This window comes from Pituophis catenifer, unplaced genomic scaffold (assembly GCF_029215685.1).
Source record: "Pituophis catenifer annectens isolate HBS135680 unplaced genomic scaffold, rPitCat1.0.hap2 SCAF_4, whole genome shotgun sequence".
Classification (NCBI taxonomy): domain Eukaryota; kingdom Metazoa; phylum Chordata; class Lepidosauria; order Squamata; family Colubridae; genus Pituophis; species Pituophis catenifer.
Window position 1 is genome coordinate 95,794,659 of NW_027256884.1, and position 126,931 is coordinate 95,921,589.

General features: G+C 37.5%; 2 protein-coding genes and 1 long non-coding RNA gene across 7 annotated transcripts; 2 read left to right on the forward strand and 1 right to left on the reverse strand.

Moving 5' to 3' along the window:
* Nucleotides 1–56,991: 56,991 nt before the first annotated feature.
* LOC139316905 (SH2 domain-containing protein 1B-like) lies at nt 56,992–62,672 on the forward strand. Its single transcript, XM_070943761.1, has 4 exons — nt 56,992–57,125; nt 58,047–58,110; nt 58,484–58,658; nt 62,635–62,672. Exons 1-4 carry the CDS (start codon nt 56,992–56,994, stop codon nt 62,670–62,672), a joined length of 411 nt encoding a protein of 136 aa, XP_070799862.1.
* Nucleotides 62,673–68,874: 6,202 nt separating this feature from the next.
* Nucleotides 68,875–99,037, forward strand: CIP2A (cellular inhibitor of PP2A). The gene is made up of 21 exons (XM_070943762.1): nt 68,875–68,976; nt 71,408–71,555; nt 73,142–73,254; nt 76,474–76,568; nt 77,835–77,931; nt 78,888–79,010; nt 79,859–80,004; nt 82,047–82,122; nt 84,561–84,785; nt 85,919–86,078; nt 87,326–87,467; nt 89,940–90,039; nt 90,294–90,412; nt 90,574–90,769; nt 91,245–91,319; nt 91,398–91,508; nt 91,824–92,020; nt 94,758–94,871; nt 95,416–95,498; nt 97,641–97,780; nt 98,811–99,037. The coding sequence occupies exons 1-21, from the start codon at nt 68,875–68,877 to the stop codon at nt 98,979–98,981; spliced, it is 2,733 nt and encodes a 910-aa protein (XP_070799863.1). The 3' UTR covers nt 98,982–99,037.
* Nucleotides 85,878–105,445, reverse strand: LOC139316908 (uncharacterized). 5 transcript variants are annotated; one of them, XR_011600397.1, is made up of 5 exons: nt 105,171–105,445; nt 101,833–101,965; nt 100,385–100,522; nt 95,408–95,431; nt 85,878–86,023 (listed from the first exon to the last, which is right to left on the reverse strand). It is a non-coding gene; the product is annotated as an uncharacterized lncRNA (long non-coding RNA). The 5 variants fall into 5 exon arrangements; XR_011600395.1 differs by having other exon boundaries at nt 85,878–86,026; XR_011600399.1 differs by lacking the exon at nt 85,878–86,023 and adding an exon at nt 91,288–91,503.
* Between the last annotated feature and the right edge of the window lie 21,486 nt (nt 105,446–126,931).

Here is a 126,931-nt window from a genome sequence, read left to right on the forward strand (position 1 = left end):
TCACAACAGAAAGCCCATGCAAACTCTTCCAACTGTGTCTAACCACCCACTTCAAATTTGACTGAGAGATCTATGAACAACAGAAAGGATCACCCATGGGATCTCCTATATCTGGCCTGGTTTCAGAAGTTATGCAAAAGATCGAAGAGACTGTACTCCCACAAACAAACCCCAAGCTATGGGTACATTACATTGATGACACCTTTATGATAGTCAAGCACAACCAGGTCGATCAAACCTACCAAATGATCAACAACATCTTTGCGGATATCCGATTTACAATAGAAACCGAGAATGACAACAAACTGCCATTTCTGGACATCCTTGTAACACCAATGGCCAATTCCTAACATTGGTGTACAGGAAGGCAATGCACACAGATCAAATCCTCAACTTCCACAGCAACCACCCAAAATGCCATAAACAAAGCTGTATCAGAACACTGTTTGGGAGAGCCAAATCCCATTGCAACCCCATGGAAGCCAGATCAGCAGATGAAAAGCACTTATACAAATAGAGAGAAACGGATACCCACGAAACTTCATCCAGAGATGTCTACACACACACAACACAAACAAATCAAGCAACCCAACAACTACCACAAAAGCAACAATGACCAGATGTATCACGATCCCCTATGTGCAAAATGTTTCAGAAATGATGGCAAGATTGCTGAGCCAACACAGTAGCCCACAAACCAACCTCAATCCTCAGATGGACCCTGTCAAAACTGAAAGGGCAGACAGAAACAAACCAATGATCAGGTGTCATATATCGGATCAATGCAGCAACTGCGAAAACTATGTCGGCCCAACAGGAAGAAAACTATCAACCAGACTGCATGAACACTTCCTGGCCATCTAGAGACATGACCCTCCATTCCTCATGTCCGTCCATGAAGACTCAAAGGAACACATATTCAATCTAACTGGGACCACAATTGTAACCCAGGCAAAGTCAAGGAGAGAAAGGCAATTCTTGGAAGCCTGGTTTTCTACCAATAAATCAATAAACAGACACATTGACATCGATCCAATCTACCAACTACTCAGAATGAAAGAACAACATCAACCATGATTCTGAAGGCAGCAATTAAAGAGCAATGAATAGCCGCGCTGCAAACAGTTATAACTTGACAGATTACAAGAAATCGGACTACATCACACGCAGCCAATCAAATCAACCTGAAGCCAGACCATGACATCATCATAAGATATCTGAACAACAACACCAGCACTGATTTACATCACACAGACGGTACTTAAAACCAAGGACTATGACTCAGCAACTACAGCCAATCACACAACCTGAAATCAGACCAGGACTCAGAAAGGTATTTAAAGGCCAGTGTTCCCCCAGACAAGCACAATCCAAATCACACTGAAGATGTCTCCTCGAATGGGGATGAAACGTTTGCAACCAGATCACCAAGCTTGGAGCTCAAACCAACAACCTATCTAATCAGTCTGTGAATATTATTATTGATTCCAGCAAATTAAGTTCCAATTTTAAACAATGTAAAAATAATTTTAGTGGGAGCCTGAAGTGTTCCAAAAATGTATCAGCCACATATATTAAATTGGGATCTAGAATACATTGGATAAAGGTCTTTCCATGTAAGCACACCGTTTCAAAAAAGGAAGACTTTTGCCATACCTTGAATAATATTCATTATAATCTTCACAAATTTTGCCTGGAAAACATTTTGAAGAAATCAGCAAAATTTAATAAACAAGTGTTTGGTATTTCAATATAACTTATTTTTTAAGATGTGATACCTCTTTATTTCTTTATAAAGATACTGCAAAGATAAGATGGAATGCTCTCTGCATTTTCCTTTCCTACCATACACTTCTAACTGCTATGTCCTCTTGGTTTTGCTCCCTGCCTGATATAATTCTGGGTGTCCTCTTGGACGCACGGCTGTCTTTTGAAGAACATATGATGGCCGTGGCCAGGGGAGCTTTTTATCAGGTTCGCCTGATTCGCCAGTTGCAGCCCTTTCTGGATTATGACGGTTTGCACACAGTCACTCACGCCCTTGTCACCTCCCGACTGGACTACTGTAATGCTCTCTACATGGGGCTCCCCTTGAAAAGCACCCGGAGGCTCCAACTGGTCCAGAATGCGGCTGCGCGGATGGTTATGGGCGCAACTCGTTGTGCCCATGTGACACCCCTCCTGCGCGAGCTGCACTGGCTCCCAGTGGTCTTCCGGGTGCGATTCAAGGTGTTGGTTATCACCTTTAAAGCGCTCCATGGCATTGGACCTGGGTACCTTCGAGATCGTCTTCTGCCACCAGCAGCCTCCCACCGGCCAGTCCACTCCCACAGAGAGGGTCTCCTCAGGGTGCCATCGGCCAAATTATGTCATCTGGCGACACCCAGGGGGAGGGCCTTCTCTGTGGGAGCGCCTGCCCTTTGGAATGAACTGCCCCCAGAAATGCATAAGATGTCCGATCTCTGTGTATTTCACTGTGCCCTCAAAACCTTGTTGTTCCGCCAGGCCGGGCTATCAATGTAAAGATTTTAATTGGTTTTAAATGTGGGATTTTAGATTTGGGGGTTTTATAATTGAGCCAATTATTTAATAATTTTAATTATTTTTAAATTTTGTCTGTCTTTGTGCTTTTAATCAGGCTGTACACTGCCCTGAGTCCTTCGGGAGAAGGGTGGTATAGAAATAAAATAAAATAAAATAAAATAAAATAAAATAAAATAAAATAAAATAAAATAAAATAAAATAAAATAAAATAAATAAATAAATAAAAAAAAAATCAGTTCTATCTATATCTTCTAAAGCCTATTCTCTTACTGGTCTTCCTTCTGCCAGAACTTCCCCATGCTCTTTGTTCCCATATCCACTTTTTCTTCCTCTTTCTTCTTTGCTAAACCTACAAAGCAGTCTACATGCAATCAATAGCAAAAAAACAGTTATAGCCAGTATTTATTCTGCATTTATTGTATATTCTATACTGCATATAGACTGCTTTATAAATTTGGGTAGAGTAGTGTTCCAGGTTCAAAATGTTTCTGTATACTCATATAGCCTAGAGTGCTTTTCAAGAAATAAAAGTACTAGCCATACTATATGCAGATTGTATTTTTCCCCCTTTTTCAGCAAGTCTTTGAGAAATGTACGAATGTGGCAAGAATGCTGATTGTATGTGTTGATTTAGGACATAGAAATAAAAAAAAATAGACTTGAATCATGCAACCTTCACTGCAGATATGGAGTTGAAGGTTAGCTGCTAATGTTGGTAAGAGTATGCATGTGTGTAAAAATAAATGGAATGCTATTGAGCAAAGGGAAGACAGGATAAGTCATATCTCCTTTAGAATTTAATGTATCTATAGAAAAATATATAAGACTGCTTGCAGACATGTATTGCTGGGAATGGGGATATAAGCGAAGTTCTGATGCAAAAGAAAATGTGTTTGCTGAGAATCTATACTGATAATGGCGAACCTATGGCACACAGCGCCCTCTCTGTGGGCACGTGAGCTGTCACCCCAGTTCAGCACTGCAGCGCATGTGCGTATATCTCCCGCCAGCCATCTGGTTGTCAGGTCTCTGCTGCACATGTGGGGGGGCAAGGGGGGTCGTGCATGTATGCATGGGGTGGGGCACATGCGGTGGGGTCATGCACATGCATGGGGGGGTGGGGCGCATCAGGTCTGTTGCACATGCACGGGGGTGTGGGCATGCGGGGGTCATGTGTGCATGCGCAGGGGGGTGGGGCATGTGCGGGGCGCATGCACATGCACAGGGAGGCGGGGCGCATTGTATTTTGGACATCTTGGGCACTCCATCTGGAAAAGGTTAGCCATCACTGATCTATCCTATCTACAACAAAAGTTAGATGGTTTGATGTAACAAATAATAGGGATCTCAGCATTTGTACACCAAAGACTAAGGTAATTATGTTTTATAATGGAATAAATGATTGAAAGTGAATGGCAAAAATTAAAAGTAATTAGAATGATATGGGTATACCAAGGTAGAAGTTTTACAAAAAATGATAGATGCATGGAGAAATTTTAATAAATAGAAATGCTAGTAGAAAGAGAGTAGGTAAGGTGAGCTGATCTGAGGCACATTTACTTGTTGAAAAAAGTAACAATGTCTGTGTATAAGAGTCTGTTTGTACTCAATTTATTTTTGTCAAAATGGATGTTTGGCAGTGGTGGATTTCTACCGGTTCACCCCGGTTAGGGTGAACCGGTAGTGGCGGCGGCAGGAGGCTCACCCGCCCAGACGTCATTACGGATGCTCTGTGCAGAAGGTTCTGAGCATGCGCAGAAGCATCGTGTGCGAGCGAAGCAAGCGCGTGCTCCCGATTCCGAACCGGCAGCGAAGGTAAGTGGAACCCACTACTGGTGTTTGGTATGTCATGAAAAACACAAAAGTTTAATGCCAGAGAATGGTATACCTAAAAGGATTGTCGGGTAAAAAAAGAAGCAATGGGGGCAAAAATGAATGGGTGCCGGATTAACTGAATAGGTCAAGAGGAAGGAAAAGACTAAGGAAGATGGGGCTGGATGGAGTTCATGCAATTCAGAGAGGGAGGGAGGGAAGGAGAGAAAGAACTATTAAAGTGCAAAATGCCAATGTATGACACATTATATACCAAGCAGGACATAAGAACGGTGAGCAAAGATAGAAATGCCATGGGAAAATGTAGTGAATAGTACTGAGCAGGGGTGGGTTCTAATTTTTTTAACTACCGGTTCTGTGGGCGTGGCTTATTTTGTGGGCGTGGCCTGGTGGTCATGTGACAATTCTTTAAGATTTAGCAGAGGTACTGGTCTACCAGGCTTTTAACTGCTTGCAGAGCTGTACTGGTCTACTCATTTGTTTTTGCCATTTGTTTTTGCAGGCACTGGTCTACCCATTTATTTTTGCAGGCATCGGTCTACTCATTTGTTTCTGCAGGCACTAGTCTACCAGCACACTGCCTTTTAACACTGATCAGCTGTAGGGCGGCCTGCTGAAGCCCCGCGGCAAGAGTTTAAACAGTTTTTTTCCTTCTAGCCATCAGCTGGGACTCAGGAGGCAGCAATAGATTGGGGGTTGGGCCAAATAAAAGGTAAGAATAATGCGGGGGAGGGCGGGGGGGGCAGGGGGCAGAACCGGTTCGGTGACATCATATCGTCACCGCTACCGGCTCGGCGGAACCAGGAGGAACCCACCACTGGTACTGAGTTAGAATTCATTGACCTTTTTTCTTATGTCCTGCCTTTCACGTCTTTGCTTATTGATTTGTTATTCTCATTCTGTGCTTTCTATAACAGGCTGTAACAAAAAAACCAAATAGAGTTAAATATATGTATGTCTGTATGTAGTATTGTAACTTTGCTCTGAAGTATTCCAAAAATTTTCTGAACTTTTGCTGGATCCTTTTTTTTAAAAAATAGCTCTAGGTTGGAGACATTAAAATCTGGGCTATTTCTGTTTTCTGGCTGAGAGTGATGGTGCTGGCAGTGGCTATAGAATTTCATTTTTGGCTCATATGGTACCTGAAGGCATTTGGCTTTTCTATGACAACTAAAGGCATCTGCACATAGTAATAGGAATTCAGCAGTTTATATAATTACTAGAAACAGCTGTAAAGAAGCTTCAACAGCCATCATGCTATAATAGTCATTTACTAAGGGAGGTTTAAATTTGACAAATGCCTACAGTTTCTTCTAACTACATCTGGCACAGTGAACAGATGTGTGATGCTTCTTGTTAAACCACAACTTAAAGTATCTCATAAGTATAAATATATCTGAGATTATTTTTAATGTGGCCTTAGTAAAAATTAGCACTACCTTTACTGAGATCAGATAAAGGATTACTCTTTTTATTCCATTGCAGATGAAACGGAAATCTCACTTCCTGCTATTTCTGTAATTTACAACTTACATTATTCTAGTCAAAAGTGTTGTATTTTTTTGCGGTTGAGTTTGATTTGCCTCCAAATCAAACTCGGCTTATTTTCATTAGTTCACTGCTGCCATTTTACTCATATGAAAGCATTAATTAAAGCTTAGTTTAATTTAAAATTTATACGTCAATAATTATTAATATCAAATATATATTTCGAGACACTATCTTACTACCATCAATTATGTTATCACATTTATTTACACTAGATCAGAATATTGGTACAGTACTGTTTAGACTAATGTTAATATGAAGAAGCTTCAGTGCTACAGATATTATCAGACTCTAACTAACATCAGCAACAATCTGCAGAGCTATTGATCAAAATCCATTTTACTATATAGGTAGTTTATTTCTATCCCAGAAATAACTCTTGAGTATTTAAGTAAACCTGTTGTGTATTCTCTACTATTCATCTATCAACTCTCTTTGCTTAGTTGTATATCAGAATTGCAGCTAAATTATTCAATTTTATTTACCATACTTTTCGGAGTATAAGACACACTTCCCCCCCCTAAAAGAGGGTGAAAATTTGGGTGCGTCTTATACACCAAATGTAGCCCCGCCCACCACTGGCCCCCACCCTTCAGCCATTTTCAGCCTCCGTGCATCACATTTTTGGCCTCCACACGCTGTTTTAGACTTGTTCCAGGCTGCGGGGATAGCCACAGACCATCGCCGTCTCCGTGCCTCGTGTTTTTGGCCTCTGTGCCTCGCATTTTTGGCCTCTGAATGCTCTATTTTAGACCAGTTCCAGGCCGCAGGGATCGCCACAGCACATCACTTCCGATCACCACCTCCATGCATTGCATTTTCAGCCTACATGCGTCACATTTTCGGCCTCCGCATGCCCCGTTTTTGGCCCCCACGCATTGTATTTTTGGGCGGATTCCGGGTGGTGGGGATTGGCGGCAGTGGCAATCCCCGCTACTTGTAACCGTCTGAAAATGTGATGCAGAGAGGCCAAAAACGGGACATGTAGAGGCAAAAAATGCAATGCGGAGGCAGAAAACGTGATGCATGGAGGTGGAGATCGGAGGCAATGTGCTGTGGTGACCCCCACAGACTGGAACAGGTCTAAAACAGAGCATGCGGAGGCCAAAAAACTCGAGGCACAGAGGCTAAAAACACGAGGCACGGAGGCGGCGATGGTCTGTGGCAATCCCTGCAGCCTGGAACAGCTGATTGGGGGTATTCGGGGAGGCTGATCCACCTGCCAATCAGCTGCTCATGCTGAATCAGGTTGTGATAATGTGCAGAAGCTGACCAGGCTGTTTTTTGCAAGGATGCTAGCCAGATGAATACTGATGGGTGCTGGTAGGCAGAGGCAGAAATTTTTTTTTGTTTTCCTCCCCAAAAACTAATGTGCGCCTTATACTCCAAAATATATGGTAATTTTAATTGAAATTGTATCTGTTTTCCTTTGATCTACAAAAAAGCTGAGTTTTTTTAATTTATATAGTTCCTATGACTATGATTCATCATATCATAAGAAAAAACATTATTAACAGTCATACTCCTCTCTTCTACATCTGTTCCTTCAGTTTGCCTTACCTTTTTCTTTCTTGTTTTTTAAGAAGTATAAAACATTTTTTAGTAAAGAAATTATCATAATAACAGTTACAAAAGAAAGAGGTATCCAGCAAATGGTACACTGATTAGCTTCCATTCCTGTAAAAAGATAACAAATGTAAACAAAAATAAGAATTTTGGTTCATTTAAATTTTTCAATTCAGCATTCATCTGACATGCTGGAATATTCATGTATGAATTTTACAAACACAAACAAACACTACTTTTTTTTTTGAAAGGATCTTTGGATATGGGTAAATACATTATATGAGATATTTTCAAATTCTGAATAACTAATTGTATCTGTGTGTTCCCATTTGAAATGTATAATTTTATTTGCTCATATATTGAAAAAATGTATATCCATTTTTCTAATATTAAGGCATAACCAGTTAACAATTACTATAGAATTGTTAAAGAAAGGAGAAAATGTAAATTCTACTTCAGGAATGTTTTAAAAAATGACTGCATAGGAACGTAGGAAATTGCAAACCTGTATTCTCAATTTTTGTGCTAATTCTGCAAACTTTATGAAGAATGTGTCAGAAAGGTTGTGATTCTTTTTTCCAGAAATTTTGAAACCATTGCAAGAATAACAAAACACGTAAGATATTCTCCATACTTTGTAAAGTCGGGATGTGCTTTATTTGCTGACAAATTTACATCTTTTAAAAATAGATAGTTTATGTACTGAATATCAGTGAAAACATCTTAATGAAACTATCCAAAAATGTCAAATAATGACAACTTTTGTTTTCTCGAAAAATCTGATCAGAAATCAAACAGAGCAGGTAACATTTGCAAACATATGAGAAATATAGGAAAACATAAAAGAATATAGAGCAGGTCAACATTTAAAAAAAACAGGGAGTTTAATGAAATGTATTCTAGGATTTGTACCACCTACCTGGGCTGCCACAGTGCTGTAAATTCAAACTTCAACAGCTATGCTGATTAACTTCTAGCCAGAGAAAACTGTGCAAAGACACCTTTGCAACAATTATTTTGGAGCTATGGGCAAACAGTGTCCTAAAAGATTAAGGTTCCCCTCACACATATGTGCTAGTTGTTCCCGACTCTAGGGGGCGGTGCTCATCTCCGTTTCAAAGCCGAAGAGCCAGCGCTGTCCAAAGACGTCTCCATGGTCACGTGGCCAGCATGACTAAATGCCAAAGGCGCACGGAATGCTGTTACCTTTCTGTCAAAGGTGGGCTCTATTTTTCTACTTGCATTTTTTATGTACTTTCAAACTGTTAGGTTGGCAGAAGCTGGGATAAGTAATGGGAGCTCACCCCATTACGCGGCACTAGGGATTCGAACCACTGAACTGCTGACCTTTTGATTGACAAGCTCAGCATCTTAGCCACTGAGCAACCGCGTCGCTGTAAACAGTGTCCTGCAGGTAGGGATTTCTGCCTTGTCCTGCCTCCTCTCTCTCCTGAAGCCAAAGTGTCTTAGTAACTCAACCACCATCATTTGCCACACAATCACCAGTCTTTTTCTTTACCGCAAAAACTAATGCAATGAGGAAAGTACATACTGTGGTCAGGGGTATCTGTAATGATGGTCACTGGATTTCAAAGTGGCAAGCATAGCAGGGAGATCAAAGTTCCACCCCTTTTTAATATGTGGAACAGCATTGCAAGCTTGCAAAAGGGAACAAGGCTTCAATCACTTAGTTGTGCCTACCATTATGCATATCCCTGATTGATTGGAGTACTTTTTTTCCATTCCAGCATCTTTTGCATTCAATGTTATCCTATCCCAAGCAAATGTACTAAACGTACATTTTGTGACATTGCTATCACAGTTATGATAATAATGCAATGAAGGCCATGATTTTCCCAACAGCTGACAGTCACTTTTAACTGCTTTGGCTATGCTACTACTTTTCAGTTGCTGCCAACTTCTCTCCAATGCCACTTTAGGTGGGCAGCAGGAAAGGTCAAGAATCCAGTATTTGCCTGTGTAATGCCTGCCTCGCACATCGCAAAGCACGGACCAGACATTCCACTGACTGCTTATCTACATATGTGAAAAAGTAAAAACCTTTTACCTTTGCCAACAGGCATATTGGCAGTGATTCAAGCAAGAAAGGACTCTGGGATAGTGGCACAGGCTGTCTATCAGATGTTTTAAAAGAAGCTGAGGCAGGTGAGCAAGAGAGAACAAGAAAGATAAGCGAGCGAATAAAACTCTTAAATGAGCAAATGTAAGTAGGAAAGCTGAGCAAATAAGACAGAGAGAGATGAGAAGCAATCAAGAGGCAAAGAGAAGAAAGCAAACAACAGAATGAGAAATCTTATAAGCGAAAAGCCTCCAAGAAGCAAGAAACACCAAATGAGAGAGACAGCATGAAAAATAACAAGCATAAGATTATTGTAATAAGAGAGGCAAAGATTAGCAGGACTTTAGTGAGGACTCTTTAGTGCGGGCTGTAGTGTCTGATCCGCAGGATGAGTGTGGGCTTCCAGCAGAGTGGGAAAACTGTAACCCCACAAATCAGGTTCTGACAGATAACCAAACCAATAGGTTGCCAAATGTCAAAGCCCCCTTCTTGTCTCAGCCCTATCCCATAGCATGGAGAGTGAGTAGTAGATGTTTTGTCCCATTTGCAGGATATTCACCAATGATTTGGACGCTTGCTGCCTCATCATCAGATCAGGTTAACACTTCAATGACAAGACAACGCAAACTATACCAGCTTTTGAGTTGCTATATTTCTCGAATTGGAACAATGTTAAAGAATGCAGTACAGGATCAGATACACCCCTATCCCAAAGGTGTTTTTTCAAGAGGCAACTGGACTTTTTTTTGGTTTTTCCTTGAAGACATTTCACTTCTCAACCAAGAAGCTTCTTCAATTTTGAAGGATTTTAGCCTAGAACATCTTCGCCGTCATTATATCTAATAACAAAATGTTTGGGCCGTAGAATTCAATGGAAAGACTATTTTTAACTAACAGAGTTCAATTATTCTTAGTTGTCAGAGGATTTTCCAGTGATTGCACATAAACTCTGGATCCCTCAGCCTGAATAGACTAGGTCGAGACTCTATTAATAGGCTCATTTATCTTATTTTCTTAAATAAATGTATTTAAAGCTTCATTGAAATTGTTGCGTTTGCCTGATCTTGATTTAATTATGCTTGCTTTGTTGTATTTCATTTATTACAACTGTTCTTCTATTTGATGAATTTTAATTATTTGAAAGTAAACCTTAGTGGTACACCAGCACTAGTTTGTAATATAAATAAGTTATCATAGAAATAAAATATGATAACCAGTGGCTTGGATCCACCTTGCCTTTGCTTATGCAAAAGACCTGCTTTTTTACTCTCTATTCTGTCTCTTTCTCTCTCACACACAAATATATACAAATTACAACATTAAGATCTTATGATTCCCACAAACAATATTACAGAATGAGCGCAAGAATTTACAGCAAGAAATATTGTTTTACGAGCATTATTCCATTGAATAATGCTGGTTAAATTTGCAGTTAGTCAGCAGTGCACACCTTTTTTCAGGTGGAGGTATGGCTTTAGCTCTTGGATAATATGTCAGCAACACTAGACTTTAAAAAGTAGGTAGGCCATGATAAATAACTAAGATATATGAGAATTAAATTTGATTTATATAATTAAAATAAAATTAATGCCATTTGTATGATTATTCCCTATGTATTTAATTATTTCCCTTCTATTGCATTGACATTATGATTGAGAGGCAAACTTTTAGAGGGGCTCTGGAATTACATTGCTTGGAGCTTTGATATGTGTAGCTATGGTTTAGATAATATTTAGATATCTCTGGCAGAAATCAATAGAACTGATCAAAATGAAATGTAATTATCTTTGTAGGAAAAATACTAAAACAGAATCACTCTATGATAGCACTCATGTCTATCATTTTGTTTTTAAGTGTAGCTATTCTATTTTTATAGAATATAGAACACATAATACTATCAAAATTTTTGGTAACAACTATCTCATCATCTTCAAATTCTGCCCAGAATATAATCATAATAATTAACACCAATTAGTAAATCTCCACGGATGTTATCGCTGTACAAAAACTTTATTAAGACTACAGTATGAATATACATGCATTCATGTTTTCCTTTATATCAACTCTGATTCAATTTAATCAGACTTCTCCAACTGTTACTTTTTGGATGTGCTGAGGTTAACAAATATTGTAAAATTGCTGAAATATTCTTTTTAATTGCATGTATATAATTGTCCTTTTCTTACTGTCATTGGGATATATAATCTTAGAGCAATAATGACACACCTTTTGGGAAAAAAATATGCAAGAGCACAATCTTTCCTATCAGTAATTGATTTTATTGCTTACTTCTTGTAGTAATGTTCTTAACTTACAACCCTGTTTTTGCAATGCTGTATGGACCTTTTTTAAAGCAACTACCTCAGTCAGACTTAATCATACACTCACTTGTCATTATATGTGAAACTATTTTGTCAAAAAGTATCCAGATTACAACATAATTCTATATGGGTAATTACGTTGCATAACTACTTTTGTATTGAGAAATTATAAAAATGAAGTACTGGCTAAAGGGAGATCAACAACTAGGATTAAAATCTCTATATCATACAAGTGGCCATCACACTGAACTGACAAATATGTAGAAGCTTAACAGAAGGAAGTACTTCTTGGCATATTAAGGAAATACTGGATACATTTTTACTACTTTTACTGTCTATATCACTTTACAAAGCAAATCATAGGGATTATATACATGCAATTAAAAAGAATATTTCAGCAATTTTACAATATTTGTAAATAATATTGTATGTTTTTTGTAAAAAACAAAAAAAAAATTTGTAGGGAAAATCTCAAAGGAACTAAAATAATTCAAATTATGACATTCAAATGAGCACTAGTACTAACTAAATGGAGTAAAAATTCTGCATGCTTTAAACAGTTGATGTATGAAAACAACTAGAATAATGATTGCTGCCTTATATCCACTTATCTGGGAATAAATTTAATTGAATTCATTAAGACTTCAGTCGAGGTAGACTTTACAGCTTAAGGTAAATATATTTATGAGAAGAATCATATTGGGGATTCATATCTCCAGGAGTATCAACTGTTTTAATTAAGGGATCACCTATGGTCCATTGTTTTCTCATTCCATACAATATCACTCAAAGGCAATGCAATTTATATTTCAGAATTATCATTCTGCCTTTGTCTTGGAACAAGCGAACATTCTTCTGTATATATTTATGACATAAATAAAGTTCTGGAGCCCCCATCCCCTTGGTAAAGGCTAATCCATTATATGATTGAACAACCCTGAACCAGCATAAACACAGATATGCCTTGTTAGAATAAGTTTTAAAGGATTATCTAAAAGAGAATTAATCAAAACTTAGGTGGGTTTTTAGTTTTCAAAACACATGCCTCAGAAGCAAAAGATACAGGAAACAACTATATTTTGTATAAAGTAATAATTACTGAGCACTAACATTAGTTCTTCCCAACAAATATTTAATAATAATGTTTCTTTCCACTTATCTAAAGATAAATTAAGATTTACAAAGATTATTAAAATGAATAGACATTGAGTTCTTTTGGCAGCCTGCCTTTGGATTTATAAACTTTTTGAATATTTTTTTTTAAAAGATATTTGAATTTGATGGTATAAAGGAAAGATACTTACCTTTCAGTTTCCTGCTGGTTATAGAAACAAACGGAAACAAAAATAGGTCTCAGTCAGAGACTTAAGAACTGACTTTTGTTTGTTCAACACTGAGTTAATCTGGGCATTTAAAATTCAAGTTTAAATCCTACAAACAGGAAATGTGGTAGGCCATTCTATAACAGCCATGAATAAAAGCTCAATTGTTTTTCTTCATTGAATTAAATTCTTTTATTTAATTTCGTGTTGCAAGTATGAAAGTAAATATCTTTATTCTGAAGATTATTTTTTTTTTCATTGAAACTCCAAATATATATAACATATTGCATGTTGACATACAAACAGAACTTACTAAATCTGGAATCTGTAGAGTTTTAAAATTTAGTTTTAATCATTAAAATACATTCTGTACTAACAAACCTTTCTTTGGGCAGAAATACTGCAAGACAAGTGCTCAGAGGTTTGAAGATTTACCCTGATTTCAATTTTCCCCAAGAGGCTGACCTCCAGAGTTGTTAGACTTTAGCTCCCATAATCCCAAGTGAGAAAAAAAAAACTGCAATTGTTTACTGCGCTAATAAATCATACAAAGAAAATATTGGATAGATAATTGTATAGATTGTGTGACATTTTGGAGTCAAGTCAGTAGACTGTAGATATATAAAGTATAAATACTTCTTTCACTTTTTCAGCTGGAAAACAACAAAACAACACAAAGGAAAAAAAATCAAGATTTGCTTTCTTCACAGTTATGCTCAATTTCCTATGTGGTTTCTTTTACATTATCTCTAACTCAGATATAACTCAGGTAGGTAGGTAGGTAAGTAGGTAGGTAGGTAGGTAGGTAGGTAGGTAGGTAGGTAGGTAGACCAATCTATCTGCTATAGGTGAACAGACAAAAATGCCATAAGCAAATTTGTAGCGTTTCAAATTTGCCAGAACTTTCCATCAGGAATGAAGGCAGAAAGCAAGGATAATGAAGAAATAGAAAAGTTTTTTTTTTAAGTCACTTAGCTGCACATTCAAGGTCTGTTCTAGATAACAGTATTAATCTACTGGAACACATTACTACTAATTACAAAGAATGTAATTGGCTATTAGATTAATAAGTTGTTTTAATAATGACAATAGTAGAAACAATGGAATATATAACAAAGAGAACATTTATTTTTGTTTCCCCAAAAATAAGACCTACTCTGAAAATAAACCCTAGCCTGATTTTAGCTGCTCCTAATATAGGCCCTATCCCAAAAATAAGCCCTGATTAAGGTAGTCATCAGTGGGGGGGGGGACATAACCAGCACCAGAGGTGGCAAGAGTGCCGGGGTCAATGGTGTCCAGTAGCAGCAGCCTGTACAGCACAGATGAATTGGATGGCTGGTTGCAGGGCCCTGAGGTAAGCCGGTGTGGGCGCATGGTGTGGCTCCACTCTCCCCTGCCTTCTGGTGATGGCACAAGTGCACTTCGTGGCCTCCTGCCCCACTGTGGCCACGAGCAAGCAGAAGTGGGAATCCCATGCATGGGGGGGAGGAAGACATTCTCCAAAAATAAGCCCTAGTGCTTATTTTGGCTCTCCAAAAAATATAAGACTGAGTTTTATTTTTAGTTTATTTAGTTAGTTTAATTTAGTTCATTTGATTTGTATACCGCCCTACTCCTGAAGGACTCAGGGCGGTGAACAGCCACAAGATAAAAACATATAAATACAAAATTTAAAATCAGAATAAAACCAAATTAAACAATTTGGCCGAAGACAGATTTAAAAACACCCCAATAAATTAAAAACAAATTAAAATTTGTGTTTTAAAAGGGAAAAATTAGGCCAGGCCAGCCTGATGGAATAAAAAGGTTTTAAGAGCGCGGCGGAAGGTGCGTAGATCCGGAATTCTCCGTATCTCCGGGGGCAGCTCATTACAGATAGTAGGTACCCCACAGAGAAGGCTCTTCCCTGGGGGCCGCCAGTCGACATTGTTTGGCCAACGGCACCCGGATGAGCCCCTCTCTATGAGAGCGTATTGGCCGGTGGGAGGCTACTGGTGGCAGCAGGCGGTCCCATAGATAACCAGGTCCTAAGCCATGGAGCGCTCTAAAGGTGGTAACCAAGACCTTGAAGCTCACACGGAAGGCCACTGGGAGCCAGTGCAGCTCACGCAGGAGAGGTGTTACATGGGAATGCCATGTCGCTCCCATAACCACCCGCGCGGCTGCACTCTGCGCCAGTTGGAGCCTCTGGGTGCTCTTCAAGGGGAGCCCCATGAAGAGAGCATCGCAATAGTCCAGGCGGGAAGTGACGAGGGCATGAGTGACCGTGCTTAACGAGTCCCAATCCAGAAAGGGACGCAACTGGCGAATCAGGCGAACCTGATGAAAAATCCTTCCAGTCACGGCCATCAAATGCTCTTCTAAAGACAGCTGTGAATCCAGGAGGACGCCCAAGTTGCAAGCCCTCTCCATGGGGGCGAGCGATTCTCCCCCAATAGTCAGTGATGGCACCAACTGACTATATCGGGACGTCGGAAACCACAGCCACTCGATTTTGGATGGGTTGAGCCTGAGCCTGTTTCTCCCCATCCAGATCCGCACAGCCTCCAGGCACTGGGACATCACTTCAAGGGCATCGTTGGGGTGGTCCGGGGTGGAGATGTACAGCTGAGTATCGTCAGCGTACTGATGGTACTTCACCCCGAAACCACGGATGATATTGCCCAGCGGCTTTACATAAATGTTGAACAGAAGGGGCGAGAGGACCGACCCTTGTGGCACCCCACATATGAGGCGCCTCGGGGTCAACCTCTGCCCCCCTGCCAACATAGACTGCAACTGGTCGGAGAGAAAGGAGGAGAACCACTGCAATACAGTGCCCCCCACCCCTAAATCTTTCAACCGGTGCAGCATGATACCATGGTCGATGGTATCAAAAGCCGCTAAGAGATCTAATAGGACTAGTACAGAGGAGCAATCTCTGTCCCGAGCCCTCCAGAGACCATCAACCCACGCGACCAATGCCGTTTCCGTGCTGTACCCAGGCTTGAAGCCCGACTGGAACGGATCCAGATACACCGTTCCATCCAGCTGCTGGGGGAGCTGTCACGCAACCACACTCTCAACAACCTTCACCACAAAGCAAAGGTTGGAGACCGGACGATAATTAGACAACACTGCCAGGTCCAGGGAAGGCTTCTTGAGGAGAGGCCTCACCACCACCTCTTTCAAGGGAAACATGGCTACTATGTATAAGAAATTGTATAAAACAAAAATGTTTAAACATTATCACCAACCCTCAAAATTGTTAGCACCTGCAACAGTCAAGTGCAGTGCTGGAAAACATATGATGGTAGCCTTCATGAACATCTGACCACAATTATTCTTGCACGATTTTGGGAGGCTATGGAGATTGTGCAAAAAAGGAGTAGCTTGCAGACCATCCAGAAGTCAGGTGAGAGGACTATACTCTCACGTGGCCTCCGGACCTTCAAAAAATAAGTTTGATTTACCTGTATTTCATTTTTATAATTACTTGGTGTTTCTTTATATAACACATGATTGGACTGTATTTTTTAAAAAAGAAATAGATAAATAAGTAAAGAATTGTTTCATTTTTGTTCAGGAGGGAGATGGCGATATGGAGGAATTTCAATCATAGTTATTTTCAAGACTGCTTACAAAGGCAAGTCAGATGAAAATTTTGGCCTCATTTGTTAGAATTTCACTAAATATACCCTACTCTAGTTAGCAGTTCATAGCCAATGATGGATTGAGTGCAAGAATATTCCCTCATAGTATCTTCTAGTTCACTCACAGATATGTTGGTTCTCTCTAGTTGGCACAAGGACCATTAGAATTATGGTAGCCTTGTCCTATTTCCTCTTGACTTTCTTATTCCAATAATCTGGTTAAGATAGCTAATAAAATTCCACATCTTGGTCATTCCTAGTCAAAATAATCTTTTTCCACCGCATTCTTTTTTTTCTTGTCCCATGCAATGATTTTCATGGATATGTTTCGGTAAGCCAGTCCTGACATTCTGTAGAACCACGAGTAGCATCATTTTTGCTTTAACCTGTACAGGATTTCCTCTTTTTAAGTAGACAAAATACCCCAGAATTCTCTACCCATGAATTTTCATTGTCAGTTACTGCCCTGGGCTTACTTCCATTTTTGTTACAAAGGAGATCCTTTTCAGTCCTGCCTCGCTACTTTTTCTTTTCTTGGTTGGGTTCCCAGACTAATTAGATCTGGGAAGATAAAATTCCATAGAATACTTTGTAATGTTTTGCTTATGCTTATGTAGAGACATCTGCTACTTTTGTTTTTCCTGCTGTGGCTACAGATGAGACTTTCATGAACCAATTGTCTACAATAATTGCTTCATAGGCATCCTTTTCACAACACCAAGTGTGAATTCTTGCTTCCATCCTGAGAGCAGTTTTCTAATTTGGCCAAAGAGAGAAGTGATAGCCTCTAACCCTTATCTGTATGTATTGATGGCTAGATGTGGTGTGTAGATGTGGTGTGACTAGAAGTCTCCCACTGCAAGAGTCCAAGATCCGTCCTGGCTATTGACTCCTATCTGTACCATGTCCACTTTCTAAGAAATGAGTCAAAAGTGATTTATTTTGCAAAGCACAGTTAAATTAAGTGTTGCTAAACACAATATTTGAATCAGATCTTAATGAATGTGTGACTCAATAAAAGTTTAACTGAGACTGTGCAACTCACAGCTGTAATGCTTGGGCTTTACAAAATGTCAATTCCATCAGCTCATTGCACTGACTTATGAGGATTTTACCCAGAATTTATTGATTCTCAATGGACAGATGTATACAACATGCTAATCCTGAACCTAGAAAACTACAGCTTTTTTTGATTACTCATGTGAATATAATCAATCAGAAGTATATTTCTTTTTATTATCATTTTTATATATTTTCTCCCAAAGGATTCTGGAATAATATACCAACATAATATACTTTTGAATAAAATTCTACCATAAAACAAGACCAAAAAAACCCGTAAATGAAAGGGTAATCAAAAAAATTGAGAACTATCTGGCACATGTATTTTCTTTAGCTTAGAGGTATATCAGCTCGAGGGGATTTGCGTCAAAGAGATTTATCATATCAAGCCTGGGTGTGGTCAGACTCAACTGGCAGATCTACCTAACAGAAAAGAACTTCTGAGCATGTATAGCATATGCCCAGAAACTGCTATTGTGGATACAAATCAAGTGGCATGGCTAGACCAGCTTCCAATCAAAACTTGAGCTTCCTGGATCCCCTTTGAAAGAGCAGTCAAATCTTTCATGAAAACAAATTCACTTTTGAAGATATGCATAGCTTAATACACATGCAATTTACATTCATTTTGCCAGACTGTTCAGTTTTAAATGAGTGACTTCTGTATCTTTAAACTACAGAGATATTTGCAGTTTTAATAGTATTCAAATTCAGGTTGCATTTTGCACAGGAAGATGTGATATCCTGATCATGCTCTATCTGATGCTATACTTTGTATGATTCTACTTCAGGAAGCATGACAGCAAGGCTGATTGATTTCAATTAGGGGCTTTGTCTCAAAGGAAGTAGTTGCTGGTGCAAGCATAGACACCACATTCTTCAAATGAAGGGAAACATCATGGCTACGCTGTTACTGTGGTAATGCTGTGCTTCACCATTTTGCATTAAGGAAGTGCTTCATTTGAAGCTTCATCAAAATAAAATGCCCCCTTAAAATACTGGAAATGTAATTTTTCAGCCCCTTACAACCAGCTGGCCAGTTTGTGGCACTATGCAGGGGTGGATTCTACTTACTTTTACTATCGGTTCGCAATGGGGCCATGCGTGCACGCTTGCTTTGCCCTCTTGCACACTTCTGCGCATGCACAGAAGCTTCCTGATGACGTTGGGGTCGGTGGGTGGAGCCTCCTGTTGGTTTTACTACTGGTTCTATAGAACCGGTCCGAACCGGGAGCAACCCACCACTGGCACTATGGTATTTGATAGAGAGGTTTTTTTTTCCCTGCTCCCATTTCCTTGTCTTTCACTTTTTGTTTATGAGCTTGGTATTTCAGGGTTTTCTGCCATTGTTCACAGGTACTGTGTATATGCATACATGATGTTCTTTTCTGTCTAACTGAATGTAGTTAGATAACCTGTAGACTCTACTTATTCCTTCCATATGTTTCCTTAAATAAATCATCTTTATATTCAAGTTATAACATTACTCACTAATCCTGGCTTAAGTTAGATCCCCATTCTCAGGAACATTCATACATATGCACAAATGGTTCACTTCTAACAAGACTGGAAGCCTCTTCAAATAGTCACAGTCTTGCCACCTCACACCTTGACTACTGCGAGACCTCTACATGAGACTGCACTTGAAGACCACCCAAAAGATTCAATTAGTCCAGTGGCATGTGCAATGACGGGCATGCTTTGGTATGACTATGCGATGTCCCTGCTCCATGAACTGTACTGGCTGCCAGTTTGCTTCTAAGAGCAATTCAAGATGCTGGTTGTGCCATAAAAAGCACTGCATAGCATAGGACCTGGTGTCTTGAAAGACCACTTTTCTCTCATTATATTACTGAGACTGGTTTGATCCAACAGGTTTGGTGCATTCCAGGTTCCTTTGATAAACTAATGCCATTTATCAGAGTCCTAGAAGCATGTCTTCTCTGTTTCAATGCCTGTCCTCAGGAATGAAGTTATCCCTGAGATCCAGGTAGGCCCCACCTGATGACATACAGAAGGTCTTGACTCCAGATTTGATTCTACTTTCAGATGTAAAGCTAGAGTGGTTGGAGCACCTTATGTGTATATCATTTTTGCCTCATTAATCCATTTTGCCAACTAGTTATTGCTTTTGTTCTATACTTTTGTATATTTGTTGTTTGTTTTTATTTTATAAGTCACCCTGAGGCAGTTGGAGTCAGATGGTATACAGATTGAATAAAATTAGCAAATAATTACTAAGCAAATAAAGTAAAGTGCTATACACCCCGATATGGAGAATGTTTAAAAACACAACTATTAGACCAAAACATAGCTGTCATCGTTTATATGATCAGAGTCAGAGATGGTCTTCCTCAGATACTCATTTACCAAAATAACTTGGGCAACAAAAGAAAACTTTAATGTACTTGTGTGATGTATCAAACAAACAATATTAATGACTAAGCCAGCAAAGAAAAATTATAGACTTATTCCACAAAAGTAATATTTAAATACATGAAGAAACAACAACAATTAGAGTATTTCCTATGCAATAGCATCCACGTTTCTCACAAATAAATTCCGCTAAGTTTTTCTAACTGGTACATGATATAGCTGCATTTAAATTTAAAGGTAAATGCAATATCAGTCAATCAACTAAGTAACTGTAAAGGATGGGAAACCATTAAAAGAATATCAAAATTCATGTGAGCCTGAAATTTGTTAGAATCAAGCAAAATATTATAAAGTTAATATATTTTATGACCTTTTGGTTAGTTCTAATAATAGTATTTCAGATTTTGATTATGTAAAGCTGTCATGTGGTATCTACTCCCTGTAGTAAGAGCCAGTGAACTCAATACAATTTACTTGTCAATTGACATTTGTATGACTGTACTGGAAGTACAGTAATTAATACAGTTTTCACAGAATAAAATGTTATCTTTAATAAACAGAATATTTTTATTGCCCCTAGGTTTTTAGATAATTGTAGTTGATAAAAACTGATGTTTTAAAAGACAGATGCCTTGTAAAAAGATGGTATCTTGCAAGATAATGCCAAATAAAATATACATATGAGAATGCCAAGAACATGTGGTTCTTCATATTGTATCTGAAAAATATATACTTTCATTCTTACCAATATGAACATTGAATCAATTATTAGATTAAGTTTACCCCCAAAACTAACCCACAATCTTGGTTTAAACAGCATATAACTGTTAAATACTGTAAGTCTGAAAAAAATTACTACTACAGTATCATCTACAGCTAAAAACATTTGTTCTTATAAACAGCACTGCAGACTTCCGTTGGAGAAACCACTCAATTTTTTCCAGGACTTTGAAGAATGCTTTCAGAATCAAAGTGCCTAGATAATTTTGTACACACACATTTTCCATTGACATGTGACATGTGACATACTGTATGCAGGTAAAACTAGACTTATAACCATCTGTTTAACAACTGTCTGAAGTGACAACAGCACTGAAAAAAATAGATTTATGATGGGTTCTCACACTTATGACCATGAGATCAAAATTTGGTTGCTTGCCAACCAGCATATATTTATGAAAGTTTCAGCATTCCAAGGTCATGTGATCACCATCTGCAACCTTCTCAGCCAGCATCCAACAAGCAAAGTCAATGGGGGAAGCTGGATTTACTTAATTCACTTAACAACTGCAGTGATTCACTTAGCAACCATAGCAAAAGAGATCATAAAATTAGACATGACTCACTTCCACCTTGCTTAGCGGTGAAAATTCAGGTGTCAATGGTGGTCATAAATCAGGGATGACCTGTAACGGACACAATACTTTTACATTCTGAACCACCTTCTACATTCCTGATTCTTTTAAAGTGATAGAAGAGAAACATTTGCCATGATAGTGCTTCTAGGAAATGCAATCCCATATTTAGAGAATAAAAAATGGTTTTCCCAATAATTGTCACTCTGACAGTCTCTTTCATGTTGTAAATATTTGAAAAGGACCCATATGATTAAAGGGCAACAGGATTGTACTAATGACATCACTCTGCACCCTTTTTTTTTATGGAAGTCATATAGTGGAGATCTTGAGGAGCAAAAGACAGAAGTGTTCATGAAGCTAAGATAAAATACAGCTTGTTTGATTGTTTGTAGTTTCAAGAGTTGGATGTTTGATGGCAGGTTGGGTAATCTTTTGGCAGCTGGGGGCTACACAGTGATTTTGTGGGCTAGACATATAATATTTGGGTTGCAAAAATTAAAATTACCACTAGCAGACAATAGAAAGAAAAACCATTAGAAGGGGGAGGGGACCCTACTTGTATAGAAGATCCAAGGAAATCCCCAATACTATAGTCTGAATTGGAAAAAGAAAAGGCCCCAGAAGATAATAATGGCAAACCACTTTTTTGTTATCGACAAGATAACAATGTGGGCATGTCCATGAAGTTATCTGGAGTTGGTTTTAATAAATAACCTTCTTTTCCACAGGCATTTGTTTCATGGTTTGGAAGTTATGTAGGATAATATCTTGAAAGGGCAACTGGAGTAGATAACAGCAAAATCACTGTGAAGCTGAAATCTAAGCAAGGGTTTTCTGAATGTACTGTATGGTGGCATGTTAAATACAATTAACAATGTTTGAAAATACAACCATGATATAGGCAGCAGAAAATTGGTATTGTTGAAATTTGGCTAAATTGGGAAAACTATAATGTTAAATATTAATAAAACTCACAAGCTTCTATCAGTTTTCCAAAAATTTCCAAGTTTCTTTTTGTGCTGACAATATAAGTTTCCTGGAAATGATTCCAATATTAAGAAATTCTCGAAATAACAGTGGAAACTTTTCTCTTTTGCAACTTTGAAAAAAAATATTTCCCCTTTTAGGAATGATTATTTAATTATCATATAGATATTAGAGACCTTCAGTTTAATGTCAGATGTCAAATGTCAGTTTAATTTGACATCTGGTGACTTTTACTTACTTTAATAGACACTTAGGAGTTTAAAAACAATTTATAATTGGCAAAAAGCTTACACACACACACACACACACACACACACACACACACACACACACACACACACGGAATTTGGAACATTTGTACCTTTGCTGTGAGATCTGAAATACAAGTATGAGAGTTATGGGAAGAAGAGTTTTGTTCGTCCAGTAATTTTAAAAGAGGATGAAGAGTTATTTTGTTAGCTTGTGCTCAATATTGTTAGCTTGTGCTCAATTGCCTTTGTTTCTTTTTCCTTTTATTTTCTGTCTTTTCTGTTTCTTTATTTCTCTTGCACTTTTTACACTTCTTATTTTTAATTTTTTCAGTTTAATTTGTTTTTGTTTTTACTATGTCTTTTAAAAAGTCAATAAAATATTTTAAAAATGAAACATTTATTTCAATTATATTTTTCATATTCTTATCTAGATATTATGCTAATAAGCTTTCAATTATTGGGTAAATTTATATTACATGATTTTTTTTAAAAAAATCAGATAGTATTATATGGCAATAAATAAGACCGAATGTGTGCTTTGGAAAATAAGGCCCAAAGTTCTCTAATATTAAATGTACTGTAGGATTACAGGTTTCTCAAAATAAGAAACTGACCGATGGTAGGCAGGTAAAAAGGGGAATTTAAACTTTCCTGCCTTTGGATCTGAAGAAATTTTTTTCTGTGATACTATAATTTATACTGGGAATTTATTGGCGCCAATGGAAGTAAAATTTCTTTCCTGTGCAAAGACCACCTTCAGAGATTGGCTATTCTTCAAGTTAATGGCAAACAGGAAAGAATTATGTTCTGCTTTTTCACCTATATCATTCTAGATTTTTTTTTCAGTCTGTCCCATCTGCTATTATACTTTGTATAGCTACATTAGCCCTTAGAATGTATTCAGAGGGAAAGATTTGAAAATGCCAACTTCTTCTGATTTTCCTATATCCTCCCATTGTCAGGACTCCGTGCTGAGAGGAACTCTGAAAAAGGAAAGGCAGTGAAAGTGTTACATTCTGCCAACAACTACTTGGAGACATATTGTTATGGGTCTGAGAATTGTAGGCCTCCAGAAATTTCTCATCTTGACTCCCAGCACTCTTGTTGTCAATGCTGAGTCTGTTCAACAATATCCAAAGAGCCTTAGTTTTCCCATTCATGTTCATTGTCAAAGCAGTGACTTACCGTATTTTTCAGAGTATAAGACGCTCCAGAGTATAAGACACACCTTATTTGGGGTGTCTTATTTGGGGGGAGGGAATAAGAAAAAAAAATCCTGCCTCTGCCTACCAGCATCCATCAGCATTCATCTGGCTAGCATCCTTGCAGCAAACAGCAAACAGCCTGGTCAGCTTCAGCACATTAGCCTGATTCAGCATGAGCAGTTGATTGGCTGGTGGATCGCCTCCAGTATACTGCCAATCAGCTGTTCCCAGAGGTGAACTTTAGCAACAGGTCTGTTGGTTGCGAGCATGCACACCAGTGGTGGGTTTCAAAAATTTTTACTACCGGTTCTGTGGGCATGGCTTCATGGGCATGGCATAGCGTAGTGGGCATGGCTTGGTGGGCGTGGCAGAGGAAGGATACTGTAAAATCTCCATTCCCACCCCACTCTAGGGGAAGGTTACTGCAAAATCCCCATTTCCTCCCGATCAGCTGGGACTCGGGAGGCCAAGAATAGATGGGGGCGGGGCCAGCCAGAAGTGGTATTTATTGGTTCTCTGAATTACTCAAAATTTCCGCTCCTGGTTCTCCAGAACTGGTCAGAACCTATTGGGGCAGATACGCAGCTTCAAAAATGCAGCTGATCGTCGCTGGGCGCTCCAGTGAGTACAGCAGGGGAAGTGCGGAACCGGTCCGGCAAGACAGCAGCTGTTCTGGATTACCATTTTGGCCTCTGTGCCTTGCTTTTTCACCCTCTGAAAGCTCCATTTGAGAGGCTGCCTTTGCAAAGAGAAGCTCCTTTGCAAATGGATCTTTTGGAGCTTTGGGAGGCTGCTTGAGAGGCTAACTGTTTGGGATTTCGGCATTTGCAGCCTCCAAAAGCTCAGTTTGCAAAGGAGCTTCTCAAACAGACCTTTTGGAAGGATGCTGAAGGGTGGGGGCTGGTGGGTGGATGGGGTTACATTCAGTGTATAAAACGCACCCAAATTTTCACCCTCTTTTAGGGTGGAAAAATGTGTCTTATACTCTGAAAAATATGGTACTTTAGAACTCTAATCTGCTAGGCTTAAAAATAACTATATTGTAGACAAAAAGAAAAAAAACATTTAAAGAGAAGAATTGGTGTTATCAGGCTAAAACAAACAAACAAACCCACATTTGAATGAGAAGACTCTTCCCATGTTCCCTATTGTACAATCGGATTCCCTGACTCATGCTTATTTTGCATGGTAAATTATAGGTAAAAGTTCAGGGTCTCTAAGACAGCAAGTACATAAATAAAGTAGAACCTGAGGTTTGATTTACTGAATCAAACAAGAATAACTTTAAATGTAGATTACTGAGAAGAAGTATACATAGGCCAAGGCAACCAAACAAGAAATGACAACATTTGGTACAGGAATGTAAATAAAAAACAAAACTCAAATTCTTTCCACTGCTGGAGCCTTTTTCTAACTAGATGTAGCAGTAAGTTTTCCTCAGATTACTCTGGCTACTACACAGCAGTTTCTTGGACAGGCTACACTGAAGTTCTTTCTTAGTTTCTAAAGATTATATAGTGCTATCTTGCAATTATTCATCCATATTAATTATTGTTTACACTAAAGGTTTATGTGAGACACACCCAATATACACAAGCAATCCTCATTTAATACCCATAATTGGGACAGGCTACTCCATTGCTAAGAAATACACAACTGCACCAGACATGTGTCACTTCTGTTATGGTCTTTAAGTGAATCACCCATTTTTGTTAAGCAAAGCATCACAGGATAGTGACTTACAATTTCATTTATGACTTCTCCACTGACTCTGTTCGTTGGGAATTAACTGTTAAGTGTGAAAATGGCAATCGTGTGACCACCAGATAGTTACAAAACACCCAAATGCAGTAATATAGCAACAGGGATGCTATTACAATTGTAAGTGTGATGACTGGTCATTACTTGTTCAGTGTTGACATAACTTTGAATAGTCACTAAACAGTGTAAACTAGAACTACCTGTACATGAAAGCTTACCCTACCACAAACGGCTGACCTTAGAACTGGCAAAACATTTTTAAAAGAAAAAGATATCAAGTCAAGTCAAACTGCATCAGATGACAAAACAGCTGAATGAAAAACAGTGGGTGGTGGGCAAGGCTTTGGGAAAAGTAGTTTGGGTCCAATAGCCTTTCACTATGCTGCTCTCCACAACTTGCAACACACACATGCAGAGTATAAAAAAATAAATGCATTTAACCATCAGCTACATCTGAAGTGATACATGTTTGGCCCTTATTCTATCTAATCAAGTATCTATTGTTGTATCAGTCAAAGAAACATGTAATGACTACATAGATATTCAGCAGAGCTCACTCTATTCACACATCAGTCCCTGTATTTACTTTACTTACTTTACTTTATTTGATTTATATACCACCCTACTCCCGAAGGACTCAGGAACAGCCAAACAGTAAAAATACATAGATACAAAATTTAAAAACAAAGTAAAATCGAATTAAACAATTTGGCCCAGACAGATTAAAACACCCCAATCATTTAAAAACAGATTAAAATTTCATAATTAAAAAGAGGGAAAAGATTAGGCCAGGCCTGCCTGGTGGAATAAAAAGGTCTTAAGAGCGCAGCGGAAGGTGTGCAGATCCGGGATCCTCTGTATCTCCGGGGGGAGCTCATTCCAGATAGTAGGTGCCCCCCACAGAGAAGACTCTCCCCCTAGGGGCCGCTAATCAGCATTGTTTGACCGATGGCACCCGGAGGAGCCCCTCTCTATGAGAGCGTACCGGCCGGTGGGAGGCTATTGGTGGTAGTAGGCGGTCCTGTAGATAACCAGGCCTAAGCCATGGAGCGCTCTAAAGGTGGTAACCAAAACCTTGAAGCGCACCCCGAAGACCACCGGGAGCCAGTGCAGCTCACGCAGGAGAGGTGTTACATGGGAACGCCATGTCGCTGCCATTACCACCCGCGCGGCCGCACTCTGCGCCAGTTGGAGCCTCTGGGTGCTCCTCAAGGGGAGCCCCATGTAGAGAGCGTTACAATAGTCCAGGCGGGAGGTGTCGAAGGCATGAGTGACCGTGCGTAGGGAGTCCCAATCCAGAAAGGGACGCAACTGGCAAATCAGGCGAACCTGATGAAAAATCCTTCCAGTCACGGCCGTCAAATGCTCTTCTAAAGACAGCTGTGAATCCAGGAGGATGCCCAAGTTGCAAACCCTCTCCGTGGGGGCCAATGATTCACCCCCAATAGTCAGTGATGGCACCAACTGACTATATCGGGATGTCGGAAACCACAGCCACTCGGTCTTGGATGGGTTGAGCCTGAGCCTATTCCTCCCCATCCAGATCTGCACAGCCTCCAGGCACCGGGACATCACTTCAAGGGCATCGTTGGGGTGGTCCACGGTGGAGATGTACAGTTGGGTGTCATCAGCGTACTGGTGGTACTTCACCCCGAAACCACGGATGATCTCGCCCGGCGGCTTCACACAAATGTTGAACAGGAGGGGTGAGAGGACCGACCCTTGTGGCACCCCACATATGAGGGGCCTCGGGGTTGACCTCTGGCCCACTGTCAACACAGACTGCGACCGGTCAGAGAGAAAGGAGGAGAACCACCGCAACACAGTGCCTCCCGCCCCTAACTCTTCCAACCGGTGCAGCATGATACCATAGTCGATGGTATCAAAAGCCGCTGAGAGATCTAACAGGACCAGGACAGAGGAGCACCCCCTGTCCCGAGCCCTCCAGAGATCATCTACCAACGCGACTAATGCCGTTTCCATGCTGTACCCGGGCCTGAAGCCCGACTGGAATAGATCCAGATATGTCGTTTCATCCAGGTGCTGGGGGAACTGTTGCACAACCACAGTCTCAACAACTTTCGCCACAAAGCAAAGGTTGGAGACCGGATGATAATTAACCAACATTGCCGGGTCCAGGGAAGGCTTCTTGAGGAGAGGCCTCACCACCGCCTCTTTCAAGGCAGCGGGAAAGTCACCCTCACCCAACAAAGCATTTATAATCCCCTGGAACCAGCCTTGTGTCACCTCCTGGGAAGCCAGCACTAACCAGGAGGGACATGGGTCCAATAAACAAGTGGTCGCGTTCAGTCTGTCCAGAATCCTGTCCACGTCCTCAGGGGTCACAGGATCAAACTCATCCCAGATAACATTCTCAAGACATGTCCCAGTCCCTCCCCCTGAGACTACCCAGTCGGAGACCAAATCTTCCCGAATCTGAGTGATTTTGTCATACAGATACTGAACAAAATCCTCGGCTCTACCCTCCAAGGGGTCCTCCCTCGCTTCCTGGTGGAGCAGGGAGCGGGTCACCCTAAACAGGGCGGCCGGGCGATTATCTGATGACGTAATAAGAGCAGCAAAATAACTACATTTTGCTGCTTTTATCGCCACTAGGTAATTCCTAATATGAGATCTTACCAGTGTCCAGTCTGATTCAGAAAGACTGGCCCTCCAACTATTCTCTAGGCGTTTTTTTCCGGCGCTTCAACTCCCTCAGCTCCTCAGTGAACCAAGGAGCCAAATGAGATCAGCGCCGGGTCAGAGGCCGCAAAGGCACGACCTGATCCAGAGCTCCAGCAGCCGCCCTATCCCAGGCGGCCACTAGGTCTCCAGTCGAGGCGTGTGCCAGAGCCTCAGGAAATGGCCCAAGCTCCATCTGGAACCTGTCAGGTTCCATCAGGCGCCTGGGGTGGAACCATCTTACCAGCTCCGCCTCCCTGGTGAGGTGCAGCGGTTCGAAGGTCGAGACGAAGGAGAGAGTGATCTGACCATGACAAGGGCTCGGTAACTATATTCCCTATCTCAAGGTCACTCAACCACTGTCCAGAGACAAAAACCAGATCCAGCATGTTTCCCCCCGTGTATTTAATAGTTGCCTCACAACAAAATATTCAACAATTTTTTTTTTAATTTAAGAAGACAGAAGAAAAAATATTCACTAATTTTTCTGCTCTGTATTAAACATGGTGAAAATGTGTGGAGGATTAGGTGAAATAATTAGAGGGAGAAATGCAAGTGGTATGAATAAAAGTTGGCATTTTCATTGACACTTTTCTTTTGCTAATGACAGCAAAACACAAGCTGGTGACCTATTTTCCTAACCTTAATTGTCTGACTTGATACTAAGCCAATTTAAGCCTTTATTATTCTTAATTGACATGATTTTAAGGTAACATCTCCAAATCACATATATTGTACTCTTAACTTAGCCCCTCAGTTTTATAAACTGTCTCTGAGTTTCTTGCCAGCAAGTATGACTGTCATCTATAATTAATTTGTTCTTATGCTCCACTTAATTAAAAAGTCTTAAAAACATGGGCATTCATGGTAGTAGTCATATTTGTGATTGCTTGTCCCTGTCTATGGAATGCATTGTGAAGTTGGGTACATAATATTCTGAAAAAAGCAACCCTTTGATGTTCTTGCTTTGTACATTTATTGAAAGCCATGGGAACATCTGAAGAGCAAAATCTCCTCAGTTCCTATTCATGGACTTGCTCCTGACAACATCCTAGGACAATCTTGTCCAACCTGGGCCACACTGAAAAGAAAAGGAAATATACAGGGTGTCGATGGATAAAATTTGTCCTAATGATATAGGTTTACAATATTTATATCATATGAAACCATGACAATATACCAATAGAGCCAACTACTGATATTCTCATAAGCTAAATATGGAATGGTTTGATTTTGTTCTCTAAATATTAGCTACGAAAAACAATTCACAAATTACACCTGAATATGAATGAAGAAAGCAAAATGTAAATTCAATATAGAAAGGGAAAGACAGAATTAATTTTGACTGAAAAGGAATGATGTTCCAAACCCTGCCTTAAAGTATGCCTCTAATATACTCTTAATCTTTCTGTGTGGGTGGTATTTTCCATCATTTTCAATCCTTGAGGAATCCTTTGCATTAAGTAGTAAAAATCCTATGACACATTCTCCTTTTTGAAATTGGTATTCTTCTCCAGAAAGTGTCCTCCTCTGCTTCAGATGTCTTTCATTTGCCCCCCCCCGGGAGGGGGGGCGGGGGGGAGAAGGGGGGGAGAAGTTGAAGACTGACATTTGAGCAGTGTAAAACCATCTAATCCATTTTAGGTTAACTGAATACTAATGCTTTCTTCTGTAGGAATAAATAAAAACATTGAGTCTGGATTTTGTGCTAGAATATTGGTTTATTTTTAAACTAATTACTGCTATTTTTCTGTATATATTAAAGAACTGGATGTTTAAACGTTAGTATCCATCCTTTTAGGTTATGTACATAAAGTTATGGTATTTCTGTAGAATCATACTGTAAACTGGAAGAGGTGGCTAATTTTTTAAGAGAGCTTTAAAAAAACAATTTAGAGACTTGAGCAGCAGGCTGAAACAAATAAGACGGTATTTAATAGGGAAAATGGAAAAATGAAACTGGATAGGAAAATGAAAGGTACAAGTATAGGAAGGAAGGAAGGAAGGAAGGAAGGAAGGAAGGAAGGAAGGAAGGAAGGAAGGAAGGAAGGAAGGAAGGACTAGAGTGTAAAGTTCAAGAGAATATAATGGAATAAAGGAATAATATTGAAGAACTGAATAACCAAGTCAAGATTCACTAAAAGGCACATGAATCCAAGGTAGAAATGAAATCTGAAAAGGGATCTCAGACAGGACTTTCCCTAATTCTCTTGAAGATAAGGGAAACGAATGGGGAAGCAAATTCAGACTTGCAGGATTCTCTTTTGATAACATTATAACACAAGTAGAATTAGCATTCATAGTCTGATCTATCTTGGAGGGCTAACAGAGGGCTTCTGGAAGAGGAGGTTCTAGACCTCCTACTTTTTATCCTTTGGACTCTGAGATTCCCCTTCAGTCTTAAAAAGGATAATTAATGCAGGACTTGGATTCATCTTAATGTGGCAGTTTTGTGGTGTACCAACTTCCTAAAATATTCATATGATCCTGGCCCCAAGTGTCTTTTTTAGGTCCCAGGGCTCATTCAGAAATTTAAGAGCATGAGTACTGAAAATCAGTCTATGGTTTGCTATCATGTTGAGACAGGAAACACAAGTACACAACTATGTTATAGGTTCCAAAATACAATTACCACAAAAAAGAAAAAGAAAAGAAAGAAAAAGATTATGCCCACTACATCCTTTGCCTTCCCAAATTAAATGCAGCTTCCCACTCTTCCCACTCTTCAAAAGTCTTCCCACTCTTGGCTTAAATGCTGAAAAAGTCTATCCACAGCAACATTTTTCTCTTGAGGCATTCATTTGCCGAATTTTCTCTCCACATACAGGTTTAAAAATTTATATAATCAGTATCAACAGTTTCAAAAAAAAGTTGGAAAGAGAAAAAGATAAACTCTTTCTTCAGCTGTTTCGTGGGTAAACTGACTTGCTGACATCAATTAGTTCAGGGGGATTTTTTTGTTTTGTTTTTCCTTGAATTAAAATTTCCTGACTCATTCAGGAAATTGAGCTGCATGAAGTTTCATGTGAAGAACCATTGCTCAAATTTAATTAGGTAGGATTATGAATTGATAATAGTCTTCATTAACATAATAGTATTTCATGAAAGTAAGTGTGGGTTCATGTATTTAAATTATTTCTCCTTAACCTATGCCATTATGTTTATAAAATACAACAATGGGAGCCCCTTTCAGTTCAATAAAATATTTCTGATTTACATATTTACTCTGAGTCATGCTGCAATTTGTATACAACATTTTATCATTGCCCTCTGTTCAGATTGTGACACAATTATAAAAGGGAACAGTTGTCTGAAATAGAAACACAATAAAAACTTCAGCACTTCTTAAAACTTCTGATGAGGCTAATATTCTTTGTAATAATACTTTGAACAGAACATGGGACTCCATTCATCAAATACATCCTCCATCAGGTGGAGCTCTAAACAATAATGAAGTTTCATGTGCTTCCATCTCACTGGAGATTTAGAACCTGACATTTGCAGAAATTGATTTATGTGACTGAAAGGAGACATGGCGTAAGATCAGGAAAACATCAACACCAGACTGATTTTATTTTTTAAAAAAACCCAGCTAAGCATATGGCTACAGAAGTTAATGTGTTTTATCTGAATAATGACTGAATAGTGTGGGAGAGAATAATAGTATTTCCCACCTAATATACATGTGAACCTAATGAAATTAACCACTGTGATGCAGTGGTTAAGGGATTCAACTAGGATTGGTGTTCAAGTCCATTCTGAGCCATAGAAGCTCACACAGTGATTTTGACCTTGCCAGTTTAAAGTCTCTCTGGCCTTCAGTCATGCATATGAAAGGCTAAAATAAGTTGATTTGTCCTCCACTATATTGTGTGAACATAGCCAAAATATGACTGTATAGTTGTACATTTGTCAATAGTATTATGTCAACATATTTTTGAACTTTGTGCTGTGTCAAACTCTTGGATAATTGTCTCAAGCTAAAAGTAATTAATTGTTTCGGATCAAATCACAGAATCTTGTTTAGCAAGATTTATTAAAGTAAAAAAGATTGGGTTATGGGTTGCAAGAATTTCACCAAATAAACTATCTAAAATGTAGAATTACTTTAACTCCTAATACTTAAATATTTCAAATGACTTTACTGTGAACTTGTGTAAAGACAGTTTTTACATTGACCATTGATGAGCATGGAGGTATCTGTTTGCAAAACTGTCTCCTGAATCTGTCTCCTGGGTAACCAATCCCTATATCTGTCTTGAAGGGAGTAATGATTCCTTGGAATCAATATGGTGGACGACAACTTATTCCTTAAAAGTGTACAAGAAAAAACAAGAGGCTCAGCTAACTTGACTGTACAGTAAACAAGATGAAACATACTGTAATTAATGAAGTAGGAACATAAAGGGACAATGATTGTATAATCCTAGAGTTCTCAAGTTCAAGAAACCTGAGTTTAGTCAGATATTGTGGAATCTCATCTGTAATCAGATACTGTGAAAAACAATTTCAATCAATCCTACACCAGTAAACTGTCAGAAAAATCAGAAGAGTATACTATACTATACACTATACACAATCTTCAGTCTTTGGATAGGTGACCAAGGAAGAATATAGACAGGTAGCCTGAGATTTTAGCATCTGGAATTTGGCACTGTTAAATCTCAGAATGATTTAACATTAGTGAAGGATTCTAAGAAACTAATATTTATATATGCTCAAAATTTAATTTAATCAGAATAGAGTTAGAAGGATCCCCAACCTGTGGATTGTGCCCAGTGGTGAGATTCAATTATTGTAACAATCGGTTCGCCCAGGATTAGGTTGGCCATCGTGGGAGGCATGGTCCCTGTCCATTCTCCAGCTCCGCCGCACATGAGGGATGAGCCTCCCGCAACTAGTTGTTAAATTACTCCCCCCCCCTATCAAAGTGGATCCTGGCCGCTGCGCTGCAATGGAGAAATGGGAAATGGAGCAGCTGGCATGAGGGAAGGAGGAGGAGCAGAGAGAAGAAAGAGGGAAAGTGGCCTCCTTCCCTCACACTGGCCGCTCCATTGCCCATTTCTCCATTGCAGCACTACACTGAGGAGCTTGCTCCATCCACCACCACCCAGATGCCCTCACTTCCCCCAAGAAAGTTGGTCAAAGAAAGAGGATTCCATCATGTGCTGAATGCCCTAATTAAACCATGGCTTCCTAAAATGCCATCTCTGTCACTGGATAAAGCGAGGTGGGCGACTTAAGGCAGTGAGCACCTCCAGCTTCAACAAAATGAAAGAAGAAATGCAAGAGCAACACCCGATTGCATCTCTTTTCCGCCCCCGAACAGTGCACTTTTCCTAAAGGCCTCTGGTTTGATGTGCCTGCCCACTCTGCCTCTTTCTGCAGTGCCCGTCCCATGCCCGCGTTCAGGTCATTGGTAGCTTTCCTCAGTGGCATCTTAAACCTGTGGAAGATGGCAGGCGGTTCCCAGCCTGCATGGTGGACTGTGGCACCGGGTGAGCCCAGAGACACACAGAGAGAGGAATGAATGGTTGACTGGGTGAGTGGCTGACAGTTGGCTTCCAACGCCGGAGAGGGTGGGGAAGGGAAGCGGTCAGGCTGCCGCTGCCTTTCATTGGGGCGCATGGAGTGAGATGGGGCTCCTCTTGCTGTCTCTTCTCCACCCCTCATCAGGCATGGCAGGGCTTCCTGCCCCTCACTTCAGCTGGTTTGCTGAACTCCAGAAAAAATTAACCACCGGTTCTACCGAACCAGTGTGAACCAGCTGAATCCCACCACTGGCTGTGCCCCACTAGTGGACTGTGAGGGGATTGCAACTAGGCCATGGAAATGGCCAGCAAACACACACACATGCATCCTCATTTGCATGAGCAGCGGGTGAGTGCATGTGCCATTTTCCATTTCCGTGAGCAGCATACATGCATACATGCTGCTCACACAAATGTGCATGTGTGCACTTGCTGGCCACTCAAGCGGAACCATCCCCCTGTCCCCCTGCCTGGTCTGCAAAACTAGAAACATTGAGGAACTCTGTTCTAGTCCAACCTCCTGCTCCAGCAGGACACCCTATAACATTTCAGATAGGTGGCTGTGCAGTTTTTTCTTAAAAACCTCCAGTGATGAAACACCTATAACTTCTGAAGGCAAGCTGTTCCACTGGTTAATTGTCTTCACTGCTAGGAAGCTGCTCCTTAATTCCAGGTTGCTTCTCACCTTGATTAGTTTCCACTCATTGTTTCTTGTCTTGCCTTCTGGTGCTTTGGAAAATAAGTTGACACTCTCTTCTTTGTAACAGTCCCTCAAATACCGGAATACTGCTATCATCTTAGTTGCTCTTCTTTGCACTTTTTCCAAAGTCTCAACATCTTTTTTTATAATATGGTGAGCAAAACTAGATGCAATATTCGAGATATGGACTTACTAAGGATTTATAAAATGGTACTAATATTTCATGTAATTTTGATTCTATGCCTCTGTTTATACAACCAAGCTTGTATATTAGCGGTTTTGGCTAATACAGCATTGCTGGCTCATGTTTATGTGTTCGCCCAGCAGGACTCAAAGGTCCCTCTCATAGTTACTATTTTTGAGCCAAGTTTCATCTAATCTGTACTTGTACTTTTGGTTGTTCCTGCCTAGGTGTAAAACCTTGCTTTTCTCCACATTAAATTTCATATTGTTGGATAGGGCCCATTGTTCAAGTCTGTCAAGATCCTTTTGGATCCTGTGCTTGTCTTCTGGGATATTGGCTATTCCTGCCAGCTTAGTGTCATTTGCAGATTTGATGAGTTCCCTTTCTATTCCCTCATCTAAATCATTTATGAAAATATTGAAGAGTACTGGGCCTAAGAAGAAAATTAAAGGCTCAGGATTAAAGTTTGAGTTTGATAGAAACATAAGATGAGAATTTATAAACTGAGCTTAAATTAAATTTGTTTGTCTTCACTAAACAACTGGTATTCTACAAACACTAGAATAAAAGGAAGAAGAAAAAAGTATACCAGTTGTTTAGTGAAGACAAACAAAGAGCTCTTGCTAATGAAGAAACGTCAGAATGACTGAAATATTTTGGCTCAGTCTTCTTGAAGAAGATATAGTTCCACTGGGCAATTGTGAGGAACAGACTGAAGGGACAGGATTGAAGACTGAAGCCAATAAAAACATAATCACGAGCATTCAAATATTATTTTGAATGTGTTTAAATGTCAGGGCCAGATAAATTGCTTCCTAGAGTACCAAAGGAACTAATCTAATCAATACTTAATTTATTACGCTAGAAAAACTAAAAAATAGATAAAGTATCAAATGATTAGAGGACAACAGTTGTTTTTGTTTTCTGAAAAGGCTAAAAGGAGATTCTGAGCTGTAATAAATCAGTTAGTTTGACAATGACACATAGAAAGATTCTATGCTATGAGATGGTTGATCTTTAAACATCTTAAGAACAATGCTTGAAAACAGTGTTTACTGGAAGTCAATATAGATTTGTCTGGTACAAGTCTTTCCAGATTTTTCCCTTCCTCAGATTTTGATTGAACAACACACTTAGCAGATTGTTAAATCATACAGCCATAGTAAATCTTGATTTCCCTATAACATTTGATGCAATATTGTATGATACTATTGTATAAGCAGAAAGCTCATTAAGTGCAGGATAGTAAAGGCTGAGCCAATAATTTCTTCAAATCACTTCTGATGATTACATAGAATGTCGATGTTGTTTTCTTGGCAACAGTATAGAAGGAAGTTTGCCATTACCTTCTTTCAGGATTTTTTAAACTTTCCAATTTAGTCTATATAACTGAGATTTCCTGATGGCTTTGCATCCAAATTGTCCCTTTCCATACATGCACACACAGCATGAGCAGTATTAATTGTATTTATTTCACACAATCCACACCGTAGTCAATCCACAGGTCCCAGCTCTGCATGTGCAGTCCTTAGAGTAAGTTCCAAGTGATGTCGCTGAAAAATGCTGAATGGACATAGTGAAAACAACAGGAGCAAGACAAGCGGCAGTCTCTCCCATGCCTAAGGCATGGGGACAATGCTACCATAGCAAGGTGAACTAAGAACTCCAAGCAAGATGACAGCAAGGGTAAATCGAAGGACTTCAGGCATGATGACAGCAAGGCGAACTAATGAACTCCCAGTAGGATGACAGTAGCTGCTGATTGCAAGACCCAATAAAAGCAACCACAACTCTCTGGATCCAGGCACAGTGAAGGCAATTTGGCTTCAATGGGTTCAAGGCCGACAAAAGCAAAGCTCCTGTAGGTTCAAGGCATGACAAAGGGAACTTGACTTCAATGGGTACAAGGCATGACAATGACAACACAGTCTCAATGAGTTCAAAGCAACAAATCAAGAACATCCATGAATCGACCGATTATGAATGGTTGTTTCCAATAACCACTGGGTTCCGAGCCCTGAGGTAAATAGGCGCTAACTGGTGCACCTTATTAGGAGAGGCAAAGTTGCCTTTTCACACATAGCCTCACCAATCTCATTTATGCTTCCCTCCATTCAGCTCTGTGCAACCTGAAATTGGGCAGGGATGACAATTCCTACTCTTCTGCATGACTGGCTGCAGCTGCACTTCTCTGGCCTGCACAGCTGGCTGTTCATATGGCCCCTCTCTCTTGGATTCCCCCAACATTCCTGGCTTCTCCTCAATCATTTGATTTTGCCACAGAACCTTGTATGTTCCCCTGGTGCTCCCCATAGCTCCTCTCAGATGTCCCTGGAGCTTCCTCATCATGCAAGCCAATGACCAAGGGAGCCATCACACTAATATTGACCCTACTTAGCTTTTCTAAGATCAGTCAAGAACAGTTAGGAAATGTGGCATAATAATTAAGTAAAAACATAACTGACTCAAAATCACACTGAAAGCTTGTTCATTAACAGTTCCTCATCCAACTGGAATAAAGTGTTAAGTGGAGGGCCACAAAAGACAATATTCATACCTGAACTCTTCAGTATTTTTATTAATAATTCAGATGAAGAAGAGCAGATCATGTTTACCAAAATTGAATGAAGCAACAGATTTCTTGGAAAACAGAAATAAAATTACCTCAATAAGTTATAGAAACAGGTTGAAAAGCAGAATGAAATGTAACAAAGACAATTTCAGAGTACTTCACTATAGAACAGAGTTTAAGTACACAGTTTTAAGATAGGATATCTTGTTTGGTAACAGGATTTGAAAAAGTCTGCATAAATAGAAGTATATTTCCTAATCAACAGAATTTATGGTGCCACTTGATTCTACATAAGGGAGACTCTGCCCTGACTTTTGGCAGAGACTAATCACTGAAATAAACTAACAAATAAAAAATATTGCGTAAACTGGGCCATTAAGGAAACTTCCTAGGTCCTATAATTCAGAATAGAAAAATGTATCAACAAATAACATGGTGTGTACAGAATATGTGCATGGGAGCATTGAGGATAGGTGCACTTGCATATACTTTTATATGATAATAGTTTATTGGAATAATGCATACTCTTCACAAAACAAAAATAAGCCCTGTGATATGATCATCAAAAATAGGTCTTTTGGCTACTTTAGAACTAAAACGACTAGTACATTTCAGTATAACATGCAATAAATTTGCTAATCTCGTTTGCTACACTTTATTCATTTCAGCAGCAGTTAAACCCAAATGGTTTTCTATGGAATAGGGATCCAGGACTAAGACTTAAACTTGCTAAACTATAAAATGGGACTGGACCTCCCATTATCTGCTCAACTGCTTCTAGCATATAATTCAGTTAAAGCTGATATGCTTTCAGATTCAGATTCAGGAGCAGCTAGCTGCAGTTAGAAACAAATAAGTCTGTTTGATAGCTCAGAAATAAGCCTTAATTAGGTACTTCCTTATGGAACTACTATGGAAACACTCCGGATGGTATCTCAGCAGGAATATTTTTTCATTAGTATCACCTACTTGCTTTGATAAACAACAGATCAGAGATTAAAAAATGGTAGTAAGTTTGTCACATTCCTTATATTAAAAAGACAAAGAAATTAGATTTTCGAAAGTATGTTAAAATTGACAACTCTGTACAATCAGAACTTGGCATGATTATTTTTCTACTCATAGCAATATATTATATGGGAATGAATTCACTCCATAGATCCATATATTGGGAAATCCTGATAAAAATAGGAAAGCAAGGACAGAAGGAAAACAGAAAGGGAGGGGGGACAATGGAATAGATAGAGCGAGGGAGAAAAAGGATTGTGTGAGGAGTGTAATTAAAAAATGTCCAGATGGAGACGATGATGGTGGACTCAAACTCTGCCTTTTAAAAAGAGTGTTATGTCTGCAATGGACAGAAAAAAACAAGCTTTGTTTGCACCATCTTGACATTTTCACCAAACCCTGCAGATATCCCTGGAGCTGGATAAGACTTTATTGCTCCATCACCCTGGCTAATTTGAAGAATGCTATGAGAATGCCAGACAACATCAGCTTCAATTTAAAACCCATCCCCGGCACATTTAGATTTTTTCCCCTTCTCCAATTATATTTCCTCCTTACTTAAATAAAATTCAGAGCACTAAACTTTTTTATACATTTTAGGATGGAATTCTTCATTTAGTTGTTTACTAATGCACCAAAAATTCTTCCATTATGTGTTACTGAAGCATTACTTCCACATGATCCATCAAGCATATATAAAGATTGTAGCTTAATATCTTATTAATAGTATAGAAATAAATGTATCACAGAATTTGCCCAATATGTAACAGCTGATAAGGAACTGGAGGCATATCACAGAGCAGCTTTGATTTCTTTATTTAGCTGCAGAAAAACAATGTAAACTAACCTTACTCAGAATATTGCATGACATAGCATTATAGTGCCATCTAGAGGAATATAATATATATTTAGAAAAGCTGATATCACATAACAAGGTAAATTGCAAATTTGGGTAGAAAAATCAAATGTAATGTATATTGAAATGTAATGGGAATGTTATATAATCCAAAATATAGGTTATTACTATTTAATTAGCATTAATATTTATATAAAATTCAGCAGTGAATTTGAGTATAGATACCTTATGTAATACCTGTAGTGAAACAGGAAGCCATTGTTCCTGGCTATCACCAAATAAATAAGTGAATTAATAAGTTTTTAAATTAATAAACTACTTTTTGCATTTTTTTTTCTATAAGATTGAAATCTTTAAGTCTATAGTAAAGTAGCTTGCAATGTGAAATTTCTATAGAAGCAGGGCAGGTTTTTCAGCATGGGTACCACTGCCATCACTTCAGATAACAGGCTTCCTTTAGTACCCAAAAACAATAGTGACATTTTTTTCCCTCCCCAAAACTTAAAGCAAAACTCTGCACATTTGTTGTTTTAAAGTCTGCCCTCCCATGTGCAGTGAAGACCAAGCATAAAAAAGAAGGTCAGTAGGAAATGATTGACTGTGAGAAAGGTCTCACAATACATAAAGGAATTTAACTAGTCCATAGGTTGGATTTGGATAAAACCCTCATTGATCAGAAGTCAACAATCTAGGACAATGATGACTAACCTTTTTGCCATCACGTGCCAAAAGTGGCGGGAGTGTGGATGGTGGTGGTGGTCTTGCCCACGTGTGCCTACACACTCTTGCGCTCCCCCCGCTTTTGGCACACGGTGGGCCTGGTAGGCCTCTTTTTTGCTCTCCCCAGGCTCCAGAGCCTTTCTAGGAGCCTGGGGAGGGCAAAAACAGCTGGAAATGGCCCATTTGCCAACTTCTGGTGGAGCCCGAAGGCTCACTTTTTGCTCTCCCCAGGCTCCAGAGCCTTTCTAGGAGCCTGGGAAGGGCAAAAACAGCCCCATCCCCTCGGAGGCCGGAAACGGCCTGTTTGCCAACTTCTGGTCCCACCAGAAGTTGGCAAACAGGCCGTTTCCGGCCTCCAGAAGGTCTCTGGGGGGTGGGGAAGGCTGTTTTCGCCCTCCCCAGCCTCCTAGAAAGGCTCTGGAGCCTGGGGAGAGCAAAAAACGGGTCTTCCTCACCCCATCCAGGCCCTCTAGAGGCAGGAAACAGCCTGTTTCCCTACTTCTGGTGGGCCCAGAAGGCCCGAAGAAGCTGAGGTTGCATGCCCACCAATATGGCTCCACTTGCCACCTGTGGCACGCGTGCTATAGGTTCGCTATCACGGATCTAGGAGATTGTGTATGTCTTTTGCCTGAAGCAATGTCACTCTTTGAGAACTATAAATGGTAAAACATGGTCCCTAACTTAAAAACAAAGTCATTTGGTCTTGCTCTAGTTCAACCTTACATGTCCTGTTGTTAGTTTCTCTAACCCCCATACCTTTTACCTTAAGCTACTGTATCTACCCATAGCTTTTCAGACTCCAGCTATCAGAACAAGATATTATCAGAGTACTGATGACCCTGTGTTGATGGATGGCCACACTCATTAGTTTCATTTAAATGCTAAATAGTAAAGATGGGGAGAACATCGAGCCCTGTGGGACCATACAAAGCAAGGATCTTGAGCTGGATCTTACCCTACCTTCTAAGTGGAACCAACTCCAGGGGATTGTAAATCAATGCACTTTTCTCCACCTCACCTTCTGAAGATTGTCCAAATGGATACCATGATAACTGGTAATGAATACTGCTGAGAGATCCAGTAAAACAAAGAAAGTCATATCTACAAGCATAATCAATACTGTCTTAGTGCTGTATCCAGGCCATAAACCAAATTAAAAGAATGCAAATAATTATCTTCTCCAGACCTTTGAATTTTGTTGCACCTTCAATCTCTAAAAGGAAAAGAGATTTGAAACAGGTTGAAAATTACCCAAAATTCCTGGGTCCATTGATGGTTTATTGAGGGGTAGAACAATGTTTTCTCTAGGGCTGGCAGGATAATTTTGTCACTTGAGAAAAAAATAACCATTGCTTGAACCCTCCCAGAAGAGCTTGAGTGATTGAGGTACAAGTATCTAATTCACAGGTACCAGTACTGACATTCTAAGGATGCCATCTAATTGATTGAGATTCACATATGTAATATTTTGGACTACTTTTTGCCCTTAAGAAGGCAAATAGTGACAAAAGGAATCTAGTTGAGCATGCTTTTTTAAATGCATAATTGTATATTTAATTGTCCTCTTGTCTGCATACAGATTTTGATAAATTCAACATCTTTGAAAGCATTTACAGATTTAGACTCAAAAATTTAGTTTTTATTCAGTTTAGCTGTGTTTTTGTTCTTCCTGTCACACTAAGTATGGAAGAAGATGAAAGAATTTTCCCATCTGACTAGAAATGTATTTATTCAAGCACACAGTAACTCAGCCCACACACGCTATCTGAGCATGTGATCAGAGTAGAATTCTTGCCTTATCATATGTTGTAAGATGGCATATTTGATAAAATTCTAACCTTGCAAAAGAAATATAGTATTCTAAAATAACCTAAAAATCGACATTAATCCATTGCTTTGAATATATAGTTTCTAGAAGCATATGGCTGACTACTGCAGGATAATGGTTTCTGCTTAGAAGTACTAAGTATAATCCTTGCTATTTTCTGTTAAAAGAAGCAGCAGCAGCAGCTGTCAGAGGATGAAATAGCCTTCTATCTGCCTGTTAACAGTATAAGGCTATTGATCAGATCCAGTATAAGGCAGTTACTGAATTTCAAGGATGAAAGATCAGCCAGTTCTTATATTCTCACATTCTACTACATTTATAGTTTTTGTGTAGGAAAGAGGCAAGCAAGCCAGTTCTGCTTGTTATACCTAAGTTTCAGAAGTAGAAAACAAGTATGTAGTAGTTTCTGCATGACAGTATAGCAGGTGACAGCTCAGCACTATCACTTCAAAATCCCCAGTGCTGAAAAAGAATCAGCCATAGACTATCTTGAGCATTCCCCATTTTCCTCTTGCAGCTGTTCTCCTATCCTAATATCAAGAGTACTGAGAGCAAGGAGGAGCTTCAGAGAAGCTCAGGCTTCATTATACAAAACCTGATTATCACATGAAAATCTTATAAATTTTTGAACTAAAGAATATAGCTCTCCAGCCCAAAAATTTATTCATTTTGTCAATATTGTCCATGTCTTAGGTTTTTCTTTGTGGGATCTGAGATGCCACAAACTATCTTAAAAGGTCACCATTCTCTCAAAAAGGCAAAAACTGAGATTAATAGCAGGGTTTATATATAAGAACTAAGATACTCCACCCATGCCTTCTGACAAAAGGACTTCCAAGCTATCTAACTCTATACATCATAAACATTTTTATTTTCTGTTTCCTTTTACAGAAAGTGCTTGATATTTGGGTGAGGAGCAGGGAAAGGCAAGAGGCTCTTTGAGTGGCACTTTGTCTGACAAAAGATCATAAACAAGCCTCTAGCAGCACTTCCTGAGCCAAGCAAGGCAATTTGTTGAATCATTTCAGCATAAAAAATTGATGTGACAGGCCCTGCTTTTTCACCAGGCAGAAAAATAACTCATTGCTTCAGCTTCATGCAGGTGCCCAGTATGGAGTAAAACAGACATGGATGAACTCTGAGAACTTAATCAGGCTCCCAGAGGGGTTCAGGAAATCATACAACAAAGATGTTGATAGATCATGTGTCGAAATGACCTAATAATTACTTTAACAGATGAGAGGGGCTTTTTCCCCCCCAAGGCAAAACCACTTATCATTTTTTAAAAAATGTCAGCAGAATTCGCAAAGCTTCAAAAACATAGATGTTAGACTGCTTTCAGTCGCTCCTGGAAAAATGTTGGAACATATATAAACATTGTGCTCAAATGTACTTCTCTATATCACAGAGCAAGTAGCTAGTGCTTTTATTGTAAATTATTGTAAGGTTTTCTTTCATTTCACTCTGGCTGTTTGGACATTTTAAAAATGTACTTGGCTTACTGAAAAATGGCTTACTGAAGTGAGCCCAACAGAAATACAAAATGCTCAGGGATTTTAGCAAATCAGAATGAAAAGTCTCTTCTGATAAAGCATATTATCTCACTGCACTGCTTACTTTGTTTTCTCTTGTTACTTTGTTAAGCTGCTTCATGATTTACCTTATTAAGAGCCATACATTAATAATACCAATATTAATTCTAATGTATAATCAATACATTCCATTTTGATCCTAGGTCCACTCCTAAGGTGTGTGTTCATTCCTTAATGTCCAGAACATTATGTATCAAGGATAGTTGAAACCTTATTCATTGAAAGATAAGCAAACCTTCATTTGAAATATACATTAACATTTTAGTAGAATTTACCATAACAATAACAGGCACACAAAGAATCTAAAAATTAACCATAGCAGGAGAAAAAATAAATTCTAAGGTTAAAAGCTTTAGAAAGAAAAATCTTTTGTCTGGCATCTAAAAGACATTAGCATGGGCACCAGGTAAGCCTTTAGAAAATGGTTTGCCTCTATTATTATTCACCTCAAACCAATTTTGCTAGAAATATAGTGAACCCTCCTTCACCTGAGGAAATCAGGGCAGCTTACAAAAGCTTACACCAATGCTAAACTTACAAAGCATCACATTAAAAAACTAAAAAAAGGGGAAACTAAATAAACCCACGTAATATTTCAAAATACATATGCAAATAAGTACATTTTATCCCAGAGTGCTAAAATTATGGCAATCTCAATACCACTCAATCTTTCAGAGAAGTACTTTCTCAAGTAAGGAACTGCCAGAACAAGAAAAATGGCTTACTTTTGAGTTTTCAGATAAGGAGCTTTTTCTGACAAATGAACTGAAGGAAGAATATTCTTTAATGATCTCAAGACATGAGATCAGACAAGTGACCTTTTTTGTATTTGAATCCAAAGCCACTAGCTAGTAATTATGCTATTTTAAAGTAAGTTTGTAGGGGACAATCTGTACAAAGGAAAACACCATCAATCTTCAAACAACATCTTGTTTATTTAGCAAGCAATTTCTCTTCATTCTCTAAATACCTGCTGTGTTAGAGTACAAATAAACATATGAGCAAAAAGTAGTAATCAAAATGCAGTAGTAGTTATAATAAAACTACAATAAAATCAATCTGAAATGCAGCCCAAAGAATAAAGCCTATAGTTAAAGATGTCTTTAAATATTTTAAGACACTGCTTGCTATTAAAGTAAGCACGAGGACTTGTTTAATCCCCCATGAAAAATATAAATTGGTATGTTCCCTGCCAGAAAAAAAGAAAATCAAGGCTACAGAACTTAATCTATAGTTTCCAAGTATCCTACTGATCACCTGTATCCTGCTGATCACCTTTGACTTCAACACGGATTTTACCATATTTGCTTGGCTATTTTGCTCATGCAGACAGAACCCTTTATAACCACAATTTGGTCCTCAATCAAATTAGCCTTAGTAACCCCCTCCCTGAATCTTAGTATGTCTAAATCAGAGGTGTCAAACTGGTGGCCCGCGGACCAGATGCATCTAGGGTTGCCATGTCTGCTTTCAAAAAATAGCGGACAAGCGGGGGAGGGGGAGTTAAGTAGTAAAAAAATAAAAAAAAATTACAATTAAATTATATATTTTCTTACAAACATTTTAACATGTATTAAAATAATCACTTCAAAACTTTACTTAAAATTCAAAACATCAAATATATTATAATAATATGTAAAATATTAAATTACATTTTACTTTGCTGTCGTGTGTATTTTTTATTTGACTGCGCAGCTTTGATCAATTCTTTGTGTTTAAGGAATAATTCTTTAATTTCAGTACAATGTTGAGAAATATTAAAAAATATACAAAGTTCACTTCAAACTGATGGTACAAGCAGTCGGTTATGTTCGTCAGTCCACAAATTTCCCATGACGCTGAAAATTCATTCAACGTTTGCATTTGATACCGGAATTGATGCACAATACTGGAACAGTTTCAGTAAACTTGGAGCTGGCTCTTTCTTGAAAAAGTACGTCCACTTATCAAGGGATGAATCGCCCTGTAGATGAACATAAACTTCTTCTAAGGCAGAAATTTCATCGAAAAGAGTGTTGGGTGGAAGTTCTTCTTGCCATGGTGATAATAACCAGATGTTCATCATTTCTTCTAAAGTTGGAGGATTATTGCGATCAATTAGATTGAAACAACTTAGCGTCTCATATACTGAATTGGTGAAATTATACCACTTTTCTAGGTATACAATGGCTCTTTGATACACGTTGATGGCTTTTTTCTTGAACTTTTGCACAGCATTCTCAGGCAAATGTTTTTTATGTAAGGCAAATAAAACTTTTATTCCAAAAAACTGCTCATCGTATTTTTTGTCTCATTCTAACTTATGAAAAAAAAGACAAAATGCAATTCTCCTATCCTTATCTCTTAGACTGTACAGCTTTAGATTACGTACCATTTCATCATAAAGCTTTTGAATAAAAAAAATGTCCACTATTTTGTGAAAAAAAATAGTGAACATAATGTGAAAAAAGCGGACTGTCCGCTCAAATAGTGGACACCTGGCAAGCCTAGATGCATCATGCACAGGCCACGCCAATCCCAGCTCCGCGAAGGGAGAAAAACATCATGAAACATCACGTGACAGGAATGTGACGCCACAAGTTTGCCACCTGTAGTCTAAATAGCAATAGCAATAGCACTTAGACTTATATACCACTTACACTGCTTTACAGCCCTCTCTTAGCTGTTTACAGAGTCAGCATATTGCCTCTAATAATTTGGGTCCTCATTTTATCCACCTCGGAAGAATGGGAGGCTGAGTCAACCTTGAGCCTGGTGAGATTTGAACTACCAAATTGCAGGCAGCTGGCAGTCAGCAGAAGTAGCCTTCAATTCTGTATTCTAACCACTGCTCCTCTGTGGCTCTAAATCCATGATCCTTGGACTTTATAGCTTGACACTTATATGTGCTGGAGATTGAGCTTGAGCCTTGGCTGAAATGTCTTCAGACAGGTTTCCTTCGAAGGTCACTTGGCTCCAGACTGTTCTTAAAAGCCAAGATGAGAGAGAATCAGTAATTCAAAGTTTTCTCTAAATACAATCTCCAGGTCCTCAGGTTGCATATGTAAAAACTGATCTCATAAAAGCAAACTAGATGATACTCTTGGCATCAATTTTAATTAGTACTGAAACTGTCACAGCATGCCTCCGAGAGTCTGCAATTTCTTTAGTAATATATGTTTTTAACAACCCAATCATTACTCCCAAAAGCTCAATTGGACAGCTAATTGTGAAGACAGTGCCAGTGACATTTGCACACTCGCAGCCTGAAGCTGGTGAATCACAAGCTGTACCCACCTGAGAATAATGACTCAGGTCACAACAGGTTACTGCTTTAAACAAAGTTTGTTTATTTATTTGAATTCTATAATCATGTGTCTCAACAAATTCCTCTGGGTGGCCTCTATCATAAAAACATAAAACAATTAAAATAAATAGATATGGTCATAAAGTAAAACCATTGCCACACATGTTAATATAGCCAAGAAATGGGGTCCCTAACATACTTGGCATCTCAGGCTCGGGCACATAATCAAGACTTGTCAAAAAGGCCAGTAGAGTCAGTGTCATTCTAATCTCTGAAGGGATGATATTCTAGAGCAAGGATATCTCACCCAAAGGCTACAGACTGGTACCAGTCCGTGACCTGTTAGGAACTGGGCCGCACAGCTCAAGATGAGCATCAGGCAAGAGAACGAAGCTTCATCTGTATTTGTAGCCACACCCCAGTGCTAGCATCACTACCTCAGCTTCACCTCAAATCACCATGGGTTAGATTTTCATAGGAACATGAACCCTATTGTAAATTGCACATGCAAGGGATCTAGGTTGCACACTCCTCCTTTCCCCCACCTGGTTCATGGAAAAATTGTCTTCCACGAAACTGGTCCATGGTGCCAAAAAGGTTTTGGACAGCTGCTCTAGAGGGCATCCTGAATCCTGAAATTTGAGATTGTGATAAGTCTTAAAACTCCATGTGCAGAGATTGCCATGAGTCATTGAGAGAAAATGACATCCACTCCTTAGAAGTGGAAATAGAAGAATCCTTGAATTCCCGCTGCTGAAGAGTATGTCCTAGATTCCTTTTTCTTGTTGGATACGAATCTCCAATCCTGGATCTGGATACCTTTAACTTTACATTCTTGTTCCTTCTTGATGCCTTGCCTGTAAAAGGATCTTCGTCTTATAATTCCTGGACTTTCATAGATGATTTCCACTTCAGATTACAGTACTGTATGCAACAGACCTTCACTTCTTTGTTAATTTAAGTCACAGCTATAAATTAAAGCTGATTGAAAGTTGCCTGCAATTGCCCATAGACGTTGTTGCATACTTATGTTGTGACAGGATTTATGGGTAAGTGGGGGTTGCAGAGGTTATGCAAATAACTCCCAAATCTCAAATGCACATTGGGGAGAGGAGTACATCCTGGGCACTGGTTGATCTGACTTCTGTGTGTTAATGTTTGTGGATCCTCTACCTAGAACACTAGAATCAGATGTAAAAAAAGAAAGCCTATGAAACTATCCCCAAACAAAAGAGATGCTTTGTCTGTAGAATCTTTCTCTGCTTACCGTATTTTTCGGTATATAAGATGCACTTCCCCCCCCCCTCAAAAGTGGGTGAAAATTTTGATACGTCTTATACAGCTAATGTTGCGGTGGGGGGGAAAGGGGAGTTGGTGTGGCACTGATTAGCTGTTATAGAATGGGCCACAGCAGCAGCGAACAAGCCGCAGCAAAAGAGCCACAGTGGTGGTGAATGGGCCGCGCCGAATGGCCGCGCTGGTGGCAAACAGGCGGTGGTGAACGGACTGTGGCAGCGGTGAATGGGGCGTGGCGGTGGCAGCGAATGGGTGGCAATGAACGGGCTTTGATGGTGGTGAACAGACTGTGGCAGTGATGAATATGTTGTGTCAAACGGGCTGTGGCGGTGGTGAATGGGGCGTGGCAGCGGCAAATGAGTGGCAGAGAACAGGTAGCAGTGAATGGGGCTGTGGTGGCAGCAAATGGGCCGTGGCGGCGGTGAATAGGTAGTGGTAATGGGCTGCAGCAGCAGTGAACAGGCCAGGGCAGTGGCAAATGGGCCACGGTGAATAGGCTGCAGGGAATGGGCCAGATGCACATCTGATGGATGCTGGGAGGCAGAGGCAGATTTTTTTTTCTTGTTTTCCTCCCCAAAAAAGGTAGGTGAGTCTTGTAGTCCAGAGCATCTTATAGTCCAAAAAATACAGTTATTCATAGCCCACGGCTCTAGTGTTATCAATTAACTGATTTATTATAGAATTTTTTATTGGCCAATTGTGATTAGACCCACAAGGAATTTTTGTCCGGTGCATAAGCTCTCAGCGTACATACAACAATAGCGATAGATCATTATCATAGTCATTGTAATAATATATTCATCATAAAACATTAGATACAACACTTAGTGATAGTCATGGATACTAAATAAGCAATCAACATAAATCATACTAGGATTCTAAGTAAACAAATAAATAAATCGTAAGATACAAGCAACAAAATTATAGTCATAAAAAGATAAGGAGATAAGTAATAGGGAAGGTGAGAATAATGATGGAAACACTGCCTTGCTAGATTATTTGACAGTGTTGTGGAAATCAGTTGTTTAGCAGAGTAATGGCATGGGGGGAACTTGTCCTTGTGTCTAGTTGTTCTGATGTGCAGTGTCCTATAGCGTTGCTTTGAGGATAGACATTGAAACAGTTTATGTCCAGGATGTGAGGGGTCTGTAGATACTTTCACAGCCCTCTTTCTGGCTCATGCAGTATATAGGTCCTCAATGGCAGGCACATTGGTAGCAATTGTTTTTTCTGCAGCTCTAATTATCCGTTGAAGTCTGTGTTTGTCTTGATTGGTTGCAGTGCCAAACCAGACAGTCATAGAGGTGCAGATGACAGACTCAATAATTCCTCTGTAACTTACGACCAAACCAATAAATTACTGGAAATATACTAATTGCCTTTTGCTTCTTGCTTCTTATTCTAGGGTTAAACAATATGCTAAGAGCTCTTTGTCATGGTCATTGCCACAGAATAAATGCTACAAGGTGCTCATTGGTAAAATTGGGCTATCTGAATCCTCTGAAGCAGATGGTAATATTCTGGTGATGATAATTCAATTCTATTTTTATTTTAATTTATTTTAATTTGTTTGTTTGTTTGTTTTTCTATTGCTTAACCACCCATCTGCCTCGGAGGAAATAAAAATGTTTATAATGGAACAATTGGAATGAAAAGATGAAAATGAATGAGTATTTCTCCTTCTCCTACTTCAAATTACCACTGATGGGGACAGATTAATAAACTATTTGTCCGCTTCTTTTTTTAAAAGAAATGCTCTCATGTTATGTTTGTTATTTGAAATGAGAAAATACTGATCAGAACTATTTCTCTAGCTTTCCAAAATCCTTCCTGCACCTAGGAATAATAGCATGATTTTAACTACATCATAATTTGAGCATAAATCCTTGCCCGCTTGCTCTGTTGCAGAATCCACAGAGAATCATTTCTGAAAGGTAGAATTAAATGACATTGTTAACCCCTTACCTTCAAAATAATGTCAGGGTAAGCTTTTCTAGTCTACTTCCAAAGTATACATTTCCATGTTTATATTGCCTTAAGTGCTTAACCCCTTTTGTGAGAGAGTGCTTCTATTTTTTGCAGGCTAAGCTAAACATTCATTGGCTACTTTGCAAAGAAAGAATTGTACTTTCAACACAGCAGATGCTCACCATGAACCATAATAAATTCCATTCTTCTCCAATAGCAGAATTAGAATAGCACTGTGGCTCTGATCTTTGCTTAGAACAGTGAGGTTTATCAATTTAAACCTTTCATTTTTAAAAAATACGATTTTACCTTCTAGAGCACCTCTTTTTCCTAGGCTTTTTTGAAAAAAAATGTCCAGGTATTCGCTGTTTACTACTTTTGCAGGCATGCAGGATTTCAAACCCAGTTCCTAGGCAGCCCATTTGAACTGCCATTTTTCCCCCTATGTTAATCCAAGATAATATCTACTGTAAAAAAACTCTAAAAAACTATAGTTCTACAGCAGGGGTGTCAAACTCGCGGCCCATGCGCTGGATGTGTCACGTGCTGGCCCCGCCCCCACCCGGTTTAGCGAAGGGGGAAAAAGTCCTGATACATCATGTGACGCCACTGTGACACTGCAAGTTTCACACCCCTGTTCTATAGGGAACTATAGAATCTGTGGAACAAGATAGAAAAAAGTTTTTTTAAAAAAATTTTTAAAGCTTATTTTGTGCTTACATATTACATGTGCACACACACACACACAGAGGGGGGTGTATATTGATGAATGCTTTCCTAGAGCAATTTAATATGTATGAATATTATATAAGAAAATTGATCTGACATTAAGAGAGCAAGTAATTGGCACTATTGCTTTCAAATTCTTATGACCAAAATAAATAAAACCAAATTAAATAAAATCCCTGATGTATTAAAATTCTAGTAGCAATTCATAGGTAGATTTATGCTTGTACATGCAGCATGTGACGCTACAGGACAGATGCAGTAAATAAATTGCACTTCCCTAAGCTAATATAGTACATTTAGCTCCTCCTCAGCAATCTTTATACTGAACTTAGATAAAATTAGATGATTAAAGATTCTTGTAATTTTTAAAGGAATCCATATGCTTCACCTCTGTCACATCACTTCAGTTCTTTCCTGAGAAGAACTCAATGCACTTCCTGTTTCTTTTCAAAAGTTCAATGCTATATTTCTAAGAACATTGCTTATTTTTCTTCTAATCTAAAAATGGTCTCCCAAATGTACTGCTGTTATTAAGGAAGTAGGATACTCCTTCTCACAAACAGTATAGGTTGTTTGAAGCACCTGAAAAGTTTTAAAGTGCCTGCCTCCTAATTATCCATGAAATAATTCAAGAGCCTGAGGAAACAACAAAAACGTAAGATGAGATCCCAATAAAGATACCCTAAGGTACCAATAAAGATGCAATTAAGACATACTAAACCTAATATGCCAGTGTAGTTTCTGATGATGAAGCATCTGCTACATTATAAACATAGCAGCCTCACCTATTTCATTCTTTGTAGTTTCTACCAAAATAAGAGTAGAAGAGGGGGAAAGACACAACAGTGCCAGAAAGTAAGACCATTTAATCCAAACAGGAAGTAGAGAAGTAGATGAAAAGTTAAGAATCCAGTTCACATTTGTTTTCTCAAATCCATGGTAAGCAAAGAGTATTTCTGTCACTTGGTGTCATTGAACTGTAGCCTGCCAGCAGCAAGGAAAGTCAATTGTAAGAAGCAGAGACAGCATTTTGGATGCCGAGATGTTGAAAGGACATCTTAGTAAACTCAATTAATCTTGTAAATAAATCTTATTTATTTCTCCATTTATTTATTTATTATTGTAGTCATAGACTCAAAAAAATAAAAGGACCGCTGAAATGTTGGCATAATTAAATTGCACAAGTAAACAACTAAGCTTTATGAACAGCATACATATCACAGCTCAGATATGTTGTATGTGAATCAAGCCCAGCAATATCTAGCAAAAGAAGAAAAATCAAAACAATTGGGTAACATAATTATAAGAAACCTAATTGCAGGTCATCACCACATCTTATATGATCTATTGCAATAGCTAAAAATAACCATTTTAGATGTTTTAATAGAATTGTTTCACAGTAATTGTAATTGCTAATTTAAGGTGACAAGTTAGTGACCAAGTTACTCAGTAAAATTGAGAGGCCAGAAAAAATAGAGTTACATAACTTGCATGTAAGGTGTAGTTTTATCCTTATTTAAAAAAGTAAAGGTTCCCCTCGCACATATGTGCTAGTCGTTCCTGACTCTAGGGGGCGGTGCTCATCTCCATTTCGAAGTTGAAGAGCCAGCGCTGTCCGAAGACGTTTCCGTGGTCATGTGGCCGGCATGACTAAACACCAAAGGCACAAAGAATGCTGTTACCTTCCCAGCAAAGGTGGTCCCTATTTTTCTACTTGCATTTTTTACCTACTTTCGAACTGCTAGGTTGGCAGAAGCTGTAAGAATCCTTACTTATACCTTATCAAAATAAGCAAAGTAAAATGCTTACAAGGAGATAACATTTTAATAGATTGAATTGCACTGTATGTCTGAAAATCTAGTTTTATTACACAGCTAGTATCTAGTAATAATCTACTACAGAACAAACTTGACAGGAAATACCAGGATTTATCACAAATAAATCTAATCTAATGGATGAACTCTATCACCCTACTCTCCATGGTGAAGCCTTTTCACTTCAATGGATCATTACCCCACTGTTCCCTCTATTCACATTACCTAAGATTCAGTTAGGGCTTCTTCTTGGGCTCAGCTGTGAAGTGCACCAATGACAAAGAGTATTATTTTATAGAAAAAGCCCACAAATTCTATAAAGATCTCTTAGAGATCTATAGTCCTTTTTTCACAGTAATACCTACGGGTCACAGGTCCCATCTGAAATAAAGGAGCTAATTACTTGCAATAGGCTGCATATCAAACAATAAAGGATTAGACATAGAAATAAAATCAGATATGAATGATGTTTTCCTCGTTTTCTCAAGCAAAATGACTATATTTCCTAATAAAATCAGCCACCAAATGAATACTTCATGTGCACAACTTTCACTATATTATCGGCTATGATTAGGAAGCAATATGAATTTTGAATAGGATACAATGACCAGCTTGAAAAAGGACATAAATTAGAGCTCTGAAATAATATTTAGAAACTAGCAGGACAGAATTTCAATATTCAATATGTTTATTAAACAATCATACATACAATAAATGAAGAATTTTAAAAGTAAATGTTAGTATGAAACAACTGAACAACTGATGGATTTGTAATGAATCAAAATAGGAGTTTTATCAGATTAATCTTAATTAATTTACAGATTCATTATTTTTGTTCTGATTAGAAATTCTTTGTAGATTGTGATGAATAATTTAACAAATATTGAATATCTGTCGGTACATTTTGCATTTCACTTCCTTTGATTTTACTGCTTACAGATATTTCCCCACATACAAAAAACCCACATACCATCGTCATGTGCATAAACAGTATCTATTATCTTTCAGAAAGCAAATCAAAAAGCTTAATCCATGATAAATTTGTTAAACCTTTAAAATGCCCCCAAACTTCTCTTGATTTTATTAATCAACCATGTAAAGGTAAGTGGGAATGAACTTGGAAGACTGAGCAAATGGTTGGTTCCAAGGGAACCATCAGGTAACAGGCAACATAGCCCAAAGCTAGATAATGGGCAGTGCAATCGGTTCAGAAGAGACCCTCCCTAGTTTCTTGAGAATAAAAGAAAATGGGGGGAGGAATGTACATTCAGATATGCTATATTCTGTCAATGTAGCTTTACAATAAAATAAATTGGCTCATCAGGTTGTATTTCCTATTTGGTTTGCTTCACAAGACTGACAACCACATACATATTAACAGAACTATTTGTGCAATGTAGTGCAAGGCTTTGATGTCGTGCTTTGATAAAATCAGTGCACTGAAGTAGATCTGTGAACCAGTGTGGGGGCCTATTTTAAAATAGCAAATTGAATCAGGTAGTTTGAAAGCACTTTTCTAGCTTTTCAAAATCCGTCTCAGTTTTGATTGATTTTCTACTGCTTCTGGAGTTGTTTTACAAAATACTATATAATATTGCAGCATCTGTTCCATATATGGGAAGATGATAATATCTACAAGATTGACATGAATAAGTAGAATGCGTTATTAAACTTTCAGCCTATCAAAGCTGTTTAGGAGCAACCATCAACAGTAAGGAACAAGCAGTCAAGATATATGCCACAGGTTACTACTTGATGGAGCAGCAATGAAGGCCTTGGAAAAGATATTCAAATTTTTGTAATACAAAGATCAAAATAGTGCAAACATTGGTGTTCTCTGTGATTATCTAAGAAAGTAAAAGTTGGATCTCTGAAGGAACAGGATATTGACAGTTTTGAACTATGGTGTTGGAGAAGACTCCCAAGTATACCTCAGACAGACAAGGAAACAAACTGATAGATCATTGAACAAATCAGCCCAGTCCTCTCTCAAGGCTCAAATGACAATATTATCCTCCATTGGATATATTAACTGAAGACCTAACTCCAATGCTGGAATTCCAGGAAGGAAATGGTAAACTGAAAATGACTTGGATAAAAGCAGGTAGTCTGGCTCTTCATAATTCCTCTTGCCCACAATTTTCCAGTCTCCAGAGGGTTTAGAGTTCTGGAAGATGAGGGAATAGTTATTTTGCTGAAATCACAATTGCCATCTTCAAAAAGACATTGGGTTTGCATTCTTTCTTTTCTAATCTATTTCAGAAACTAATTGTAAACTGCTTTTCAGTTATTAGGAACCTCAGGAAAATATTTTTCGTTTGAATTCTTTTTTAAAAAATGATAGGATGGGACTTTGAACTTTGGACACTAGAGGGAACTAGAAGGAACTAAAGATTATGATTAAAGGAGTAGAAAACTTAAATCTGACAGTGGAACAAAATATTTTAACATTGGACTTAATTCAAGATATTTTTGAACAATGAACTCAGAAATTAATTTTAAAAATGTCTACCTCTAGAAAAGGGGGGAGGGGAATGCAGGATGGAAAAGAAAAAAAGGAAGAAAAGAAAAAAAGTGTGTCCCCTCCTTTTCTTATCTTCATGCTGTAAGAAACCTCAATAAAATGTTAAAACAACAAAAAAGAATGTTTAAAGATGTTATGTAAGAACAACTTTTACCAGACAAACACTGAGACTGATTTGAAACTGGATTTAAAAACGACATGCTACAAGAATGATATAGAAAAAGATGCTACACAAAAGAAACTGACTTATGTCTTAATAATTAAAAGGGATATACAAATAACAAGCCAAGAAAATGACCTGGATTATTTTTTTCTGGATTTATAAAAGGGGCTTGTTAGAGCTTTGAAAAAAGTTTGTGACAAGGGAAAAAAATGAAAAGAACATAAGTTCCACATTATTTCAAGGGTCTAAAGTAAAAGTAAAAAGGAAGGGATATAAAGTTGGTTTATTTGATCAAAGTTAAAATAGTTTTGCTGTTGTCTGCAATAATTTTTAATGGGTTTTTGCTGACTGGGTCTGAAATACTTAAGTTTTGTTTATAAGTAAGACATTGAAATTTGGGAAGAAGACAGCATTTGTTGTATTTTAAGAGAGGGTCATAAGTTACTATTTTTTTAATACTTGTGATGAAGGGGGGCGTTTCTCTATATATTTGGGTTTTTTCCCTATATTGTTATTTTTTCTTTGCAATATTTTTCTTTTCTTTTTTTTCTCTTTATGTTGCAATAATCCAAGTGAAAGATGACTAGAGCATTACTAACTGAGCTCAGAAAATCTTGATTGTTGATTGTTAATTGTAAAAGGCAGAAGCTGTGCACTATTTCAGAATCTCCTTGTTGATTCTAAGGCTGGTTACTTTACCTTCTTTATATTTAATTGTAATCTCATTTTTGTAATTGTGCTTCAGGACTGGAACATGCAGATCATTTGTCTCTTCAGCTATTAGAGTAGTAGAGCTATTCTATTGGAGCATGCAGATCATTTGCATCTTCATCTATTAGAGTAGTGTTACCCACATAGTGTACCTTATTAATAGTTATTCTTCTGTTAGCTAAATCTAACAGCTATTTGTTCAAAATCAAACTTTCTAACTCAGTTTATTAAATACATAAATTATTTTATTTTTATTGAACACATAATTCATTTTCTAAGGATTGATTGATTTATTCTAAATAAAAAAAGCTCATTCTATTTTTATATGGAACCAAAAATTCTATAATTCTTCAACTATAACTTTTTTGATTCTTGTGTCATAGGATTTATCCATTGTTCTCTTTTTTAGATATTTCCAAATTATATCATTAATTTTGTATAGCACTTTGAAATTATAGATTTCATGTTTTCCTTCTTTATATCTTTTCTTCTTTCTTTTTGAATTCTTTGCAAAATATCTCAGTTCTATTGGCCTGCTGCTTTAAGACAAGATAGCCTTGCTTCTTTATGATGATGGAACAAACATTTCTTGGAAACAGATTTCAGCAGACTATTTTATAGTTTTTATGACTAAGTTATTATACTCAACTTGATTGTGTCATATTTCCTTACAAGTTCAAACAGATATTAGATGGATTATATTAAGTTGATTAGGCTTTGTATATCTTCCTGTTCTAACCAACCGAAATCCAAAGAAATGAAGATCTTTGTTTTAACAGCTATGGTGATGACTAACCTATTTATCAGTTAGTACTTCCTGTGTTACCTCCTAGTTTTTGCATAAGGGAAACAACAAATCATACAATAGAGACTGCACACTTAACAGTTTAAATATTCTTTGTTCCACAGTTCAGTAGAGAACAGGTCATATTTTTAGCTGACTCTTAAGAATTATTCTGCAAACAGTTTTATACATAAATGGAATTTCAATTTTTTCATGGAAATATAACTAAAGAAAAGTGTGAAGAAATACTGAGCAAAGTAGGAATAAATGGAAGTTTCTTAGTACGAGATAGTGAGAGCATACCTGGCGCTCTTTGCCTGTGCGTTTTGTAAGTACTTCCACTTTTATGTAATTAAAATAACTTCTTTTTATTGTTAAAGGAAAGGATTCAATTAGAAGAAATGCAAATGTTCAGTTGAATCTGGTATTGTATAAGGACAGCTTAAACATGACTGATGTTTTATGGACATAGTTTTATTTTTAGATGCTTGCATTTTTGGGAACCAACTACCATCTGTTTTCAGAAAGTAAGGAAATTGTTCCAGCCACATATACTTAGTGGGAGTATACATAATACTGATTCTGCTTTATTATAAACTGCAGTGTATATTTAGCCCAAATTTAAATATAGAAATAAATATACAATAAAATTATATGCTGTTTTTGGAGGTGATACATTTCAAGGATATTTTTTATCCACCAGCTCTCTCCATTTCTTCTTCAAATGTTGTATGGTGTAGAAAGAGATATGTAGGATAATATACGTAGCATATATGGAAGCCAGTTCTCATGTACAAATTCAACCAGTCGTATGATGGCAATTGTCATTGCTACTGAGCTTAAAGGCAATTCGTATTTATAAAAATTATTTAGAGGCAAGTATATGTAATTATTCCATACTGACTTGGGATGTCTACTCTTTTAACTTGTCAATATAAATACTTCTTTTAATTTTTTTTCTCCTCCAGAATGGTAGAACAGATTTTTCTGTTGCTCTGGAGATGTTAATTCATATATTTGTTCAGAATTTTCACATCACAACAAAGTTCCTATTTATTTAGCTGATACCTATTTCTAGAAAACTAAAACTTAATTAGTTACAGTTTTTTTTACCAGTGACAAATTTATACATTTTGTGCATATTTCTCTTTATGGTTATCAGTTTTAGGCGTATGATTCTTCAGTGTGTTTTACTTTCCCAGTTCCCGAACATACCCTTCCCTAATACACTTTCTATTCTAAAAATTAGTTATGAACATCTTATCTACACTTACCGAATCTTCAGGAAAAGTGATGGACATTTTATGATGCAGGTAAGAAAATGTATAATCTATTCCTTATTCCTTAAATGTAAAGAAATATAATTTTAATAGACTCCTACAAAACTTTCATGCAATTTTACTAGTTGGAAGGGGGTGATGCATGTTAAACTAGAATGTGCTTAGATTATCTTATTTTTCCAACTTCATGAATTTTAAATTGTAATGAATTATGTTGTTTAATTCTGATTCTGTATTAATATAAAAAGATGCTGAAGGTTATAGTTTGGGGATGTTTTAAAGACATGCTACATTAGCTATAATCATATCTGAAATGAATTTATTTCATTACTTATCTTTTAGATATGAAATAAATTATTAATAAAATATTAAGTGTAAATTTAGCTTTAATGTGCTTATATTTTAGACATCTGAAGGTACTCCAAGACATGTCTTCAGAACATTTAACAGTTTAATTGAAAACTACAAAAAGCCAAATCAAGGCCTAGTAATCAATTTGTGCTACCCTGTAAATCGTTGTCCTTACTATCAAGAAACTCAAACTGTGTATGTCACTAAAGAAGAAGCATATGAGGATCCAGGTAAGAGACAAATAATTATAAGGTGGTAAAATATTTATATATTTCAAATTAAAAAATGATATATCAGCATAGACTACTAAAGTTTGCTTTTATGAACGAGGGAGAGGGAGAGGAAGGGAGGGAAGGAGAAGGAAGGAAGGAAGGAAGGAAGGAAGGAAGGAAGGAAGGAAGGAAGGAAGGAAGGAAGGAAGGAAGGAAGGAATTCTAATCTGCCTAGAGGAATTATTTAGAGGATTGTTATAAAAATATGAGCAATTATTTTCTTAGGTGAAGTGGTCAGGCATATACAGTATTTTTATAGCATTGTGGGATTGGAAGTGACTGTAACTATTATTGTCCAAAACTAATGTAGTTTTAGGAAAGCATTGGCTGTGGATTTGCTGTTCAGATTACTGTCATATCAGTTACATACCAGATCTGGTGTGATAGAATGCATGGCTCTTCCTTTGCATGAACCAATGAGATATGTTACTTTTTGCCCAGATCTAGCTTTCAGAGCAGATCAGAGTCTCCTCACAGCCACAGCAGAAATGCCTATCCTGTTATCAATAGAATTTCAGCATTTAAATTAGCAGTATTGGCCAAAATCAATAGTGGGTCCAGAGCTTGCTTCTTCTTGTAACAACAGCATTCCCTGAATGGCATAGTCTCTCACTGAATAACCCTCACTGAATAACTATCAATACTTCGTTCCCCCTGCAGTGCAAAAGCCTGCATACTGTTCCCACGACAAAATGGAATTTGTTTAGAGGGAGCCTATGAAATTTAGGCAAATTGGCAAATTAGTAAATATTAACTGCTTTCAGATTTGCCAGTAAAATCAATTCATAAGCTGGATACTTATTTATTTTTTCAATTTCTATAATCACTCAATTCAATCAAGTGACTCTGAATTCTAAAAGTACAAAACAATTAAAATAATAAAAAAAACCATCAAAACAATAAGAACACCCACAAGATAAGTACAACCGTATGAGATAATTAATCTACTAATAGTAAAGCCAAATAACCAGGACCCTTAACACACTCCAGGTCTGGATACATAGCCAAGGTTTTAAAGCTTTGCAAAGGCCAAAAGGGCTGAGCCTGTTCTAATCTCTATTCTCTTCTCTGAGAGGAGAATATTCTGTAAACACAGGAGCTACAGCAGAAAAAGCCCTGTTTTATAATTCCTGCCAGTTAACACTCCTTGACTGATAGGATCTGCAGCATTCTCAATATATTTAATTGAATTGGATGGGTAGAAACTCTTGGAAAAGGACATTCCTTCAGGTAACCTATACAAGCCATGCAGGGCTTTTAAAATTGCACCTAGAAACACACCAGCAGCCTGTGCAGTTCACAGAGAAGTTATTTTACATGTGCCACATAGCCGGCACCATTTATTATCCATGCAGCTACATTTTGCACCTGTTGAACTTTCTGAATGCTCTTCAAAGATAGCCCCATGTAAAACATGTTACAGTAATCTAAGCAAGAGGTTACAAAGAGATGGGTGACAGTGAGCAGGACTCTTGGTCCAGGAATGGGCGCAACTGACACACTACCCAAAGGTGTGCAAAAGCTCTCCTAGCCACAGCTACCATATCTTGTGTGGATGGAAAAATTCTTCAGTTTGCAGGAAGTAACAATGGCAACATTTCAAGCATGTATACAACTGTCTCCTGTCTCCTATTAAATGGGCAACATGCTAAATTGTTAAACACACCATTTCAAGTACCACCCAAGGCCACCCTATGTTAGGTTCTTGAATGGTTGTGATTATTGTTATCCAGCTAGTTGGACATGCTTAGTGGAGTGGGGAGGCAATAAAATTATGGACATTCATCAATCCCTCTTCTTAACTTGCTCCACATTAAAACAATAAGGACAGGACCAGCTGTTAGCCTCATTACTAATTGCTTGGCAATTAAGGCAGCAGATTTTGGCCCGCATACTTTTTTCCCTGCTGAAGGACTGATGGAAAGTACTTTAACATCTGGCTGTGCCCTGTTGGTCAGTGGTCATATACATACTTTGCATTCTCAAGGTCAAACCCTAGATAAAATATACAGGTGGTCTTTGAGACTTAAAACCATTAAGCAAGCATCAAGGTACAATGGCAGTGAAAACATGACAGTTTTTTCACTGCCATTGCAGTTGCAGCACCCTCCAGTCACATGATCAAATGCAACTGGCATTATTTATGACACTTCCATAGGCTTGAAACGAGATGGTAGCAAATACATTTAATAAATAAATAAATTGCTCTTGCTAACTTTTCCAGCCAACAAGCAAAGTCAATGGGTCAAGTCAGATTTGCTTACCGACCATATGATTCACTTAATGTCTGCAATGATTTCACTTAACAATCAAGGCAAAATTGTCATAAAATCAAGCACATGCATTTTCTGCAGTGGCTCACCTAGTTGACCTAATCTGGTCTCAGCTGTAAGTCAGGGTCCACCTGCATAAAAGCATAGCAGCAATAGCACTTTGACTTATTTACTGCTTCACAGTGCTTTACAACCCTCTTTAAGTGATTTAGAGAGCCAGCATATTGCCCACAAGCTAGGCCCTCATTTTACCAACCTCGGAAGGATGGAAGGCTGAGTCACCCTTGAGCCAGGCAAGATCAAACTGCTGGTAGACTGAGATGTTATAACATACATCAGGAAGAGAACAACATTAGGCTAGATAATGTAACAGTCTGACAGAAGAAGTCTACTCTGTATTTTTTAAGGCACTGAACATTTGAAAGAAGCCAAGTCCTTTAAAACTTTATTTATGTCAAAAATGGAAGTATTAGCAGCAAACAACTAAAGGCAGTTAGCAGAATATAATATAGTATTGTAAACTGATATGCATGGCCTTATCTGTCTGCCCCTGGAAAAATCATCCCCCTGAAAACTGGATGGTTCCCCCGTTAATGTTCTGGAGGGCCTTAGACACAACCATTGCCAGACCTTGGACTAGGGTGATTACAAGTTTGTTGATACATTATATTAACTAGATTAACCGTCTTTTTATTTATATTGTACTTATTCTACTTTATTGGTGGTGGTTTTGTCTTTTCGAGTTGTATTTGTATTTTATTCTCTGCCATATTGCGAGCCATCAGGGTAATTCTGGAGTTAGGCAGTACCTAAATAGGTTAAATTTAAATTCACATTGTTATAAATAATCTCATTCATCTTTACAGTGGAAAAAAAAGTTCCTTTTATGTCTGTCTCAAAATAAAAAAAAAGAGAAGCAAAATACAATATGCATGTGGGCGTATGCAAATTCTTTAAAAAACAGCTTTGCTTTGGCTTTTTACTAAAACATCAATGCTTTTGATAGTGTGAGAGTGTGAGAGTGTGAAAAGGAGTCTACTCTAAGTATCACATTGGAGTGATACATTGGTATTGACTGCTGAACAAAGTAAAGTATATTCCTGCCAAAGTGAACTGACCCTCTGACACTTTTGATTGGAAGTGGATTGCTTTTCTATATTGAGGCACTATAACTGAAGGAGACACCATCCTACAAAGTGAAATAGTTAAACATATCTCTATAGGACTGGGGGGGGGGGGGAAATGAAAGGAGCTATGGAGATATTGGGATATAAGTTATTTGCTGTGGAAGGGTGATAAAACATACCATAAATAAAAGCCTTCTAAGATTTTGACTAGTTACATTTAACACTGAAAACACAATTCAACCAGAATTTAAAGGAGCAAAAGTAGGAATGGATGTGAGGTTAAAAAAGAAATCATTTTATGTCTTTGCTACAGATTTCTGTTCTTCAGGTTTCTGGCCCCTTGAATTGTATATTGTAAGATAGTTATGTAATAGATAGAATCCTCATTCTATTGAGTCTTATATAGTAAATTATCTCTTACTACTGTGTGTTTAAATCAACATTGATTATTTAAGCAGCACATTGTGAATGTGAATAACTTTTTGCACTGAAATTTAGAGAAATATGATAATCTTTTTCTCATCCTCTCTCCAGATGTTGGTGAAGATTACATTAACGTCTTGCCCGATTAATCTGTTCACTCCATTTCAGCAGGGGTGTTCTATGGATCACACCCATGCAAACTCTTCTATTCACTTCACTGGATTCTGTGTTCATTTGTACTTTCGATAATTAGGTGACAAATACCAATTTTTACTTGCTGGTTTGCTTGCCTGTGTAAAAAGGCACATTTTGTAAAATGCATACATGCTTGTATAATCTTCTTTCCATGTACTGAGTACATACACGCCCTGATGAAGTGGACATATGAAAAGCTTATACCACAAAAAGGTGATAGCTTTTTCCATTTTGCAATACCTCATTATATTTTCACTTTAACAGTTTTCCTTTATTTGCACTATTTAACTTACTATATCTGAGAGTCATAAATGCAAGGATCTTTGATCTTTATAAAATTCTAAATTGTTTATTTTAGTATTATTCAATATCATTGCTATAAGTAACACTTACAAAAACACAGATATATTTAAATCTCATGTTTTAAGATCACAGTAATGAATATAAGAAACCTAAGAATGTTTATATAGCTGATCAAGTAGCTATGCAAGATTTGGTTAAGAAGTAGCATAAGCACCTCTAGTAACCACCAATTATTATTTAATATGTTAAGCAAGCCAAATGCTTAACTCATCATCATGCTACATCATGTCCATTCAAAGTTTGGAAAGATCAATCACCTTAATAGTTTATGCCCTCTCAGAAGATTTTGTATTTACTAAAATTGTATTTTTAAAGAAGACGATATGTAATTTCTGATTAAATTATTGGGTCTTTATCAGGGGTGAAATGCTCCCGGTTCAGACCGGATTGCCCGATCCGGTAGCGATGGAGACGTGTGGTTCAGAGAACCGGTAACAAAAATCCCTGCCCCCTCATTGCCCAGCTGAGCCGCGCAATCATCAGAGGATTTTTTTCAATTTTTAAAAGCATTTTTTCTACAACCTCTTTGGCCAAAAAATGCTTTTAAAAGTAAAAAAAAAAAGCCTCTGATGATCACGCGGCTCAGCTGGGATCATCAGAGGCTTTTAAAAGCATTTTTTCTACAACCTCTTCCGCCGAAGAGGTTGTAGAAAAAATGGTTTTAAAAGTAAAAAAAAAAAAGTTGGCCACTCCCACTCAGTCATATTAACCCCACCACAACCAAGCCACGCCCACAGAAGCAGTAGTAACAAATTTTACATTTCACCACTGGTCTTTATTCTTCTTTGATTTTCTCTTTCTGCATATATATTTCTGCATAAAAGAAACCTGCAAACTCTGTTCCTCAATGCGATGATGATGTCACCTAACCTGTAAATGAAATGTCTGCAAGAAAAAAGGGAAGCTCAGAGGACACCAAGAAGCCAACAATTATCTGAATTACATAGTTTTATTTGGGTGAAGTGTGTTGGTCACTATACAAGAAAAGATACTAGTACATATAGTTTTTCTTGATGATATTTTACAATGGAATTTTACATTTTGATCAATTGTTGCAGGTAGCATGCAGGATGAATTTAAGGAACTCTTATGCTTTCTTTTTAGTTTATATATAAAAATAAAATGCATAACATCTACCACTTTAAATGAGCTGCAGTTTAGAAAAGAAAAACATCATTAAAATGTTTGATTAGTTCCACCAATTCATTTTCTTGTTAAAGTAACGCTATTACAGAATTTGGTCTGTAATTCTTTAGTAAAAACATTGGCATGTTACTAATATTTTAAAAATGTACAAGGTGTGCAATAAATGTTTGAATCTTTTCTCATGGGACTTGATCCCTAAGCCTCTTTACCCTCCTTCACCTAATATGTAATAGAACATACTATGCTATTGTTATATCACTTCCATTTCAAATAGCTAGTGATCTATGTTGATGATAACATTTAGCTGGGTATATTTTTGATTGTTTTTAATTTATTTTGATTGTTTTTCAATTTAAGTTTTATGTATATAAAAAGACAGCAGCTTTTCGAAAATTAATTATTTCCATTACACAGGATTTAACACTTTCACATTGGTTGATAGTATCAGCCGGTATGTAAGGTTTTCGTAAATCATCTGTGTCACAGGAAATAACAGCAGAAACATTTGCTGTTATTTGCTTTATTCTATAAAAAGTTGTCATTAATATATGAAGAAAATGGTCCTAATGCATATAATAAAATATATACACGGAATTTGTCAAATAGTTACCATGTGCATACAAGGTTTACTATGCAAGTAAACCTAAGGTTTTTCTAAAATAACAAATATTTTGTAACCATCAGTAAGATATGCCACACATCTACAACTGCCGTGAGCAGATATCATCTTCAATTTACCACTTATTTAATTAAATTGTGAGGTGGGCTTCAATTAACTCATCATGTAATCTGTCCAGGAATTACTGTCCAGGAATTACTAACTCTCTTAGATGAGGCAGAGAATTCATATGAAAAAGTGACCACTGTTAACTCATGGCACAAATGGGAAGAAGGGATATAAAGTGGATTAGAAATAGCAAGCCCCACTTCCAAATCTGTCTAAATAATGGTAACAATGATCCTGTTATCATGGATTTCTAATATTTCCCTTTCATCTAGAGAAAAAAATGAAAAAGGCAGACATGGAGTTGAAGTCTGAGAGGATAAAAAATAAATTACAACCACATGACAGATCCAGCCATTTTTTCATTATCTTGCTAGAACAAAAAGTTGTGTCAATTGATGCAGTGAGGGGATAGTTAGATCTTTCAAACTCTGCAAACAGACTGAATGGCAAAATGAAAAATCTCAGCATTCAAAAATTCCTAGGTTGAAAGAGACTGCTCAAAGTGGGACCAAAAGTACCTCCTTATACTACAGATCTGACAAGCAACTAGAAAAGAATGGAAAGGAAAAATGAGGGGACAGCAAGACTGCTGGAGTGGTTTCCAATGTCGTCAGTAAACAATAGGCTGTCTGAAACTTAGTTCAGCATGTGACAACTGCTAGAGAGTTGTTAGCCAGTGTGTTCCATTTCCCAACTATGAGTATTATTTCATCATTATAAAGACATGTACACACAAACACACAAAAATTTTTGTTGACTTATTTTATGATATTAAGACACACGCGGTACAGTAATTGTTCTTTTCCCTATCCTCAATATCCTGTCTTATTAAGTTGTCTGGAAACATTTATAGAACTGAAAAATTATGTGTTATAACAGATTTGTGAGACTTTTTGAAGATGAATCACCTGTGTTCATTCAACTGGAACACTGATTTTGACACATTACATACAGAGGCACTGAGCATATCTGGTACATAATTTTGCTAAAAATAAGGGATCACTTTCAGTTTAAGAGTTAGGGTTAGTCATTGGATTCTCCTTATCTCCCAGAGATAAGGAGAATCCAAGACCTCGGTGTCTTCCGCCGTGCCCTTAAAACCTTCTTTTTCCAGCAAGCCGGGTTGGCCTAACACTTTTTAAAATGTTTTTAATTGTCTGTTATTGGTTTTAATCATGGGGCCAAATTTATATATATCTTTTTAATTGTATTTTAATGTTTGTAGTTTATGTTTTTACTTGGCTGTTCACCACCCTGAGTCCTCAGGGAGAAGGGCGGTATACAAATTTAAAAACAAACAAACAAACAAACAAACAAACAATCCCTGCCCATGTTGTCTTATTCTAACTAGCCTGTGGTGCAACTGGATGGAATCAGAAAATTGTGGATACATTTTTACAAGATGGTGTGATCTTAAATGAACAATAGCAATTCTATAGTGCAGGGCTATCAAACTCCCAGCCCACGGGCCAGATGCGTCACACACTGGCCACGCCCACGGCCGGTTTAGTGAAGGGTAAAAAATTCCAATGCGCCATGTGACACCACAGTGATCTGACTTTGACAGCCCTGCTATAGTGGATGATGTAAACTGATTCTAAACCCTGGCAAGATAAAAAAAAAAAAATGGATGGATAGTTCCAGGGTATAGATCCTAAGGAGCTTAAGTGTTCTAAATTAAGAAACTTCAGAAACAATAACATATCAACACCATGCAGAAATGACCATCTGTCAACTAATAAACGATTGAATACCATGGACTCAGCATCCATATATCATTTGTGTGGAAAATACAAACACAAGAGCCAATAAGAATAATAATGTTAGCTGCCTGAGCAAGGGATTGGACTAGAAGACATCCAAGGTTCCTTGCAACACTGTTATTCTCTTAATTTTAAATCTCACTTTGACAAATTACCATTATAATCTGGTAAATTATCATACAGTACTGTTTCTGGTGGTCACAGAAAAGTGCATCAGCAAAACCAGGCAACCAGTGCAGCTTAGAAATGCCGAATTTCTGCTGTTTATAGGTCATGGATCTTTTGGTGGATTGATGTTTGATGCCTTGCATTTTTTATGGATTGTCAAAGCATTTTTAGACACAAGCATAGCTGGACTTCTGGATGAGAATAGAATTGAGGACTAAATCCCTCCCTCTCCCTATTCAATCCTCGATGAAAACTCGGATCACTTTGCCTTAGGGAAGATTAAATTTGAGGGGAACTCAGAACAAAACGAGGTCAAAGTCACCGCAACCCTTTCCTTCTGAAAACGAGAGTAAATTCATTACTGTTTGGAGCAGTGATGGCGAACCTTTAAGACACCAAGTGCCCAAACTGCGCATGCATGCCCGAACTGAAAGGTGCGTGCGTGCGTGCATGCAAACACACGGACATGCATGCGCAAATGTGCAGACATGCGCACATGTGCAGCAGAGACCTGAAGACCAGCTGGCTGGTGGGAGGCAAGGCATCCCAACACCGGCAGCGCAGCAATAGGTAAGATTTTTTTCTTTCGTGAGCTTCTGTTTCGTCGTTTGCAGGGAAACAAAAGCTCATGAAAGAAACGCCATGGAGATCTGACCGGGGAAAACAGCACATGTGTTAGCAGAGAGGACTCTGCATGCCACCTCTGCCACGCGTGCCATAGGTTCACCATCACGGGTTTGAGGTAACGGGCTGTGTGGAGAGTTTCTTCCTTTAAATTCCTGGGAGTCTACCTTGACGAAGATCTTACCTGGAAGATCAACACGACCCAGATGGCCAGAAAGGCCCAACAGAGACTCCACTTCCTCAGGGTCTTGCAAAAAAACAAAGTGGAACAACAACTGACGACCTCCCTTTTACCCATCCACAATAGAAAGCATCCTCACTCATTGCATTAGTGTGGTATGCCGGCCTGACAGCTGTGGATTGAAAGACATTACAAAGGGTGCACAGCACAAAACATTGTGGGCTGTCCCGATATCCATAGATGACATCGCTAAGGCTCGCTGCCTTAGAAGAGCGAGGAAAATTTATTTAATTAGTCGCATTTCTATGCCGCCCAACTTCCAAGGGACGACTCACATCCTGGTCAGCACTTCTTTATTCTCCTGCTGTTGGAAAGGAGATATAGAAGCATAGGCAGCCGCACAAATAGGCTGAAGAACAGTTTTTATCCATGGGCTGTCAGGCTTCTGAATGGAAAATAACTTTACAACAACATAGTACCATTGACTTGCGGGGCGGGCGCGATGTGCAATAAGTTCACATGGTGCAGTAGGATTGTGTGCTTGTTAGTAGGATTCACTAGGGATTTTTTTTTTGACTGTCTTTCACTGTGAGCTGTATGGGGGGTGGTGCACGAAGCGAGGCTCAGCCCATCTCATTGTACACATGTTGCACTCTGACAATAAAGGTTTGAACTGAATGAAAATTCAGCCTGGCTTTCCCCTCCTCCTATTCTTACCTGCTTGCATTCTACAACGCCTTGTCTAATCACCCCTCCCTGCAGAGCTTTGCCCAAAGCTCCTTCTCTCGAACACGCTTTGAGAAGCGGACGCAGTTTCCCTCTGACTTCTGTGGGTTTTTCGCGGTCGGAACTTTACGAAAGCCGTTGGTTGAAAGCAAAAAATAGCCATCCCACACACTGGCCTCAACTACGCCTGGCCACATTTCACAAGGGCTGGAGTGGATGAAAGCGGTCGAGCTCCGAGCCCGGAGCGAACAGAACCTCCCCGCTGAGATCCTTCTCGCTGGTTCCCAGCATGCAAGCGAGCTTCCTAGAGCGGCGGAGGCTTCCGCCCAACTCCGGAGGCTTTCCTTCACTGGAGCAACAGGGGCAAAATGGCGGCCAAGGCGCCAAATACAAACTTTTGAATTTCGCGAGGTGAGGGCTGACACTGTCTCTGGCCGACTTTACGGACGGTTGAGGCCATGGACGCCTCGGCCTGTATGAAGTCTCTGCTCTTGGCGGCTTCTCAATACCGAGCTGCCCGCACCCAGCCCAACGCAGCGCTGCTTCAGCGGAGTTTAGAGGTGAGAGACAGTCTCGGTAGACCAACCGGTCCAAAGCTCCCCCCCCCACTTTCCCTTTCAGATATTTTGTACTAGAAATAAGTAGAGAAAGAAGGCGCGTTCAAATAACTGGCCCGCTGCTGCCTCAGCGCTATCGAAGCTTTTCAGTCACAATTCCCCCACTACTGTCCCGTTTTTGCGAAAGATATGCAGAAGATCCATATATAAACGAAGTGGTTAAGGGCGAATATGTTGGGTCCTGATCGCTCCTAGCGCAAAAAACCTCCAGTAATCGTTGAAGAACTGAATGTAGGACGCCGTCCTCAACTGGTCCTTAACTGGCCCTTTATGTAGGCAGCCCCTGCCATTATTTTGTTTTGGCAGTGGCACATGTCAGCCCCTATCGGAACAGGCAAAGAAGCCACCCACAAATCCGTTTGGGGACATGGCCCTGATCTTGCGGCTGTTGGTCGGTGAGAGCTACTGTGGTTCATGCATCCGGGGCCACAGCCACTGATATTTATCTTTGGACCATAGGTGGTGGTATTTCCCTTTGTGCCAGAAAGCCATTGCTCTCGCTTTTCTTGCCAACCCATGGAGAGAAAGTGGGAGCTAGGACTAGTGTTCTGCCACTAAAAAAGACCCCTCCCTCCCTAGTAGTTCATCAATTTCTTTTCCCTGCTGAAGAGGAATGGAATAGAAGTGGCTCTTTCGTTTCTGTATCTCTACTATAATGTTACGGGATCCTCCCTGCAGATATGCCAGCTACACGCACACCAAGTGCAGGCTTTCTCAAGCCCCTTACATAATTCAGATCAGTAACAGACCAACCCAACTCACAGGATTGAAAATAGGAGAGATAGGAATATTAGGTATGTTTTCCACCTTGACTGACCGGCATAAAAATAAATACAAAGGCAAGGTAATAATGCTTGGATTTAACCCAAGGAAATGAAGATGAGTTATGAAATCTCTGAAATAGATATTTAGTCCTTACAATACTTATAGAATACAGGAAACAGTTCTTTATAATCTGTTTAATATTCTTTCTCAAAGATTCCAAGCCGAAGGATTGTTGTCTCACCTATGAGATAAGACTGATAAGTCCATCTGTAAACGGGTGGGTTCTACTTACCTTTACTCCAGTTCGCAACGGGGCATGCGCAGAAGCGTTTTAATGACGTCAGGGTCAGTGGGTGGAGCCTCCCGCCAGTTTTACTACCGGTTCTATAGAACCAGTGCGAACCGGGGACAACCCACCACTGCTTGTAAAGCTTTGAGTGAAAATTCCCTTAGAATTGCTCCCTATTCTGCCTGAAAGAACAAAAATGGATGGGGATAAATTATATCAAAGCACATATGTGTTTAAACAAATGTCTCTTGATAGATGTTTTTGTTGGGGTATAAGTCATACGGCAAGTGGGGGAGGAGAAACAGATCAACCACTAACTGGCTGCAGTAGTGCTCGGACTCTGCAATCTGCACCTGTGGTAGAGGTGGGGTGGGGGGAGTGTTACTTTCTTCCCTCCCTCTAATAAGAAATAACCCTGCTGAAACTGGTCGGTACTTCTGCGGGGAAGGTGACAAGACCCACTTCCCGTCCTTCTCTTCTCCACTTTGCTTATGCTTTCTACCATGGCAAAAGAAATAAGAACCTTTCTGTTTTGATTCTCATACTATGAGTTGGGTGAGAAAGGGGAGGGGAAACAAGAAGGAGAGAATAGTGTCTTGGTACCACTTGTTGAATCACAACTATGTTACTTCCAGCAGCTGGCATCAAGGGAGTTGTTTTCCCACGTAGCTTTCTTCTACCCCAGGCTTCTAGCACTTCACTGTCAATGCAAAATATGAGTCTAAAGTCTGATCAGTCTTTGAGTTGAGTTGAGTTATTTTTATGCTGGTTTCCAAACTGCATATTTGTACTTTAATGCTCTATGCAGAAGAGCTACAAGGTCACAGTTATACATAACCTGACTTGTTAATAAACTGATACTAGTCCAGTGAAATACAGGTATACAGGAAATACAGGTATGTTTATTACAGAGCTGTTTTGCAAGTTCTGTCTTCTATAGTTGTTTGAAAATTTCTTAAAATATATAATGATGAGGATAATATTGTCTTTATTTATAAAATGTATAGACCGCCCATCCTACCTCAAGGTAAATGGGCAGCATTTAAGGCAATTGGGCCCCTATTTTCAAGGTGACAAGGACAAAAAAAATCTGTGATATAGAGATTAATTGATTTATTTCTGCATATTGTGATTTGCATCCAATAAACCTCCTATTGTAGTTTTAAAGCACACGTTGCTTCAACAATGTTGCTACATAAGAAAAAAATATCAACAAGTTAATATACCAGTAATTGGAAAATCAAAGAAAAAGTAGACTGTCTCAAGTTAACTTGACTTGTGGAGACTTCATAGACATACCCTTACAATTTTTCTTTTCAGGTTATCTCAGGATTGAAATTGACAAGATTTTTTGCATCAAACCATATTTTACCAAGTGAATGCCTCAATTGCTTAGTAGAACTTATTGAGGACCCAAATCTAAGCCCTCCATTAACCTTGAATGTTGTAGGCTTGCTTTCTAAGTTAGGTAAGTTTTAAATGTATTTGAGTTGCACATACAAGTTATTTTTTAGCTGGGAATATATGTGATATAATCTTATTGATAGCTCTGATTTCTTTCTTTTTTAAATAGGCTGATGTCCTATTAAATTTTTAATTAAAGAGGAGTTCACTTGTTATTAGAATCATGCTTCCTTGAATGAGGATTTTTTAAAAATAATTTATTGCAAGGGTCTGGAGCAGAACAGTTTAATATTTGTAAAATAATAACAAAGTAAAAAGTGATAATTAGCATGAAATATACTATACTATTTGTATCATATTCTGTACAACCTCATTTATTTCTTTGCAGATATGACAAATTGTGGAATATGTAAACAAGTGATTATGATACTTCCATCAGAAATGAATTATCTACAAAATATAAAATCTGAGATAGAAAAACAGTTGAAATGTTTTCAGTTTGCTAAATTTAGTTAGCTTGTATTTTGAATATATGTATACAGGTTGTCTTTGACATACAACCAGTGGTGAAATCTAAAATTTGTTACTACCGGTTCTGTAGGCATGGCTTGGTTGGGGGGGGGGGGTGTAATGTGACTGGGTGGCTGGCCATTTTTTTTTTTTTTTTACTTTTAAAACCATTTTTTCTACAACCTCTTCGGTGCAGAGGTTGTAAAAAATGCTTTCAAAAGGCTCTGACGATCCCAGCTGAGTTGCCTGATCGGCAGAGGCTTTTTTTCTTTTAAATGCCTCTGACGATCAGGCAACTCAGCTTGGATCGTCAGAGGCTTTTAAAAGAAAAAAAGCTTCTGCCGACCAGGCAACTCAGCTTGGATCATCAGAGGCATTTAGAAAAAATGCATTTAAAAGCCTTTGAGGATCCCAGCTGAGCCACGCGATCATCAGAAGCTTTTTTTTTTACTTTTAAAAGCATTTTTTCGGCCAAAAAGGTTGTAGAAAAAATGCTTTTAAAAGTAAAAAAAAAAAAAAGCCTCTGATTGTGCGGCTCAGCTGGGTATGGGGGGGGGGGCAGGGATTTTTGCTACCCGTTCTCCGAACCACCCGCCTCCATCGCTACCGGATTGAGTGATCCGGTCCGAACCGGGAGCATTTTATCCCTGCATACAACCACAATTGGGACTGGAAGTTCTGTTACTAAGTGATGCAATTAAGTGAGTTGTGTCTGATTTTATTAACTTTTTTGCTCAGTTGTTCAGCTAATCCAGTTTCCCCCATTGACTTTGCTTGTTGGAAGTGCCCTGGGAAGGTGCAATTATCATATAAATACATGCCAGTTGCTAAGTGCTTGAATTTTGATCATATAATCATGGAGATACTGTGTCAGTTGTAAGTGTGAGTACTGATTGTAGACACCTTTTCTATACTACCATAATTTTAAATGGTGATTGAACAAATGGTCATATGTCAAGGACTACCTATATTTATATGTACAATAGTTAGGATTAAGATGGAACTGGGTATGGAAAAATTAAAAAAAAATAGTTTTGTGGAGGTTTATCATTTCTGAAAGATTTTCCAATTTTTTCAGTTTTTCTAAATATATTTCTTACAGTGTTAATGATACAGTTATTGCATATATGTTACTTATAGTTCTAGATAATGAGACTAGAGAAGCCCTTCAGAATGCTTACAGTCTGTGTGGTGCCCTTGCAAGTGTAATTCTTCGAAGTTCTACAAATCCTATTGAGCCAGTAATATTGCAAGTAAGAGAATGTAATGCTTTATATGTAAGAAATTATTATTATAACATTTATTTATTGTTATTATTTATTATTATTTTTAGTGGCATTTAAAGTATTGGCAGCCAATGGTCTTTTATGTAAGTTGTTGCCAGTACCTGTCTGCTTAGCATTCAAACTATGCTGAAATACAAATACTAGAAAGCTCAGAATAATGTATATTAGTATTTACACAATTTCTATCAGAAATGTAAATTTTAATTTATATAGTTTAGAAGCACAATTTGATAGCTTCTTATATTTTTATCTAAAAACTGCTACATCCAATCCAATCAAACCCTTATTGTGGCCTTGTGAGATTAAAAAAAAACAAACTTCATAGAAAGTAATGAGGAGACCATGAACAATTAAAAAGCAGATTTATTAGATATGTATGTGTGTATGTATGTATGTGTGTATATCTATCTATCTATCTATCTATCTATCTATCTATCTATCTATCTATCATCTATCATAAGCTTTTGCAAAAGGGTTCTCCCATGAAAGAGAGAGAACATCTTACAGGTCCGAAAACATGGTTTAAATACATTTTCGAACAATCAGCAAAACAATTAAAATGCCCCCAAAGCCCCCTCCTATCATTGTTTATAGGACGTTACATAAAGTTTTGGCTTCAGCATCATATTCCCGGATTAGTAATCCCCAATGGAAATACCCTTCCTACATGTCCTTAACAAAACAATTAATTGAAATGTGGTAGCTTCCTCCTTATTATTAAAATAAGCTTCGGTCAGCCTGACCCAACTCAGAATGTACTAACCACATTTATGGCTTTTGTTTTCTCAGAAAAGGTGTCATACATACTTCCCCTTTCTTAATTCCTTACACAGCTAATTATCTTAGGGTTAATTTAGGTCATGAGAAGCGTAAATATGGAGTTACTTAGGCTATGTTCTTTACAGGAATAATTCTATTTCTCACAGATGATTTGTAATTATTATTAACAAAACTTTAAAAAGTTAGAAATGAAATGAAATGATATAAAATACATTATTATAGAACTGTGGTACATTTAGCAGTGGCAATCACAAAAAATCTGCTAAACTTTAACTATAAATAGGACAGTATATAACTAACAAATAATAGCACAAAATTGGCCAACCTGGAAAATATGACAGAGTTCTGATCAGATAGAAGCAATGACAGATAAACATACTGTCTACCAGACTCATTTTTTTAAAAAAGGGATAAATATATATCTTTTGAGATTACCAGTATAGCAAAGGAGCAAATGGCTTAGGCTTTTCATAGAGTCATATTCACACAGGCATAATGTTGCTAAAAAGGCATGTTTTATATACAGAACTGCAGAACTGACCTCAACCTGGTCAAGATGTAAGCGCGATAGAATTTCAGAATTCAGACCAGGTTGAAGAGAGATAAGATGATGGCACATGCCCATTTGAGAAGAATTGAGGGTTTAACTGTAGGATTAGATACTAGGCTTAAACTGGGATGAAAAATCACTGTCTCAGATACATTGTTTAAGATAACTCCGGACATTTTCAACCCTAATGGACATAGGCTTTTAAAAGAGTCAAAAAAGGACTGGAGTTTGCTAATAGCTTTTGTTAGCCAGGTTGATTTAAAACAAACTCTGAGAACTAATCAAGCCAGACCCATAGAAGAAAAGAAATCAATTTTAATCAGCAATTAAGGAAATAGACAGTTTCTGGCATCACAATAACCATATCTGCTTATAGTCTTGATGCATCTTGGAACTGCAAGTATTCCTCTTATAAATTTGGCTAGACAGTTTATAAAATATTACATTGTAAAAATATAAACTTAATAAAGAAGCCTAGAGATGACCTGAACCAAGAAAAACATTGAAAGCTGGAAGAATAAAATGTTCTCCTATTTAAATAGAAGAATTTTATGACAACTCTGGACCTATGTTTTATTTATTTATTTATTTTTCAAATTTATATACCGCCCTTCTCCCGAAGGACTCAGGGTGGTGTACAGCCAAAGTAAAAACATAAATACAAACATTAAAACCAATTTAAAAAGATATATATATGTTTGGCCCCAAAATTAAAAGAACAATAACAAAGCTATTAAAAACATTTTAAAAAAAGTGTTAAGCCAGCCCGGCTTGCTGAAAAAGAAAGGTCTTCAGGGCACGGTGGAAGGCACCGAGGTCTTGAATTCTTCGTATCTCTGGGGGCAGTTGATTCCAGAGGGCAGGTGCCCCCACAGAGAAGGCCCTCCCCCTGGGGGCCACCAGTCTACATTGTTTGGCCGATGGCATCCTGAGGAGGCCCTCTCTGTGGGAGTGCACAGGTCGGTGGGAGGCCATTGGTGGCAGCAGGCGGTCTCGAAGATATACAGGTCCTATGCCATGGAGTGCTTTAAAGGTGATAACCAACACCTTGAAGCGCACCCAGAAAACCACTGGGAGCCAGTGCAGCTCACGCAGGAGAGGTGTTATGTGGGAGCGCCATGCAGCTCCTGTAACTACCTGTGCGGCTGCATTCTGGACCAGCTGGAGTCTCCGGGTGCTCTTCAAGGGGAACCCCATGTAGAGAGCATTGCCGTAGTCCAGGCGAGAGGTGATGAGGGCATGAGTGACTGTGCACAAGGAATGCCGATCTAGGAAGGGCCGCAACTGGCGAATCAGGCGAACCTGATAAAAGGTCCCCCTGGCTACAGCTGTCAGATGTTGGGCTACACTTGTCCAATAAAAGAAATGTATGCTCCATCAGCTATATCATAAAGTTTTACATTAACTGATATGTGAAATAATGGACAACAGTAATAATAATAAATCTCTCCATAAGCATTACTCAGATCAACATTCTATTGACCAAACCTGTTGAGAGAAAACAGATGGATTTATCAAGCAAGAATATTTGCTTGACATTGCCCTCTGAGAATTGAATTTCATAGTTATTTTGGTTTTGTTTAAATAAACTGATTTTTTTTAAAAAAAGCAATCAGTAGTTGCAATTTTAATACCACTTCAATTGAATTATTTTATTATATCCACCACAATTTTAAGATACTTGGCCATTTACAACAATTACAAACATTTAAATAAAATATCCATGGTAAAAACAAAATATTTAAAATTTAAAACCAAAATAGTATAATATATTATCTGATTATGGATCTGAAAAATAAACGCAGATAAATTAATGCAAACAGTTATACTTTCATTGATTTTCTTTTTTTTAACAGAGTATTCAACTGCTACAGAAATTGACCTACAATGCAAGAATATTGCAAGCCAGTGCTAATATTGAAGACTTAATTTCTTTCTTAATGCTTCGCATGTAAGTTTCTTAAATGCAATAGTTAATTAAATCGGCAGTTGTAGGTATATTTATATCCCTGAATGTTTCAATTCAGTTATTCTGTGTACTTTAACACTATGCAGTCTTGAGATGCATGGAAATATGTGACAACTGAGTTTAAATTTGGAGACATATTGGACTGTTTTCTAGAAATTTAAACTAGGCTTTCTAGTTGGAAATGTTCCTGCCACACTAGTGCAAGAAAGAGAAGATACTTTATCCTTGTATATTAATCCCTGCTTTCCTTTGAGCATTTTCACGGTTACTATCAGTGTGGTCTATCACATATGAAGATTTTGAACATTACAAAGCTTACCTAAAGCTTTAGAATAATACTTGATTGCTAAAATTCTTGCCATTCCTGCCATGAGAGTTTCAAGCATTATTTTATGCTCACCTTGGTGGGTAATCTTAAACTAGGAACTTCACCATATGTCCCATAGATATTTGATTGTAGGGATTGCCTATTGGAAACATGTTACTGGATTTAAAATTTCCTGAAGAAGCAGAAGTTGAAGAAGCTTCTTGGATGAGAAGCGAAACATCTTCAAAGAAACACAAGAAAGTCCAGTTGTCTCTTGAAAAGACACCTTTGTGACAACCATGACTTGGATGATTGAGATTCTCCATAGACAAATTCCAAGAAGGTTTTGAGTCTCTACAGGTTATGAGACTGTGCCACAGGAATGTATTTTTGTTTGGTCAACTGTTACTGCATAACATAATAGGATAACCCAAACAGTTATCCTGTAGACTATTCAATAGGAGCCAGTTGTCCTTGATGGTAGTATATAAGCAACCTATAGTTATTGTAGAAGTGGTTTGTCCTGAACATTTAGTAGAATAGATCTGCTAGTATTCAATTCATCTTTCATAGTGAGGTGGTATTTATGAGAATGTAGCCAGCATTCACAAGTAGTTTTAGCACTTTACCGTTGACCACATAATTATAGGCAATCTCTTCTCAACCAGCTGTCAGTCGTTTTATTTTTCTCTTTTTATTGATTAATAAAGTAATTTGAATAGTTTAATGCTGAATTTTGGCTTTTTCTTTAATGTTACCTTAAATCACTAACATTTATATTCAGCTATATAAACCTTAATAGATACAAATCTATGTATACACTAAAATTAATGTCTTCTATATTGTATAGCAAAGTGAATAAAGATTAACTTGTAAAATCAGTTTATTAGCAAATATTGAATTATATGAAAATATTTAATGACTTTTTTAAAAATCTTCAGTCAGTCTACAGAAGATGAGTTAACTATACCATGCCTAGGACTTTTGGCAAATCTTTGTCGACATAATCTCACTGTTCAAACATATATCAAGTCATTGGTAAGAAATTTGCTTTATTGAAGTCTTTTTTAAAAATATATTACTTCCATAATTTAATAATTGGAAATCAAAGTACTTTTGGTCCAGTAAAACAACAATTGGTCACAACAATTGCTTGCTCAATTTGTGAACTTTCATTTTTGTGTAATTTTGATGTTTTTTCATTGTGCAAAAATAGAGATATTTTCTCTAAAGCGATTCTCCTTTTTTCAATCACTTTTATTCTACTATTCTGTAGTTCCACTATGAAAGGATCAGATCCATCTTCATTATAATTAAATGGAAGGTAGACATCTGTGACCACATATTTACATACAGTTAACGTTTCCTAATACATTTCCAATTGTGTTTACTTACTTGCTTAAATGATTGTGTAAACTAAAATACCTCTTTGAAGTCTGTGAAGATCTGTGATTGAAATTGATCAAAGTTTAAACTGAGTTTTTCATAGTTAAGAGATCTCAGAATGTTGACCAGTATTAATGGTAAAAGAATGAGCATGTTTATTGTTATGAATGTTGAATATTATATCTTATTACTACAAAGTCTGTAGGTTTTGTTCCTAAATAAGATTATCCACATAATTTGCTTAATTAAGTTATCTTTTTATAATTATACTGTAAATATAACTGTAATACTGATATGTATGTAGCAGTGCAGTTTATTGTAGGTAGCATAGTGTTTTACAAATATGGCAGTCATATTATTTAGGTATATATATATTTAGGATTGTATAGTATTATTTGTCACTCTGATTATGTGCAACTTTTTTGCTTTGATGGGCAATTAAAATAGTTGCATGTTTAATCATTTTGACTAGATATTTCAATTGTAAGATTTTAAGGAGTACATTTTTCAACTAACAGAAAATTATTGTAATGCATATAATGCATTGAATTAGGCTGCACCTTTAATCTCATTGCATTTTTAAAGGATTTTTTTTCTCTTTGTACTAGACGAATGTGAAAGGTTTTTATCGCACTCTGATCAGTTTCTTGGCCCACAGTAGTCTAACAATGGTTGTTTTTGCACTTTCAATATTATCAAGTCTTACATTAAATGAAGAAGTTGGAGAAAAGGTAAGCCTGACTCAGTTTAAAAGAAGCTTATGCATAGTATTTATATATCTATCCCTTTATTTGCTATAGTTTCTACATCACTTAATTTCCAATGGCTCTAAGTAGCTTACCTTAAGAAACATTTTTTTTTTAAGTTACAATATAATAACAATATCCCTTAACAACAATCCTATTAAGTGATGCCGTTGATCGGACAACCCAGAGCATTGCCTGGCAGAGCTTTGGAAAATTCTTTGGAATACCCTTTGGAAATCTTGGAGATCTAAATTGTGTGTTCTGGTTGGTTGATTAAATAAGTCCTTCTTCCCTAAAGAGAGTCTTGGTGTGGGAAATTCTAAAGATACAAGATAAGGATTTGCTGTGACAAATCCTTATAATTTTATATTTATATATAAAAAATATATAATATAATTTTTTACATCCCTCTAATTATATATATATATTATATTTCCTGTGAATATTTTTCTTAGTTGATTCTTATTGAATGATTTCATTTGCTATATTTTTCCAATCTTTTCTTTGATTCTTTGGATCTTAAGATATGAATTGAATTCTATAATACTGTCCTATAGCTTTAATTTCTATTTAATGTAAGGTAATAAGGAATCATTCTCCTTATTTGTGATACAAATACCCACAAACAGTACATATCTCATATATTGTAAGGAAAAAAAACAGGTGTAGTATTTGGAGTCCTAAATTAGGCTTGATACTCACAGACTCCTAAGTAAGACAACTTGAAATTCCACAAGACCAAAAGTCTGATAGCCCCTTCCTTCCATTGAATGCAACTGACTTAAGCTATAGTGTAAAATTCATATGATTGTAAATCAGTTTTGTTTGTTTAGCTGTTTCATTCCAGAAATATTCACCAGACTTTCCAGTTAATATTTAATATCCTTGTGAATGGTGATGGAACACTAACAAGAAAATATTCTGTGGATCTGCTTATGGATCTCCTGAAGAATCCCAAGATTGCAGATTATCTTACCAAGTACGCTTTACATAATAAATAATATTTTTTTTTACATCCCTCTAATTATATATAATTATATATATAATTTTTATATCCCTCTAATTATATAGAAAATATATAATATTTTCTTATAATTTTATATTTATATATAAAAAATATATAATATAATTTTTTACATCCCTCTAATTATATATATATATTATATTTCCTGTGAATATTTTTCTTAGTTGATTCTTATTGAATGATTTCATTTGCTATATTTTTCCAATCTTTTCTTTGATTCTTTGGATCTTAAGATATGAATTGAATTCTATAATACTGTCCTATAGCTTTAATTTCTATTTAATGTAAGGTAATAAGGAATCATTCTCCGTCAGGATTTGTCAATAATCGGGCTAGATCGGGTTAGATCCAGCTAGTCTCTTCTAAAATTTTAATTAAAAAATATTGTGTATTGTGAAATACACCATTTTAGATGTGGGTCCTTTGTTTTAATTAAAGAAAAAGCTGTAATAGAATGAGCTGCAGCTGAAGGGTTACGGTCATCCTCCTTTCAGACTTTTTATCTTGCTGATAAGTATCTCAAATATTTTTTATTCTACTCCATTAACAGATTAATGTACAGCTTTGGTTTTCATTTACCAAATGTGAACATGCTTAATTTTTGCCCAAGGCACTAATGAACAGCCAGCCTAATTCTACTATTCTGAGAATTGTGGAATTAACAGAATAAGAGGAAGTCTCTGGCTATATGTATACATACCTGTGTTTCCCCGAAAATAAGACCCGATCTTATAAATTTTTTGCCACCAAAAAAGGCACCAGGTCTTTTTTTTGGGGAGGAGGGTGTCATTCACTGATTCACCTCACTTGCGTGTGTCGCCCCCGGCCTCATTTTCACTATCAGAGCCCTTCAGGAACTTCTTCTGCAGTCGCAGAAGAAGTGGGCTGGCAAGGCAGGTGTCGGGGTGTGCGAGGCCTGGCTGCAATTGTCCGAAGGTAAGTAGGTCAGCTTCGACCCCCCATCCCCATCCTAGCTTAATTTTTACCCATGTGCCTCGCCCCACCCCATGCATCCCGGAGTGGGACGGTCTTAATTAGGGCTTATTTTTGGTGTAGGGCTTACATAGGATGCATATGTAAAAATCAATTTAGGGCTTATTTTTGGTCTAGGTCTTTTTTGGGAGCAAACACAATAGTTTTCAACTTATGATTGGCTGGAAAATGGCAGCAACAAAGCAGTTTGATTTATTTTACTAATGTTCTAGTGCTACAGAATGTTTCAGAGCTCACGTTAGCAAAGCAAAGCAAGCCTCTCGATTGTTGAGCTCCACAGGGCAATCCCACAAGCGGCTGTCATTTTCCAAGTGGACTCTTCTGGGATCTAACCATATAACCGCACAAGCTAATCCTGAATGCAGCCACTCTGAAAGTGACAGCCGCTTGTGGGATTGCAGCAAGCACAGTCCCAGGAACGAAAATCTTTCTTTTGCTTTGCTAATGTGAATGAAGCAAAGCAAGGCACTCTATTACTGGGATCACACTGCAGTCCCCTAAGGGGCTATCAGTTCTGGAACAGCTGCTTCAGGGATCATGCCACACAGCCACAAGCATGTATCCAGCATGCCACTGTGTACATGCTGGGAGAGAGGCTGCTGCACTGCATAAGTGCATGTAAACTGGAAAGAGGCCACTTTGGCGCAAGCACGCTATTCAATGCAATCTTGTATTTCATAGTGGGTGTTTTGGGGGGGGGAAGAGCAAGAGCAACACCCAACCTTGCCTTCCAGCTTCCCCATTAACTTTGTGGAAAATAGCAATGAAGTTGCAAATGGTGATTATGTGACCACAGGATTCTGCAACTGTTATAAGTGTGAGTCAGTTGTCAAGCATCCAGATCAGGATCAGAAAACTGCTGGTATCATGGGCAGAAGTTCAAGAAACAGACATAGTAAAGTGTGTGTTTGATAAATCCCTTACCAAATAATTTTTATTTTTGCTTATCAAAATTTTCATAATTTCAACATTTTTTAAACTCCTTTTTTCCTTCAAAACTATAGGTATGAACATTTTACATCTTGTCTTAATCAGGTGATAGGCCTCCTTCATGGAAGAGATTCTGATTCTTCAGCAAAGGTACTTTCTAGGTGCACTTTCTAGGTGTTAGTGTGTGTGAAGAGAAGTAATTTGTTATATTGGCGAAATGCAGTAAACCACAATAATAAAAGTTACATCAGTGAATCTATATAACATCTACAAAATCTACATAATTCAAGTGTTTAAAGTAAGTTTAATATTAATGAAGAAAAATAAACTAATAAAAACAAACACGTAATATCAATTTAAGATTAATCTTAAATCAATAATCTTAACTCTATTAAGATTAATCTTAAATCATTAATCTTAACGCCTAGACCATGTAGAAACATATTACGCCATTTCTCATTTTTAGAATACAAAATGTTTCAAAAGTTAATAACAAATATACAATATAACTTGCATCCATTCCTTAACATCAGGAAAACAAGTTTTCCATTTACATACATTTATAAAGCCTTGATAAAACTAAATCTCTCCTTAAAGTTCCCAATTTCATATTTTAGAAAATAGTTCAAACTATTTTTCCACTTTTTCGAACATTCTCTTGGACCTTACTCTCCTGGCTTTTCAGAAATATCTGAAGACCTGGCTCTGCTGACCTTCTTGGAGCTCACAGACAAGCATGCAGCCATGGAACTAGTTAGGCCTCCCTTCATCTTTTTAATTTTAATTATTTTAATCCTGTTTTTCTCCTAATATAAATGTATACAAACTTTACACTTTTATATTTTAATTGTACATTGCCCAGAGTTGCTCTGTGATGGAGATGGGCAGTTCCTAATTTTGATAGACAGACAGACAGACAGACTAAAATAATTAAATAAAATAAACAAAACAAAACAAAACAATGAAAGAGCCAGCTTAGTGTGGTGGTTAAGGCATTAAGCTAAAAACAAGATGATCATGAGTTTTAGTCCCGCTTTAGGTATGAAGCCAAACTGGGGTGGCCTTGGACCATTCATGGTCTCAGCCCTAGGAAACAGGCAACAACATGCTGGGACCTGTCCAGACGGTTGCCAGGAGTGTCTACCCCCCTCCCCAAGTTCAACTATAGTATAATTTTACTATCTCCCTGCCTATGCTAACATGCTGTAACTTGAAATAAAAAAAGAACTGCATAAAAAGAGCTCTGTTGTTTAGACACACACACAAAAAGAATTAACATTCAATTTTTTAAAAAATATTCTTTAATCAAACAATATTTTCTGATGAATTAACTTCATTCATCAATCATATTTTATATTTCTTAAAACTTGAAACCACTGATTTTCCAAGATTTGGGTATACATTTATTTACATAGCTGCCTTTCAGTTCCGTAACTATTTCAGTTCTTTGTCCACCCAGTTATTAAATTTAATATGATAGCTTTTCTAGATAGCTGTCTTTTGGATGCCTAAGTCACATTTTTCTACTCACTGTCCCTCTAAATTAGCTCCTTTTCTATGTCATCAGTGCTATCGTCGGTTATCCTCTCTGCAGATTTTCCTTTCTGGTTTTACTTGTTCCAGGTGGATCCTTCATTGCATATTTCTTCTTCCTCTAGTAATTCCCCCTTCTCTTCTTCAACTGCTTTGGTCATATTGTTCCTTTACAATACAAGTAGCAATTCCATTTCACAGAAACTGACAGCATCAACCAAAATCTCCTTTGCTTGACAAAATTGGTTGAATGGAAATTATGGAAGGGTCAGGCATCAATGATTCTTGGAATAATAGCATCCTTGTATTGATAAGGGAAAGGAATTATTTTCAGTAATTGAATATCAGAAGAGTGGTTTATTTTTCTATGTCCCTTTGTAATTCTTCCCCTTTGTATGCTTGTGTAGACTTTCCATCCTTCTGATTGCTTTTTATTTGTGTCTGACCCCCCTCTGTGTCAATCAGTATGTGTCTGTGTGTCTTTTTGTGCCCTTTCCTATCTGTTTCATTTTCTGTGCCCGTGATCTATAACAGCCGTTTTGTGTTCTGTGTAACTGTCCTAGACTGTTCATGTCTATCACTTTGCTCTTCTTTCTGATTTTAAAAAAGCAACTGAAAATGTAGATAGTAGAAAAACTATGAACTTTTTCTTACAGGCCACAATACCCTAAGAGCCTGTTGGTTATTTGTCACACTTTCACAGATTCATTTGCTCACACAGCATCTTCTCGATAAATCCCCAAACATGAACTCCTGGAATAGTCAGATGCAATCCAAAATGATTAATACTATGTTATGTCCTGAGATAAACTACACCTTCTTGAAGAGATTGTTTGCTAATTTTTTTTTTTTTTAAAAAATATTAAACGTACATTTTCAATGCTGTAAAACTGCTTAAAATACTGAATGAAATGAACAATTTGATTATTTTTTTTATTTTTTAAAGTAGTATCTTAAAGCAATAGTGTGCTTCAGCAATAAAGCTTTGCGTCATAAATCTGAAATTGTAAATATTAGTGTAAACATTATTCTAATAATTCTTGTGTTTCTCTTAGATATTAGAATTGCTACTTGCATTTTGTTCAGTGACACAACTCCGTCATATTGTACGACAAGCAGTACTGGAACCAAATGTAGCAGTCTCTGCAAGTACAAGACTTGCAACTCGTGCTAAGAATTCTGACTCATCTATTGTTTTAGTACATTGGTCAAACCAGCCACTGGAAGTATCTGAAAAGTGTTCAAATCTTGCTTTGGAGCTATTCAGGGAGCTATTTGAGGTAATGGATTCAATGTGTTTTGGTTGTCGTGTTGGGTTACTTCTAGTTTTTTGTAGGAGGAATGTTTATGGTAGCAAAAAAAAATTATCAAGGAATCTGGTAATAGTTATTTTTACTAATAAATTTTTAGTAAAGCTTTTAAGCTTTAAAAGCAAAAGCTTTTGTGAACTTCAACTCACTTCATCAGATGCAAGGAGAAGCTAGTCTGATACCAGATTTAAATTAAAATGGCAGGGAAGGATGGGGAAGACAATTTTGTTATATAGATGCATGTAAGACAGATTACAGATTATAGCTTCCCAGAGTCTTCTTGAGTGGTGCAGGAGCTACTTAGATAATAATGATGATCATTGCGAGTAGCAATTATAATGTATTAAAAATGTATTTATTAAAACCTTTTTAAGATTGCCTGACACCTTTTGAAATATGAGTTCACCAATCTCTCTTAGTATCATTTTTTTAAGATAGTCACTGTGGTTTGTAACAGAGTGTCCTGGGAGATTAAAACACTCTATTATTTTGTCCTGATTTTGAGTTCTGATGTCCAAATTATGTTCATTTGTATGGAGTTTGTCTTGTTTATTCTACATAGAATCAGAAGGACATTGTTGGCATTTGATCACATAAGAGGAAGAATATATGAAGGGCACTTTTTAATCCGTGTGTGTACTTGTTAGGCCTACAAAGTAATAAAACATTTATATAAATGAACATTTGAAAATATTTAGGCAAAAACTAAAGTTCTTACAAATTTTCTTATTTTAAAAAATCTTTTATTTTTTATCCCTAAGGAAGTGCCTGCCTACTACAATTTTGTAAGTTCTTGTAATAAAATAACTCATTAATTATTATTTCATATTTTAAAAAGGGAAAGATTCTCAAGTTGTGTTTATGGAAATCAGATCAACAATTAACAGTGATATTTTTGTAAAACTGGTTAAAAATTAGGCTATTTAATATGTCTAAACTATAACCCTTTTAAAACTACAAACAAGAATAAAATTAAGGTCAAATCAAATTGATATAAAATTTTGTGGTTGGATTGCATTTTTAAAAATAAATTGGACTCCACAAAGTTTGGTGTATTTTTTAATTGTTTTAATGTCATTAAATTGATAATATTTCTGTTATAGGATGTTATTGATGCAGGCAATAGTGCAACTGCTGAACGCTTTGTGGATCTTCTTTTGCCCATTCTTCTCGACCATCTTCATTTTCCTGACTACATACTAGAAGATCTGCTGGCAAAGAAAAAATGTGAACGAATGATCAAGACTATTGATATCTTGATAAATATCCTTCTTGCAAATTTTTGTTATTGAAGATTGTGAGAAAATCATGCATTTGAAATAAGATACATTCATTTTAATTACATAAAGCTTAAAAACAACTTCTCTATTGGATAACAATGCAAAAAGGAAAAAAAATTAAGACAAAATAGAGACACTCACCTAGATAATTTTAAAACAGATTAGGACAGTTAAACCTTTTAAAAAAATGTTTAAACATTTTTCTTAGTGTTTTATATAGGAAATGCATATATAATAATGCATCAATAATTGACAATAACTAACAGCAGATTTCTTGATACTTACTTTCCTTTCAGTGTGGATTTTTGTTGCATGACACCTTATATATCAGCAGAAATATTTGCCACTATAAATTTATAATATTCAACAGAAATTAAGAAAAATTAGACTATAATAAAATTATAAGTTATTATTTGACTTATTTGGGAAATTGTGGTAAAATACAGAAGAGCATTCTTCATTTGCCAGTTATTGTGGGCATTACTTGAAGATTCCACAAGTTTTTAACAAGTTACTTTGAATTAGCTTTATTTTCCTGTTTAGACTTTCATTTTGCATCACTAGAGAGTTTTACTTACAGGCATCCTCGCTTACTGATCACAACTGAGACCAGCAATTCTGTCACTAAATGCCATGATGGCTAACTAAAAAAATCAGGGGACTTACAACTTTGCATCTGCTTTTGACATTAAGCAAATTTCTGCAGTCATCAAGCAAGATATCGTGGAATAGCAACTTGCAATTTCCCTTCCATGTTCTCCATAAATTCTGCTTGTTAGAAGCGGGTTGTGAAGCATGTAAATAACACTCATGTGACCGTAGTTGCTACAATGTAAAGGTTGATTGCAAAACTATTTTTTCCCCTAATCAGAAGAGAATATATGTAGCTCAATGTTGAACTGTGAAGCCATTGATGTTTCTTAGTTTGGTTGTTTGCTTGCAGATGATGTATGGAGTTTGCTTCCTATTTTTTCCCTGTTAATATAAAAGCTTCCAGTATTGCCTTCCAATATTAGTGGATATGTGGTTTTTCTCCTTTGTAGTTTCTTGGGTATTTTCTTTGGATTGTTTGTCTGATGTTAATTCCTCCTTTCTTTTTCTCCAACCATCAAAACTTTGAGAGGTTGTTAAACAAAGCAATCAGTAAGTGAGGAATATTAACAGTATTCGTTAGTGAATTTGACCATAAACTGAATATTTCAGAAAAACAGAATCCTTAACAGAATGTACCTCTTTGTGCAGATGATATGCTGAAAATGCATGTCATTAAAGTTTTAACAGCTAGCAAGTGTGCTACTTTAATAGAACACCAATTTACTTCTAGTGGAATTGATTTTAGTTTTGGGACAAAATTTATGGACTGTGAATTGAGGTAAGCACAACCTAGTGTTTTTATCATTCTTTTTTATTTTTTCCAACCCATAACTTTTTATTTCAAAAGAATAAATTGAAATTTTGTGGGGACTAATCCCTATTATTATGAGCCGTGGTAGCTCAGTAGTTAGAATGCAGTACTGCAGTCCTCTTCTGCTGACTGCTGGCTGACTGCAATTTGGCAGTTCAAATCTCACCAGACTCAAGATTGACTCAGCCTTCCATCCTTCTGAGGTCGGTAAAATGAGGACCCAGATTGTTGGGGCAATATGCTGATTCTGTAAATCGCTTAGATAGGGCTGTGAAGTGATATATAAGTGCTATTGCTATTATATTTTTGTGAAGCATTTATAGCTAACAAACTTTCCCTAAAATTCACAGTCTGTAGTTCTATTTTAGCTGGAATTTAATGTATAAATATGTGATTGCAATAATTCAACAATTACTGTTTTTTAACTTTGTTTTTAACTTGATGAAAAAAGAATGGCAAAGTTTTTCAGAGTACTATTGAATCATAATAGGTTCTTATTATAAGCATAACATTTTACACTCCAGATTTTAGAGCAGTGTTGACAAACTTTTTCGGTACCAAGTGCCAAAATGGGAGTGTGTACACGCCAGAAACCAGAAAAGCAAATGACCTGGTCTTCTGGTTTCTGGCGCGCATGCACGCATGAAGACCAGCTGTCAAGTGTGCATGCACCAGCTCTGCCCTGTCTTTCAGGGGTTTTCACATCTCCCTGCCCACACCCTGGTCCCCATTAGGGTGGCAGGACATCCCCACCGATGACCGGGTTCCACAGCCCGGACAGGGAAAGTTAGGCAGGGAATGTTGCCTCCCTCCGCTAGAAAGCCGGAGCCCCTTCCCAGCCTCAGAGGTAAGGGGCATTGGCATTCCCGGGGCTCGGCTTGGGGGGACCAGCAGAATTGGAGAACCAATGCAGCCCCCCCTTATCCCTCAGCAGCATCTTCCCACTTCCTGGCAGGCCCAGCTCTTACCTCTTGGCAGTATCTCCATTTTGCTTTCTCCTCTGGCCCTCCTGGGGCAGCTCACCTCCCCGACAGGCGCTCTTCCTTTTCCTCCTGGCTGCTCCAGCATCCTGGCTGGAAGTGGCAGTGCGAGAACCGCCGCCACCCCCCTCGCAGGAGCAGCAGGCGGGGTTGCCGGCTTCCCAGCCAACAAACGCTACTCCATGCACCCAAGCCAGCCAGGTGCTCTGGACTGCGGACGTGCATCGGTGACATGGGCTGTAGAGCTGAGGCTGCGCAAGAAGCCCGCTTGGGCAGGGAGGGAGGAAAGCCCTAACCCTCCTGCCCGGGCCAGCAGCTCTGCTCCCCTTGCTCTTCCTGGTTCCAATGCAGTGGCCACCTGGTCTTCACATGCGCGGGAGTGCCAGAAACCGAAAGAGCAATTGCCCGGTGCGCATTGGCCAGCTGGTTTTTGCGCGCGCATGCACGCCATAAACCAGACCAGATGGCCAGTGCGCATGTGCGTGCCAGAAACCGAAAATCATCTTTCTGGCGTGTGCATGCGCACTGGGCGGCTGCTCTTTTGGTTTCTGGCACTCGCGTGCCTGGAGAGATAGCTCTGTGAACCAATTCCAGCACGTGTGCCATAGGTTCGCCATCATGGGTTTAGACTAGAGTATTCCTAAATAAGAAACCCAATAACCGTGGAGTTATGTGTGACAGTCCCACATCAGTATTCAAAAGGAAGTCTAAATAGAAGTGCAAGTATATATTCATTTAAACATAAATGGATGAACACTTGCAAAAATAAGGAACTCTACTTTATCAAGGGTTACCCAAATTCCTGATTTTTCTGGAATAGTATGTGCAGCCAAAATAGAAATGTTGTTGTACCTGTTCAGATGTATGAACAAGGCAACTAAAGATTCTGTTCAAGATCAGCTTTTTCCCTCTCTTCCGTAAGATGAGTCCAACTGAAAGTGTGGCAGAATTTCAAACCTTTCAGTCACGTATTTCCCCATTGATCCATCTATCTGCAGTTTGGCAGTTCGAATCTCACCAGGCTCAAGGGTGAGTCAGCCTCCCATCCTTCTGAAGTCGGTTATATGAGAACCCAGATTGTTTGGGACAATATGCTGATTCTGTAAACTGATTAGAGAGGGCTGTAAAGCATTGTGAAGTGGTATATAAGTCTAAGTGCTATTGCTATATATTATAACCAAATTTTTTAGCCCACTTTATCATCCTTAAGCTGTTCTTCCTATTTCAAACTTCCACAAAAGCTTATACATTTTTACAATTACGTGTTCATCATCACTACACAATGGTACTTCAAATTCTACCTTATTTTGCCCCAAACCATGTCTTTATTTTTTTTTACCTTCCTGATAACTACAGATGGAAAGCATATATCCTTACGCCATTACTTGCTGTCTTGTAAAAGTAATTATTTTAATTTTGAATGCTTATTCGTTATAAAATTTTCTCTTAACATTTTTAGCAAACTTGCTGCTGATCTAATCTTAAAAACACTGGATCTGATGAGTAAGCTTAAGCAGCTGGTTCCTAACATGGAAGTCAGTTTTTACAAAGTTCTTCAGGTACAAAGTTTTAAATATTTATATTAATCACTCTAAAAATGATACTGATCATTTTCAGTGACTATTAGACTTATCAAACAAACCTCCATAGCCTTTAAAAACATAAGTATCACCTGGGAGATGAAAAAGGGCTGGAAGGAAGGTGATGCCAAAAATTTATCACTTGTACTGTTTGTGCAAAACCCTGTGCAAACCACTGCTGGCTGTTTTGAAAAAGAAAGGTTTTTTTAAACTAACAAGTGCTCTATATCTAGGACCAACGCTTGGTTTCCCCTTTGGCTTTTGCTTTAACATCAGACCACAGGGAACAAGTTCAAGCAGGACTTAGAATATTATTTGAAGCAGCCCCATTGCCAGATTTTCCTGCCATAGTGTAAGTTTCCTATTGTTTCTTTAAAAAAAAATTCTGTCTTTCATAAAAATGTTTTTGAAAATCTACCTTGAGACCCTGCCATTATTTTACGTTCTGATCTTATTCTATAAGACACACAGTTTCCCACTGATATCGCCTTTTGTGTGTGATGCTTTTATTAGGCTTGGTGAAAGTATTGCAGCCAATAATGCTTACAGACAACAGGAATCTGAGCATGTCTCTAAAAGAGGTCACCTGCAGGCATCCATGACTTCTGTAAATTCAGTAAAGTCCTCTAATGTTTGCCATCCCAATGATGGTGATGCTACAACTTTCAACATTCAGGACCTGATTCACAAACTCCAAACTGGCTTGGAGGTTAGTGCTTTTAACACAAAACATTTTTGTCTTGATATAAAATTAAACTGCAGTACAGTGTAGCTCAGTATGGAACTTGAATCTACAGTACTCAGAAATTTGGACAAATTCCACTAAATATCTGAGCGAAGGAAATGAAGTAAATTGATTTTGTAAGACAATAAATATGAAGCTTTGTTCATAATTACAGTGCCTTAAAATCGGTATACTATAGAATCAATTAATATGGAAATAAGTGGATTTTCATTTGTTCTGTTTTGATACACATTAGTTATAGGAGCACAGAAAAATTTGTTTTGTAATATTTAAATAATTATATTAATACCATTAATACATAGGTCATGTATAATGTCACTTTGTGAACAGAACTTGTGTAGTCATTCCTCATATCAAGTTTTTTATTTGTCCATATAGGTACAATTTTGAATTAAGATTTGCATATTGCTTTAGCTTATATTATGAACATTTCCAACAGATGAAGGAATCAGTCACAGACATCAGGGTATCTGAAATAATAGAAGTATATGAACAGAAACTGTCTGCATTGGCAGTGAGTATATTTAGTAAGACTTTTATTCATGTGTATGCTCTGAATGTGCAGTTCATTTTGCAATAATTTTCTTTTTAGTCCAAGGAAACTAGGTTGCAGGACCTTTTGGAAGCAAAGGCATTAGCTCTTTCTCAAGCTGATAGACTTATTGCCCAGTATCGTTGCCAGAGAGCTCAAGCTGAATCTGAGGTAGGTGAAGCAGAATTATCATATAAGGATTCATTTATTACTTACATCTGTCAATACAAAATTGCTCATGTAATCTGCCTTGCTTTGTATTTGAAAATAAACTCTAGATTATATATTTCACTTACTTGGCACTATCCTTTTATGATTGTAGATGTTTGTACATCTGCAAATTATGCTTTAAAGGGTAATTTGCTGTCTGGGTTCTTGAAATTTAAAAGCCTTAAGTGCTGGTTTAGTATTAGCATGGTTCATTGGTCTAGTGTCCTAACATTTCATTCACATAATGGAACTGTCATTTTGCACAAATTCCAAAAGGCTAGGACGCTTGCTTCAATACTGAAGGATACAGAAAGAAAAAATGAAGATCTGGAGTCACTATTGAAAGCCCAGCAGACAGAATCTGAACGTGCACAAAGTGATATTGAACAACTATTTCAGCATAATCGGAAACTGCAAACAATAGCAGAAGAATATGAGATACTGAAAAGATCTTCCATTGATCTGCTTCAAAAGTAAGATATAAGCCTGCTAAGCATTTCTCCATAGGAAAAAAAGAGAGATTGCACTCAGACTATATATATAATTGTTTATATCATCAAAAAGGATAAATATAGAGATTTTATTTTTATTGACAAATAGAATTTGTAGGCTCTATAATTAAAGGAACATTGCTATGTGTCCAACCAATCCAGTTATATCAAGCATTATAAATATTTTGCTTAAAGAACAATATTGGATCCTTCTGGTATATGACCAATTTCAATAAAATTATTTTATCTTAGATAAAGTAACTAGTGCAGTTATATATATGTAACTGTCGCATTCACAACAAACCATTTTATACCAAATTTATATTTTGCTGATAAAGAAATAAAGCAAGACTAGTATAGATCTATTTCAAGCTTTTTAGCTTTCATCAGCTAGGCATACCCTGCTTGACTGCTTGAGGGCTCCTGGATTGGAGCTGAAAGGTGAAAGGGAGCAGAATGCCCCCTCCCACATGTTGGAGTAGACCAGGTGTCTCGATAGAAAAACACTTAATCTTTCCCCTGGCTTAAGCTGATGAAGGGAGGAGAACTTGTGGCTCAGAAGGTTAATTCAACTGCCTAACATGCAGGAAGCCCAAGTTCGAATCCGAGTAAGGGTATGGCTAGCTGATGAAAGCTAAAAAGCTTGAAATAGGTCTATATTGGTCTCCCTTCATTTCTTTATCAGCAAAATATAAATTATATATATATATATATATATATATATATATATATATATATATATATATATATATATAATTTATATATATATATAATATATAAATATATATATATATATATATAATTTATATATATATATAAATTTCAGAAGCATCCACATAAGACCCCCACATAGGATTGAAAAAGTATTTTGCCATGGAACCCATGTGAACTTAATTTGATACTTATAGGTAGCCCTTGGCTTACAATCATTCGTTCAGTGACTATTCAAAATTACCATGGTGTTAAATGAAGGCATTACAACTGATCCCTGAAGTTGTACCTGTGGAGAGCCTCCACGTTACATGTTTGCAATTTGGACACTCTGATCTCTTGGGGGCTGGCTGGAAAAGATCCATTCCAAAATCCAAGCAGGATTATGGCATGGGGCATTTTCAACCAGCCTCTAGATCCAGATCCAGATCCAGATCCAGATCTTGTCTCTTAAGGCTGCCTCAAAAAGCTTCATGCTAAAACCTGAGCAGAATTTTCAGCCACAGAATGTAAATGCTTCAGAAGCCTCTTGATTCTGGGACTAAACATCCAAGTGGTTCTGAAGCCCTTGAAGACTCCCCAACACTTCCATGCAGTCTCTTGCAGCAAGGCCTGGGGCTTGCAGCTTCCTTCTGGCTCTCCCCCCTACATTGATTGTGTGAAGCTGGCAGGAAGTTGCCTCACCTAAGGACTGGGACATTCACTTAATGATGGCAGCCATGATTACCTTTATTGTCATTGCTATGCAAAGTAGTTTGCACTCTTCTTAGTGATGGCAATCCTGATTCCAATTGCCCTAATACATCTAGGACTACCTGTAAGTGCCAACAATTCCTCAGTAGGATAAATTCAGCTCACTGCATGGGCTGAAAAAAGGCTGTCTAGGAAAGAGGTTTCTACTCTTCAAATAGTGTTGGTTGAAATTTATCAGATATTGCAAAAGTTAGATAGTAAAGGCATATAGGTTTTCTCAAATATTTTAAATGTAAATGCAATACCTAGCTGTTGCTGAGCTTTTAAATAAAGCATTAATACAAAATTTGGACAAATTTGAAGTTTTTAGAAGCCAACAGCTAAATTGAACCCTTTGCTAATCTTTTTCTACATAGGTATGAGAAAGCAAGTTATTTCATAAGACCATATTACTCATTTGTGAAAACAACAATAACTTTTGGCTAGCAAACTGCAAAGTTAGGTCTTAATGTTTCTTAGTTGTGGGAACTTTTTTATCATACCCTCAAATAGGTAAAGCAAAGTGATAGAAATAGAAGCAATTGAAACCACAAATTTTGCAAAAATCTTTCCCCCAAAATAAAAACAAAACAAAACAAAGAATGAACAAAACTCTAAGAGAGAAAATGCCTGATTGAAGCAATGTAAAGAACATCTTAAGAGTTTACGAGGTTGTTTGGAAATTGAGAGGTATCTTGGTGAATAGCTTGTTTATCTGTAGATCTCAAAATACAATTTGTATAAGTATAAGTAAAAATTAACTGCAGATGTTACATGTTTCTTTTTGATAGATCAGATTCTGTTGTCTCTTATTACTAGAAAATAAGTTTATTGCTTATTCAAAAATTATATTTATATTTCATGCAAGCTGCATAGAGCTTAAAGATTTGTCATGCAATTAATTGGTGACAAGATTTTTTTTTAAAAAAAATGTGTATTCTCTAATCAGAATTCCTTATGGAATAGTTTCAGTGCTGAAAATTGAATTGAAAGTGGTAAACACACAATTCCAAACACAGAGAAAGAGGATAAATGTTTTGAATTTGATAGGAGGTTCTAATATATACCAATGTAAAACAATATTTGTAGCTCAGGGTTGAACTAAGATTTTGTTGCACTGATGATATTACCTAGTTGGGTGATGAAACATTTGCAAGAAAACAACCAAACTCAGAGAGCACAAGGACCGCACACTCTAATATATGTTATCAAATATTACATTATGAAAATTGCATAGCATTCATTAATTTTAATAGTAATAATTTGAAAATTTTAGGCATGAAACTATTGAAAAGCAGTATAACAATCTGCAGGGAATGTGTAATTCACTGAATAAACAACTTGAGACCCTTAAAAGACTGAATGAATCGTTGAAGCAACAGAATGAAAAGTAAGTTAAGTTTTTTTGTAAAGTTTAAAGAAAGCTACATTTAAATTAAATGGTTTTGTTGAAAGAAAAGTTGTATAGGTTTTTTTTGTCAAACAGCCATGATAAAGATTATTCAGTAATTGGGGGAAAATGATTATTAGTCAAATTAAAATTATTTTTAAATAAAAATATTTTTGAATTTATTTCCTGTTGCTAAGATTCCCGTTTATATTGTTGTATGACTTTGACATCATATGTCTATTCCAATTGTACTATCTATTTTTTTTCTCACTTGTCACCCACCGAACTTCAACTTTTTATCTTATTCATTTTTTTTCTTAACTCCTGTTTTCAATATTGTTAAATGACATGAAAAGTTTCATTTGGGCCTGGGGTGCTTCTCCCTGTTGAAGGTACATCATATGAAAATAAACTTTGATAACACGTAAGGCTGTTGTTGGTATACATAGCTACAGTATGATATAGTATGATACAGCATATCACTATTTTTCATATTTATGAAAAATTAATATGTGAAATCTAATATTTATGCTTACAATTTCAGAACCGTTGCTCAGCTTCTAGAAACAGAAGAACATAGAAAAGAATTGAACAAACAGATCCAAGAAAAAGATGGACAAATATCAAGTTAGTACTTATAAATGTATCAGCTTTTTCATATAACTGTTCATAAAGAAAGGGTAAAAAAAATATTGCATATTTGTTGGGTTCTTCATGCTCCCTTAGATTGGCTGTTTTTTGGAGACATTTCATTGCCTGGCTGTTTATATCATTACATATTTTATATTTGAAAAGCTGTAAACCTGCAATTCTATGTTCCCTTTTAAGACATCCCAAAGACAAGCAGTATTTCAAAACCCTGTTTTCTAAGTTGTGCAGAAGAATCTGCCTCTAATGCCTCTGGTATAAAGCATACAAATCCTGCTCCTTCATTTTAAAAAGCCAAGCAAAAAAATTAGACAAGTTGAATCCTAGTCTGCTCCCCAAAAAGGCAGGAAACTATTTTATTTCAAGCATTATTAATGCTAGTGAAAAAACCTAGAAAAGCAAATGTTTTTAAAAATAAAGTGCTATTCCTTATCTTCTGCCCTGACAACAGAAGACCATAATCCCTTAGAGCCTAGGAGAAGAAAATTCTTCTACTGTTAATTTGCTCCGTTCTGCTCCTTTTCTTTACTGTATTTGTCAATGGTCAGTATTACACACGTTGCACCCTGGTTCAGGATATATTTAAATGCTAACTTAATTAATGGGACCCTTGAATTGTTTTGCTTTTGAAATTGTACCTATACTCTGGATCAAATCCAAGATTCCTGGTTGCCTGGGCTATCTTGCCAATTTGGCTAAGAACTAAGTAGAGGAGTGAATGATCTTTAACTTCCATAACCCATGAAAAGGGTTGCTAATATTCAGATTAATCTCTATGTATATGGAGCTTCTCTCTGTTGACCTTTTAGTTAGATGTGGCAGCTGGTACACTTAAAATGACTCAAGGTAGAGCAGAGGCCTGCCAAAGGAAACTGCTAATGTCACCGCCACAGTGTCAGGGACTAAGCATAAGATAGGGCATTCTGCCCTCCATACCTGAGTGCCCACCACCAGGGCAGGATCCTGCCATTCCTACCTCCTACTACTAGATTTCATCACCCCTGAGATGTTTAGGATCTGGGTTTTGCCTAATTTAATTTAAACTATTTATAGGCCACCTGCTTATGTTTGACAAACAACATATTCCATGACAGCTAGTCCTTGAGTTACAACAATTCATTTAGTGACTATTCAACAGCACTGAACAAAGTGATTTATGACAGTTTTTCACACTTACGACTATAATAGTGTTTGGTCACATTGTCATGTGATCCAAATTCAGACTCTTGGCAACTGAGTCATATATGACCTTCTAATAAGCAAAGTCAACAGGGAAGCCAGATTCACTTAACAACTGTGTTACTAATTTAACAAGTGCAGTAATTCACTTAACAACTGTGGAAAGAAAAGTCATAAAATGGGGCAAAACTCCCTTAGCAACAGAAATTTTGAGCTAAATTGTGATCGTAAATCGAGGACTACCTGTACGTGGACTCACAATTAAAGGCTAAGAAAAACCTTTGGCAAACAGTAATTGTAATGCCGAAAGTGCAAGGTATTTTCATTGGTGATGAATATAAACAGAAATATCAGTACACAAGTCACAGCACAGATTTTTAACAATACAAAACAATACTTTCTTCATTTGGCCAAATAACAGATCTCTCATCATGCGTTAGAAACAGTAATTGTTGTAGCCAGATATATTGAGAAAACATGGCTTCGCTAATTAAAGTAAGTTGCTGAATTAACTAATACAAGCAGTTTCTGTTGTTCAGAATAAATTATTTATATGTAAGGCAAATTAGGCAAAAAAAAATATGTGACTTCATATGTTCCACTGAGCTGGAATGTGATTTCTTTGGATTTGGTTTAGTGTCACCTGTCATTTTGGTTTATTAAAGAAGCCATGGTTAAGTGAGTTGTGGCTAAATGCAATATTAAATTTAGGTATTACACTTTGTTTCTTAAAATCCCCATTTCAAGTATGCAGTAAACTGAAAAATGCATCTTTATTAAGACAAATGCTGAGGACTGTAAAATGTGAGTGGTCAACGTTCAGCAGATGGCAGTGCTGCACAATTCATGCAATGATGGTTGTGGGAAAGTATTAGAGTCCAAAAGTTTTGGAGTAAACCACTTTGGGGAAAAAACACTTTTTTCTTACATATTTTTCAAAAGATTTACAACAGAAGATAAAAGTTCAAGAAGAAAAACTAAAAGCCAAACAGAAGGAAAAAATAGATATGGAGGACAAAATGGACATTCTTAGAAAAGAGCTAAGTAAAACTGAACAGGCAAGAAAAGAACTGAGTATTAAGGTAAGTTATTTATTTAGGATTATTTGTGTGCTGCCACTTCTTGTGATTCTAGGGAACATAGAAAAAATTCATTGTCGGTATGTATACATATTGAGCAAATATGTATAAAATTAAAAATGAATAGAGGTTGCAAATATATCTAGAGATATATTGAATTAAATGAGATACACTCGAGTAAATTAGGATACAATTTCAAGATACAATTTCTAGTCATCTTAAGAGTCATAAAAATAATAGATATTAAACAATTTACATCCATATATAGTGCCTTAGAAACCTAATCTGAGATATATATGTATGTGTGGGTATATTTCTTTTTAAGTTGATTATTTCTAATAATCAGGGAAACATGAATTTTCTTAAATGTTTATATTTAAAAGACTAAAGGTTTTATTTGTGATTGTTGATTTATGATTTATTGGTTTTGTGGTTGTACGTTGCCCAGAGTTGCTTAAAGTAGGTAGCCATATAATTTTTTTAAATAAATAAATAAATAACTTTTAGACTTTCATTTCAAACCTTTGTATATAAGGTAGGGAATCAGTTACTTTTTCTGATTTTAAATTACAACTGGTTTGATTTTATTCTGATCCAAACCACCAGATACATCACTGTTTAAACAACTTTGGTATGGTAATAGTGTGCACTGGTGGTAAGGTAATCCGTAGTATTACTTCACTGTTATTTGAATTTACAGAAAGCACAACCTAGGTCAAAGCTTTTTTTTTTCTTCTGTCTCTTTATGTATATTAAATTGATTTTCTGAAATTCGGATGATTATAATTTATTAATTGAAATGTCATCCAAAATATACTTAGCACAATCAATAATTAATAACCCAACCACTTCAAAATATGCTTTATGGGTTATTGTCTAATTGCCAACTGGTTTGTCAGTTTAGATGTTCTAAGTAATTGCTGTTACCTATAGTGTGGAACTTATTGGAATTTGATTTCACCCAATGTGAACAGAGAATGCATATTTGCATGTTTGTTAGCTATATTAAATAGTGTATAATATGTATTTTCAGGCATCATCTTTGGAAGTTCAGAAGTCACAGTTGGAAGGACGATTAGAAGAAAAGGAGGCTTTAATCAAGCTTCAGCAAGAAGAATTAAACAAACATTCTCATATGATTGCAATGATTCACAGCTTAAGTGGTGGTAAACTAAATGCAGAAACAGTGAATCTCAGTTTGTAGAGCAGATTTTCCAAATATGCAATTAATGTCATTTTATGTTTTGTTATGAAAAACATTTTAGGTAACTTTCCTTGAAGATATTGTGGCTTTTATGAATAGTAGGCTACATTCTATTCATTTTGACACTAATATGTATATCGCTATTGGTTGCCTTGTTTATGAATTTAACAAGGACTAGATATAATTTTAGAAAACATAAGTAAAAAACCATTTGATGCCCAAATTATCAACTGATAGGTTTACTTAAGTTAGTAATTCTACTCTTAAACTGATTTTACAAAAGCTTTCATTTCCTTGTATACAAAATGTTGTAGCTGAAATCTTGCTGGTTAATCTATACATTCAAAATGAAAGTATGCAAATATATATATATATATTATGTACAAAAACATTTTAAGTCTTATATTGCAATACAGATATACGTTAATGAATTGCACATTTAAAAGAGGTCTGAATTTCCCCCAAAAAACAGAGTAGAAGCTCAGTTTTCATATCTGGTGTAAATGTCAAATAATTCTATTCATAGTTTTTCAGATTTAGAGATTTCTGAAGTTAATAGTCACAGGTTGTTTTTGTTCCTTTTAAAAATCTACAAGTTTTCTAGTATTTATTACAAACCTATTTTTTGCTGAAGGTAGACAAAGATAGTGTATATTTTTAAACTATTGCATGAATATGTTTTAAAATAATGAACTTTCAACAACTATGTGTAGTTTAAAAATCAACTTACAACATATAGGGCAAGGACATATTTTCCTATTGTACTTTATATATCTGTCCTCTTTAATGATATAATGAAACCTGATTATGTTTGGAGACACTGAAACTCCAAAACAATTAGTATTAATTCCACTTAAGAGGGTAGTGATCATATGTCAATATTTCAACAAATACCTTTACATTTTAAATTCTATGTGTCAGTCTTCCTCTTTAACTATGTGCAATTGATGCTGTCAATTATATTTTTGAAAGCTATTCTCTCCAACTTGGAAGTGGTATTTGACATTTAAATGAAGTATTTATTACGGACTCTAGTGGTCTTTTTATATTTTTGTTGTAATTGCCATAATTTGTCTGGAAAATGAAATAAATAACGTTATGCATGGATCTTTGATTGATGAAAACTGGTTTACTTTTTTCTTCCAATTTATCTTGACTTGGAACTTGCATGAGCAGTTCATAATTAGTTCCACAGTCAGCCCCTTGCCATTCTTTCCTATAATAATTGAGGTCTTCCAGATTTTTCTTTTCCATCAAAAAAACTGTTTGTGTATTCAATCTAATGATGCCATGTATGATGTACTGTATTGTTCATTTTGTTTGTTGGAAGGCTGTTAGTAATGAAAAACACTGGATTGGGGAAAATTGATATACCATTCTCTTACTCCATTTCTATTTCTTACATCATGCTTTTCCAGCTAGGTTGTTCTCCTGAATATTTCCAACTTTGGCATTCCAAACTGCAACCACAAGCAGCACAGAGTGCTTGCATATATTGTCAATTTCAGATTCAGCTTGAGCAGATAACCTGTCAATCTTCTCTGTAACAATGGTTGAGGCATAAAATTAGTTAATCATCATTAACTAAGACTTGTCTGCAAAGTCTAATTGATATTATTTAATCACTGTTTGCTTTGTACCCATATATTGCCCTTTTTTAAAAATTTTGATTTATATGCCGCCCTTCTCCGGAGATTCAGAGCGGCTTACAATGCGTTAAGCAATAGCCTTCATACTTTTGTATATTTTATACAAAGTCAGCTTATTGCCCCCACAAACCGGGTCCTCATTTTACCTACAATATCATTGCCCTTACAATATCATTCCTGATTATGAAAGCAATGCCATTCCTGTGTGTCTTATATAGTAAGAAGTATGATCTTTTGGCTGAAAGTGTCCAGTTCCAGCCTATCTAATTAGCTAATGCCTAAGATGTTAATGTATGCCCAATTTATACATTTCTGTGCTGATTTTCTCATGTTCCTGATTTTTACATTCCATGTTTCTACTGTATTTCTGCCTTTGCAGTTTCAGATTTTATTATACTGCAATATGGGCAACTAGATGTTCCAGAGGCTTTAATCCAGTGGTGAAATCTAAATTCTTTTACTACCGGTTCTGTGGGTGTGGCTTGGTAGGCGTGGTGTGGTGTGTGGCTTGGTGGGCGTGGCAGGGGAAGAATACTGCAAAATCTCCATTCCCAACCCATTCCTGGGGGAAGGATATTGCAAAGTCTCCATTCCCATCCCACTCTGGGACCAGCCAGAGGTGGTATTTGCCGATTCTCCGAACTACTCAAAATTTCCGCTGCCGGTTCTCCGAACTGCTCAAAATTTCTGCTACCAGTTCTCAGAACCTGTCAGAACCTGCTGGATTTCACCCCTGCTTTAATCTCACCGTGTCATAAACACCTTTAGTACTCTGATAAATCCTCAGCTTTTCTTCAGTAGTATGTCAAGCATGTTCAGCAAATTTATTTAAGAACATTTATATGGCCACCCAACTCACTCTCAGTGACTCCAGATGGCTTGCAAGGATAAAAACCCAATATAAAAACAATAAAAGCAATAACACCACCACTCCAACTACAACAATCAAAAAAGCCATTTGATAGACTCCATCCCACTTTGTGTCCCCAGGCCTGTTGGCAAAACCAGATATCCAGGCCTTGTGAAAGATTGTCAAAGTGGGGACCAAACTTATCTCTAGGAAGGATGTTCCACAGGGAGCCACTACAGACAAAAGCCTTGGCCCCACTAGATGGACCTCCTTAGGAGACAATCTATTGTATATATAATGTATAAATACCGTACAACAGTGCATGCTAGGATGATGAAAAAAATTTACACACCTAAGCTCCATTTGTCAAGTGGAGATGGTAACATAAGTTTCCATTAAAGAATGACAAAAACAGCTCTTCCCAAACGTCATCAAGAATTAGTTTCACTAATAGCCAACAAGATAGTAGTTTTGTTTGGTGTGGCCTGTAAAAGGAATAAGCATAATTGTTTCCACAATAAAACTTTATAAATGGCTCTGGTAGATCTTGCACATGGCAATTTAAATGTCAAAGTTTCCAATGTTCTCTATAAAAACATTAGTTTTCAATGAGCCCTTTTTCATATTTTGAGAACAGATATTTAATTGTATGGTGCTGCCATCTGCATTCAGAGAGCAAATGATTCAGCATATACATACAGTTTCACATACCATCTGTTGGGAACACCTTAAACCAAATGCATCTCTTGCAGGAGATTGTATTAGCTGTGGAGGCAGCTGTGAGAACTGAGAAGAAGCAACTGTTCAAAGGTTTTCCTGAACGCTCTGAATCACATTATGCCCTTTGAATCTGGATCTCTGAACAAGTTTAATATGAAACCCTTGGAATCTTCACTTGTGCCTGGTTGATCACAAAAAACAGTAATTGATAGAAACTAGCTATCTAAATAATAAAGGCTTAAGGAAAATGTCTTTGGAAATGTTTAATAATAAAAACAACAAGGAAATGGCAAGAATAAGAATAAACACATAAGGAAATGGCAAGTTTTTAACCTGATTTCCTCAAAATCATGTAATAAATGTTACTGATTTGTTCAAAAACTTATAAAGAGCTCCTGACTGAACTTTTCAAAGCTGTTTTCTCAGTCTGAAAGCCAGTAACTAGATAATTAAACTACTCTTTCTTCCTGACTAATTAATACTAATTAATGAGATGGACATTATTTATGAGAATCAATAGGCACAGGATATAACCAGACAAGGCTTCCTTATTTAAGACCCATTTTTTTCACTAATGGTAATATAATGGAAATATAAAGCAAATTCATGACACTTCCTTTAAAATCAGTAGCAATTACTTATGATTGTTTCAAAGTTACAGCTGCTGCAGTGCCCTCACAATCATTCACCCCATGACTTTTTGCAGGTGTGTCACAGCGCTCCCTGCCTCTCTCCCCCTACCCCATATCCTGCTCACCCTGCGGGCCTTGGGCCTATTCCCCACACTCCTGGCATCCATTGCATACTTACTTCTTGAAGATCTCTGGACCTCATATTGGGAAGGTCAGGGCACACGTTCCTGGGCCACATGATTGCCTCCCAGAAGTGGCCATCATTTTCAGTGCACCCACAATTCCGTGCAGGCATTTCCAAATGTCAGTTGCTTCTGCAAAGCCACGATAAGCATATCAAAATGGCCGCTTTCACAAGGATACTGCATTAGCCAGGGATGAATTGCTTTGTTTTGCTGCCTGCATGCAATTCTGTATAGCACTGCAGAATTGCAGGTGTGCTAATGATGCCACTTCCAGGAGGCAGCCATGTAGCCCAGTGCCATCTGTCCTGTACTCCAACATGAGGTCAGGTAAATAAGAAGGAATGGGTAGAGCCTAGTGGGGTGGGAATCAAGCCTAAGGCCTATGGAGATTCAGTGGAAGAAGGAAAAACCTGAAGGGCTGGAAAAAAAACATGGGATATTTTATGGGTAGAGGATAATTTGGGAGGTCTGGGGGAGGCAGGCCTATGCCTGTGTTAGATTTTTAAAGACCTCACCCGCCACTGAGACTGCCTGTGAACTCCACTTAACAACCCACATTTTCATTTAACGGCTGCCTCAAGAAGGGCAGGGGCTGGGGATTATTAAGTGGCACCATCTCACTTAACAGCCATCATCACTTGCAACCATAATGGGCACGCTCCATTATGATCATATCTTGAGAGCTACCAAAATTCCAGAACTCTGGCTGGACATGTAATCACAGTAGTTCTAGAATATCACAAATGTCCTAGATATAAACTGGAAAAAGATTAAAGTCTCCCATATTTTCTTGAAAAAATTGAGGTCAGGGCAGTTTGGAATGAAAACTTGGGAAGACCGTTGTTTGTCTGTGAAGGTTAACTGAACAATGCCCTTTTTATTATGGCATAAACTAGACACTTTTGCCAATGGTTTTTGTGTTAGAGTATTACTGCTTGTACTACCAGTTTATGTGCTTCTGCTTGAATGCCCTCAAAGATTTAATGCAAGACTTGTCTGTTTTTGTCCTAATTTTTCCTATCAGAAGACTATACAAAGTGCTTTATATTATTTTGTATTTTGAACAGCTCAGTTCAGTAATCTTTAATCCCTGTGATAAGTCTATAACATGGTACTAAAGCAATACTTCTTCCCCTGCTTTTTATGCCTGAGGATATGAAATAAACATTTCAATGAGAATGAAGCAATGAGAATAATGAGAACAGCATAAACTAACAAAATAATAAAGGACCATAGTCTATACTCTTCCAATCCAATTACCTGTGATTAAGTTTAGCTGAGCTCAGTTGGATGTGCATCTGAGCGAACAGAGCAAGATAGTATTCTTAAAAATATTCCGGTTCATTGCAGCACCCAGACTTTTTAAAGTCCAAATAGTTCTCATTTAGTGCCTTCTTTAGTAACCATTAAGATTTAAGGTAAAGGTAAAGGTTCCCCTTGCACATATGTTCCGACAGGGTTCCGACGGCAAGCCAATGTCGTCTGACAGCGCCCAGGAGTAGGGCGTTCTCTGTGGGTGCTCCCACCCTCTGAAATGAGTTGCCTACTGAGCTCCGGATGGCTCCTGATCTCCGCTCCTTCCGTTGGGACCTGAAGACTTGGCTGTTCAAGCAAATAGGCTGACTCTGATTCTGGGTTTTATTATTTATTAGTTAATTTGGTTTAAAATGGGATTTTGTTGTACATGATTTTAACTTGTGTTCGCCGCCCTGAGTCCTTCTGGAGAAGGGCGGCATATAAATACATGAAATAAATAAATAAATAAATAAATAAATATGTGCTAGTCATTCCTGACTCTAGGAGGCGGTGGTCATCTCCATTTCAAAGCTGAAAGGCCAGCGCTGTTCGAAGACATTTCCGTGGTCATGTGGCAAGCATGACTAAATGCCAAAGGCGCATGAACACTATTACCTTCCCACCAAAGGTGGTCTCTATTTTTCTACTTGCATTTTTTTATGTGCTTTCAAACTGCTAGGTTGGCAGAAGCTGGGACAAGTGATGGGAGCTCACCCCATTACATGGCATTAGGGATTCGAACCACTGAACTGCTGATCTTTCGATCAACAAGCTCAGCATCTTAGCCACTGAGCCACCACATCCCCAACAATTAAGATTTACAAGATGATAAAAAAACAAGAGTGCATTTCACTCACCCTGCTGCCTGACGCTCATCAGCCTTGCTGTCCTGCTTGGCCCTGCCATTCCTCTCAAGGCTACTCATGCCATTCTCCATATAGCTTCTGAGACCTTCCAACCATCTCAAAAACAACATACGCAAGTTTGAGAACGATGGTCATGGTCTTCCTGTGAGGTTTTAGAACGCTTCAAAAGTTTTCCAAAGCATTGTAAGAATGGCACACGCTATTTGGACAACGGTGGATGTGGCCTCACAAGATTTTAGAAGGAAGGCCTTAGATATCTTTGGAACATTGTGAAAACACTGTGCACTATTTGGAGAACAGCATGACCAGTTTTAGAAAGTATGTTTGGCCAGCCCAGCAACTGCCTGGCATTGAATCAGACTGGGTGTGTCTTGTGAGAAACAGGAGAAAAATGGTGAAGGTCATTTGGGCTCAACAGGGCCTGAGAAACACATGGTAAATGGCCTTGGGAAGAAGGCCTGGTGTGGCCAATAGGTCAGCTGGAGGTAGCAGAACCAGCACAGCAGAACCAGCAGGGCTTCTACTTTAGCCCCATCACCACTGAGAAATACCATAAAACAGGGCAGCCAAAAAGCAGAGATAGGTGGCAGGGTAAGTGGGTGGGAGGAGCTGAAGTATCGGTATGGTTGTAATTGTGGATGGTTTGCCAAACACCCAAATTTTGATTCTATGATCACAGAATCATTACAACATCCATAACTTTGAAGACTGGGTGTAATAAGTATCATTTATTCAGGTCGCCCATAACCTTGAACAATAGCTGAACAGATGGTTGTAACTCAAGGACTACATGTATGATATTACTATCTGCAAATATATAAAGAGTTTGTATTTTTCCTTTAAAATATGTGGTGATGTTCTGCAAATTGTTTTCTCTGAACATACTCCAACCATACACATATTAATAACTTTTAACCAGGCTATTCCTAATAAAAAGAAACAGTAGTTAAGCAGAAGCATGATGTACTTAAAATAAGCCTTTACAAAATAAGGTAAATATTATATGCTGACATGTCTTCAGAGTAGCAGCAGCTATAATGCATTTTGGGCTCTTGCTTGGTATTATCTGATTAAGAACTCATTTTGTAAGGAGGCAGCTGTTGTCTTGGCTGGGTATTACTGTAGAAATATGCCAAATTGTTTATACTAGTATTCAAAGGTTACATTTCAACTGTTTTATAAGTCAGCCAAATAGTTTTGACATCTGAACAGAATGAAAGGCCATTGTTAGGTTTAGCTTGCAGCTTACTCCTAACTTGTTGGTCAGGCAATATCTGTTTCTTTAAGGAACAACTGAGCCATGTAATCAGGGTTTGCTGAACCCTGTAATTAGGCTACAGTGCATAAATAAGCAGCACAGAGAAGCGTTCCTTCTTCCTGGTTCTTCCTGCTTCTTCCGGATTGATACCTGATTGTATCCTGTTGCTTACTGAGTCTATTATATGGTACTGTATACCAATAGTTACTAAAGTCTGTTTGCTTTGGTAAGGGAAGATACTTACTGGACTGATATTACTGTTTATGACCTTGGACTGTTTTACTTACACCGAGACTGCTTGTTATCTATAAAGTATTTTTCTCACACGAGCCGGACGTTTATCTCCTTCCCTGTGTGTTTCTGCTCTGCTCGTTGCACAAGCAACAAATACTTTTTACACACACCCTAACATTGGTTATGGGCCCAGAACGTTCCAGGGCTCTTTAATTTGTTTTTGTGGAAGTGAGAAGTGCAGGCAGTGGGTGTAGTAGTCAAGATGATGGCTTTTGAGCAAGGTACAAGTTATTCTACCATAACCCGGTTGGATGGAACGAACTATGTTACCTGGTCCACAAAATGCTGTCTATTTTTGCGAAAAGAAGGACTGTGGGACATGGTTAATAATCCACCGGACATAACTGCACTGAATGCTGATGACGAAGAAGATGCCAAAAAGATAGCAAAGTTTCACAGGGACAACGAGCGTGCTTTATGCATCATTGGCCTGACACTGGGAGACCAGCAACTTGTCCATTTCCGGGGCGAAGAGTCTGCTGCGAGGTGTTGGTCAAAGCTAAAGAAGCTCTACGTTCGTGACTCTGTGGGCGTCCATATCTACCTGACACGGAAATTATTTCGCTTACATCTTCAGAAAGGAGGAGACATGATGGCTCACCTGGACTCTATGACAGGGCTTTTCCAGGAGCTACATGAGAAAGACCTTGTGTTTACTGAACTGCAGCAAGTTTATATTATTCTTTCATCGTTGGATGACAGTTATGACTCTTTTGTTTCATCATTAGAAGTATTGTCTAGAGATGAACTAACATTGGCCAGTATAACTGGTAGGTTACTGGATGAGGCCAAACGTAGGCAAGAACGAGACCAGTTAAGGATGCAACAGCAACCAAAAATGGAAGCTGTATATGAGAATGTCAATATTGTTAAACGCTGTTATGCATGTGGGGCTAAGGGGCACATTGCAAAATATTGTAAAAATAGGAAAGTGTCTGCTAGAAACTCTGCTAAACCCAGGAAAGGGTGTAATTTAGCAACCAGTTCATCTATTAATATAAAAGATGATTGGTGGGTGATTGATAGTGGTGCCTCTCAATCAATAACAAAAAACAGAAAACTGTTTCTAAATATGAAGAAAAGTACTAAAAAGGTCAAATTAGCTAATGGCTGGAATGTGACTGTAGCTGGGGAGGGACTTGTTCAATGTTCTATCAGTAAGCACCCTTTACCCATGCTTTATATCCCTAGTTTGAAATATAACCTTTTATCTGTAAAGTCATTACTACATTCTGGGTTTACAGTAACTTTTAAAAACAACAGATGTTTGCTGGAATGTGAAGGCACTGTAGTTACTGCAGAATTAGAAAACGACTTATTTGTCATTAGGGATAAGTCATTACTGTTAGTTCAGTCAAAAGCTAAATTTGGAAATGTAAAGCCGCATGATGAATGCTTACATTTATTACATAGAAGGCTTGGTCATCTGAATTTCAGGTTGTTGAATTTGACTGTTAAGCAGTCTAATGGCATTAAGTTAAGGGCTTGCAGCAAATACCTGAATTGTAATACTTGTAACCAGCATAAAAGTAAAGTTACACCTGCAAACCGCTGCAATGGGTTTAAAACAACTAAACCTTTGGAGGTAGTCTTTTTAGACTTAATAGGGCCAAAGAAACCCAGTTTAGGGGGAGCATGCTATATTTTAAGTATAGTTGATCACTTTACCAGATATGGTTTTTGCTACCTTATGAAGTCCAAAAGTGATACGTTCCAATGTATCACAAATTGGCTTCGTTTTGTTGAAAGGAAGCAGAGGTTTAAGGTGAAATGCATTGTTACTGACAATGGAACTGAGTTTACTAACCATCAGTTGGCTAAGTTTTTGAAGGATGCTGGGATACAGCATAAACGTTCTGCCCCTTTTCGGCCGGAACATAATGCATATATTGAACGAAGAGGCCAGACCCTACAAGCTATGACTAGGACTATGCTGGCTGATGCTTGTTTACCTGATAAATTGTGGGGAGAAGCAATACTATGTGCCAATCATATTTTAAATAATGTGGTGCACTCCTCTACAGGAAAAATACCTTTTACTTTATGGCACGGGAGGAAGCCTGATTTAAGTTATATTCATACTTTTGGTGCACCAGCCTGGGTGCATATACCAGTTAGTCAGAGAAGGAAGGACCAACAGAGAGCAAAGAAAATGATTTTTGTTGGCTATGAGGCTAACCATAGGTCCTATAGGTTCTGGGAAAAAGGAACAACAAAAGTTTTGTGTAGCGCTAATGCTAAATTTCTAGAACATGAAGGCTGGGACAGGTTAGAAAAAGCAGACTATGGTTTTACAGATGTAGATGTTAAGGTAGACCATATTCCTGATGATAGTTCATCTGAGATGGATGATAAACCATCTATTAAGGTGGAAGAACAGGAACAGGAATTAGGGTTAGGGGAGGATGAACCCAATATACCTGATGTTAGTCCTGTTATGCCTAGACGATCTTCTAGGGACCGGCATCCACCAGATCGCTATAAAGCCACAGTGGTTTGCCAAGTAGATATCGAACCATCCAGTTATCATGATATAAAATTATATCCAGAAAAGGAGCAAAAAGCCTGGCAAGAGGCAATGGATAGAGAAATTGATTCTTTGAAGAGGCTTGGTGTCTATGAAGTTGTAAGAATACCACCAAATGAGAAACTTATAGGCTGTAGGTGGGTCTATAAGGTAAAGAAAAGTGTAGATGGGGTAGTAACCCATAAAGCTCGGCTTGTTGCACAAGGGTTCTCACAGACAGATAGAGACTATGATGAGGTTTTTGCTCCAAGTTTACGAGCGAGCACTTTGAGAACGATGCTAGTTTGGGCAGCTAGAAATAAATGCTCTATTACTCATTTAGATGTCGAAACAGCTTACTTGAACGCTCTGTTGAGGCATACAATATATATGAAGAAACCTCCTGGTTATGATACACAGGATAGAACTGAGTGTTGGAGGCTACAGAAAAGCCTATATGGTTTAAGGCAATCAGGTTACGAGTGGAACCAATGTATAGTGCAGGAATTACATAACATTGGGTTCTATGAGGGCGTAGCAGATAAATGTCTGTTTAAAAAAGAACAGGATGGATGTGTTTCATTCTTGTTACTCTTTACAGACGACATTGCCATAATTACCAGAACTGACGCTGAGGCCAGAGAGATTATCGGTCAGTTGCAAACAAAATTTAAACTTAGAAATCTAGGACATATACGGCATTATCTAGGGCTGGATATCCTGAAAACATCTAGAGGATTTAAAATATCACAATCTAATAAGATCTGCAAATTGTTGAAAAAATATGGGATGGAATTATGTAAACCTGCCAAGACTCCTATGGCACAGGAATTTCAGCAGGATAGTTTGCAGAGTCCACAGTTCAGTAAAGAACTGTATCAATCATTAATAGGCAGTTTGTCGTATTTGAGCAACTGGACACGGCCTGATATAGCTTTTAGTGTTAATCAACTAGCACAATATAGTTCAGAGCCTACTGATAGGCATTGGCAGGCTGCTAAACGTGTTCTTAGGTATCTTAAAAGAACATTGCATTTTGCTATGTATTTAGAACCAAATGCCAATATGATATTAAAGGCATATGCTGATGCCAGTTTTGCCAGAAAATCTACGTCTGGAATAGCAATCATGTTGGATAACTGCCTGATTGGATGGAAATCAATTCGCCAGAAACACATCAGTTTGTCTACCATGGAAGCGGAATTTTCTTGTCTATCACTTACATGTACTGAATTGATTTATTATAAACAGTTGATGGAAGATATTGGATTCATAATGGATTATCCTATTACGGTTTATGAAGATAACCAGGCAGCCATTAAAATGGCAACGAATCTTGCTGTAAAGACAAGGACTAAATACACTGATATACGTTATCTGAATGTTCGGCAATGTGTTAAGGATAACATGATTACATTGGAATATTGTGCATCAGAGGACAATATTGCCGACAATTTTACCAAAGCGCAAGGTGCCATTAAACACACCAATTGTTGTGAGAGAATTGGATTAAGAATCTGAAATGTGACTGATACCACTGTACAATGTATGATTTGGATGTGTATTTTTGTTTCTGTATCTATTGTGTATATTGTCCTGCCCAATGGGGAGAATGTTAGGTTTAGCTTGCAGCTTACTCCTAACTTGTTGGTCAGGCAATATCTGTTTCTTTAAGGAACAACTGAGCCATGTAATCAGGGTTTGCTGAACCCTGTAATTAGGCTACAGTGCATAAATAAGCAGCACAGAGAAGCGTTCCTTCTTCCTGGTTCTTCCTGCTTCTTCCGGATTGATACCTGATTGTATCCTGTTGCTTACTGAGTCTATTATATGGTACTGTATACCAATAGTTACTAAAGTCTGTTTGCTTTGGTAAGGGAAGATACTTACTGGACTGATATTACTGTTTATGACCTTGGACTGTTTTACTTACACCGAGACTGCTTGTTATCTATAAAGTATTTTTCTCACACGAGCCGGACGTTTATCTCCTTCCCTGTGTGTTTCTGCTCTGCTCGTTGCACAAGCAACAAATACTTTTTACACACACCCTAACAGCCATAATAATATCAAACTCAAAGGCTTGAATACTGTATTGTATTCCAAGGTTTATCATTTATCAGTTAACACTAGATTTAAGCCTCATTACAGAAAAAAGGTCAAAGGTCATTGTTGACCTTTCTTTTATGATGCATCAAATGCCTTTCTTCTGCTTCCCAAGGAGGTAGAAATATACTGTAATCTATTTTTAATTCAAACTCAACAATTGAGATCAAGATTGCTCTGATTTTCCCACCCTTGTGCTTCAAGTGTCCTACCGGTATTAGGAAAGTTGCCTATTCCTGGATCACTTTATGTAATTAAAGTACCAGATTCTAGATCTCAATAGCACATAATAAATATATAATTTGTTTATAGCATTTATCACCTTTTTATTTTATTATCCAAAACAGAAAGTACTTGGACATAATCTAAGATTCCATCCATAGTTTACAATTCATGCCTTATATCAGGCATCAGTCAGGATACTGGCTCTAGGTATGTTTTGTTTAGCATGTGGTTTGAATTACCTTCCTTACAACAAGCAAAAAGAAAAAAAAAGGCTTTAAGGTACCATTGGAATCTCAACTGGGGGATCACTAGGACACCTAGGTCCCTCTCATAGTTAAGACTATTGAGCCAGGTATCACCTAGGCTATCCCTGTGCATTGATTTTTTTTTCCTGCAGGACCACTTCTCACCACTGAACTTGTTGTTTAGGTCCCAATGCTCAAATCTGTTAAGATCCTTCTGACAATGTTGCCTGCAGTTTGATGAGTTTCCCTTCTATTATCTCATCTAATTCATTTAAGAGGCTGTTGAAAAATAATGAGCCCAAGACAAGAGCTTTGAGGTATTCCACTGCATGCTTCCCTCCATGTAGATGTAGTTCCATTGAGGACTACCTGTTGAAACTAGTTGGTCAGCTAGTTATAGATCCATCTGGTGGTGATGTCTCCCACATTTTCCTATATTATCAAGAAATTTAGCTGTTATGGATTTGGTGGTGCAATGCCAGCACTAGGCATGCTTCTCATTCATCATTGCTATCAGTGAGGCACTCATTCTGGACTAGCTGCAAGAGATTTTTGAGCTGTATGATTAAGGTGAAGCTGACTGGAGTTTTACCTTGGTGTTCTGCAAGACACAGACTTCTGGTCAGTAGCACTAAATGGCTGCTGGAATTGAAGTTGGAAGTTGTATTATGAGAGAACCAATTGGCTTCCTATGGCTGCCATGGGGCTATCCTGAAAAGACTTTCAGTGAGGAGATTCATAAAAAACAGGGCTTATCTTGTTCGTTCACTTCCACTGCTCTGGAGTTGTAGATCTTTAGTATTTTAAAATCTAGAGAATGGAAGGGCTAAGATTAGGAGACTTTTGATAAGATATGTGGATGAGCTGGTATTCCTGAGGTGTAACAGTTTATTCCTTCCTGGGTGAGGACGGTAAGGATACAGATTAGTTCTCTTTAAGTTAGTAAGAGTGGTTATTTTTGGCTCCTTCCAGCCACCCAAGTAACAGCAGAGTATCTGGGTGTGGGTATGCAATGGACTTGACTGGGGGCACTGATTCTAGTCTTAGACCTTACAATTGGTTGAGAGAACTGTGGCATCTAGTTATATGATGAGGTTCCTTGATTGGAAGGGAGGGAGGACGGGGGTTGAAGGAAGTTATTATGTCATGAGGGAGAGGAAAGGAGTTGTATCATGATGGTGATGGAAGAAGAATGGATGGATGGATGGAGGGCATGAATCATGGATCTGATTCAATTCTCTCTGGTCCATCTCACAATGGAAATCATCCTTTAGATTTGGTTTCAATCTTAGGGCAATTGCCAAATGAACTGAATTTGTAGAACCTTATAATTATACCCTTGTCGTGATCAGATCATTCCCTGTTTCTTTCCATCTGCCCAGCACCCCACTGCATGGGGGAAGAACCTATTTGATTGGTTCATGCCAGGCACCTAATGGACAGTACTTGATTCAAAAAGAATTTGGGATTGTTCTTGAGGTTCTGAGGCATAGTTCAGCTGAGGCCTTAATTGCAGCTGGAATAGGGCAAAAACAGCCTTATTCCAAATCAGGCCTATGCAGGTTTTCAAAGAAACTTTAGGTGACATAAGCTTGTGAACAAACTTTAGATTAATTTTTAATAGTCCTCACAGGGTAGCGGTAGAGTGATGAAAGCAATATCAAGGCATAACAATACAAGCCTCAAACCTTTTGTAAATGTGTGAAGTTGAATGAATGTGAAAGTGGCAAAGATTGCAAACTCCTGTGAAAATTGCTGATTTCTTGCTATCATGAAGACAGATTTAATATCCTCAAAGCTTATTAGATGACTATCCCCACCTATTACTGGTGGCAAAGTTATACCTGATATTAACTTTATTATGGAATTTGCTTAATGCAAACTCAGTTTAAAAATTACAACTCATGCAAAACTGATTGGGGTTTACAAAGCTTTCAAAAGAGATGCTGTGGAATTTACGGAGATGCATAAAGCACGGGTCTCTTTTTAATTTACACCAGCTGCATCTTTTCGAAGGTTGATGAAGCTGCATTAACAATTTGAAAGAATATGTAAAACATGATCTTTGGTGTTGTGAAGCATCTCTTTTGAATGCTTTATGTTTCTCTAGATCATAAAACTTTATGAAAATCAACTATTTAACCAATAAAACGCAAGATAGTTCTTGAAAATGGCTACCTGTGACATGTAGAGGGGGAAAAAATCTTTAGCAACAATAAACAAGGTCATTGTTATATATGTGATGATTCAGTACAAATATATTTCCTTTTTATCTCATGTCAATTAAACCAAGTAGCTGCTCTCTCCAAATTTTAAACCTACATAGATGAATTTCCAAAATAAAAGTAAAATAGATTTGATATCATAAAATACTTTGTTTAATCTAATCAGTGGATTTATAACATTAATTTCATGCTGTAAATAACCAGCAAACATTGTCCAAATTTTGTTTTAAACAGAAAACTCCTATCTGACAATGTTGTCCCCTACTGTCAGTTTTATTTTCTACCTATTAATCTTGCTGTCCTCTATTTAATATGCTGGGAGTCTATTATGTTGCTTTAAATAATTGTCTTTATACTGAACAATATTAGAAACTTTATTAGGATTTTAGAATTTAGAACTTAATTCAAAGCACTCTAAGAACATTGTTCCATCTTTTCCATTTGGCTCTTGTTCCTTTCTTATGCCCCATTGGTGATAAAATGCCATATCTAAAAGAGCTTTGCTTACTGCCAGATCAATTCTCACAGGCAGGGTATACAACCTTTTATATCAACAACTCAGATAAATATTGCACAAATATATCACACATAGTTCTTATTATGATTATGGCACAGCTCAAATAACCAATCAAAACTTATTGTGGGGAAAAAATTTTTTGACTAGCAGAAAAGGAGTAAGAGCCCTCCATTTTCTCTTGAAATTTTTATTTGCTCAGTAACAGCATTGTGCCTAGTTGTGCATTACTGCACACAATATTTAACTCTTGCAGCTTAATACAGTAAGTCATCTATGCTTAGCTGATGCAAAGATCCTTTACTTCTCATCATTTGTAATAGTGTATTTTCTTTTAAGCACTGAAGTATTAGTATATGATAGCCAGAAAATGTGGACATCCGCAAGTATTTTATCTACCTACTTGTCTCACATGTTAAAGAGGCAAGGTTGTTGTTTTTCCACGCAGAAAATGTCATGGAGGTGACAGTACATTATCATTCCTACTTAGATAAAGTAGAGATACTTTGATGCTCTGCTGTTTTCAGATGTTCTATTTTAAGATATCTGGGAGCTGGGCCTAAAAAAAATATTCTTAAAGTTCAGAATGGAGTGAAATAAAATAAAAAATGAGCATTCTTTTTATCACAGTAGATATTTTTAATTTTTTTCCAATTACAGAAACTATACTTAAACAACAACAACAAAATCCTATAACCATAGTTCCAGCAAAGCTCTATTGATAGAAAATTAGCAATAAAATAAAACTTGTAGTTGGAGTGTGCGTTGTGATTGTGTCTTATTTGAATTTCACAAAAACAGATTCCACAATTACTGTGCCATGAAATTCATACTGTAAGTTTAAAATGTAAATTTATTATAAAGACAAAATTAGCATTTTCAATGTACAAAAAAATAAAACACGAATTTCACAATTACATGGGACATTAGTGTTTTAAGCAAATAATGTTCAATGATTGCAGCATGATTGCTTTTCCTTTAAAAAAATGCTATCGATATTTGACTTAACATATTTTTTCTGTTACTCTCTTGAGGAACCCTATCAGGTTCTTGAAGAGCTCCAGAGTTACATAAAACATAGTTTTTTAAAAAACCTGCATCACGTAGTCATTGGCACTGAAAGATAAACTTCTGTCTCTCTTTACGTATGTACCCTCATACACATATGCATTTCTAGACATTTCTTAATCTTCAGATTTTGCTCATGTTAAAAACTATAGAAAATAAATATTGTCTGATATTTATTTATAGTCACTATTGCATGTCAACAAGCAAGGATACAGAATCATCTTACTCCTAGAAAAGGAGTACTTTCTTGAACCCAGTATGTTATCCAGAAAAAGATACTACTGCTGACTTCTGGATACTGAAATTAAAGTTTAATCATGTTGGATTCTAATTTTCATACTCCTTCCAGTAGCGGGTTTCAAATTTTTTTACTACCGGTTCTGTGGGCTGGTTTGGTGGGCATGGCGTGGCTTGGTTGGTGTGGCAGGGGAAGGATACTGCAAAATCCCCATTTCCTCCAGATCACCTGGGACTTGGGAGGTAGAGAATAGATGGGGATGGGGCCAGTCTGAATTTTTATTACTGGTTCTCTGAACTACTCAAAATTTCCGCTACCGGTTCTCCAGAACTGGTCAGAACCTGCTAAAACCCACCTCTGACTGCTTCATATACCCACACATAGAGTTAGCAACTCTAGATTAAATGACTCAATGAGATGCTAGCCTCCATCCCTAGTTAAAAAGTCATGGAGGCCTGGATGGGTACTGTGCACATGCTCCTTAGGTTATAAACATGAGCTAAGTGCAACACTGCACAACTTCAGGATGTAATGTGACAGCTTTGTCTTAGCATCTATGGTAAATCCAGTTATTGTTTTTGTAAATCATAGCTTATGACTAAGTACTTTAGATGTAATTAGTTACTGTGCAACAAACTTCATGCTATGTAAAAAGCTAGTCATTGACTGTTCCAACTACATCCAATTACCAACCCCAACCCTGACTAGTACGGCCTAGGAAGATAGAGAAATACTGTAATCTAAGGCCAGAGAGTTTTCTTTTCCAATCTGCTAAAAGGGAAATTTATCCAAGTTATATTCGCATAGTTCACATGGTAACCAAGCCATGGTATGATTTCTTAAGTAAACTCACATTGACTGGCTTCACACAATGCTACACCAAAACCAACCAAACAATAGCATTTAAAGTGAGCTGTGAAATTAACACCAGCTGCTGGAATTAAAGAGCTAAGGATAAGCTAGCACACCACAAAATTGGTGCTGAATTCCACCCTTTTTGTAAAATACTTGCATAAGAAGTAAAGTCATCTCTGCCTTCAAATGAAACTATTTAAGTAAGGCCTCGCCTCCCTTCTTCTTCCATACTTCGGATTATACCACCAGCTGGTTTATGAGTGGTGATGATGGCTATTAAAAGGTCTAAGAACTCCATCAGCCTCACTTCCTGAAAATGAGTTCTTCGGCTACAGGCATGACCTATTTAGAAGTGCTTAAGATACAATAATGATAAAATGTCAGCAGGCAGAATGAGTAATGACAACTTTGAAATTTATCTCAGATTGAAAAGGCTGGGGGATAATGGTACTTGTGCACAGTCTTTCAAAAACAGTCTTCTGGGCTGCCAAATAGGCTTGTACACTTAAAAACGTACTAGAGATTAGCCATATCTTTGCCTGTTTTTGAAACCTATGAAGAATGAAGTATTATTTTCCATTTGTAATGAAAGCATTTCTTTTGGTCTTGTTCTGTTGTCAATTTATTAGTGACTATTCAAATTGTAGCCTTTTTGATCAAAGGAACAATGGTCCATTTTCACAAGTGGCATGAAAAGTGATGTAATTGCTTTTCAAACACAGAGCAAACTGTCACTCAGAAATTCAACAGGAGGCTTTTCAAGAAGGAATTCAGCTGCTTGCTTACCACCTGGCCATCATTTCAGTATCATTTTCAAAATTTGCATAAAGATCCATAGGGATTGCCTGTCCTGATTTCACAGTGAGTGAAGGACTAATTATTGTGTTATACTGTAAGATCTGATGTTCAAAGGTTCACATACAATTCTTTGGGTGCCTCTGTTTTTAGATCCAAAATACAAGAAAAGGTAGAGAGCTGTTATATTTGCTATTACCTTAAATTCTTAACAAACTCTGAATACAATATAGAGAGGGGTGTCAAACTCATGGCATTACATATCGTGACTTTTCTCCCCTTCGCTATAAACCAAGGGTGGGCGTGGCCAGTGGGCCATGAGTTTAACACCCCTGGTATAGAGCTTGTTTTCAGGTCATGCAAAGTTAAGTTCCTGTCACACTTCCCACTCGATTGTTTAGCCTGTTGCATTAAGAGGAATGCTTTAGGTTAGTGTTTTTGCAACCCAGTTGCTGTAGTTTGCAAATGATGTAAGATAGTGCACGAACCCAGATAATGGTGGCTCATTCCATATACCATTAAGCAAACTATGATTTAGCACATTGTATTCAGATCTCCAAACCTCAAAAATATTTTATTTCAGTTTACATATTGCTTTCTAAATTATAATGACTGGATTCTTGCAAGATGTTTAGTAAAACAAAGCACTGTGAAACCAGCATTTGTGGGTCTTTCCCCACCCCCTCAAAGGACCTGAAATATGACCTTTTATGTCTTCTTCTATCCCATCACTTTTATAGTTGTAATTACAGTAGTTGCTGCATTCTGTTGCTACACTCAGGCAATATTCAGCTTATTAAATTTTTAAAGATTGTTAATTTTTTATAAATATGGCAAGTATGAACAAATCTCCAGCTTCATCTTTATTTACAGAAGAACCCTATAGTCCCACATGGACTATTTAGACATTCTTAGAATGTAGTACTTCTAGCCAAGTATGTTGTCTGGAAATATGCCCATCAGGGTTGAGGAAAGAGAAGTGATAGGAAAGGAAGATTTTTTGGGGGAGTATCTTAGCACTTTGCTACATGAAAAAATCCACAAACAGCAAGCTCTCCTATAGTGGCCATTTTGTGATAACATCCATAACATGCTCTCAAAGTTTAAAGTTGACCCACCTGCCCAAAAGTTAGAAAAATGTGCTTTAGTGTTGGTTCATTCTAAGTCACGGGTGTCAAAGTGGCAGCCCACGGGCCCGATGCATCACACACATGCCATGCCCAGCTTTGCAAATGGGAAAAACTTCGCAAAATGTCATGTGACAACAACGTGATGCCACAAGTTTGACACCCGTGTTCTAAGTAGATAAAGAGGAATACCTTTTGATCGAGGAAGTGTAGTCTGTCCATATGAAAAATCATGTAGGAACCTAAATAAGTTCTTAAGAGTTAACTACTAGGTGTTGGTTGATTTGAAAAAAATATTTTCTGTTTTGAGTTTTAGTGGATGGGGCAGATGTGATTCAGAAAATGGAAGCACCTGCAATGAATATATATTTAAGTTTTATGTGTTTTGATATATATATATATATTTCATATTTTTATGATGTTTTTCACATTTGTGAATTGAGAAAAAATGAAGTAAAATAAACAAATACAACTCATAAACTAATCCTGGCACTCTACTTTGATAAAAATCTGTGTCTTTTGACATAATTAAAGAGAAAATACAAATTGGAGAAAATTCTAAGCACTTACAAGTAACTATGATAGTTTGTTACAATTGAGGATCTAATGATATATCTCTGCAAGTTGATGCAGGGCTAAGCTTTTTTTCTGCAAGTTTTTTCCTGCATGTTTTTTTTTTAACAGTAATCATTTAATGAGAGCCTATGGCTAAGACATTTTTTCTTCTCCTGGAAAAATTGAGAAAAAAATATTGATTTAATTCCTCTGCCCACACATTTGATCAATCATAGTATTTATTTGTCCAGCTTCTTGTAAAGATAGCTTTATACTTTTCTTAGACAGAAAACAGAACAAAAAATATAAAAATATAAAAAAGAGAATAAAAAGTGAGGACCAATTGAGTATGGTAGTAACTTGCTACACTACAAACTGGGAAACCATGAAAGTTAGCTGGTGGTGACTTTGCTCTCTTCCTCTTTCCTTCAGTTCAGTCCACCTCCCAAGATTGTTCTTGTTGTGGAGAAAATAGAAGCATTATTATGTTGCCTGGAATTGTACAAAAAAAAAACCAAAAAAAACCCAGAATATCAATCTAAACTTTGCACAACTTCAAGGTTGTATGGCAGTTGCAGCCTCAAGAGATCCTGTGCTCAGTCATTCAAGCCCTAGTCATCTCACATTTAGACCATTGCAACATGCTCTACATGGAGCTACTCTTGAAGAACATACAGAAGCTACAGGTGGTGTAGAGTGTGGCAATGCGGGCAGTTCTTGGGGCCCAAAGGTAGCCCATGTAACACCACTGCTCCCTGAGCTGCATTCAGTTTGCTTTCAGGTGCCAGTTTGCTTCCAGGTGCAATTAAAAACATAGGTAATCATCTTTAAAGCTCCTTGTGGTATGGGCTATGCGAAAGATTGTCTCATCTGACTGGGATTTGGCCTACCTCACCTGTGCTGGCAGAAGAACCATGCTGTGAGCCCCATCAGCCAGAATATTCTGGCTAATGGGGTCCTTCTCTGCCATTGTGTCCTTTGGAATACCTTGCCCCCTGGAGTAAAGGCTGGTTCCAACTCTCCTCATCTTCTGCAAGAACTAAAAGACCTTGCTCTGGAGGGGTTTTACATGGGAGGTGGTTGATAGATTAATAACAGATCCCACTTCACCTCTTCTCATCCTACTCCTCTTTATCTTTTAATTGGGGTTCAATAATAGGATTTGGATTGTACTGTATTTTATTAATTTTATTTATGTATTTTAGGTTTTGTATAGTTTTTATTTTTTTAGATTGTAAGCATCCAGAGTTACCCTGTAGTAAGGTGGACGGCCAATGAATTTTACAAATAAATAATGTTAAAAACAATGATTATTTGCAGTATTGTAATTCGTTTCATTTACAGGTATAAACATTGGATTGGATAGGAAACAATTAGAAAGACTGTATACCAGCACAACAGTTGTTTGCGACTATGGAATCCTAAAACCTTGCAACCTGTCATAGAAAGTTTTCTAGTCAACTTTCAAACTGCAGTAATGATGCAACTACTGTTCCAATGTCACTTGGTTCTAGATACAGCTGACAGGCTGTCCCTAGTGCATGTTATTTCAACTGAAGAATAAACAGATGTAGAGGTAAAACTTTCAGTTGAGTGAGCTCTTAATCTGTCCCAAAGCTGACTCACTGACACTGTCTTAAAGCATAGTTTATAGTTTACAGCTATTGCCTTGCAATAGGGCAAGAATTTGCCCTATAGTTTGCCAGCTGTTGGGCTAGTCTTTACATTTTCTATTCCTGACAGTTATTGTGTGATCTCTATTGTGTGGTCTTTTAAATTTTAATGTAATTTAATTACATACAGTTTCCTTTTTTTAAAAAAAATACATTTCTATACTGCCTACTCAAATGTGTGCAGTTTTACAGAATTTAAAAACAACAGCAGTGAACAACAAAAACAGTGACCGTTAAAGGAACCCAACTATCCCTCCGTAGTCTGAAAAACTCAGAAGGCCCAGCCACCCATTTCAACCCAAACCTGGAGGGAAATGCCAGGTTTTAAAATAATGCTTCAACACAGGCAAGGTGGAAGCCATGTGGAGCTCTGGGAGAATTTTGAAACAGAGTAGAAAATTGTAGAGAATTTTCATTGTCTTCTGAATATAGCAAACACCCCCCCACCCCCCACCCCTAGTCTTCTCTCTAAAAAAAAAACTATTTTGTATTCAGAGCACATTATAAAAGAACTAAACTCTTGGTGCTTTATTTAGAAAGCAGTATGGTGTCATGAATAGATTTTACACAATCCAGACAACCACTAGAAGATTGTGGCACTGCTTTTGACACTATCTTGTGTCTAGAAAAGATAAATCTTATTACATTCTTTTCCAAGAGGCACTGTTATTAAAAATAGACTACGCTAGTCACAAGATGTATTACCAAGAGTCTTTATTATTTTTTGTTTTAACCTACCAGTTAAAGAAATATTTGCTTTTTTATATAGCCAATGTAGATACTGCATGTCTTGATTTTAAATATCTTAAAATAAAATTCTATTCTGACAGGAAGAGGGTCCAAAGACATGAATCATAAGAAATATCTGATATATAATCACTCTGAAACTGGCAGCATTCATTAATTATATTGATTTATATACTGCTTCCCATATCAAAGGAAAATAATCATTTTGAGAAGTGCCTTAAGATTTTGAGCGGCCTTAATTCCGCAAAGATTTGAAGGTTTTGCTAAAACAAAATGAAAATGGTATAGAAATTGCTAGTTGTATTTTGTAATTTTGGCAATATAATTGCTGTTTATTTCTATATAGATCTAAATCATATTAGACATTATTTTAGAAATATTGCACACTTCATTGTTTATGTACTGTATTTTTTGGAGTATAAGACACAACTTTCCCCCCCCTAAAAGAGGGTGAAAATTTAGGTGCGTCTTATAAACAGAATGTAGTCCCGCCCACCCACTGGCCCCCACCTTTTGGCCTCTGCCTTGTAGCAGTTACCTCCTTGCAAGCAAACAGCAAGAAAAAACAGCTCCTTTCAACTTCAGCACAGGCTAATTAGCACAAGTTGATTGGATCGGCCTCTCAGCTGATTTGCTCTCAGCTGTTTTGCACAGGACTCTGCTGCTTGCTGCAAAGAGGTAAATTGCTGGAGCAGATTTTTCCCCCCCTTGTGCTAATCAAGCTATGCTGAAAACGAAAATGAAAGTAAAGAAGGCTGTTTGCTGTTTGCTGCAATGAGGCAAAATTGCTCAGAGGCAGAGGGAGATTACTTTTTCTTCTTTTCCTCACCAAAAAAGGTAGGTGCGTCCTATACTCCGGTGCATCTTATACTCCAAAAATACAGTACTTAAAAATTTTATATGCCTCATCTTACATAGCATAACCCTGATAAATCATAATAAAACAATGAAAAGGATAAAACCAACAGCACATCCCTCAGGCCTGATAAACAATTGTATGGGATCAGCCTCACCCTACCCTAACATAAAGTGACCAGATTTTAACATTGGTAAAGAGGGACATTGTGGACGTGGCTTATTTTGTGGGTGTGGCTAGCTGGTCACGTGACTGGGTGGGCGTGGCTAGCTGGTCATGTGACCGGGTGGCCATGGCTATGTGTATAGGGTAAGGTGAACAGATTTTAACATTGGTAAGAAGGACACCATTGTGGGCGTGACTTATTGTGTGGGCGTGGCTTGGAGGCCATGTGACCGGGTGGCCATGGCTATGTGTATAGGGACTACTCAGAGGGCTGAAAAGTCATTTCTGACAGGTCCTCACACTTTTGACTGGTCCTCACACTTATGACCATCCTCACATTTATGCCCGTGCAGTATTCTTAACAACCATGTCACTCATTTCACAACTGCTTCTCTTCACCATGGTGACAAGATAGGGCAAAAACGTAAAATGTGAGGACAGTCGTAAGTTCGAGGACTGGTCAAAAGTGTGAGGACCAGTCAAAAATAACTTTTTCAGCCCTCTGAGTAGTCCATATGCACAAAAGGACTAACCAGAGGGCTGAAAAAAGTCATTTCTGACAGGTCCTCGCACTTTTGACTGGTCCTCACACTTATGACCATCCTTACATTTATGCCCATGCAGCATTCTTAACAACCATGTCACTCATTTCACAACTGCTTCTCTTCACCATGATGACAAGATAGGGCAAAAATGTAAAATGTGAGGACAGTCGTAAGTTCGAGGACTGGTCAAAAGTGTGAGGACCAGTCAAAAATAACTTTTTCAGCCCTCTGAGTAGTCCATATGCATTAAAGGATACAGCAATAGAGAGGGATGAAGGAATGGAAATTAGAGTAGGAGTGAGGGTAAGAGAGGGAGGAAGAGAGGAGGAGAAGGAGAAAGGAAGAGGAAGTAGGGAGGAGAAAAAGAGGGTGGGGGGAAGAGAAAATAAGAAGGAAAGAAAAGAGAGTGGTGGTAGGTTTGAGGAGAAAGATTGCTGTACAATAAAAAAGATGAAAGGGAAGAAAGCCAACCCCAAGCAAATATAAAGATATTAAGATTAAGAATGAATTGTTAAACTTTAAAGAATAAAAGAGAACAAATATGAATAAATAGCAATAATTAGAAACACACATACAAACATACAATGTATTTTCTTTGAACAGAATATTTGGCCGGTTCACAAATTTAAATAGTGTTTAGTCATTTCAATTAAATTTACAATTTCTATATTTCCTTTTTGCCATATTTATTCCTCATCTATTTTTTTAAAAAAACAATATTACCCTTCATCCTCATCTCTAATCTTAATCAAATTCAATTTTTCCCTTCTATTCTATATTATACCTCTTCCCATTGTCATCTATTTTTATATCCATCCTCACATTGGTTAATTATGTAATTATGTAATACAGTTGTTTAATACAAATTCAACATTTTAATATAAATCAATTAGTTATATAACTATCTTTTTTGTATATTAATCAATATGAACATGAATATTCCAATTATTTCCATGCAATCCAATTTCTTACAAATCAATTAATTATATTTACCAATAATAATAAACCAAATAATTTCCCCCATATATTCCTCCAAACCACAACTTAACCATTTCTGCTTTCAACACAATATACAATTATTAATAGTATCTCAATTATTACAATTCCCTAGTTAAATAGAGCTTTTTTTCTTTTGTGTTTTAAAATCTTGAACTCTCCTCTTTTGCCCGAAATTTCCCATTGTTTGCAGTTTTGTACCTACCTTTTTTGGTGAGGAAAAAGAAAAAGAAAGAAATCTCTCTCTGCCTCATTTTGTCACGTTGCAGTTTTACTTTCGCTTTCGCCTTTGTTTTCAGCATAGCTGGGGGGAAAAAATCTGCTCCAGGAACTTTTTGCAGCTTTTTGCAGCTTTTTGCAGCTTTTTGCAGCTAATTAACCTAGCGGAAGCTGTTAACAGGGGCTGTTTTTTCTATTTTTGCAGGCATGGGTCTACTCATTTTTTTTTAACACTGTTCAGCTGTAGGTCGGCCCTTTGAAGCCCCGCGGCAAGAGTTTAACAGTTTTTTTTCCCTCTAGCCATCAGCGGGGATTCAGGAGGCAGCCGGGACTCAGGAGGCAGAATGAAAAATCGGGACTTTTTTAAAACGCCACGGGACGCGGGACAAATTGCTCAAAAGTGGGACTGTCCCGCCAAAAGCGGGACGTCTGGTCACCTTACCCTAACACTACTGGAAAACCCCAGGGTAGAGGCTTGGAGGAAGTGTTTTCCAAAGGGCAAGGGCTGCTATGGAGAAGGTGTGCTGCCTAAGTCACCCTGGAGGGCAACATTTAAGGATCTGGAGAGTATACCCACTTTATTGGACCTGGTGGAGCAGGCAGATAACCTTAGGAAAAGAAGATGTCATAAATAAACTGATCTTGTGATATTCATGGCTTTAAAGATGATAACCATCACTTTACAACTGCGAAAGAACTGGAAGCCTGTGTAACTCACATAACAGCACTGCAGCTATGACATACCCCAAACTGTGCACACCACTGCATTATGGGCCACTTGTAGTTTCCAGATGGTCTTTAAAGGCAACTCTTTCAGAGCACATGGCAGGCATAAAACCTTTCCAGACCAGAAACATCTATAATTGCCACATGAGATGGATCTGTGCAAACCTCTCTTAGCCATAACTGCCACTTGCTCCTTAAGTAGGAACCATGAGTTCAAGAAAACCCCCAAATTGTACACCATCTCTACCCAAAGAAGTGCAATTCCAGCAGAACTCGAGGACAATAACTCCTCAGATCCAGGGATCAAAAATTCAGATATAGTCCTTTTTGCTTTTTGCTCCAGTCTCCAGGTAATGAATCAAAACCAGGACAAAGTTGCTTGGTTGATCAGGGATAGAAATGTCTAATTGAGTATTATTAGTGTGAAATCAACCCCTATCAGAAGATGACTTCTCCCAGTGGCCTCATGTAGATGTTAAAGAGGAGAAGTAAAATTTCCAAGCCCCGAGACACCCCACATTGCAAGGGACTAGGATTTGGCCTTTTCTTCCTTCTCTGCACCACAACATGGACTGGAACCTGCCACAGAGAAGGAGAAGATGCTACAGAACATTCTCTTCTGCCAATCCCAGAACTGATCCAGAAAAATATCATAATCAATGGTATCAAACGCCACTGAGAGGTTCAGGACAGCTAAGATGGTTGCAGCATCCTCTGCAGGTTACCAACAAGCATAACAACACTGTCTCAGTGCTGTAGCATGGCCTAAACCCTGACTGAATAAGGTCTATACTGAGTCTGATATTTGGGTCATAAAATTTAGGTGTTTTTTTTTTTACCATTGTGTTAATGGTACCTATGCTTCTCTAAACATGGTTATACTTGAATTTTTATCCTTTTCAGATAGGATTGGATCAAGAATGATAGGAAATATAATCCAACATCAATATCACCACAAATTCCATATCCTTATTTTGCACTGGTTCTAACTCTCCAGCAAACTGCTTTACAATAAAAATGCTAAGTATATGCAGGAGGCATTTTTATAGCAAACACAATTACCGACAGTATCTAATGTACTGTTATTCATTGTATTTATAGCTATTCCTGCTTTAATTCTACCCTTCTATGAGAAATGCAATACAATATTATCATCAGATTTTCATCTGACAATAAAAAAAAAAGCAAAACGAACAATCACCCTGCCAAGATCACAAAGAAAGATAATCAAATGTTAAACCCCCAGATTGTTTCTCAGTTTGGCTTTTGCCTGTGTTTATGATATTGAATCTCTACTTTTGGCCTTGCATATGATTAATCGTGGCAACTGCATTCCTTTGATCCCTTTTAGATCATTCTGTAATTTTTAATTCCAATGACTGAGAGTTCATCCAGATGGTAGATGCTAATAGAATTTAATGTGTAATTAGTCCCTCTTTTCCTCCTAAATATTTTTGCCCAATTAAAAAGAAAATTAAAGACTTGGGAAAACAGGAGAGAGGGAAAGAGAGAGAGATGATACACTACACATCTCATTTACCTTCCACCCTATTAAATTCCACAAATTAAGAATGGTGAAACACAGTAAGACCAAAGTTCAGAAGCATCCTGAGAAATTGGTAACACATATTAGTAGTTGTGTAATTGTTAGTGGTTATTTTCTCAAGTAATTATGAGAGGAATACAGTCAGATACAGAACATGTTATCTCACTCCAAGATATGAGACTTTCCTATCAACAATTTGGTCCTTGGAGAAATAAATTTATTTATCTGCAAATGAATTATATTTATGCACTGCATAAATTCAGTATTA

Bases quoted from the DNA above. Each gene is read 5' to 3' on its own strand.
- LOC139316905 (XM_070943761.1), top strand. From the start codon at position 56,992: ATGGAATTTCAATTTTTTCATGGAAATATAACTAAAGAAAAGTGTGAA. The intron at 58,111-58,483 runs GTAAGAAAATGT...CTTATATTTTAG, and splicing joins ATGGACATTTTATGATGCAG to ACATCTGAAGGTACTCCAAG. The intron at 58,659-62,634 runs GTAAGAGACAAA...TCCTCTCTCCAG, and splicing joins AGAAGCATATGAGGATCCAG to ATGTTGGTGAAGATTACATT.
- CIP2A (XM_070943762.1), top strand. From the start codon at position 68,875: ATGGACGCCTCGGCCTGTATGAAGTCTCTGCTCTTGGCGGCTTCTCAA. The intron at 90,770-91,244 runs GTTAGTGCTTTT...CATTTCCAACAG, and splicing joins AACTCCAAACTGGCTTGGAG to ATGAAGGAATCAGTCACAGA. The intron at 91,320-91,397 runs GTGAGTATATTT...TTTTCTTTTTAG, and splicing joins AGAAACTGTCTGCATTGGCA to TCCAAGGAAACTAGGTTGCA.